Raw genomic sequence first — 142,355 nt, forward strand, 5'->3', positions numbered from 1 at the left:
TTTTTTCTTGTTGTTTTTCTTATTTAACATTAATAACAGACTAGGTTTCAATTCAGTTCTGTCCAGTGTTTGCTTCGACGCGATAAAATAGACAATATGCATATACAAGGTGTACACGAAACTATAACCACCTGTGCAACTGTATAAAAGACTCCGCTACAGCCCTCTTTGTAAAGGTTATAGTGTTGATATTCTGTCTCCATGGAAACTTTTGTTCTTCACTTCTTATGTCGTAAAGCACTGTATCGTATGTGCGCTTTACTCGATCGATACTCTTGCTACAACTTAAGTGCACACAGTTTCCTACACACAAGCGATCTTAAGGATACCCTCACTGAATACCTTTACTCTAATGTAAGGAAAGTGTATTTCAGAAAAACCACACCACATAACCCAACACCACAATGGACTGGCACACATACGCGCTCAACACACACATACAGAGACTTCAAAGGAAACAGAAATTATAGCCTGCATACTAACTGGGGCCTGGCATACTCTCCTTGGCTTTCTCCTTGGCTTTCCTTCATCTGAAATAAATACACCCACAAATATAAAACAGGCAAATACAAAACCAGTGAAACACATGTTTTGTTTTGTTGTTTTTGTTTCTTGCAGCCCAAAGACATTGTTTTTCCTTTCATTTCAAAAGGATATGGACTTTTTTTATTTTATTTTATTTTATTTCAGGTGATTTCTTGATGTGATAGCAGCAAACGTAATCTGTGGCAAAAAACTTTCCAGACATTTCATTGCTATACATTAATGTTTCTCTCGATTAATGCTAGGATACCCACATGTGTTGAGTTATCTTGACACCTTTTTCCCCTTTGCTTTACTGCTTGAGATTAGTGGCATGCACAGTGCCAATCCTGCATGCTGGACACCAGATAACAGCCTGTGAGGGTTCAAAATGTTAACAGCTACACTCTTAGCGTGCTAAAAACCGTTACTATCTCGTTACGGTTCTTCAAATCTGATAGACTGATGGTCTCACTTTGCATCTTCTCAGACAGAAGGCAAATATAGGCATCATATTTCCAGGGATCGTCACAATATATTTCTCCCTGCAGACAAAGTTTAACAAAACCATTCCAGGGATTCCTGGGCTCTGAGTATTATCTGCTGTTTGCAGCAAGAGTGCAAAAAAGGAGGCAACCTTTTAAAGATGAACATCTAAGCATTTGGAGTTGCACAAAATGTTTTTGACGTGTCAAGCGAAAACCTTTAACAACCAGGGGGACTGTATGTTTTTTAGTGCGGTGAGTTTATAAAGTACATCTGCTTTCTTTGTTTGGACGGAAATGTTCTCTCTCATCTCTTTCTTCCGCTATAAATCAGAGACCACAATGTCGCAGTGAATAAAAGTCAGGGACAGCACAGCTCTGTTGTACATCTCACTCGCAAAAGCAAAGTCTGTTTATGCTTTCATACATTTGTTTGCGCTGACTCCTTGTCTGTCTGTCAGCCTCGTCTATCCATCTTTTAAAATATCTTCATTTTAAAAACACTTGGCATGCTTGTTTCAGGAAGTAAACACTGCAGTGGGGTGAAGTGGACTGGCATGCCTTTGTTAGTTTAGATGATTAAATTCATTCTCCTTGTTAACTAAATGTTTTAGGGAAATTGTGGCGGATATCATCAATTTGCCCTCCGTCATTTTTCCTTTCTGACTTTGAACTGTATGCCCGCTGTCTGATTGGCATTAAGCTTGTGGAAAGATCTGGTAAGCCATTGTTTTGGTAGTTATTCTCTTCTTTGTCTCGCTAGCACAAAGCTGTTTTCAGTATAATTTCTCTTACAACTATTTTCAATATCCAAGTCTGTTCCAAACACACACTTATAAAGAGCCAGCTGGATGAGGCCCACTCCACAGTCTGATCTTTTTAGCGGTGCAGTGGAGAGCACAACCACACCACTGAAGAAATAAGAGAAAAGATGGGGCAGAAAGAAAGCAGTGCGGCGGGTTCGAGCCCTTGACGTTCTCACATTATCCCGATGTGTGAACTGAGACTGTGGGTTGTTTCTCAGTTGGATTGTTGTACTCAGAATATCCCCCTGTTATTAGAGTTCTTCACTCTGATATTAGATGGATCTGCTGAGATTTAGGTCAACATTAGATTAATGTGTTCACTAGTCAAAAAGACTGCTAATTTTCTGTATTTCTCGTGAGCCTTTTTACTGAGCAAATGTACACCAATACATGTGGCAGTGATCAAACTGAATGGCTACTGCAACCTAAAATACACAAGTTATCTCAGTAAGTGTAACTTTTGGAAAAAAAAAATGTGAACCAATAATTAAATTTTCAGTTTGACCTCATGGTGACAGTATTGTGTTATTGTTGTTCTCTTTCAAACCTCACTCCGTATCTTATTTTGGGATTCTGATGTGACCAATCACAGAAGCCCAAGATAGACCAGTGAGTTCAAGGACACGGCTTTCCTCGACCCCTTTATTATAATAGCCACTGGCTCGACACGAGATAGTATTGCTTTTTCGTTTTCTACCCTATGAAAGCTCCTCAAGAGGTCTGGAGCACGAGTTTAATTGTTAACAAACACGCAGCTGTTAATGTAGTTTTTTAATGTGGGTTTTACTGGTTTCAGGATTAATTGTTATTACACTGTAATTATAGTTTCATTACAAGAATATATTTTTCTGATAAGTTGTTGTATTATTGGAGAGTTGCATCTTATCAAGCTAGCACATCAACTAAGCTTCTGTTTGTTTAGCTATTTGCTAGCCGTCAAAGCTAATGGCTTCCACCTGTTACTATAACCACATAATCCCAGTTTACCTGGCTGTTTCAAGGCATGGGCCACCTGCTATGATTTGAGAGGAGATATCCATCTTATTCTTTGGTTCTCTAGGGATGCAGTGCATGGCTGTGGCTGTGTCATGGGCCTGGCGATGGCAGGGATTGATTTGGTTCAGTCTCTCCAAATGTCCTGGCCAGGATAATCAGCTATCACGGCCAGGGGGTTGAGTGAGGAGGCTGCAGACTAGTGACCTGAGGAAGACACGATGAGACTTTTCACATCTACCTTCCCTCGCCAAAGGCTCTGGAGCATATATTAAAATTACTTGGAGTTCATGGCAGTGTTTCTGACTTTGAGGCACTTCTTGCTGTGCTGAAAAATCATCAAGAAACAGTACAACAAAAGCATAGGAGGGAGTCTACTTTATGGGACATATTGGAATAGATCTGTTTGCACTGTGCAAAAATGCACGTCTTCTGTTTTATTCGCTAAGAAATAACTTTGGAAATGTGATTTTTTTTTCCCCCAAAACTTTGCCTTCATACCTAAGTTTAGGCAATTGAGCTTTCTCACATGAGATCGTGGGCACACTGCTCAAGAGTTGCCTAGCATATTAGACAAGGCACAACAATTGGTTGCTAGGGAAAAAATGTGTTTTCCACAACTGACCAGCAGATCATGGAGGTTGCTGCTATCAGTGGGTTTAATCAGTTGCAAAGAGGATGGCGCACCAAAAGACTATTGGTGATTGCTTTGGTTGCTAGCAGATAGTGACAGTAGCCTGCAGTTTTTCAGTTTTTCCCATTCTTCTGAAAATATTTGCTAACTACTAACCCAGCAGTAAAACTTCAGAAAGAGCAAATGGAGTTTTGGAGTTTTGCCTTTTAAGCAAAAGTAGCTCAATGATGCAGACAACATTTCAAAAGTTGGAAATTTGACTCTGAAGTTAAACAAGCCTTCTGTTTGTGTCACACTTTTTACACTTTCACTACAGCTTTGAGAAAGTCACTAACACAACCGTTTAGTTTCACCATTACCGGAGACAAGTTCTGAAAGATGACTCATGCATTTTAGATTTAAATAATTGTATTAAACTGCTTGGATGACGTTAGAGGAAGATGGTAATCACAACTAGAAGACACTGTCTTTCACAGTTAATACAAGATGATGCACTCTGCCATTATCACAATTAATACTTTGTGCTCTACATGTTAATACACTGGCTTCATGCTTGTCAAAACACAGCACCTTTTATGCAAGCCTACGCACCAGTCGCATCTTTACAAATCTTTGCAACTCTTTGCAGCTCTTTGCAGTCTTTGCCAACATGTCTAAACATGCTCGTACAGCCCACGTACTGAGTTCTTCTTATCTGTGTGTCACATGCAACGACACTCTTCCAGCATAACACTTGTGTACTTTTGTCTATTGCAGGGGTTTCGTTTTCACAGCTTGGGCCATCAGCCTTATTGGTTATGATGATATTGTAGTCAAAGAAGTAACTGCTGACAGTCCAAATGACACTGCTAAAAATACATTGAATTGAATAAGAAGCACAAGAATATTGTATGGGGAAACAGCTTAAACAGTTTAGCTGTAACTGGATTTTTAAGGTGACCAGTAAATGAAATCTCTCATGATATAATGTATCAATAAGTGCTAAGGGAATCAGCTATGAAAAGAAGCCCAAGTTCTAATAAATCAGATTTTTCTGTTTTTGTAAGGTTTTGTGTTTTTGTAGAAATGTTATAACATTTCTGTCTTTCTTCCATCATTATTTGCCTGACCACAAGAGGACGCGTCACAGTAATACGTAAAACATCTTACTTTAAGTGTTTGAGCAAAACAACTGACGCTTTTGTCTTCAGGAGAGGACAGGCACATGTGTAAGTACAATTTACAGAAATGGGATTTCGATGAGGCTGCACTAATGCATGCAGTTTGCAGCGGAACACAGTGGAGCAACATATTGCCTGGGAGGGGGGTAGAGAGTGATGGAGGTAGAGTGTGTGTGTGTGTGTGTGTGTGTGTGTGTGTGTGTGTGTGTGTGTGTGTGTGTGTGTGTGTAGGGGGGTGGGTTGGGGCTGAGATCACAGCTGGGAGAATGGTGTGCTAACCTTGCCAAAGCCTCAGCACATGACTCCCACCACTTGTCAAAATCACCATGTGTGCAATAATGTGATTACAGTCTGGATACTATTATGATTTAGAACAACAGCTTGTGTGGAATGGAAGAAACGCACTGCCCCATAGTGTGTGTGTGTGTGTGTGTGTGTGTGTGTGTGTGTGTGTGTGTGTAGGTGTGTGTGTGTGAGTTGGCGGTTAAGAGAGGGTCTGCAAGGGGAGAAATATGGGTAACAAGAATAAAGAAGGAATGCATTGGATGTGTGCCTGGACACCCTCCCTTTTTTCTTCCATCTATGCCCTTCAGGGGGACACTGGGTGGGTGTTTCAGGGTGACTGTTTGGGTCTTGTCACAGATTTACAAGTCAGGGGAACGCTTTATGTCATTTTCTCCTTCTCTGTAGCCCCTTGCACCATCCACAGTCCCCCTTCCTTTTATTCCAGGTTACACAATCATTGCACTGCACACAAGGGGTTGTCATCACAGGTGCAGCCGAGATTGGCCAGGATAAAGGAATGTTTCCAGCTCAAGATGTTTTTCCCCCTCTTTTTCTTTTTTCCTCAACCAGCTCCTTCCCTTCCCTTTCTTGTTTTCTCATTTCTGATATCCTGCGGTTTTTTCTATTATTCATGTTTGTTGTGACTTTTCACAAATAAAGGATTGCCCAAACTGGCCCATTGCCTCCTAATACATATCTCTATCTTGTTTTCTTTCCAAGCATAGTGGGGGGGGGGGGGGGGGTTTGCTTATTTTTTTGCCTTTTTGTTTGTTTGTTTTAAACCCTCAATGTTTGCCTTTATTCACCCTGATAAAGACAGGATTCTGTCCCCTCCAACTACCCTGTCCAGTCAGGAATAAACTCCTGCACCAGTCATCAGTGCGTGCCCCTTGGCTAACTCCTCATGAACAGTCAGGCAGCCAACAGAGCAGAGGCGTAATATCACCAATTTGCCAAAATCATGAATATGTGCATGTTTGTAATTATCCACGAAGGTCTTGCAGCTTCTGAGACACTGAGAATAGCGAGCCTCCTTTTTGGTGGTATAGCCTTGGCTACAAGGCCAGATGGAAAAGGGAGGGATGGAGGAAAGGAAGAAGGGAGGGAGTGAGGTAGGGAGGGGTGCAAAATGTAACCAAGCAGCCCAGCATGTAAGAAGCTGGACCTGATCCACACGATGCCAACCGGGCATGAAGGCAGCTCTAACGATTCCCTCCTATGCATCTGGAAGTGGGAGAGAGAGAACGAGTGAGGCCTAGACCCACAATGCCACCCATCTCGGAGCTCAGCAAAGGAAAACAAACGCCAGCGGTCACAGAAAGGGGATTTCCGGTTAGAGTCACCTAATACCTCCCTGGAATTTCAGAGGGTTGGAATCCAGAGTTGTGGAAGAGCCAGGCTGCTGTAAGCCACAAAGCAGCAATATAATTCCACTTTTAAGTTTCTCCTTTCCGCATTAAACTAGGCTTAGCATCAGGCTCAACATCTCCCTGTCTGGCAGCTTAACTCAGATGAAGGAAATAACAGTGGATTTCACTGACAAGAATACAAAGATAAAGTAAATTCTCGAGTTTTATAAAGGAACAAAAGCACAAAGCTTATGACTTCCCAGCTTTTTTTTTTTTTTAAATTTGTGCTTTTCTCAAGGCTGGATTCTTATTTGTAACAAGTTTGGGCATTTTGCTAATAAACTCCATGACAGGCACTTGGCACAATCTCCCTAATTACACTGGTGTGAACGAGGTCAGGTGCACAGTCTCAGCCACAACCCAGGTGACGTGATGTGTTTGATGTGTGTGAGCCCTGAGCTGACCAGGTGGTGTAGTTGCTGCTCATAAGCAGCATTGTTCAGTAACCCTGGTAGCGAGGCCCCTCATCCGGGACCTTGCCTTAATTCTTTCACCAAGTCTGTTTTCACAACAGATGTTGTTACAGAGACAAAACCCAGACTCCTAATAGAAATAGTTTCAAAAACTCCCCGTTGGCTTTTTAGGGAGAGAACCGACTGCGAGGCATGTGTAAGGTCGTGTGTGCTATGGGTTTTGGTCCAATTGGTTTTATGACCTCTTTTGTGTCTTGTGATGAAACATCTGTGCCGATTTGTGGACAGACTACAGCTGAGAGCACCGGGTGTATGCATGTCTCGTGTGTGCTAGGTGTGGCCAAAGCTGTTTACATCTTGGATCTGTGCTGTGTTCTCCCCAGAGTGGTTCATGTACTGTGAGCACTCCAGCGTCTAGTTTCTCTAAGCACTTCAGGCAGGGGTTTGTGCGCTTCAGTGTTCCTGTGATGAGTCAGCTGTGCAATGGAGTGTGCGACATTTATAAAAAATGTGATCGTGTGAGCACGCCGCCCTGGTCCTGCTCATCGTCCATGTGACCCTTTGCTCTGACACAGAATTGCGGTGTGAACGAGCAAGGTCATCGTGCGCTACAGGCTGATGGGAATTGAGGCATCTGTCTGCAGTGATGAATAGCAAGCACCTGCACTACTCACGGAAAGCAGAAAGACTGAGAGCTGGAGATGAAGGGAGGAAAGAAAGTAAATGTTCAGCTCTGAAATTGGCAACAAGAGACCTCACCTGCTATAAGGCATGGAGCAATAAAAAACAGCCTCCCTGCAAACCTCCCCTCCTGCCTCCCTGAGAGCTCGGGTCCACCCTCGCTATCATGCGCACAGATGGACGAAACACACACTCACACACACACACATACACACAGACAAACACACACCAGCTCAACCCGCTTTATTTGAGATGTTTGTCTTGCTAATGTGCAGTACCTCTGGGAGAATCAGAGTTAATGCAAGGAGACCACAAACTCTGCGCTCTGTGGTCTTAATAAAGACTAACCACTCGCCGAGCTTGGCCAGAACTGGAAAGGGAGTCCGAGGGGAGAGAACCAGAGAGAGAGAGGAGAGAGAAAATGAGTGTTGATGAAGCGAGAGAGAGAGTGCAGGAAGGGATAGAATGGGATGGCAAGAGAGAGAGGTCGGGGATTGTTTTACAAACAGAATTCCTTGAATTAATCACCCTGTTTGAACAGCTGGCCTCCTCAAGACAGGTCGTAACGGGATCCCTACATTGAAGTGCGGATTACAGACGCAGATTTGGCAGAAAAATATTAGCTGTCAAATGTTGCAGCCAAGAGGTGCGCGAGAAGGCCCCTGTTTCCTGGTGGTGAGAGAGCCACAGACAAGGGGGGTTGCTTAACATGGCTCCCCGAGGACTGAGGCTACTCGAGGCAATACATGAGCCCGCAGAGGGGTGGGCCGGGGAGCAGCAGTCGAGGCCAGCAATCATCCCCCAGGACTGAGACCAGTGCAGCAGTCTGGAAAGAAGGTTTAGTCTTAGTGTCAGGCTTCGATATGAGACTGTAAAATCAGGAGACCCCCATGTTAGCATTTATGTACAAGCTGCGTATAAACAACTGAGAGATGCTGTCGCGAGAGTGTGCAGTATCCTCGTGGTACGTATTTATTGTCAGTGTCCCTATAGACGGCTTCACATCATGATTAAGAATGCGGCTGTGAAACAGTTGGCTAGTGTTACTTTCTAAATAAATATATTTGTATGTAGGTCAGATTGTAGACAGGTCATTAGAGTTCTAACGGAAGGCTCTGCATTACATATATTCATAAATATTAACCAGTAAGCGCTCTGTATTAGTTCCTGCTCAAGGACATAAATGAATTTGTACAATATCATGTCGTTTAATTAATCATTAGTGACTGTATTCTGTCATGAAGGAAGTGCATTGGCATGACACTTTTGCCTAAAGTTAAGTATTTTGCTAAGCTTAGTGGACTTTTGCAAGCACATTGTTTAGTGAAAAATTTTAAGGGATTAAAGGGACATTGAAAAGTTTATATGTCAATCTATCTCCTTTTTTTAAGCGCTTCAATGCTAGATGAAGCAGTCCCATTAATGCAATCTGATCATGGCATTAGTGATACTGGGCTCAGAAACTGGCATATATCAAACACAAAGTGTTAATGTTGTAAAAATTCCATTTCTACTCAAACACAATATTTTCCTCACCCTAGCGTAGGTAGCTGGATGCAACAAACCTGATGAGTGAATTATAATGAAATTAAACCAAAAAAGGTGGCACAAAACACAAATCCAAATGGGATGCAAACCAAAGTCTTCATAAATTTGCAACTTATGCAACCATCACCCAGCCTCCTAATGCTGATTTTGTAGATCTCTAAAATGATGTCATTATCTTACCTGCATCAGTATTACAACCCACGTCGATGCAGCAGATGCCTCAAAGCACTGGTGACAAAAGATGCCCTGCGAGTAATGTGGGGTACTTTGTACACCACGATAGATGCACTGGGGTTTAGTATCTTTGAAAACAGAAGAGAAGTTTCTTACACATTTTCGCCTACTTCCAAGGCACACAGAGAGGAACAAGGATGTGAAAAAGTCAAAGCTCCAGCAACATTTGTAGTATATAGCAGAGTTATGTTAATTGACCTATGGCTTGTGGTGTAATATCTTTGACATGCAGATAGGAGGAGACAAAGATCGAACCTATGATTGGTACGCCACCCAAACCAAAGGTATGTGATTATGCCCTGGAACAAAAACGACTTCATTAATACACACTACTAGCATGCTGTAAATTGATTTTACGATGTTATTTCCTGGCCTATGGTTTACCAAGTCAAATTTCAAGAGAGTCAAAAATATTTTCACAAATGAACTCCAGACAGTGTTAGAAGAATCAAGCTGAAGCAGTCCAGACTTACATACACAGAACAGCGCGCAGCAGGAGATAGTCTGCTTCAGATACATTTTCAGAATGGGAAATATTGTGTTTTGTGTGGTCAAGATAATTTTAGACTTAAATATAGCAATGGAAACAATATATATGTCTAGCATACAACTAGCTTAAGATTCTCAAATAATGCACCCTTATACATTTTTATCCAAATTTTATCTGTTAAGCCCCAAAATAACCCTACTCGTCTAATTCACTGGGGTGAGAGTATTCTGTGCAGGAGGTAGGACACACAGATCCAGTCAGAGTCACAGGACAGTAAGCCATGCCATAGGCTCAGCTGTACAATACAGAGATAAGTCTGAGCTCAATGGTTTAATCAGCTATGTCAGACATTTGCGTTCTACCACATTTTAAATTGATGCCTGAAGACAAAGTCATGGATTTATGTTCAAAACCAGGGTCTTTTAAAAGTTATGGTGGATGGTATTGATTCTGCTATAACCAGGGGAGGCTAAAAGCTCTTTTCTTGGCAGATTTTTCTTTCACATATGGGACCTTCTGTAAGAAAAAAGAAATTCCCCTACTGCCTCTTCGTCCTCTGTTTCTCTATATCAGTTTTTATGTTCCCTTTTCCATCTTTGCACCCTCCCTCTGTCTTTGCCTGAATATCTCATTCCATCCCGTCGGCGAACGAAGGGAAAAGGGAGTCATGTTAGCTCAGGTGCTTGATTGTCAGAGCTCTCACTTACGCTGTATTTATGTGGAGGGTAAGGTGGAAACAAATGTTCACTGACCACACACGCAGGCACGGCACAGCATACTCACACTTAACCAAGATTTGTCACTGTAATTGTGCATACGGCAATATTATTCTCAGACCTTCCACGCTACCTCCTCTCTGCTTTCTCTCATGACCATGATGTAATTACCAAGGAACTTAATTAGTCATTGAGAGACGTGGAGCAGGCACAGCTTGGAAATGGGATTTACCATTTCATGCGTCTAAATCTGAATCATTTCCTTTGTTATATGATGAATGCCAGTCACAACAACAACAATAATTTGTAGAAGTAAAAGCTGTTTCCTATTTTACTGTGGGGCTGCATATACACTAGAGAAAGTTAAGGCCTGCCTTAAACATCTGTCCAGCTTTCCTTTGAGAGCCCCATAAAATTTCACCACCGAGTGTTATGGTGATTTTTCCGGGTTTTTCTATGTATCCCAATAGGGAGGCGGCAGCTTGCTCAGTGAACTGAGCTCAGTTCAAAGCACAGAGAGGAGCTTGAGGAGTGTAGAGGAAGATGATGTATTGCAAAGTGGACCACCAGGCCTACTGCTTCAGTGTAACCCTTCTGTGCCTGTGAACTTGTGTGTCTACATCTGCAAATACACCTTCTCCCATGACACACACATGCAAACACGCATACAATAATAATTAATACTCTTGCTTAAACATCCTAAACATCCACTATAGAAGATGAATTAGCCTCTATAACAACCTGCTCATTATTGCAGCGGCATTTTTATACTTTAATTGTCGTTCGAGAAATTTTATAATCTGGCGAAGATTAGAGGCAGCTAAACAGAATCCAATTTAGGGCGGAGAGTTACATTATGTTGTTCATATAAACATTAAACATATCCAGGAACCTGTTGCAGAATGTGTTCAACTGTATTGGATCAACATCTGAGACTATCATTAAATGCATTTTTTTTTATATAATTGGGTTGGAGTGGGTGGAAAGATGTATACTAGCGATGTTAGAAGACACTACTTTATAACACATTTATGAACCAAACACACACCAGTACTCCTCTCTTCGTTGTAAAACAGAAATACAGAAAATCATTCATCAGCCATCAGACTTTTTAATTCTCTAAATTAAATGGTTGGATGCTGTCAGACATATAAAAAATAAAGATAATCTCATGTACTGTATAAAATCATTTGAACATCATTATATTTCAGGCTGAGCTGGAACTAGGGGTAATTTTGTTGTTTTCATATGTTACAAACTGAATTTCATGTGTTCTTGTGGTGTTTCCCCACTTAGGAAAATGTAGTTTAATGTGATGTAATACTTTATACTTGTTTTCTTCCTTTACTTGGAATATACACCCATAGGGTTTAAAAGGAAACAGTGATGTACTGGAAAAAATGGAAACTGGAACAAACTGAGAGAAAAACAATGAGATGAGTAACTTGAAGGACAGGGATGCTTTACTATGGAGTAGCAAGCAAGACACAACAAGGGCTTCTCCACCAAGTACAAATTCATGTATCACTTGGGGATCAAATACTTAATTTACTCAATGACAAACTGACTAACATATTAGAAATTGTTCATTTCTTCGTAAGTGAGCAAACCAAACTAATTCTGAAGGTCTTCAAATAATTGTCTCCCCCACTATAGCTTCCATCCATCCATTTTTTTAATTGCTTATCCATTTTAGGGTCATGAGAGTGCTGGAGCCTATCCTAGCTCTCATAGGGTGAATAGAGTACACCCAGGACAGGGTGCCTGTCTATCATAGAGAACCAGACAGTCATTCATGCTTGCACTCACAACTACTGGCAATTTAGAATCCCCAGTTAACCAAATAAGCATGTCTTTGGACTGTGGAGCAAACCCACACAGGCACAGAATATGCAAACTCCACACAGACAGGCCCCAGACTGTTGATGGATATGAAGTCAGGACCTGTTCACTGTGAGGCATCAGTAATAGGCAAACTGTCCCACTGTGCCACCCTCTATTTACATCAATATTGATATTAGTTGTTTTAATCTGTTTATTTTCTTTGACAATGTTACAAAAACTCAGCAGTGAAGTGACCACTCAATGCAACATCACACCCAATTCCCAGGTGCTTTCATGAGACTGTGGTCTCCACCTTCCTGTTTAGAGTCTTGTGTCTGCATGTTCTCATATTCTGTGACCATGCATATTCTTGACCTATTTGCATATTGTTACAGCAGGACCTGTTTTCCCACAAGAGCGAGAGTTCACATCTGTGAGCTCTTGTACGTGCTCGTGTCAGAGGAACGTGTATATTAATGTTTGTTTGTGCATTTGTGTTACGTTAGCTGGATTAGCGCAGCCCATTTGCATCATCGGAGAATGTGCATGTGTTGAATGTCTGTTATCTTCTTTTTTTTTTCTTTTTCCCCTCTAAGCACTTGCTTGTGTGTCTAATCTAAATGGATACAGTCACATAATGAAAGAGTTCTATACGTAAGCAAATACTTTATGTGAAGTATAACACAGATAGCAAGAGGCTGAGGGGGAATATGAGATACAAAAAAGAAATCAAAACAAGACAAAAAGACTAAAAGGTGTGAGAAAATTACTTTGGTGGCGCATCTGGGAGACTTGAGGTGCTCCCACGTCCCTCTGGTCTCTCCCTCGGACGACCCTGCTCACCTCTGTCTGCGCTGAGAGAAAGGAAACGGACGAAGGATTTACTGTTGGGTCCTGACTTGTACACATTCCTGGTGTTGTTTTTCTCCCCTCGGCCCCTCGGCCATACCAAAGGCCTCTAAAACAACAGGCTGTCAGGTTGTGACAGCTGGCTTCAAACAGCTCCTACAGCAGCCCTGCACCCAGGTTCCCAGCCGCATTTGTATCTGTGTGTGTGTGCGGATGGTTATGTGCCTGAGCGTGTGTGCGTTGGTGGTTAAGTGTTTGTTTGGTCTGTACATGTAGATGTATAGCTGCTTGTGTTGGTGGCTGTGTGTATCTACCACTTTGAGATAAGTAGGCCTTCACTCGCTGAGACTTAACATTTAAACCTCTTTGGTGTGGGTGTGTGTCATATCCTCACACACACACACACACGCACACACACACAGCCAGGTGGCAGAGTGGCTTTGAAGCACTATGAGCCTTCTTATGATATTCCTGGCTATCCAGGTGTGTGTGGGCTGGCCCGCCTGTCTCAGTCAGAGAAGGCCCTTTTTGTCTGCGCTTTGTCAAGCAGGAGAGGACCATTGATCCCCATGACCCCCTCCCCTGCAGAGAAGTACCACACCTCACGATACCAAGATGCTCCCATGCAGCCTCAGACGTGGGAGCATGCAAAACCCAAGATTGTCTGGAGGATGGAGGTGTTTTGTATGTGTGTGTGTGCTGGGGAGCAGAGGCTAGTACAGAAGGTGTGGGCAAGGATATGGGCTCCTTTAGGTGAGCAAGAGCAGTTCTTAATACTAATGGATTAATTGTTTGTACTCCACAGATGCTCATGGTCCACACTCAAATGTGGCTTTTCATTAGTAGGGAAGGATTAAAATTTTTGGCTAAAAATTGGCAGGCAGGAGATGTTTTTAGTGGGTTGAGAAGACAGCCTAACAGAGGAAAATGTAACACTGAGTTAACTTATCGTCGATCCATTTACAGTATGTGCTTTAAATAAGTCAGTGATGTGGTGCTTGTCCTACAGGCTAGCGCCTCAAATTTATACCAAAAATCTTAGGATGCCGAGTAAATTGTAAATAAAAACCAAAAGCAATGATTTGCAAATCTCATAAGTACATATTTTATTAACAGTATATCACATGAAACATTGTTTGATTAGAGAAATTGTATAACTTGTGAAAAAATATTAGCTCATTTTGAAGCAACATGTCTGAAAACAGTTTAGTTCTACTTACTTTCCACACGGCTGAAAAAGTAAGTAGTACTAAAAGGAAACACCTGGTGGAACATTTTACAACTAATTAGGTTCATTGCAACAGGTCTGTAACATATTTGGGTACAAAAGAGCATCTTAGACAGTTTCTCAGAAATGAAGATGGGCAGAGGTTCACGGATTAGCAAGACAAATGACTCTAGAAGTTGTGGAACATTTTCAGAATAATGTTCATTAATGTAAAATTAAAAGACTGAATATTTCATCTGCTACAGTACATTCAATCATCAAGAGATTCCTCAAATCTGGAGAGATTTTTTGTGTATAAAAGACAAGCCCGTGATCGTCAGAACTATGCGTGGTGCTGCTTTAAAAACAGGCCTGATTCTGTCATGCAAATCATTGCATGGGTTCAGGAACACTTCCAGTTCTTTGCAGGTTAAAACTATCATGCAAAGACAAAGTCATGAAAAGAATATGGTCCAGAAACACTGCTGTCTTCTCTGGCCTAAGCTCGTTGAAAATGGACTAAGGAAACTCTTCTGTGCTCAGATGAATAGGGATTGAAATTCTTTGGGGTAAACTTGGATGCTGTATCCTCTGAACTAAAGAGCAGATGATCTATCCAACTTGTTATCAGGTTCAGTTCAAAAGCCCGCATCACTGATGGTATAGGGGTCCATCTGTGCCTATGGAATTGGCAACTTTTTTTTTGGAAAGGTACCTTCATTGGTGAAGTCATGGAATGCCCTGCATATTTTAGCAATATATTCTGTACCTTTACTTATATCGGCCGAGAACAGAACAACGTTCCCATTCTTTCAAACCTCCTGCAATTACTTGCCACAGTCTGGGTGAGGCAGACTGTAAGAATGGTAAATGGACTAGTTCTTATATAGCACTTTTCCACTCTTCTGAGCACTCAAAGCGCTTTACACAACTTGTGCATTCACCCATTCGCACAAGCACAACTGACATTCACACTCCGATGAATGCATCGGAGAGCAATTTCGGGTTAGTATCTTGCCCAAGGATATTTGGCATGCAGACTAGGGGAAGCCGGGAATCGAACCACCAACCTTCCGATCAGTAGATGACCTGCTCTACCACCTGAGCTACAGCCACCCATGTACTTGCCACAGTCTGGGTGAGGCAGACTGTAAGAAGTGAAGAAGGTGGACCCAAGTGCAGACACGCAAAATAACAAAACGTAATATTAACTGAAAACAAGCCGTTTATTAGAGGCTGGATTAAGAGATACAAAACAAAGGCAAAGGCAAAACTAAATCATAACCTAAACTGGGTGAACTAAACATAACAGAACCCTGAAACATAGTGATGTGACGTTCTGTATCGAGGCTTCGAAGCGTGTGTCGAGTAATGGAGGGGGCGTTTCCGCGAAGCGCGTATCGAGGCTTGCTTCATTTATGGGAGGAGCTGAAAATGATGACGTCCGAAGCCTCGCTGCCCGGCTGTACCACGTGACTGGTTCAGGAAGCGGTTCGAACTTTGCCGCAAATAATCATTTTCCATACTGCCAGCATAAATATACACAGTATACTGCCATCACTACAATATAGATGTTTTACACACTCCTTTTGTTGTTGACATTTACAGGCTGTGTGCAAAATGCCACACTCTTCAAATTCATGCCAACTAATATTTTTACGTCCAGTAGGTGTCCTGCTAGAGCAAAAGAAGCTTCAAGAAGCTTTGCGTTGGGGTGAACCAATTGGATGAAAAGCTTCAGTGCTTCATGAGGCTTCATCTGCCCATCACTACTGAAACATGGACACCTGGCATAAATTCATAATGATGGAGACAAGATAGCATAACAGACGCGCTGACACGTAATGAATGAACACACACAGACTAAAAGCACACAGCAGGTGATCAGGGGAAGTGGAAACACACGGGGAAACAGCTGACACAAATGAACATAACAATGTCACAGTGGAAGAGTAAAACTAAACACAATGAACACAGGATCACAAGACCTCTTCAAAATAAAACAGGAAACATAATGAGACACAGATATGACAACATGAACTTGACAACACAAGACATGCAGACATGAAACACATGAAGGGCAAGGGAGACTTAACATAGGGGTAGGAAGACACAAGGGGAAGCTAATAACAAAGAGCTATAATGACAACCTAGGCATGATAGAAATAAACTTAGGAAACCTAAAGGACTTAAACATAAACTAAAAGTCAAAACACTGGGGCAAAATGGCCCAGGATCGTGACACTACCCTTCACATTCCCTTCACGTGAGCCTTTCTCAACTTTTTAGAGATGTGTTCCTGCAATCATGTTCTGAGTTTAAACATTTGATGTTTTCTATATTCTTGTCACGGTCCTGGGTCGGTGACCCAGTGTTTTGAGTTGTGCATTCTTATTGAATTTTGATTTTGTATTGATTTAGTATTTATCATTTCTAGTCTTTTGGTTTCAATGTTAGCGTTCTCAGTATTCTGGTTTATGTCTCTGTGTTCCATGGTTGCTCTGTATCCCCTTGTCAAGTCCACGTCTATGTGTTATGTTTCCTGTTTTACTTTGTAAGTCTGTGTTTCATGTCTAGTTTGGCTTCCCCTGTTCGCATTGTGTTTGATTACTCCCAGGTGTGCTCACCTCCTGTGTCCCATTCCCTCGTTATCCCTCCGTGTATTTTAGCCCTGTGTTTCTCTCAGTCAGTGTTGTGTCATCCCCTCTCCATATTGTGTGTGTGTCTCCTTCTGTGCTCCCTGAGAGCGCCATCCCTAGTTTCCAGGTTTCCCAGTGTTTTTGTTATTCGTTCCCAGTTTCTAGTTTTGGTATTGTTTTTGCAAGTTTTTGTTTTGTAAAATATGCTACTGCAATAAAGAAGCCTCTTTAAGTTTATTCCTCTGTTGAGTGTTTTGCGTTTGGGTCCCACATCCTGCCTGCCACACAGCCGTACCTTGACAGATCTCTTGTAAATAAAATATGGGTTTACGAGATTTGTAAAGCATTGCATTGTGTTTTTGTTTGTTCAATGTTATTGTTCAGTACCTTTGATGATCACATGCAGGTATTTTCTTCATGTTTCCTGCACCACTATACTGAGTCTTGAAGAAAAAAAAAACTATCATAGCTCTTTTTAATATTACACCTCCAGTTTAAACCAGTTCAAAAGTCAAGAAAATGTTTTTTCTTAAGAAGCCAAATGGCTTTGGATGTTTCTTAGTGCCAGAAACCAAGCCATTTTAATTTCACTTGGCCTGCTTTTGAAAAAATCTCAAGGATGTGGTAAACACTCAAGATTAGTCATCACAGTGGTGCACCCCATGCCTCAATCCGATGCCCTCTTTTATTTTTTTATATGCTTCTGCTAGAATTTGTCTTTAGAAATCCTGTATCTGTTATAATTTCTAAGACACACTGCTGTACCTCAGTGAGAAGAAGCAAACAGACATTTCCTATATGTAATCATGTACGAGAAGAAGCTTAAAAAACAACTAAGTACATTCCATGATTCAATAGCTTGTAAAACATCCTTTGCCACTGAGAACTTATTTTCTGCATGACTTTATAAGTCATTCACGTGTTTAAAAATGGAGGACTGTCTGTGGTGTGACACCATATGGCCATTGCTAGCGAGCATGACTGCATGCAGTGAAGTGAATGAACATTTTAACCACTCGATTTCTAATTGCATTCAAATACGGGAAGTTTTGGTGGGGAACCCGCTAAGATAGGTAGTCTCCTAAATATAAGCGATTAAAACAGAAGAGCAAGCAAAAGGGAGAAAAGGGAAGTGACTTCGTTTTTGTCTGAAGCTTTCAGCTGCATCACATGGTTTTGATCAGCAGATGAATGTTGCTCAACTGCTTTGGAACTTTCCAGAATGAATTATTGCATTATTAATTGATAAGTCCAAAGCCAAAATGAACTACTCAAGTTCTAAATATGTTCAGAATAACGAGGTAATTCAAACTGCTGACGAAGACCATATGATAAATGGGTCTTAAGGGAAGATTGTTTTGCTGTTGTTTTAATGGTCTGCAATGAACTGGCAATGTCACAGGCAGCATGTTTACTTTGTTAATAGTTTAGTGTTGCACAAAAGTGGCATCTGTGAGAAATGTTTTCAACTTTTCCTGGTTAAACTACTTCACTGCTCCAAAAAGACTGTGTTTTTTTCTCACCATCACACTGTGGCAGCGTATATGCACCTTTGGTGCATTCAGGTTTGTCTCTTACTGGCCATTAAGTTGTGAGTGATTTTATGGCTCTTCTGTAGTTCTCTGTTTTCACAAAGGAAAATCATATATTAACTTGCTCCCTTGTCCGCAGAGGGGTCAAAGTCCCAGATCAGCCACAGATCAGCTTGCCTGGAGCTGAATAGGAGTTTGTGTCTTGCTCATTGACACTTCAGCAGGGCATTTAAAGTTCAGACAAGAAAAAAAAGAGTACTCTTAAGTGTTTTCTGTGGTGATTTTATGTTAAAATGTGTTTAGAGCACCGAAGTGCACTTTGGAAACTATAATGTGGAATTTAAAAACAGTCCTTCAGGCCCGTCTCTCATCTGAACGGTACTTTAGGCTCAATGCCACAGTGCAGAGCGAAGGCACAATGGGAGACATCACAGAGTCACGGCCTGTAAATGTTAGCTTTAGTTTCTTTTACATCAACAATTTACCCATCTCTAATTGGAACATGGCCCACCTTCCTCTTCTTTCTATCTAAACACATAGACATGTACACGAATAAGCACACGTGCATTCACTCATCTAGATATACGCTGCACCATGCGCGCACACACAACCGGTGGAGTTATGGGAACATCTGGAGGAGCTCATCCAATGCACAGACAAACGTTTCCTGGAGAGCACCAAAAGAACCATCAAGGCGTCTTCAAACGGCCCGCCGCTGCTAACACAAACACGCTCACAAAGCTACACACACACACATACACCTCTTGGCTGCCGAGGTAAAGGTCATATCAGATGAACCAAGGGAACAAAAAGCATCTCTTTGCACTGTGTGATATTGCAGCACTTTAGGTTAACTCTCCAAGCACAAGGGCTAGCTTTCTTCTCCACCAGGGTCCCATATACACATCCTCATGCATGCTTCTCTGTCAGGGTCTCAGACCCAATAGGATACAGACCGTGAGGTATGAGGTGCATCTTGTGAAACACTATGAGTATGTCAGGGTCGGTCAGTCTGGCCTCTGACAAGCTCCTATACGACACCTCGTGTGTAGCGGGGAGGGATAACCGTTGTGCTGCATGTGGATCCCTGATAATAGTAGCTGCTTATCACACATCCACATACAGCATGGAGTAGATTACAATATATGTTTACTCTCCGTTTGTTCTGGAAATTTTTCTTCAGTTCGCCAAACACCAAGGATAAAATGTAAAAAACAGACAAGCAATAAGTAAAAAGCAAGCATGTTCAGTGTGACACTAGACATTTAAACAGTTTCTGTAAATGTCTGCGGCTTAAAGTTCTAAAACTCCTCATCAGTTGCCAAAATTTCCCATTGATACAGTAAAACCTGAGCTGCTAGTGAGCTAGTCAAGTGTAGTTATTTTGGTCATTTAAAGTCTGACTTGTCATAGGGATTGAGAACCAGACAAACAGACTTAAGCTTTCACTTTAACCACCACAGCCACATGGTTGCTGGCTGTGCTGTAGAATTGGGCTTTTAAAAGTAATTCAATCAAGTGCTTTCTAAACCTAAACTCACTTTAATCATCTTATTCTCTCGTCCCATTTTTTCCATCTGTCTGTGAGACACGGCAGAGAAGCACAGTTTATCATTATCACCCCCTCTCACCTGAGACCTCACCTCTTGTCTCCCCATTTCGCTCTACTTCCTGACACCCCCCACCACCGTCCACCCCTTTGGGCCCTTTCACCCTTTCTCTCCCCTGCCACTACCCATCTCTTCACACATTCTCTCCTCCCCTCTCTCCCCCTCTTCACCTCGCTACCACCTAGTGAGCACATTTCCTTACTCCCTCCCTGCCAACAAAGGGGAAAAAAAGCTTCTACTCATTAGCGGATGACCCTTGCCCCTAGGCCACATTTTAAGAGGCTCTACTTGACTCCTGACATGGCCGTCAGCAATCAAAACACGCACACATAGACCTGGAAAAACGAGGGGAAAGGCCAGCGTGTATTGATGCTTTCCCTGATGTGTGTGTGACAGCAGTCTGACAGCAGACAGACAGGTTCATGAACTACCGCACAAGCTCTGCGGTGGTTCCCCTGTCCCCAGGCTGGACTGAGGAGAAGGTTACCTACAATGGAGATGGATCACTCCCTCTCTCTTTGCTCCCCGTGTGGCTCGTTTGCAGGAGCCCCATTAGCTTTATCACCGATCTGTGTGTTTACTCATTGGGAAAGGTGAAGGGTTTAAGCCTAGCATGTCAAAGTCGGTGTGTAATGTTGTCGATACTTTTGTAATTGCTCACAGAAGTTGGATGGTGTAAGCTTGTTTAAGATCGGATGTGTTTGTGTTTCTAATTTCACAGACAGGATGCAAACACACACATATGCTGTTAATCGCGCTGTTGTTCTCTCTCCCTTTACCACGCACACACATTCTTCTAGACCTGGAAAAAAGAGTGCGATTTTGAAACCTTCTTTGCATGATTGTGATCACAAAATTTTGCTAAGTAACAGCAAATCAGCAGCAGTGTGCGAGCTAGCCTGAGGATTCTCCTGTGCAGGTCAGTCCTTTAATGACAAAGCTGACAGCATATTCCCAAAGGCTGGGTGCTGCTCCTACAGTAATAGCCCTTCATTGTTGACAGATTCATGTACTCCCCTCGTTTGATGTGGCTCTCTCCTCCTGCTTTAACCTCTGTTTGTCTGCTTTTGGAAGCTTTTTTTTTTTCAAGGAAAACTTGGCTTTTCAAAGGACAGCAACCAAGCAATTAAAGTCTTCTTTTACCGGTTTTACTGTGTGGTAATGAGACGTACCTCTCTGTGTCGCTGACACTAATATAGGCATGTCTGCTCTTAATATGGCAACAGGGCTGGCATTGTACCAGCATATAATTTTTCAGCTATAGTGGAATCAATAACTGTGTTTTGCAGCACTTTAAGAGAGTTTAGATGTTTAGATCTGAAGCAGAATTATGGTCATGTAAATATTTATATCCAAATTCATAAACATCAGGCTGCAACATCACCTAAACTAAGTCATTGGTATTATAGTGAAATCTGGAGATGAATAGAAATATTGAAGCATTTAAGTCATTCAGAGTGTTTTGAGGTGAAACTTTGAAGATCAGGGTTGGTTTTCAGCCCTGAACTGTGAAGAAATCCTAGCTGAGGCCTGTGTACGTCAGTCCACAACTCTAACTCTGTATTTGGTTTATTTTCAGCCTATGTGTCGATGTTTAACACGAAAGACTGCAATATCCAAGCACTGAGCAGCACCAGCGACATGTGGCCACCAGACTCCTTCGCTCTTTCTTTCACTCCTCCCCACCCTGTGCTGCTCCTGCTGTTCCACTGAAAACACTGTGTCCCATGGCATGAGCAAACATGTTTGGCCATCTTTCCTGTGAACCGGGAGAGTGACTCCCCTCTTTGCAAAGCCCAGAAGACATCCTGACCGCCTCTCAGTGTAACTCAGAACTTGTGAGACAACAAACCTTGATGATGGCTTTGGGTGACCTTTTAAAGGTATTTTAACAACCCAATGTACCCACTATTGAAATATTTGGTGGGGTAGGGTAATTTTGCCTGTGTGAAGTGGGGAAAACAGCTAATCCTGTTTGAATAGGCTACCCTAGTGTTTGAAGTCATTATGGCTCGCAACAGGGCAATGAAAGTCACCAACCAGGATCAATCATGTAGTGCCACAAATCAAGAACACACCAAAGCTGAATCACAGATAGGACTGTAACAACGCTATGCTTCTGGATGGTTGTTCTCTCCTGCATAATAAGCATATAACTTTTACAGTTTTAAAATTTAGTTTAGTTTTTTTTTTTGTCTTATTGTCCTACAGATCCAGATGCAGAGAAAGATGATTTGACTTTTACAGCCTTGTTGTTTTTGTTTTTGAGGTCACCGTGCCGGAGCCTTGCCTCACTTTCATCCTACATCTAGATTTAAAAGTGTCCACCAGAAGATTGCTTTGCAAACATGGCTATTTACTCGAAAATCCAAAATAGCCAGGGTACAGACACTGTGAAGTTGTTGTGAAAAGATTTCTTTTTAATTGACAGATTTTTTTTCCTTTCCCCAAATGCAGCAGTTCTTGAACTTTTCCTGGCAAGCTCCACCTCAGAAGCAGGAACAATTTCACGAGCCATACGCCACAATTTTAAAGTTTTTTTTTCTCTTTACATTTATTAGGATTTTTTTTTTAAAGAATCCAGTTGAACTTTTCTGGAGAAAAGGTCTGCATGATCGCATCGGTAAACTTTATTTAATAAAAATCCATTTTTATTTAGCTCCTTAATTTTCCCACTAGTAATCCACCACCTGCAGGGGCACCATATAATGAACCATTGCTAGAGCTGAGCAGATCTATCTAAATATCGATAGCATTGATACTGACGCTGGTATTGGTATCAGACTGATATCAAATTGACCTTAAAAATATATCTTAAAGGACTATTAAAAAATATCAGAACCTTTTTGTTCTTACTGTCGCATGCATTTTTGTGGTCTATAGAAAGAGCCAGGCACATTTACATTTAAGGTCTAAAAATGAAACAATTTCAAAATATATGACAAACTGAAAGGTGTTTCTTCTTTTGTTAACTTCCTTATTATTATAGAAAGTAAAAATCACAGTGATTTAGTGGTTATTGTGTTCAGAATTTGCAAATTGGATTATGATTCATCTCATAAATCATGAGACACTGCTCTGCCCTACAAAAGCTGCATTTAAAGCTTAAAAGTATTGGTATCAATATTGGTATAGTCAATACTGGCCCTGTGTTTACTTAGTATCGCTTAGGACTGGTGTCTGAAATAATATGCGCTCCAGCCCTGCCATGTAAAGATGAAACTGGGTAAAATATATATATATAAATATTTATGTCAGCAATCAATGTGAATTAAAGATCTATTAAAGACCAAATCTCATGGGGGAAAGCCTACATAATCTCTGCTTTGTGTTTGCTTTGGTCGGTCTCCCATGGTTCTCTCTCACGGACGATTGTGTCACACAAACGCGCCACAGCTCTGAGACCAGGTGATGACAGCATTATGGTAGTTAGATCCCTAAAGGGTTATAATAAGTGTGTTAAAACATTATATAGTGCTCGGCGGCTTAAGAAGCGAGCAACAGCTCTTTCACCTGCCCTGCTATCCGCTCTATCTGGAAGCAGCAGACTCCCATGGATGTGTGAGGTCTTCATTTGTCTCCCTAAGCACTGATAGCGGAATACAGTAAACATCTGAGAGAGTTATTGCTGGGATTGGATTAATTACATGCAATCTTGAGTTTCTGCAATGCATCTTTTGTTCCCAGACAAGTCACACAACATTAACAAGCTGTCAAGCTGTGAATTGAAATGGTTTGTCTCAGCGACTTGTTTTGAGCGCCCGTGTGCGTGTGTGTGTGTGTGTGTGTGTGTGTGTGTGTGTGTGTGTGTGTGTGTGTGTGTGTTTCTTTACCTCACCGTTTACCCCACTAAAGAATACACGTCTTAATGGTGTGAGCGACACACATAATCATGTGTTATAATTTTCATATACATCCACCGAGCTCAGTTTGTGAATAAGATGAAAAAGAGAAGTGAGGTGGGATGGGATGGAGGGTGGGGGGGGTAATGGAGCTTGACTAAACCAAGTGCTTGTACATAAATTGACATGTGCAATTAGGGAGATGTACACAGTCCCCCTGGTCTGTTTAAGATCTGGAATAGTTTCCTAACAGTTTCAAGATGCCCTGTTTTGGCTTTGGTTTCAAACCTAAATCGGGTTTGACCTTGCTGAATAATGGTGCCGGTGAAGTTCCTTCTGTTCTCTTTGGCCGAAGTCCAATTCCACTGCGTACATGACGGCAAATACAGAGCAAGGTTTGGCCTCGCTGGAATGTGACAAATGGTGAAAGAAATTCTGACCTGAGCTTGAAATTCCTAACACTGGATTTTGCAAGGTGGTTATAAACACTTTTGGTTTTGGTTTCCTGTTTATATGGTGAATAGAGGTTGGAGGGGGCACTAAAACTGTTGGAGCTGAGGGTTTAGCTTGCATGCTCGCACACTCAGTCTGGAACCTCTCAAAATGAAATGCTTTGGGAAACTCTTGCTGTTTTCTCTTCTCTCTCTCTCTCCTTTTTTTTCTTTGTCTGGCTTTTTCTTGGCTTCTGCTTTTCTTTCTCTGTAAACCAACACACGTTCTGGTAAGTTACCTGACCTTTATCTACATTTCACACAGGATAAAATAGCAGATTGTAATAACAGAGTGGCACATCAAGGGTTAAAGACAGCTGCCAACATCTGTAGCTGTGGCTAGCTTTTAATTGTGAGGCCCAGCAAGTGAGCGAGCAGCATGGTGGAGAGGGGGCCGGCAGGCCGCATATTTCAGTGTTCACAGACCAGCTTTCTTTTTGCAGGACATGTGGACTCAATGACGGCGTCCAGGGGTGTACTCTGCTCCTATGAAATATTAAATGTTCTCGGCCCCTAAGTGCAGACAGACCACCTGCAAGCGGTGTGGCGTGCGGCAAGCCCGGTGATCAGATGTCCCTAAGCAACACACATGCACAAACACACATGAATGAATAAGAAAAAATTACAAGCACTCATATTCCCAAACAGGGTACAACATACAGGAATGCACATGCTTACACTAATGGATGTAAACACATATTTTTTTAAAAAGAAAGGGGATAAAAAGCAATGTGAAAATGGAAACTGTCAGGCTGATGTATGGAGGAGAGATTTATTCTGCAAAAACATGTTTCCTGGCTGTAACACACAGAACTGCTGCGCATTCTTGAGACTGAGAAATATGTCTTTACTGTGCTTCTCCAGTAGGTTTCTGTTCAAAGCTGTGCTCAATGTCAGCAAAGGCAGAGAACCATGATGATGAAAAAGAGAACGAAAATAAATAAAAGAAGACCATGACAGATGCAGCATTACTTGGTATGATCATAGTCCAAGAAGAAACCTAAGCCTACTTTGAAAAGCAGCCAGGAACACAACGGGTGCTTGTTGACTGCCGTCCCCTTCAGGGCCTCGTTCATTTACACATTGTGCAGTTGGTCCTCGGCCTCCCCTCTGCTCCACCGAGACATCCATGCCTGGCCAGATGTACAACTGTTTTTGTGAAGCCATGAAAAAAAAGCAGCTGGTGAGCACATCTGCAAATTGAACAGTGGGGGTCGCCATTCTCTTGATTCTGTGCTTTTTCAGTGAGGGAAAGGATTGCTTTAGACACACTATCCATTCTACTGTGTATTTGGACTGTTCACATTATCAGATTTAACTTTTCATGGTTGTGAGATAAGTTAATGTAATTAATCCTAAAATCATTTACAATTAACTAGTCATCAATTATAATTAACCAGTATCAGGGCTAGGAGAGGCATTGATGCACAAATAGAAGCGGGTCTTTTTGTTTCATGCAGTGTGGTTGCAAAATAAATCATGTATTCAAACACTGTGCTTTATGCTGACAAACAGTGCAAAGCTCACTTCACAGACACATCATTTCTAACCTATTCATTTGCAGCATCGTAAATATTTTCCTTAACCTTTTTTGTCACAGTTACTTTGATAGGTCAGGTTTTTTATTTCTATATTTAGAAATCAATTTTTTTTTTACAGAAAAAAGGCATAAGGGCTGTAATAAAGGGGGGGAAAAGAGGTATTGAGTGCTAAACTTTGAGGACAATTAACATAAATAATATTTTTTATATTTCTATTTTATAAACTCAAATTAAATGTGTTATCCTAAAAAAGTAACTATAAACTGATTATGTTTGTTTTACAGCACAGCATCCAGTTTTACTTGTGAATGCGGTAACATCTTACAGTTATAGTTTCATGCAGTTATTGAGAGGGCTGTAAAACAAATCACTTTAGTTTAAATTAGTTCATGCAATTACTAAATATGAGTTTAACCTGGCTAGCAGCATTTTCCTGTTGGCTGCCACCCATCTTGTTCAGTCCCTTCTCGGAAACTTCTTTGACACTGGTGACATCATGTGGGCATTTGGTGTCAGTGAATCTTAAATCTTGCATATGTTGTTTCTTGATGTCTTGTTAGGGGATGCCAAACTCAGTGCTGCCCATGACATCATGTGACAGTGATGTGATGATGTAACTGGCTGAGTCACTCATACCCAAGGTAGCTGCTAATGGTATATAAATATAAAGGATGGCAAAGAACCAAGTGAAAATACCTGTTTATATTTGTAACAATATGCTGCAATGACATCAGTGGCAAATGCTGCTAACTTTAGCTCCAGCCTATTCAAGGGTGTGAATGTTAAAGTCCTTTACTATGCAGGGGCTTTAAATAAAATATAACTGCGGTGAGATATGCAGCCCTTCCAACACCCACACAGTGCCCACAGTGCAGGGGCTTAAAACTACATGGACACATTGTTGAACAGCTTTGTGCTTGCACCACAGGAGTTCATACCCAGAGGAGCTATATTGTAATGCTCAGCTTTCTATCTGTTGCTGAGGCATTACCTTTTACCTAAGTCTCAAAGAGCTGGCAAGTGCCAAATATAGCATATAGACTTTGCAATCCAAATTCTTTTTTAGTAACTAAGCCATGCCTGTTTGACATGAATTTGCCTGAAACAAGATGTTGTGTCAATGGCATACTGAAGATGTTTTTAAATAGGAGAACCGTATAAGAAATATTGTAGATACTAATTGCTGTATCATAAAGGCGTTTATTTCAAAGTGTTTTGAATGAGTGGGGCAACAAATCAAACTTGTTTTTAGTTGGTCACAAGGGGGCAGTGGAGTCCTACCTGCATTATATCACCAGCCCCTGAAGAGTGCACCTGCTCTTTCTGAAATAAATGTACAGTACATGGCGTGCTCGGAAAACGCAAATAGGCATTCTGTGAGGTATGAAGGTCGACTATGTGATATTGACCAAAAACACAGAATAAGCATGGTGAGGTCATGGAAAACAAAATCCGCTGACAATAATTTGATAATAATCTGTGGTCATCTTGTGCTTGCATTCTATGATATAACACAGTAAAGGCTTGCAAAATAAATAAATAAATACCATCCTGCGTTGTTGCCGAAGTCTACAGACATTGACTTGCCCTTGGAATATATTTATGAATGAGCCTTTCTTTCCTCCTCATTTGGATAAATGTCACGAATAAACTAGCGGGCGAATTGGAGTGCTTTTGTCATTCAAGGGGAGGTAAGGCTGTCATTTAGTTGCCTTAGAGACTGCAAATCATCGCGCAGCATCTCTTCGCCCGTCCCCAATGAGCGGGTTCAGCCGCGTTTGCCGTCATCAGGGCTGGAGGCTGGATGAGCTCCAGTCAGCCTATGCTCTGATTGGCTCTTGTCGTTAATGAGCTGCCATTGAGGATTTTTGGCTCGTGCTGAGGAGAGGTGTGTCTCTGGCTGCTCGAGTACACGCCTCTGGCATAAATGCTCCGCCACAGCTGTGGATCTGATCAGACGCACCAATTTGAAGGGCAGGCTTTCGAGACTTCGCTGAACAGTGACTTTCGCTTTGCGTGAGCATCCCGTTTTGCTTTTGTGGTAGACAAAGAGAAAAATAAATAAATACATACATAAATAAATAAAAGTAAAGAGAAGTAAGCGGCAGCAATTAGATCCCCCAGCAGAAGTGACAGCAGGTGTGAATTCATGTCTGTATTTTCACCGCAGATATACTGGTGAGTACTCTGTTTTCCGTTCGTACCTGTTTATGTGTGTGCTTTTGTTTATGCATTTTAAAAATCGTAACTAATTATATGTCAGGCGCTGGATTTCTCGGCATTGCACCTGACAGACAAGAACAATGAAGGATTTAGTTGTTTCGTTTAGATTGGTGATTTCCCTTAAAATCAGCCACCCTATTTTTGTTGCTACACCCACTCATGTTTCCTTTGAGATTTTCTGTGGGGTGTTGCCCCTGAAATTGGAAATGTCACAGCACTCAGATTGGAAAACGAGAATATTGTAGGTCTCGGTCTTAAAAGAAAAAAATCAAATGGTTACCAGGATATTCGGTAGGTTTAGGTACTGCTCCATGCGCCAGTTTAGAAAGGTGCATTAGTCTCACTGTGCTGTCATCATTTTCAGCTTATTTCAGTCCATTTGACAGTAAATGTAAGTTGATCTCTTCTCACTTTCATGCCATTTTTGGAAGCTCGGAACAAATAGGCTTACTTTGCTGTATGTGAATGTAATAGGACCTTTGCTTTCAGTTTTTGGTCTTAAATACTGAACGTGCAAAAAGAGAAGTGCGCCCTATCTATTACTAATATCTGTTATCAGTGTTACATTTTCCATAGCCGGCAATCAGTATCCTACCATGACTCCATAATTCACTCTTTGATGGAGGAATAAGGAATGTGTCTTTGTTTGTTCGGGCATTTTTAATTCTCTTCTGTCAAATATTTTCCTTTCTTTACAGAGGATATGCAAGCTGCTTTGAAAAAAATGGTTTTGCGAGCACTGTTAAAACCTCAGTAGGCCTCTGTTTGTCTCTACCAGGAAGTTCAAAATCGACCTCTTTGTTTTAACCACACGTTGCTTTCTCGCCTGAGCTTACTTACAGTAGGCTTGCGCTTCTGTCAGAAACCTTCACTTCTTTAGTTTTATCAGAGTGGTGTAACTGTTTCAGAGTGCGAAACAAGATTGTTATGCTGCACTGAAGTCTTTGCCTTTCTCTGTGCCAACAAGAAGACATTTCTCTCCCAAAATGCCATCATCTTGTATAAAATACTACATCACATATAAAGAGAAAAATGTCTTCCATTGGTTGAGTTTCTCAAACTATTCAATATGAGTAAGCACTTGGCAACAGTGTAAAGAGATAATTTTCCACATACATCACAGAGGACACTGATATATGATGTGTTTTCAGTGATGGTCAGCCCACAGGAATCTGGATTCAACTCATTTGTTCCTGCTCACTTCTGAGGGTCCTACTCATTGAGCCCCGCATACCTGCAGAGCTGGGTGACTTGGGTGGTGGAAAGCACAGCACTTGGCACTGAACCTCATCAGCTTTGCTCTGTGTTTGCCACATTGCATTAGATTTATGATCGTCGTAGTAGTAGTAAGGACTAGCAGGGGTGTTCAGAGGGGAAACAATGTTAATAATGCAAGTTGCACATTCCTCTTGTGGCGTGAGATTGTTGCAAAGACCATTTGGGCTCCAGTCAGCGTCACTACAGAGAAGCAAGGAACTAGCATGGAGCTAGCCTCTTTGTAGTTCAGGGACAGGTGAATAAAACAACCGTCACATTTGTTTAACAAGCAGACTCAGTTTTTGTTCACGTTTTGAAAAGGAAGATTTTTGACAGCAGTTGGAAAGGCTTTCCTGTAGAAACCCAAAGAAGTTCATGTCGTTTGTATGTGAAAAGGCTCCAGCGTAAGGTCAGCGTTGTTAGGAATAAGTAGAGCAGATTTGGTACAGCAAGCGCTTTAAAGAGCTATGCTTGAACCCAGCAATCAACTAATTAACTGAATTGCTCTAAACTTTGGACATATGGTCAAGAACATATTGGACCGTAGTGGCCTCGTGATGGTACTGGCTATCTATCTGTGGCCTGGCTCGCTGAGGCATTAGGAAGCTGGCAGGACCAGGTATGCATTAGGCTGACTGGGTCAAGAGGTAAGAGATTAAGTGCCATCTGCACCACCAGCCTCACCGATTAATCATTGAGATCATGTATCTTTAATGTGTTTCTTGCTTACAGAAATAGGCGGTCTGTTCCTTAACTCTGTTAAGGTCACATGTAAGCGTGCGAGTTGCAGTCATGCTGAATGCATCTAATCTATACCACTTGGTTGCTTGGATAACTCCTGCGTCCTCTTTGAGAGGGGCATGTCGTCGATCCCTCCCTGACACCTGAAGCAGTAATTCCAGGACTATTTGTGCATGTTTGTTTCCTCCCAGGTTGACTTGTTACTCGTGCACCCCTACTTCCTCCTCATTGTGCCCCTTTGTGTTTTATTAGGCTGATGTTCTGTTATTCTTAGCTGAGCAGGATGTTTATAGATCCCCGAACAGAAATATGACTGGCAAGTCCTAAGTGTTTATCTTTCTTTTCCTTCTCTCCCTCCCTTTCCCCTCTTCTCCTCCTGCTCAGGTCTTCACTGTCATCCTTCTGTCTCCACCTCTGCTGTTTTTGCATGTCTGCCTCACGCTCCTCTGAACCCCACTCAGCGATGATATTAGTTAAAGAATAACCTGAGCTGACTTTTTTTTTCCCATCCTAAACCTTGCATATCCCTCAAGCCTCCTCGGTTTATTTCTGGATATCCGGCTATTGTTTCTGGCCAGTCGTCTCACTAGCGCAGAAAAGGTTACTTAACAGTGATTCAGACGGAAGCTTTTTAATTTTAACATTTTCAGAGCCATTGTACACCCTGCTATGATGGCAGTCTTTCTTCCTGAAACAACAAGAGGTTGTGTATATTTAGGGATGGAAAAATTGATTATTTCTATGCCCCAGGGGTTAAAGATCTTGGTCTTATATCTCATGATTCAGTCCCCCTTGTTAATAATCCCATCTTAATTTAGGCTACATAGAAACTGCAGTATGTGTATAGGTACATGTGTTACATTCAAAAGTTGACGGTACTGATTAAAGGTTCAGATACACAAAGCGGAGACCTAGAAATCCTGGGTTGTACCAGGGGTCAGTGAATGATCTGAGTGCTGTTCTAGCCTGTGGCTCTCTTAACTTTTTAATGTTAGTTCTTGTGGGTTGGTGTCATCTTGACAATTTCTCAAACAAAAACAAAGGTCAACAATAAAAATCTTCCATTCAAACATCGAGGTTGAAGCAATGCAGAGGGGATTGTCAGGACGCTGTGCTTTGAATGAGTCATGCATGGAGATAATAAGGCAGAACAGTACTTTACGCAGAAATTCCACATAATATATTCCATGTAATGGCAGATGAAGTGAAAGTGAGGGTTTGACAGATTTGTTTGTAGAGAGACTTCAGTTTTTTTCCCCTTATCAATATATATTTATTTCTTTAATAAAATATGTCTCTGTCAGAGAATTCAGCAGATCCTTAAAAAAGAAAAGTTATACCATAATACCATTTTCACCAAAGCCTACCTTTTAAAAAAATATAATTTTCATGCTTCTGATGCATCTAAAAATAAACCCTCCGTCTGAATTTCTGATTTAAAGTAGGTTAAGTGAAGCCCACACATCTTGTCCCAAAAAATAAATAAATAAGCAAGCCCATCAAACTGGATAATGTGAGCATGTGAGTGAGCTTCTTGGCATGCTCTATTTTCTTTGTCCTTTTTAGCCAGTGACCACACAAACCACAAGCCTGTGGCCGCTGACCACTAGGCACCAGGCTTTAAATAGAGAGCGTGAGAAGGCCGCTCAGCATCTTGTCTCAAGACAGCATCTATGCGAGTCTTGGGACCTGCTTTAAGCGTTACTGCGACAATGCTGGATAGTGAATGCACTGAGCTTGGATAAACAACCTCTTGCTACTTTCATCTAAAATGGAAAGTTTGGCCAAGCTTTGATGGAACTGAGTGCATCAAGTTCCTCCCCAGTCAAATACCACAGCACGCCCCCAGCACACTCTCACAATGACTGTTCTCTGGTTGCTAGCGCAAGAGCACCTCACTCTGTATTGAGAAACGGCCACCTTATGCAAGCCGCATCATGAGCTCTGCAGCTTTGCAGTGCATTAGCAAAGCAGACGGACTGGATGCGTGTTGTGTTGTGGTGGAGATGTGCAGAGTATAAACAAAACTGTCAAACATCAGCAGGGAAATAGATCAACCATAACTTTCAGACCTGGGCTGCAAATAGATGGTTTGATAAGTGTTTCTCTCTCTCTCATTGGCATGCTTGTGTTAGTTATTATAGCCTTTGAACTTTTATCCGTTTATCTTCACTGTATACAGTCTGCGCAGTAGTATGCCATACAAAATACACGGGGATTACATTATTATTGATTAGAAACATTTGGATAATTCAACACTATAAATCTTCTTAGTGTTTTTATTTTCTCTGCAGATGCCGGGCAACTGTGCTATGATCGTCACTGTGTCTAATCACATTGCTTGTCTTCTTCTTTCAACCCTACAGCCCAGTGTTTGTGCCCAGCCGAGATATGACTGAGGTGATGATCAACAGCACCCCCATGGAGGACATGAGGCTCAGCCCCAGCAAGGACAGACTCTCCTTCCAGGTAGGACACACGTGCATGCATGACAGATAAACAGCACTTCCTTCCAAATTCCCAGCCTGTGCATTTTTATGCAGCATTGTCATTTCATATCTGCTTTTATCCATTTATTATCTTGAATCTGAGTATCATCTAATGATATAGTGATTATTTTCTTTCTTCCATCATTACGAGCGAAGCAAATATTAGAATTATTACAGATAAAAATCTGTGTTTTAAGATAAAGCAAGAATGCCCACCTAGATACTGAGATTACGATGATAAGAAAGCATTATAGCTAAATTGCACAGCCCTTGTGCTGTTTCTTTCTTTAAAATTCTAATATGTAATGGAAAGGACATTGCAGATTATAGTTGTTACAGCCTAAAAGTCTGTCTATCCGACTGACTTGTCCGAGGTCTGCACATTCAAATTATCCGAGGTCCGTCACAAAAATAAACCCTCAACAGATTAGTGTTTTTAAAAGCGGCTATCAGGTGGTCTTGACAAGTTGTAGCCAAAGGCTTTGTTTTGCTGTCAGCTGAGCAGGGTCATCTTAGAAATGAAATTATTTGAATATGCAGCTGCTTCATTATTTTACTGTCTAAAAATTAAAAGGCTTTCTGTCAATACTCTACGGGAGGGAAATTAACATGAAGATGGAATACTTATCAAAGAGGTCATCTCCTGTTAAGTTCATTTTGATCATTTAAAACTTCATTATAGTGTCAAACTGTGTGTTTGGTGCATTTATAAACCGTATAGAGCTGTGTGTGAAGACTATGACTCAGAGAGGATGTAGACTGACCTAGAGGAAAAGGCCCACTTCCCCTCCACTCAATTCACACCACAGCTGTGAGTCTGTCTGAGAGGGGCCAAGAGAAAAGGAGGGTGCCAGTGTGTCACTCCCTCACTCTTTCTATCCTTATCCTGCCCAATGTCCCAGGATCTCCTTAGAGAAGCCCTGTATGAACTGGTGATGCTCCATCAGTAGCTTCCTCTATTATGAGTTCCTAGGACTTTGACTCTAGTAACCATGGCCATGAAATCCCAGATGCTATTACAAAAGCTACTAAAATAAATATGAGCTATGATACTAGATGGTGAAAACTGAGTAGATGTTGACTTTCTGAATTATCACAAGGCAATGTCATGATTCACAACTAACCACGCTAGAAGAGCTTAAAATAGCCTACATTGTTCCTGGGTGATGTGTCTTCACTTCCTGTCATTGGAAGTGAAAGTGATTACATGTTTTAGCTAGGGGTCCGAAGGCAAGGTCACTCACTGCCCAACTCCCCTTGGTGCTGACGCACAGTGAGGATTAGCGATGCTGGCCAGAAATGCAGATCGACTCAAGCATTACACATAAATACGGATCTGCGTGCACACATAATTACATGGCATTTACTTGGCACAGTTTGTTATGCACCTGGGTTTGAAGAATGTAAAACAAAAATGACTAATGGACACGTACAACCTTTTATAACCTGGGAGATTTTCCTCGTTTGCTTTCTTAGCTCTTTTTCCTCCCTTCTCATCTGTCTCCTATGGAATTCATGGAGACTTGGACACAGCTGGATCTCCTCTATCTCTTGTCTCACTTTCTCTCCTGCCCCATCTAATGCTTTCTTTCCACTCGGCTCTATGCCCAGACAGCGACATCGCCCCCCTTTACCCCACCCCCAAATGTCTAGGAATGAAATATGCAGGTCTAAAAATATTCATCCACTTTATCCAAACAACAGCAAAAAAGAGGGGGGGAAAAAAATGCTGTTCTTGGACCAGGAGTGGCAGGCTTTTTTCCCCTGGGCCATTCCTCCTGTTTCTGAGAACAGAGAAAGTCTGAGGTTGATGTCAAATCTTGCCAGGACAGGGAATGCGTGTAATCTCTGTTGTCAGTCTGTCTCTCATGCCCTTCAGTTCAGATCCAAATATTTTAGTGTGACACTCCACATTTATCAGCATACATGGATTTGCAGATAACGCAACAGATTTCGTGTTCTTTCCGAGGAGATTTTTGACTTTACATCCACAGAAGTGTTCAATATTCAAAAGCTGACTGTTACAGGGATAGGTTTCCTAATTATGCACAAATCATGTCGCAGTGAAATTTTACTTTTTTTAACTCTTGGTTTAAAATGTTATGATTATGCTATTGTATAATCCTCAGAGTTGCGGGTGACGCTCATAAGCGGCTATGAGCTGCTTGGCACAATTCCTTCCAAGACATTGAGATTAAACATGAGGCAGCATTTATCCTAAGTCCTGCTAGAGATGCCTCATTTACCCATACAGACCCTTGTGCAGCATCTATGCAGAAAGCTGGTATAACTGAAGGAATGTGGGTTGGGTAAGCACAGGTATGCCACTGGGATTTTAATCAACCCGTTCCTATCGCAGATGTTTAGTCTTCGCATCACTTCCTCCTTCGTTGCAGCCCTATAGTGGTGCCTGCAACACTTGCACAAGATTCAAGTTAAGTTGTAGGAATCCAAAAGTCTTGCTTACAAATAACTTTTTTGGGGGGGGATAGCTGACGCTCCACTACATTTCAGAGCCCAACTAGTATCCCCGTTCAGCTAATGACAGATGAATAACCATTTGTGTATTTTCTCTACAGATATTCCCAGACCCCTCGGATTTTGACCGTTGCTGTAAGCTCAAAGATCGCCTCCCATCCATTGTGGTTGAGCCGACAGAAGGAGAAGTTGAGAGCGGGGAGCTTCGCTGGCCTCCAGAGGAGTTTTTGGTCAGTGAGGAGGAGGAGGAGGACGAAGAGGAAGAAGAGGAACAGAATAGCAGCATTCAAAATGGACAGCCAGCACAGAACTCGCAGCACTAGAGGCTGTGTTATAGCACCCATACACTCTTTCTTCTTTCTGATGGACTGTCCCGTTTCATACACTGGTTATACTTCACATCAGCACTCCAGTTCACTCAACTGACAGATGCCGTCTCGTTTCCCATGACACCAAAAAAGAAAAACAAATCCCTCCACGCGAGAAGCAATATGCACACATAAACACACTTTTATGACATCGTAACGTATCCTCCTGGACTGCAAATCAATCAAAAACAGACTTGGAAGAGATCAGACAATGCACACCTCTAACCTTCACCTACTTCTTACCACCGTGTGTGTCTCGGCCCAGACCAGATGTCCTGTTGGACAGCGGCAGCTCAGTGCTCCATGGACAGGTCTCGCACTGCAGGATGTTACTACTGCTCTGTACCCAACTTCAAAATGGCTGGCGTCATGACCCCAGAGGCTTCCTACTTGTATGCAGAACTATTGTGGTACCCGTGGGAATTATTGTACAGTACACTGTCAATGTTTGTGTTCAGAATCTGGTTTGCTATGTTATTATTATTATTGTAATTGCCACTGCTGTAGACTTGTCTGTTCTGGAGAAGCTGAAACTTTGTGACTTGTCTGTTGAATGGGTTTTGTGCAAAATGTTGTTGGGAATGTTTTCGTTTTGGGAGGGGTTTTTTTTTTGGGGGGGGGGGGGTGTCCTTCACTGTCAGCCACTCGCATTTAAAGAAATTAAAAAAATAAATTGGGGGGGGGGGGAAGAAGTGTTATGAAAATCAGAGGTGAAAAATGGTATGCATGATAAATATATGTGGGACGTCTTCATTTTCCCCAGTTATGTACCAAAGTCAAGTTATGCTATGATCCCCCTCATGACACTGGCCTCCTGAAAGCCTTATGATGGACAGTATTTTGATGATGCAGCAAAATGATCTGACTGAGAACAAAAAGTGTCACCGACAGGCTGCTGTTCAAAGAGAAAAGCTGAATAAGGATGGGAAATGTTAAATTTTGAAAAGCACTTAATAAAGCAATGCACAGACCCAATGAAGGATATGTAAATACTTGTTCCTAGTGAGCCGACTCCCGAGGCCTTGTAGTGCACTGATTGTCTTTTTTTTTTTTTTTTTTTTTTTTTTCTTGATTTCTTTCTAACTTTTTAGAAAGACAAAGTCTGAGATTCACTCTGAGCTGTACACATTTGATTGTCTTTCCCAGTCTTCCTCTTTTGTTTTTTGTTTTTGTTTTTTGTTTTTTTTAAACAGCCATACTTTTGAAGCAACACCATGAAGTACAGGTTGTAGAGAATTCGCACCGTGGGCCACAGTTTGCAGAAGTAATCTTTGTTCACGTCGCTCTTGGAACTCCTGATGTTTGCCAAACGCTGTTAATATTGTTACTGGTTCTCTGGTAGTAATGTCAGTTTATTTGCCTACAGTGTTTCTGTGTTCTTCTCCACTCAGTCATCATGACTTGGTGTATGTGGGGTCAGTTTCTAACTGTTGTAGAAGCATGTCTGAGATATTGTCTTTGTATTTTCTCATTTTGTGGCATTAGGGCTGTGTACAGAACATCTCTCTCTCCTGTCACCTGCAGGTCCCACATTGTTTTTGTAAAGCTCAGGGAGATAAGCCGCCATCTTTCTCTTGTTTTTTTTTTTTTTTTTTTTTTTTTTTTTGGTTTTTTTTCCCTATTATTTTTGTATTTAGACCACTCTTCTCAGTGACTATTACAAAGGCTGTAAATAAACATTTGAATTTGCTATCCAGCTGTGTGAGTCTGACTTCCATGTTTACAGTACAAGTTAATGGCTGTTTTTAGAGGGGTAGTCCTCCAGCACATTTGAAGTATCTTCCAAGAGACTTTACTTCAGTGTTTACTTACATTCTCTATCTTAACCCCTACCCCCCCCCCCCCCCCCCCCCCCCTCTCTATTCACTTCACCTGCAATGGTTAGAGAAAAGCGGTATTACTTCCTGCTTCGCATCTTTCGCATACAGAATCTCTTTCTCTCTCTCTACGAAAACAGATGCATGTATCAAATATGTGTGTGTATATATAGAAGCGAGAGCAGGCCGCATGTTACTTCCTGTCTACAGCTTGCACACAGTGTTACACCTAGTATAAGCAAAACCTCATTCCTGAACACTGAACCGACTTCATTTTAAGTTCTTTAAAAATGTATTTATTTTTTTAAATGGTACGTTTAAAATAAGGTGGTGCTATCCAGCAGTATAAAGAACGATGGGTTTCCCTGCCAGTTTTTTTTGAAAGACTTCACCATTTTCTGCAAAATTAAGGATAGAACGCTGTCTTACCCCGAGGAAGCAGCTCCTCAAGCACTACTCATAAACACTCTCCAGAATGAAACGAGACTAATAAAATGTGGTTGAGTGGAAAAGCTGTAACCGGGAACTGGGGGGGGGGGGAGTTAAGGGACTAAGCAAAAAGCTTTCTGATCACTGTTACAATGGAAACTTCACAGGTGATTTGCTGCCATGTGCTCTATTTGTGACCCTCGAGGTCAGCTTGGATTGCCTGGTACTGGGAATAGTTCATAAGAGTTGCTGCAGTAGGCCCTTTGGGGGCCAAGGGCCTCATATACTGGCCAAGGTGGTACTCTTGGGGCCTTAGGGTCACTTCCTGGAAATGGAACAATGAAAGGTCATTCTGTCCCGCTTCCTTCTTCCTGGAAAAAAATGGAACATAAAGAGTTATTAATACCCCCCAGCTGATAATGGTGGTCGGCTGCAGAATGTGTGTGTCTGGCCCAGGAAGCCGCCACGTCTGGTTTTGAATAGACTAGAAAATGAATGTCCTTTGTGACATTCTTAATAGCTGTTTCTTGATCTCAGTGGAAAAAGTCATGAGATCATGGAAAGAAGAAATTACAAGAAGTTAGAAAAGGATAACTACAGCCCTTGGGGAAGCTGACTGAACTTGCATCCAGCTACGCAATCATATGACGTCAGCCAGAGACCTCTGAACTCCACGGCGTCCGTCAAATATTGCTGAAGAAAGCAATATACGTCAGGTTTAATAAAGAAAGGTCCTGTGTTTCCGAGGTTAAGGGAGATATGAAAGCGGGCCCTCCAGCATCTTTCCATGGAACTTTGACATTTTAAGCAGTTCTTATTTTCAGCTCTTTTTCGTCAGTCACTTTGGAGCTGATTAACTCAGTAAAGAACCTTTGAAGTTAGACTTTTTGCAACCCTGCAAACTGTATTTGTTTTTCCCCCTTTAAACCTAACTCTGAAAACCAAACTGAGACAAGCAAATGGCAGAACAATAAAGTTATAATACCCTCATCAGGACAAGTTAAGATCTGACTGCAGAAATGTTTATCCGTAACACCCTAAAATGTTCCTTGAAACAAGTTCAAGCTGTTTCCTCATTTGTGTTTTTTTTTTTAATAATGCTGAAAAGTAAGAAAGTGAAAAGACAGGACTTAACACCATTTGCATCAGATTTTTTTGTTGTGTTGCAAAGCCACTGTGAATTAAACCTATCACTAAGGACTTCTACAGCACACCAACATTTTGCTATCTGAAAAAACAGTGAAAACTCAGCTCCAACTTACTCAGTTATGTTGTTTTTAGGTAAATTAAAGTAAATGTTTCCCAAAATGTGCATCATTTCTAAGCATACTTTTCTATTAAATTTAACTGTGGCCTGTATGAATTTAACTAGATTCATCTTATATTCAGTCAAAGTTTCTTCACACTGTAAATCTTTTTTGCTAACTGTAGCGTTTGTGGTCAGAGGTGACAGCATTCATTTTGTAAGATGACTGCTTGGTCAGAGTCACTGAGAACCCTGTGACATGGGGGGGGGGGGGAGTGTGTCTCGCACACCATTGTTGGCATGAGATGCAGTATCTTTAAAAGTGTGTGAGAGCGTGTGCGCCTGGCTGTGTATTAAAACTGCTGTCAGAGTCCTCCGAGTGAAGTCACTGATAGCTCTTCTAGCTCATTCTTGGAATTCTTTCCAATGGAAACAATCCCATCGCTGATCCCGGTGTGTCAGCAGAGTCTGACCTGCCAACCCCTGAATTCGCCTCGACTCCCAGCTATAGTCCACATTAACACTGTTTCACTATCACTCCTCTGCGCATAAACTCACAAGAACCCCTTTTTATTTCCTAAAACATATCATTAAACAAAACGCTTACCCTTGATGCAACTTTAGATTTTTCCCTTTTTGCTCCACTTTGATTGTTTTCTTGTTCTTTCGCTATCCCATACTTTTAATCTATTCTGTTGTTCCAACAACATTCCCATACTTACACAACAGTAGAAATGCTCTCTGCATTCCCACACTTCAGGTTTTGTTTCATTATAAACAGTTCCCTTGCTATTTTAGTGCTACAACCTTACTCTGTAAGCCACTGAGTTTTATTCTTTGTGTTCATGCATAACTGTGCCTCTGTGTTTGTGCGAAGCTTGCAAAGGGGTGCAGGGGCTTGAAGGTTTTATGTACAACTGTGTCTGTTATTATGAGCACCATGTGCGTAAGGGAAAGATTCTTTTCCCATGGTTCCTCAAGTGTGAGAAGAAAGTAGAGCTCTCAGGACATGAAGCAAAAACTCAGATAGTTATTTATAACCTGTCTGGAGTCGACCTACCAAGCGTAGACACATATCTGGCACTGTTTGCGAGGGAAGAGTTAGAATAAGATACATGGAGAGGGATGCAAACAAGAAGGGGGGACTAAAAGATTAAGGAGTCAGGGGGGTAAAATGAAGGATGATGAGGAGGGAGAGCATAATGACACCTGCGCCTTGACATTGCTAAATCATAGGTCAAAGAACTTTCGTCTCTCTTGGTGGCCAATCTAAATAAGGCTCAGTGAGATAAGGTAAAAGGCAACCATAGTAAAAGTGACACCTGTGATTTTGTTCAGCGCCATTATTGCCCAATAAAATGTAACCAATGTACTTTCCAAATTACACTACAGCATTGATACATGTGATAAACCAATCGAGAACAAAACACCACAAATTGCTATTTGAAACAAATCCTGCATCCCTGCAAAGATAACCGGACTCAAACATGCGCAACTCTGCAAATCCGCTCTCTGAAACTCATCAGACAAGACATAATGCAACAGTTGGATGCACAGCTAAAAGCCCAGAGGACTGATGAGTCAGAGCACCCCAGGACTGAGCTCTCTGTTTAACAGTGATGCAAGGTGCATCTCAGTTTAAAGCTTTTAAAGCTTTGATCAATACAAGACCGCTGGCGTCCACTTTGTGTCGGAGTTTTGTGCGTTAATGTGCTAAGCCACAGGCTGCTGCTATTCCGTAGAGATCAGAGTGGAAAAAGTGAGGACAGAGAGACGGGGACATGGAGTTAAACAGACAGAAAATAAAAATGGAGTGACAGCGTTGTGTGTGCCTTGTTACAGATGTAGAGCTGAGACATGTAAGTTTGTAGAGGAAGAGAAGTGAAAGGGAAGAGGATTTAGATCTAACCCTCTTTGAAAAACCAAAAAAGCGCAATAGGTCATCAGAGGCAAGAATGTTATATAAAAAAACAAACCAAATGGGTTTTTTTTTCTTTCCAGTAAAACCTCATTAAAGGGCTATCAATAGATTCTATTCAAAATAAACCAAAACACAGCGTACTATGCCTAAAAAGTCACTCTCTCTCCCACATGGACTTATGTAAGCGGAAAGGCATGTTTAACTTAAATCAGTGTTGTTGCTCATGTCGAGCGCTATCAGTCAGTTTGGTCATAACTTTCGCTGTAAAAAAGAAAACAAAGGTGAATTACACTAACTACACTTACCTCCCAAGTTGTCTTTTTATCAGCAAACAAGTGTTTGTGTTTTAACTTTTCCGTGGATTAAAAATACTTGAGCTCTCAGATAAGGGGAATTCTCTTAGGGAATATGTTTGGGAGAAAATGAGCAAAATTCTTTTGCTAAATTTTCTTAAACAACCGTCATCAATCTTGTGGAGCTGCTGCTTTTTATTCGAAGGTGAGCTGCCACCAGTCTGAAAAAACACAACGTTTTTCCATCGTCCTCTGAAGTGATGGAGCTGACCCTTGAAAAGTTTATACTGATAAAGCCATGCAGTTCAATTAGTCTCTCAGATAGAGTGCATGCCACAGGGAGCAAGTCATGGAAAAGTCTTGAGTTTAACTAGGTGCACTCTCTCTTTTACGCTGTCTGTCAGTCCATCTCCACCTCACTCCCCATGCGTGCACACAGAGTAGGCTGCCGTGTGCATGCTCTGACACACTAAGACGCATCGACCGCTCTGTGCACACACATCCCTCAATGCTGAGGTAATTTGTATTAGTAGAACAGCCCATAACTGTGGGTAAAAGAAACAAATGACATATGCAAAGATTTACACTACTTTAAAAGGCTGCGTTGGAGGACTTGAGATGTATATCATCAGTACCTGAATGACGTCTGATATATGACTAACAAGAATCCTACTGAAGAACAATTTAACATAAGTAAAAAGATTTTAAGCTCTGAAGAGAGAGAGATTTAATGTGCACAAAGGCAGTTATCTATGGAAACATATCTGTTCATATCTGAACATTGTTTGAATTTAAAGAAATTTAGGCCACTGCAAAGGCTGCATATCTTGAAAGAAAGCCTGATCCAGCTTCAACCAAGAGCCTGAAATGATTAAACTTCTGAGTGTACTCTGTACTTTCCCTGTTTAATGCTAACCAGTTTTAATGTTTAAAGGAATTGTGTTTTGATTAGTGAAATCAAAACACAGGTTTTTTTTTTTATGTTTTCCGTTGGTTATTTCTGCATAACTGTTTACTTTTCAAATGATCTGTTCTTACCCTTTGTCGCCTGTGACTGCTGCTTTGTTAATGATGCACTGACCTCTCAATGCGTTATGATGAGGACTTGTACAATAGATAATGAGCAAAATGTTTAAATATGCATTGCATGCTTTTCTATAAAATAGTTGAAGCAGCTCACCCTGGGCAAGCAGCAATAAAAAGCATTTCAGACCTTTTTATTAATTAAACCATAATATTGCTGAAATTATATATGATGAATAAGCGTAAAATGCATAAAACCATACTGTGCACAAAAAGTACTTAAGTACTTCTTTGCTGGATTTTTCTCTATTGTCAACTACTTTCTTTTTGCACAACCTACGACTTCAAAGGTGCAAACTAGTTCGACTGCTGCTAAAAATATAAGAAATGTGTCAGTGAAAGTCACTATCAGCTTGCGAAATCTACGCTGCGTTCTCTATGAGGGCTCTCCTTGGCAAAACCTGCTCCACATGGCACAGGTCTGCGGTTTTGAGACCGTCATTTTCCTTAATGAAGCTATCCTGTGCAAACAGCACCCCCCGTCGACTCCTGTCTGTAAAGACAGGTGAGAGGTAGCAAGTTGAGAGGTCGGCTTCAGCTAGCTAAACGTTATGGCTGATGCTGCAAGTTTCTGTTTTAATAGTAAGTAAATGCTTTCGTATAAAGCGAAGCTGCCTCGGCTCCGTAATTAGAGCAGCAAATACTTCACGAAACAAAGCGGGTGCGAGGCAGTTTCAGCCGGTGTTCTACCGGCGCCAGCTCTCGTGTTCTGGCGGAGCTCCTCTTGCTAATGTTTGCTAGTTAGCTAGCTGCTAGTATGTCGCAACCCAGCGTTTGGACTTACCGGAGCTAACGTGACTAGCACACCCGCACCGATCGTTGATTGTGAAGGATAAGCACGAAAGGTGGGTATGTTTAAATTGTATGTGTTTCACAAAACTCGATGCATTAGCCATCACCATTGAAAGTCTAGTAGTTTACCTTAAGGTAGCTTCTCGTTTAATAAATGTAGCAGTTAGCGTGTACGTTGGGAGATGAGCTGTTCTGTAGCCAAGTGATTTTAAAGGCAGTTTGTGGAAAGGCAAAGTGGTGCTTGTATGGTTACCCCTTCCTCATAATGTGTTCACCGTAATAGAGCACACACTGTCAGAATGTAAACATTAGCGTCTCCATTAGCCAATCCATTTGACTGCAGTATCTCCTCGTGGTTTATTGCATTAAAGGCTGCTGCTAGGTCAATATTTACGTAGCAACATTATTATTTACAGATAAAATATGGCACAATTCTTAGCTTAAACTTAAATCTAGGCTAATCGAGGCTTTCTTTCTGGCTAAAGTCCTCCTTCCTTACTCGCCCCACCCTGGTATAGTGGAAAAAGTATGGTACGATCGATGGTCCATTAGCTACTTTTATTGTTGCTTTAAAGGTGGCGTAAGTTGCTGTCAGTTGCCCTTGTATGATATTAGTTAAAAGATATCGTAGTTTGGAAACACAGGTACCCAAAGTAACTGCATATCAGTTTCCTTTTCAGGCAGCCTTAGGGGTTAATAAATTTCTATAATTTCAAAACAAACCAGCATATAGATTTTATCTGAGGCGATTGAGCTTTCCCCTTATCTAAAATAAAGACTTGCTTAACATGAGATTGTTATAGTTATTGATAACACTGCTCTACAAAAAACTCTTTTTTGTTTGCTATTGGGCACCTCACACCTGCTTTTTATCTGTTTTTTTTGTTCTTGTTTTTTACACTGATTTCAGAAGTACAACCAACTTGCGTCAGGTTTTTGAGATACACATCACTTTTGAATATCAATATAGCAACACAATATCTGGAATTTCAAGCATTTCCCCTACAAAATAGTTTTAATGTGTGTATTCTGATAATAAACCAAAACACAACACCAGACAAAGACGCTAAAGCAAATTCCTGTCAATTTAGCTCAAAATTAAACATGTTAAACAATGTTTAATACATTTGCTTTTGCGCTTGACTTAGCAAGAACCAACAGTAGTCACCCATTATGCTAGGATTGAATTTTCCCTGATATCATTTTATTCTTGATGAAGACTTTCTTCCATGCTCATCGCTGATTTGGTGGGGGGAAAAGTCGAGATGAGAACGTAAGAAGTGCATCTAAAGTGAAGTTCTGCAGTCATTAGCTGAAATGCCTTTAGCATGTTATCCATAAGCTGAGCACAATTCTGTGATTTCCAAGAAAATTCTGGACAACCTGCACGAAGGCTTCCCATGCCGCTGATCCATTTGGCTTCTGAACTCATTGTCAAGCATCATTTCACCGATTTCAGGACCAACACAAACACCTTCCTTAATTTTGGCTACATTTTTCTTGGGACCAGACTTAGGCAGCTCCTTATTCAAAGTCCTTTGTCCAATATATCCACTATCCATTCTCTGCACAAGCCCAAACCATCTCAGCCTCGCCTTTCTAACTTTCTCTCAAATCCGCTCGACCAGAGTTGTGATTAAACAGATTTATACTTCAGCCTGAATAGTTTAGTTTGTGTGGAAGCAACTCTGTTTTCTTTGATTACCTGTTTGGAAAGCGCTTTTGTAGCCTTGCATTTTTAATTTATTTTCAGTTGTTGTTTTGGGGTTTTTTTGCATGTACAAAATAGTGCAATTAATTAATTAATTTACAATGTGGCATAATGTTGCAAGCTGCTTGCCACACCTCTTAAATGTGGTGCCAAAGAAAGATGGGAAGGACAGGAGCCAAGTGGGCACAAAATAAGAGAAACGAGCAGGACTACTTAATATGTCTTCCTCACCTGCGTGCAGGAAGTATGCTTGCAAAGAATGTGGAAGTTGATTGACAAAAAATGGTTTTGTCACTAAAGTTTAGACCAGATTTTCCATCACATCCTCTTTGACAACAGCCACCAGCTTCCTCTATTAAGCCTTCTATAGTCAATTGTGTTTTTCCAGGAGCTTTTGTCACATTTCTGATACAACAAATGTATCCTGTGTATTGATTTTATGTTTATTATCTTCCCTCGCTGCTTTCTTTTTCTGCCCTTAGAATGAATATTACTATGGTGATTAAATAAATGTTAAACCAACCAAGTAGACGGGAATAAATCAAACTCACAAGCAATGCTGGCCCTGGAGTATGAAAACAAGTTTCCCTGGATGTCTTGCACAAATAGTGTTACCAGGCCTCATGTGTATATGCCAAGCAGGAAAAAAACATGTTTATATAACAATTTAATTTTCATAATTCCACTCAGTTCTCACATCACTGGCTCCAGGTGTGTCAGGCCTTTTTACTGCATGTATGAATAGCCTTGTCTAGTTGTTTCAGCAGCCACCCAAGGGTGTGTGTTTTATTTGTGTGTGTGTGTGTGTGAGTGGAAAGGGACGTAGCCTAATTGTGGCAATTGTGCTGAGCAAGCTTGTTGTCCTCAGCCCTCTCATGCTTCACATTTTCCGTTGTTAAAACCAGCAACCCTTAAACCCTAAATGCCAACATAATCATGCACAAACACTCTTGGATTGCTTAAATGCAACTTCTGCCACTTTGATTGGTGCCATGAGACCTGCTGTGTCATGATGCCGCAGAAGGTGTCAACAAGGGCAGGATGATGAAAGTGTTGGGGAAGGTAGTCTGAACCAGAAGCCTGTACAGTCATAACAGTAATTGAGGTGTAAGGTGAGAGCTGAAGTTCACGTAAGAGAGGAAAACACCTGCAGGAGAAAATTGCTCCCAGTAGCACGAGCTCGGAGATGCCAGTGTCAGCAAGGGACTTGCTGTGCCTCTCCGTTTAAACCTTTCATCTTCTTAATAGTAATTGACCAGCTTTAGGGCTTAACTGTAAAACTAGTAAGTCTTACAGATTATAAGGGTTTCCACGCCCTTCTCTGTAATGTACACAAATCATTTGGCATGGCTTTTTCTCATCGAGCATCAAATCAGGTTTGCCAAGCATGCAAAGGTGCATTACATCAAAATATTTGACACTTAGGTTACTTGCTTACGTGCAGTTTTAGTAGGTTAAAAACTACTAATACAGGAAGGTGTGTAATGTCTCAACTTGCCCAACTTCAATAGGCTTGTTTGAGATGAGCAAGGCTTGCGTGGAGATGATCACAAGCGATCCCTTGGAATGTTTTCTGGTTAGATTTCTGTCTAGTGACTCAGTCTGAAATCATGCAGATATCAGTAAAGATAACCTCACAGTATCTAGGTGACTGTACCCTGTATTGCTTTCCACCAAAACCTCGGGGTGTGGTGGAAAATGACAGGCTCCGTCTGATCAGCAATACAAAAACATTTCTAACTCCTTTCGTTAAATTAGTCAGACTTGTTTATGTTATCTTCTTTGCAGTCTGATAGTTTTCGTCTACAGAATAAATATTATAAATGTAATTATTTTTTTATTTATTGGCACAAAAGCTTTTGTTCAGTAAAGTAAAATAGCTTTTCCTTATATACCCAAATTCAGCACGTGTTAGAAGAAAAAATGTATCTTTTTAAAAATTGCACCAAGTGAAGTGCATAAAATAGTCTTTCCCTTCATTCATTGTACCTGATCTGAATAAAACTAATAGCAAAGTGCTTGACAGCTGTGAGATCCCTCTGTATTTCCCCAGTAGTGTTTTACATACGGCACTGGTATTTCCACTTTAGAAAAATAATTGTGTGCACCCTGCCATGGAGTGTATATGGTCTTCCCACAGCTACACAAGACACTTTCAATCAAAAGATGGCCAGCATCTTTTGACCAGTATGTTAAACCTTTCCCTGAAGCCATCGTTATGCTCCGTGTTTGGTTGACCCTTGCATCTTTGCCCAAATGCGACTGCGTTGGTGATTTCACTGCATCATTGCTCACTTTTATGGAAGTCCGAGCTGAACAGTGATTTTCTTGACCTGCCTGCAGTTTGTGCTTTGTTTTCAGGTGGCTGAATAAGTTACCTGTGTGGTTTTGCGGTGCAGACACAACTCTACAGCACTCTTTGCATATAATTTGTTCCTGGTTAACATCACTTGACCTAAATTTGCAATATTTCCGAACAGCAAATGACGATTCAATTCAAGGGAAAAGCTCTTTACCTCCTGCCGTGCCACACATTTGAATTTGGTTATGTATCTCTCTTTTAACGCACTTTTACTAAGCCCGTCTAGTCCAGGAAACCTGAAGCTGCACAGTGCAGGGAACAGCTGTGATTGGCTCATGGAGGCATGTTAATCTAGCGACCACTTGATTTGCTTTTACTTTCTATTGGCAGAGCATACATTTTCAGTGGCACTCAATCATGTTCCTTTAATTGTGAGAAGCCAGCATCATGATTGAGATTAACATTTTATTAATTGCACAGCCCTACTGTTAAGATACGCATGGACTGTGTTAGGGCTGTTCGATATAACGATATATATATCGGATGACGATATAAAAACGTCTATCATTTCATTTTACGCTATCGTTTGTTTCGTGGTGTCGCAAAATAAACTGTTTACGGCAATATTTTTTCATCGTTTTGATGGTCACTGTAGTGGCTATATTAATTTCTTAAAGTTCTCTCTTTCTCTTATATTTAATATAACCACACTATGGACGGATAAGCGCCTGTTTTTATGCGTTGTGGTTAGCAACAACGACGGTAACAGCATCCCGTGTCCGCTTGTATATGTTCCACATAAACCTTTCACAATAAAGCTCAAGATCCTGTTGAGACTTTTCAAAATAAACGGAATAACGTGAAAGAGCAGATTATTTACAGATGAGAATTAAAAAAGAGCCGCCAGGTGCTAAAAAATAAACCTTAGACTCAAACGTTAGAACGGGCTTTTCCCCGCAGCACGCTGTGTAATAAATACAAAGAAAACGGCGGCCGTTACAACTTATGTCTAAAAATGTATCGTTTCATGCATCGGTTAAAACACTCGACTCCAGCCACATGACGCGCAGCTGGAAACACTTCCCGCAAGACGAGCTGCCCGAGATTCACAGAATTTACAGAAAATGTTACATTTTTGTGATTTATATCGTTATCAGGACGATAGAATTTCTTATATTGGGATATGAGATTTTGGTCATATCGCACAGCCCTAGACTGTACAAGATTGTATCGCTTCTACTTTGCTGGTGTTTTGTTTTGTGTTTTGTGTTTTTTTTTTTTTTTTTTTTTGTTGTTTTTTTTTACATTTTTTGATGCATTTACAACAAAACAATAGGCAGACAGCTAGTGCCAGCTACTCTGAAAAAATAGAAAGCACACTGTTTTGAGGCTTGATATCTTGTTGTTTATCTCCTGAAAAAAAAAAATGCAGAGACCTTAGATCACTGTGTAGAATTTCTTTTCAGCCCAGCTGTTTTGTAAATGTAATCTCTGCATCTCTGTCTGCAAGATAAGGAGAATGAGCCTCACAAGTCACAACAATATGTAAACTATATACTTAAGGAATGGCATGACACAGTGTTGCTCCTCCACTATGACTGCCTGACAGATCAATAATGAACTCTTGTTTTGTGTTTAGTATCAGAAGGGATAGTACCAGCTTGGCCATGACATTTATTTTTAGCAGCAAACTGGTATAATGCTTGCTTTCATCGTGATCACACTGGCTGTGTGACTAGATCACCCTAGAAACTTTTGTAAGACAGGTTTAGTTCATCTTAAATTAACCAACTATTTTGTATTTGATTGATCAAAAGACATTGGTCTACACTTTGTCGTTTTTTTGGAAAGGTGATTTTTTTTTCATAAATATTGAATTTTTATGTCAATGCCTTGTGCAATAACAGGTGTTTAACATTTTTCAGGCTAATTCAGCCTTTTCCCAGGCTTTGGTGGAACCATACTAAGAAATACATGGAGGTCTCCAGTCTTGGTACTAATGCTGCATTCAGTGGACACGGGGAATCCACTCTTATCTCTCCCCAGGGAAAAAAATCAAACAAACAAGCCTTATTAGCTCATCTGTTTCTTCAGTTAAGTGATGGGGGTTGTTATTCATAAAATGGCTAAAAAGCAAACCAGGAGGCAGCCAAGAAATTACATAAATCAGTTAAATCCAATGAGATTCCTGATTAGATTTTCCAACCTTCCACTTCTGATGTGCCATTAATGCAGCATAAGAAGGGGTGTAATCAGGAAAACTAAGTGAAAACACCTGTGTGAAAGTTTGCGAAGCACAAATTAACATTCAACTTTCAATTACCATTGGAAGTTGAAATGTTTACCTCTCATATCTCTGAAAAGACAAGGGCTGAATTAAGTCCCTTTTACCTTGTGTTAGAGTGATGCGATTGTTCTTGAGCGTTTTGTTGTGATTTGACACCATTACAAAGTACATACAGCATCAGGTTTCAGTTTTGTTTGCAACCATGTCAATGACAGTTTGTACGTGGGCTTATAATGACTTCAAAGGATAATTTTCCTAACACAATAAAATGTAAGTGTGGTTTATCAAATTTTCCATTGGTTCATTATCATGTAATGTTTTAATGCTTCTTGGTAGCAGGGTTAGTGGGTCAAAGGTTCATTAGTGGCCTACAAATGTTCTCCTCGTGCCTGCATGGGCTCTCACCGGGTACTCCAACTTCCCCTGACAATCCAAAGACAATGGTGAATGATTGTGTGTCTTTCTTTGGAAGCCATGCAGCAGACTGGAGAGCTATCTATGGTGTACCCCACCTCTTGTCTTATGGTAACTAGGATAGGTTCTACCCACACTCCTGACCCCACCTACACCTGAGACCCTGAATCTGATAAGCAGAGGAAAAACTTTACAATACAATAAAGTTTAAGTGTGGTTCAACCAATTTTTCCACGAGTTTATCACCTTGTGATGTTTTTAGTGCAGTCAGTGGCTCAAAGGTTCAATAACAGCCGAAGTTTATGGTGTAGTTGTTTTTGTCATTTCCATTGTGAAGTTTTTAGTCTTGCTTTTTTTAACTACCGCTTCATAAAAGCACATTTTAAAAAATGTGTATATCTCATGAATAATAACCACTACCTGGAAATTACACAAATGAGTAAGTCTCTGTGTCCCAGTCTTTCACCATACTGAATCCATTCTTCCAGTTTGGAAGTACATGTACAGTATTGTGGAAAATTTGCAGCCACTTGTCATTTCTTGATAGTTTGTTTCCAAGTAACCAGTCCTCCTTGTAATTTCTAAAGTAGTCAGATGTGGCAAAAGTACAGACATTCTGTACTTATGTGGAAATACAGATATTAGTATTAAAATATACTCTAGTAAAAGCTGAAGTACTTATTCAACGAGTGAAAAGGTATAAGTTCTGAAATGTACTCAAAGCAAGAAAGTAAAAAGTAGCTCTCTGGGAGGATATTCTACCATCTATCTTTGTGCAAAGTTAACTGAACCTTGTGCTATATTAATACAATAATAAAATAATATTGGTAGATGAAACTTTATTTCAGTCTAAATTTTAATTCTACTGAATGCACTCAGTTTGAATCAGTTATGTAGAATATGAACAAACAATTGGAGAAAATAAAGAAATTCCTCTGTTTTCTGTTGCTTACAGAACAGAGGATGACTTTACCTTTAAACTGAAAAATGAGTACAGTTGGGGGTTAAAGTGGGATTCAACGCGTGGGGTTGTAGTGGCTCAATGTGGGGAAATGAGTAATAATTCTTAATGGTACAGGCTGTGATTAGGTGATCTGGGCCACTGCAGCTCTGAGGTTTACTCGTCTTTGTGGATTTGCACAACTGAATTCAACAAGATATAAGCACATGTCTCATGAGTTGTCTTGGCATCCTCTGTGATGACAGTATATTGTGCATGTTATTTTTATACTAGGCTGTATAAGGTTGGTATGAAGGTGGAATTGAGTGAATGAATCTAAGATTCATCAGCTTAACTTCAAATTCAACTGTGCTACACTTGATGTAACCGAATTCTCACCTTGAGCACCACAGCCACTGTGCACTAGTCACACACAGTTCTTTTTCTAACTTCGCTCGGTGTTTCACTATGGGAATCGCCTCGGCGTGACCAACTACGGAAGCTCCAATGACACCACGTCTGTCTATGACAGACCTGTCGAGCCGTGCTCAGGGCTCCGCCCCCTCGTACTAACACGGCCGACCAGCTCCTCCTAACTCATTCTCGCTTTCTTCCCGTGAGAAACTACTTTGAGCTCCCTCAGCGCATCCAGGCTAACTTGATTAGCTGCTTAACAGTTCTCAGGCGTCCCGTGTAGGAGTACGTCGCCGAACGCAGTTTTTCCGGTTCCAGTTTGGATCGTGCTGAGTAAGTCCTTCGAAAGAAGTGTACTTAGAGTTGCACTGTGGAACAGCAACCGCGTCAGGCGAGCTGTCCCAGCGGTTCCTGGTTTTAGTTAGCGAGGTAGCTGACGTTGTGTGACTCGGGCTAACGCGTTACGGCGAGCTGTTCGTTCAGTGTCCGGCTAGCATTAACTTGTTAGCAGGCCACGAACCACATTAGCGTCTCACTAGCATTAGCTTGTTGGTCGACGTAGGGTTCGGTTAGCATTAAGTTGCTAACGATATTGGCTAGCGGAGTGCAGCCAACGTGTCACGACGAGCTGACTCCCGCCGCGACTAGATCGGATTTAACACCCGCTGCTAGTCCTAGCTACTTACGGGCTAACGTGTCGAGACGAGCCTGGTGTAGCCTAGTCTCACCCCTTTCCGCTAACCATGTCTACGGCTCCTACTCCCGCCAAAAGGTCGGAGCCGAAGGCTAAAGAGGCTGCATCCCGCCCGTGCCCCGCATCATGCGGTGCCACCATCTCGGGCAGGGACCCTCATCCAATGTGCATCTTCTGTATGGGTGCCAAGCATGCTCAGGCTTCACTGGCGGACCCTCAGGGATGCCCACACTGTGCTTTGATGCCAGAGAAAGTCCTGGAAAGGAGGCTGAGAGTAGCAGTAACGAACAGTCAGGACCCCTGCCTGTCGGCTGCTACTGCTACGAGCGATATCTGTCATCCGCGAGCCTCCACAAGCTGGGCGGACATGATGGAAGAAGAGTCCCCGCTCATGCCCCCATCGTTCGAGGACCTCCTCGATCAAAACGTGGGCGAGCCGGGTGGCGAGGACGCGGAGGGCGATGCCGACTCCGACCTCCTCGACCTGGAGGACATGGATGAGGAACAGGAGGATGACTCTACCTTTCCTCCCCAGTAGTCCAGGCCACCGAGTGGGGCTGAAGTTGCACCCCTGGTGGACAGCAATTTGTACGAGGTCTGTAAACGGGCTGCTGCCAAGCTAGGCATCCCATGGCCAGCCGCCCAGGATGCCGAAGGGGCAGAACGTGACTTGTATGACGGCAAGAGGCTCCCACCAGCCTTGCCGCCATCAAAGCAGCTTCTGCCAGCAGTCCCAGCCTGCATGAAAGAAATGAGTCGCTATTGGTCAAGCCCTTTTAAAAGCAAGCTTCCGACCAAGGGCTGCTCTAAGCTTGAGATCCAGGGGATGGGTGAACTGGGGCTGACTGAACCCCCAGCAGTGGAGCCTTCAGTGGCGTATCACCTTCACCCTAACCGCAGGGCAATCTCAGCTTCTTCTAGCATTTCTTTGCCCAACAAGATAGATCGCCTCATGGCATCTATTTATCAAAGGACATACAAATATGCTGCACAGTCAGTGTGCTCGCTTAATGCAGTCACACTGCTATCAGCATATCAGGCAGAAATTCTGGAAGACATGGGCCGTCAGCTTGACTCGGGTTGCCCGAACCCAGCCCTCTGGGATGAAATCTGCGTGGTTAATGATCTCATTCTTCGCTCCTCCAGGGGAGCAGTCCAAGGGTGTGGTCGCGTTATGGGCCTTGCAGTCTCGGGTGAGAGAGCCTTGTGGCTAAACCTGTCAGGCCTGGGTGATGCTCAGAAGGCTGAGGTCATGGATGCAGCCTATGACCCAACCAAGGGTCTCTTTGGCCCAGCCCTGGAGAGAATGAGAGAAACAAGCACCCGCAGAAAGCAGGAGGGTGAAGCATTCAATCTCTGCTTACCCAGAAAACCTAACTCTCAGCCCCAGCAGGTGCCAAGAGCTGGCTTTGCAGCAACAGCAGCAGCTGCGAGAGGGAGACAGAGTGGGGTCAGAATGCAGAGAGGAGCAGGAGGCCAGCAGGGTGCCCACCAGGCCAAGGTAGAGAACCGAAGACCTTGGGGCAAGCATTCCTTTGCAGCAGTTGCTGCAAAGAACAAGCCGTCACACCCCGGAGAGGGGAAAAAGAAGCGGTCAGCCTAGCACACCTGCAGCATTCTGTGTCACCCCTCTTTTCTTCCCCAAAGAGAAGGAAGGTGTTAGAAGGGGTAACCAAATCACTCCAAAGTTCAGGGTCTCCGGAAGTTTCCAGTTCACCAGGAGCACCCTCTCAGTCTCCTCCTCCAGTTCAGGGAGGACAGACTTGTGGACAAATGGCGCAGTGTCACCAAACACTTCTAAACACTCTGTCTGTGTCACCAAGCACTGCCCAGAGTCACCAGACACTTCACTGTGGTTTGGGGGTAACAAAAGAAATAAAACGTGCATTTCTGCAGCCAGGCAGTTTGCCAAGGGCAGAATGTCCCCCCAGTTTCAAAATAAAAACAAAAGAAAATCACTGCAATTTGTCTTTGTTCCCAGCGGGGGGAGCTCACGCTCTTCCCGAGGGGGAGAGCCCCAACTCCTTCCGGGAGACAGGGGTGACGTCACGCTACCGCTTCTTCAGAGGCCCGCTCGCAGAGCGGCTGGAGCGGTGGCGCGCATGCGCAGTTCATCCCTGGGTCTTGTCAACCATTTCCCATGGTTACAGACTACAGTTTGCGGCAAAACCACCGAGATTCGGCGGAGTGTTAGCTTCTGTGGCCAGTCGCGATTCAGCGAATGTGCTGGAGGAGGAAATATCCTCCCTGTTACACAAACAGGCGATCGGAGCGGTTCCGAGCAAAGAAGCTCAGCAGGGCTTTTACTCCCGCTATTTCCTCATCCCGAAAAAGGACGGAACGTCGCTCCGTCCTATTCTGGATCTGCGTGTGTTAAACAAGCATTTTAGAAAGTACACGTTCAGAATGCTCACACACAAGATGCTTTGTCGCTCAATTCACACAGGCGATTGGTTTGTTACAATCGACCTATCAGACGCATATTTTTACATCGCCATTTATCCTCCACACAGGAAATATCTCAGGTTCGCTTATCAGAGCGTAGCGTACGAGTTTCAAACTATCCCATTCGGGCTATCCTTAGCTCCGAGGGTGTTCAGCAAATGTGTGGAGGCAGCGCTGTCTCCGTTAAGGAACAGCGGCATCAGAATATTTTCTTACATAGACGATTATCTAATATGCTCACGATCGCGCGAGCAGGCGATCAAAGACTCCGAGGTGGTGGTGAATCACCTCACGGAGCTTGGGTTCACTATCAACCTGGAAAAGAGCCACTTGGAACCCGCACAGTTTACAGAGTATCTGGGGCTCAGAATAGACTCCATCTCTTATCGTATCGCACTTTCAGAGCGGAGGATCGCATCCTTCACTCACTGTCTTTCCCGTTTTCAGCTGGGGAAAGTCGTGCGGTTCCGACTCTGTCTCCGCCTCCTCGGCCTCATGGCCTCGGTGATATCGGTGGTACACTTGGGGCTGCTTATGATGAGAGATTTTCAGCGGTGGGTCGCTTCTCTGCAGCTGTGCCCTCGCCGACATCTCAGTCGTGGTGTAAAAATAACGCAGCCGTGTATTGCGGCTCTCCGGCCCTGGAGGAGCCCGACAGCTCTCGCGGCGGGGGTACCGCTCGGGGCAGTATCATCCAGGGTGACGCTGACCACAGATGCATCCCTGTCAGGTTGGGGTGCAACTATGATGGGCAGAGCAGTGAATGGCGTTTGGTCACAGAGACTCACTCTGAATCACATAAATGTGCTGGAGCTCCGCGCGGTGCTCCTAGCCTTACGGCATTTTCTGCCGTATCTCCGGGGTCAACATGTTTTAGTGAAAACAGACAACTCCACTGTAGTTGCTTATATCAACCGCCAGGGCGGCACCCGTTCCCGGCAGCTACACAGGTTAGCCAGGGAAATAATTATGTGGAGCAGCACTCGGCTCCTCTCCCTTCGGGCAACTCACGTGCCAGGAATTCTGAACAGGGGGGCGGGCCTCCTGTCCAGAGGAAATCCACTGTTCGGAGAATGGAGGCTTCACCCACAGGTGGTGGAGCAGATTTGGCAGAGATACGGCCGGGCTGCCGTAGATCTCTTCGCCTCGCGAGAAAACACACAGTGCCCCCTGTTTTTCTCCCTGTCAGACGCACACGCGCCACTGGGCGTGGATGCGCTGGCCCATCCTTGGCCAAAAACTCTGCTGTATGCTTTCCCTCCCCTCAGCCTGATCTCCCCAACACTGATCAGAGTGAGGGATCAGGGGCTGTCTCTGATTTTAATAGCTCCACGGTGGCCATCCAAACACTGGATAGCAGAAATCATCCAGCTTCTGGTGGACGAGCCATGGCCACTCCCCATCCGCAGGGACCTTCTGTCTCAGGCGCGTGGGGAGATATACCATCCCCATCCAGACCAGGTTGCTCTCTGGGCCTGGCCCGTGAAAGGTGGAATTTGAAGGCAGCAGGCATGCCTCCGAAGGTTATTGAAACCATTCAGAATGCCAGAGCCTCCTCCACCCGTTCCATTTACAGCAGTAAATGGCGTGTTTTTGAAGAGTGGTGCCATGAAAAGCAGATTATCCCTTTTCAGTGTTCAGTGGTGGAGCTGTTGTGTTTTCTTCAAGACTTGCTGGACAAAAGGAAAGCTTTTTCCACTATAAAGGTCTATTTAGCAGCTATTTCAGCCTGCCACGTGGGGTTTGGTGATAAACCTGCTGGGCAGCACCCCCTTGTAGGTCACTTCATGAGAGGAGCGCGTCGAACGCTCCCAGTTTCTAGACCACTGGTCCCTTTATGGGATCTGTCAGTCGTTTTAGACGCCCTCTCCCACCACCCCTTTGAGCCTATTGGGGCAGTGGGGTTGAAGTTTCTCTCTCTTAAAACCACTCTGCTGTTGGCTCTAACCACAGCCAAGCGAGTTAGTGAATTACAGGCTCTGTCTATTCACCCCTCTTGTCTACAGTTTGCCCCGGGACTCACTAAAGCACTCCTGAGGCCTAACCCAGCCTTTGTCCCTAAAGTGTTGGAAACATCATACAGGTGCCCTACAGTATAGCTCCTAGCTTTTCACCCCCCTCCATTCTCTTCCGAGAGGGAGCAGAGGCTGAACACTTTGTGCCCTGTCCGGGCCTTGGGGACTTATGTTGACAGAACAGCTGGATTCAGGAAGTCGGATCAGCTGTTTGTTTCCTGGGCCTCCCCTCACAAGGGCAGGCCCGTATCACGCCAGAGACTAGCTCATTGGATTGTAGAGGCCTTAGCTCTGGCTTATAGCTGTAAGGGCTTGCAGGCCCCCCCGGGACTCCGAGCACACTCCACTAGGGGTGTGGCCACATCCTGGGCGTTGTTCAGAGGTGTATCAGTCCAGGATATTTGTGCGGCAGCAAGCTGGGCTACGCCGCACACGTTTGTCCGGTTTTATCGGCTGGATGTTGCACAGTCATCCCTGGCTCAGACGGTGCTGGATTCTGGTGCCTCAGGTTCGACCTGAGATCCTGGAGTAGCACTGGAGAGTAGCTTCGGGAGCTGGCGCAATCCGGGAGTGGGCCATATCTCCCATAGTGATACACCGAGCGAAGTTAGAAAAAGAACGTTGGGTTACTTAACGTAATCCCTGGTTCTTTGATAACAGAGTGAGGTGTTTCACCAACACTTCCCTCCTTGCTTAGGCACGGAAAGAAATCTGCTTGGAATGAGTTAGGAGGAGCTGGTCGGCTGTGTTAGTACGAGGGGGCGGAGCCCTGAGCACGGCTCGACAGGTCTGTCATAGACAGACGTGGTGTCATTGGAGCTTCCGTAGTTGGTCACGCCGAGGCGATTCCCATAGTGAAACACCTCACTCTGTTATCAAAGAACCAGGGATTACGTTAAGTAACCCAACGTTCTTTGCTTTAAATCCATCACAGTACGGCAAATCTAAATTGTTTATGCTGCACTAAGCTGCAGAGTATTTTCATGCCGCTTTTGAATAACACAAACTTGGCATACCTCAGTTTGTTTTGCAGAACGCTTCACAATATGAAAAGTCATTGCTTCACATATACAGATAACATCTGACATAAAAAAATCAGGACTTGCATGTAAGCTTTCAAGTTCCAGTTGATCAACTATCATGAGCAGTTATTACCTTTAAATAGAATTCTCTCTTCTTCCTCTCCGGTCCCGTCTTTCTCTATCTTGAGTGGTTTTAGTTCTCATTCTCTCCCCTGTGAAATATAGCAGCTGTAGCTTTTAAGGTAGAAGGCATATTGTGACAAACTGCACAGAAACAATTTGTGGGTTTGCTGATGTTTGTTGAGGTGATAGAAATTTTGCATTTTTTTACCTGCCACGTAAAAAAAGGTATTCCCTTTATACTCACTCCTCTTTCTTAGAGCTAGCTAAATACTGAAGTACCACAACTGCAAATTATGGACATCTGCACTTGTTCCAGGCCCACTTTAACCCCTAACTATGGCACACCGTTTTGCCTCTTTGATCCCTTTTTATGCAATGTCGCCTGGTGATTAATATACAAATAGGACTGGCTTTCATGTGTTGTTTAGGCTCAAATCAGTTTGCTGTTTGAAGACCTGCAGTGACGTGAAATAATAACTCCCCTTAAATGTTAAACCAAAAACCAGGAGCCTGTTTTGAAAATGTAAGGAGTAGAAAGTAAAGATATTTGTTTAAAAATGTAGGGAGTAAAAGTAAAAAGTTGTCAGAAAAATAACTACTCAATTACAGAAAATTCTAAGTAAGTAAGTATTTGTACTCATTACTTCTAACCTTTAAAAGTAGTCTTTAGGTTCTTTACTTTATACACTGGCTACTTTTTCACTCATTTCATTCCATTCTATTCCTTGGTAGACCAGTTAACACTAACTTATAAAATAATTCAAGCATAAAAAAGGTCCCTAATGCAAGGGATGAAGAAACAAGTAAAAGTGGAGTGTAACACAATTTTTGGGCCATTTTCTCCAGCTAGCGGTCAGCGCAGCACATGTTGCTTTCTATGTGAAAGGGGCTTAAGTACGCTTGGGCAAGATGCGGAACCCTAAATTGCCCCATCGGAGTAGGAATGTTAGATAGAAAGGCACATAGCTGTAGAAAAAAAGTGCTTGTGTGAATTGAATAAGGCATGTTGTATAAAGCGTTTTGAATGCTAGAGTAGAAAAGAGCAGAAAAGTACAATATATGAACCAGTCCATCCACTGTTTGCCCCATCAGAAATGGTCTCAGTGGATTGAACCAAAGATCACTAGCAATCACTGGAAAAATCGGTGGCAATCAATCTTATAGCACCTTCGTTCAAATAGTCATCAGTTTGGAGGTTAAGGAGAGAGGTACAACAGCAAGCAGCTACAGCAATCTGTTAAACATGGTGGAGGCTTTGTCATGATTTGGGTATGTTGACAAAACTGATGGGATTATGAACACTGAAAAGGACTGTCAGGTTTTCCATCCATCATACAGTACCATCTGGAAAGCATCTGACTAGCAATAGCTTCATTATTAAGCATGACAGTGATCCTAAGCACACACCCAATGCAGTAAAAACATACCTAGCATTCCTAATCAGTTGAGACTTTCAATGTAAGAGTATCATTTTCCAGGCTTTTTTGCTTTCAGTGTCTTAACACTCCATATATTGCCATATTGATTGCATCCAAGTTCCTGTTACAATATTTTAATTCTTCTGTTCTGTTCCTGATTATACTTGAGTGATAGTTTAAGATCTTCATTCAACAAAGCCATTTTATTAAGAATAACAGAAAGTTTCTCCAGCAGTACATTCAGTGAATAATTCCAAAACCACAACAAAACATGATTTAGTGACTGTGCACCCACAATCTGTCACCCACAGACCAAAAGGTTCCCCCATTTACATTCCACCCTAGGAATGTCTGCCCTGGATTTTCCACTGTTTGTGGGTAAATATATTAAAAGAGCAACAGAACTGCAATCTTTGCTTTTGGCGAGACCGCTAAAAACCACATTTGTTTCATATTATCAATGTTCTTCTTCTTAGCTTCTTTCCATAGCAGAGATCCAAGTCTGGAATACAGTGACTGTCATCATCCACCCACTTAATAAAACAGTGTTTCTTTAAAACTGTTATGTTTATTCTGTATGGACTTGTACTCAGCTAATCTTGTCTTGTTCATCTCTTGCAGATGGCTGTGTCAGTGCGGGGCCTGTACTTTGTGGTGACCCTGTTTTTGGGTAGTTTCTTCGGGAGCGTCTTCATGCTGGGGCCAGTTTTACCCCTCATGTTGTTGTCTCCTGCTTGGTACCGCTGGCTCAGTGATCGAATTGTGGCTACCTGGCTCACCCTACCTGTGGTGCGTACACCAGCTTACCCTTTTCTTAACCTACTTGTGTGCGACAGATGGTCTTAAGTTACCTGTGCATAGGCTGATGAAAATATGCCTTTTCTCTTAATTTGTCAAAACTATACTTCATTTATTCCAATTATGCCTGAGAACAAGGCAAAGGTCTTGTGTATCATGACTGCAACAATTGATGATCGTATACCTGCTCGTTATCAGATGAAACACAAGGTGGTGCCATGTAAAATCACCTGTGATTGGTTATATGACCATGAACAATGGCAATAATATCCAACCAGTACCAGTATCTTATTATCTTCTCATTCTTTTGGCTCTTTTACCTCTTCCTAGTTCCGCCTCCTCCCTTTCTATGATTTTCCTGTCATCATCCTTGACCACCTTCCTATCTGTCACCCTCGCTTCCCTTTCGGTTCTTTTATGCTCCCTCCATCCTTGTCTCTCTTTTCTAGTCCTTGCTGGAGCTAGTATTTGGAGTGAAGGTGGTAATAACAGGTGATGGTTTCATTCCCGGAGAGCGGAGCGTGATCATCATGAACCACCGTACCCGCCTGGACTGGATGTTCCTTTGGTGTTGTCTGCTCAGGTACAGCTACCTTCGTCTGGAAAAGATCTGCCTCAAGGCTGCGCTTAAGGCTGTTCCTGGCTTTGGTGGGTATACAGTGGGTGCCTTGCCCTTTCCTACACACAAAGACACTCGTGTACACTTACACAAACTATAATGTAATATATGCTGAAAGAGGAGATAAAACCATTAAGACTGACTTGGCTGAATGTAAATATAAAAGAGGAACATTATGATGTAAAGTTAGAGCACTAATGTGTTATACAAGTTCAGCTCCTACTTTAAGATGTTAGCCAGTTTACCTTGATAAGCAGACATGTGACAACTTAATATTTGCTTTGCAGGTTGGGCAATGCAGGTTGCCTGCTTTGTCTTCATTCAGCGTCGTTGGGAGGAGGACAAGAAGCATTTGGAGAACATGCTGGACTACTTTTGTGACATCAGAGAGCCCTTACAGTTGCTGCTCTTCCCAGAAGGCACCGACCTTACCGGTGAAGTGTAAACCTTGCAGTGTTTAATTCATTCATGGGGCAGTCTGTCCATATTTCAGTTATTACTCTGAAAATGTGTTACCCACCAGTCGGCTTCCAGAGCTCAGCGTAGCGCTCCACCTGTTGCATGCCTTTGCGCTCGACACTGTTATGCAAACACAATTTCAGAGTGATAAGACATATCTAAATCTCTTGTCACTGCCATTTCTGCAAGAATGCTCTGATCTCTCGGTCTAAGCAAGAGTGACACTTGTGCCTAAAGGCCCTTCAGATCCCATTTGAGCCAGTCAAAGTCCTGAGTAGCATTACTGGGAGAAGCTTAACTCCCATTTACATATCATGATGTCATGTTGAGCTGAATGTAGTTACATCATAATTAGCCAGTAGGGTCTAAGTATTACTTTACAGTTGGTGTTATGTTTGCACCCTTGCGAGTGTGTTTGCAAGTAAGCCTCTTAGACTTCAAGGCTTGATTTGACGCAAGAAACAAGGGGATATATACACGGTATGTTGACTTCTTACGTGGAAGTTCATTAGTCCCACACTGCTTATCCTAGAGGCATACAGACTAAAGGATCAAGGTCAGAGCAAACTTTTTAATAAAGCTTTTAAAACTGAATTGAATAAGAGACTGTGTAGGAATGACAAACAGCTTTGTTTAAGAGAACAGGTGTGATCAACAGAGCTGTCTGTTGTCTGAGTACTCTGTCTGAATTTGCTTCTTGTTGCATAATATAACTTATGAGTCATGATATAGTTTACATGTTCCAGCAACAAGTTCCCGAGGAATGTTTGGCTAATAAATAGTCACCTTTCCTGTGTTTATGCCCCCCATGGATTTTTATAAATGGATAAATGTTTATCTTTAGTGGGTGTATTAATGAATCTAATCATATCCCGTAACCCATGTTGTTATTGTTACTTCTATTTTTATAATAGTACACTGGAATTTTTTGATTATGTATCCCCATGAGTTCGGCTGTTGTTATTATTAAGGCTATCTAATATGCAACAGTTAATCTTGTCCATGGTATTTTGGTTTGACAGTATAAATTTCATCGTAAAGGTACTCTAAGTTTAATAGTTTTAAAGTACAAAGTCAAAATGAATACAGACAGCTAATACTCCTAGCATCTTAAAACAATTCTTGGTTTATTTACCTTATTTTTTGTGCCTACATAAAGGTTTATGCACTCTTCTTAAAGCAGTCATATGATACAAACTTAGAGTCTTGATTGCATCCCAGTAAAAACATTTATCCTGGAGAGAATGAGTAACATGATATGTTTTTACAGAGTTTTTACTCAAGTTTTATGGTGTGTGTCTTCTGCAGAAAATACAAGGGCAAAGAGCGACGCGTTTGCTGCACAGAACAGCCTGCCGAAGTTTGAGTATGTTCTTCATCCCCGCACCACAGGATTCACCTTCATTGTGGACAGACTACGAAAAGGTCAGCTTTGAAGGACATTAACAGCTTCTGAAATCATCTACATTAAACACGTGACCGATTTACTTGTAATAGACACGTTAAGGATAGTTGGCAGCCAGACAGTGTAATGCGTTCACATGAAAATAACCAGGACACAAAGCCTGTCATGAGGACGGAAATATTTTATCTCTAAAACCAACTGAAAATGACACGCTGCTGCGATGACTGTACTTATTCCACTGACGCTGTTCATACAAGGAGGGATTATACCTGTTATTCTTCAGAGTCTCAGACATATGCTTCATCCCAATGCCAGTCATTACAGCTACCCGATATTATCATATTTCTGTGTGAGCTCAACCTGGCAGTCTTCCAAAGGTCTTAAATAAATACCATCTCTGGTCCTGCTGTCTCACCCCCCCCACCAACCCTGCATGCTCAGCAGTGACACAGACTCTCCAAGCAGGTGTTGTGAAACACTGTGATATCGTCAGACTAAGCCAATTTTCATCTCCCTTTCTTTATGCCACTGACTGACATACTCATGCTGATCATGTTCTCCCTGTCCATATCCACTGTGCCCCTCTAAGCTCTATTTTTACTGTGAGAGCAGGCGCTTGCGGGTGTCATCCTGTGCTTTTGGTAATCTATTTTGTTCCCCCTGTGTATACAAGGGCACTGTAGATCAGTGATGACGGTAGTTTTAAAACGGCGAGTTACTGGATAATTGGAGGTGTCTGAGTAACGGGGCCAGTGAACTAGTGTGGTTTTGTAAGAGAGATAATAATTCTCCCTGCAGTGGCTTGTCTTCATGTCTAAAAGATTTACTGTTTGTGGTTCTGGATCGGAAGTAGAGTTTTTCACACTTCTAAATGAATTTGCTTTCATCTTTTTAAAATAGTAAGTCGTGTTATTCTCCCATTCATCATTTTAAATTGTACTTGTTTTTTACTTTTTTCCTAGGTGATAATTTGGATGCCGTCCATGACATTACAGTCGCCTACCCTAAGAACATCCCACAGACAGAACGCCACCTCATATCCGGCCATTTCCCACGTGAGATCCATTTCCATGTCCGGCGCTATCCAGTGTCTGCACTTCCCACCTCTTCCTCGGACTTAGAATCTTGGTGTCGGGAGCGCTGGGCTGAAAAGGAGGTCCGGTTACGGGACTTTTACTCAGGGCAGCCCCGCGCCTTTGACAGGGATGGCATTGCACGAGTACCACCCTGTAAGTCAGAGCTGCGAGTTACTCTGATCAAAGCGGCCTCGCTGCTGTATTGGAGCAGCTTCATTGCTCTGTGTTTCACTGGCCTGTGGCTCTGGGCTCCTTTCAGGCTTTACTTCCTGATCATGGTTGGAGTGTACATAGCTCAGCACAAGCGCTTTGGAGGGCTTGAGATGCTGGAGATGGCCTGCCATCGATACTGGAAGTCGATGTCTGCTGACGTCAGTGAGAACAATAAATTGCTAGATGGAAAAATGAAGTGAGGAAATACAGTTGCGAATGAACAATGACGTGTTACCACCTGTACTCAGCAAAGACTGAGGACTCATTTGTCTACACTTGTTCAGTCCAGTGAGCTAAAGGATCCCATGGTGGGACCTAGTGCTCCATGCCTTAGAAAGACAAAAATAAGTGCACCCACGATGGTATGCATGGCTTCAGTGGAAAGAGCTTTCTGGGGGGGGGGGGAAGGAATGTTAACCATATTAAACTGTGTTGGGTTTAGGGAATTCATCGTAAATGATGTATCACTTGCCCTTTCTGTGACTTTTCTTGTGTAATCACTGTTATTTAGCTTGCCGTCTGTCCATTTTTATCCGTTTCATGTAGTAGGTGTTTATCATGGTTTGTTGTTTGGGACCTCGGTATGGACCTGTGTCAGAAAATACTGCTGTTGGTATTTGTCATACTTGTTAGATATTCATATTTTTGAAATGTATTTTATTGTATGCTGTAATAATTTTTTTAAATCATGAATGGAGCAGAGCCATAGTACAGAACGTGTATGTATGATGATTTGACTTCTGCTAATATTCACATTAGCAGTATAAGCTGGATTGTTTAAATCAATCAGCTTCTGTTAGAAGTGTTCAGCAAGGGGAAAAAAAGGACAGATGTAATTCCCAGAGAGTTATTAAGGCACATATGAGTAAAACTGTTTACGTTTAGTGGGTATAATTACCCTTTTAGCCTATATGGTGGTTTCACTGTATATGTCTCAATTGCTCAAGTCAATATGACAATGCAGCTTTTCCATGTAAACCCAGCAGTGAGAAAAGCAAATGTCAACTTTAAAAACAAAAAGCAATCAAAAGCAAGTAGTCTGTCATGTGAGGAAGCGGTAGATCTACATGTCAGTGGCAGGGTTGCCTGTAGCTATATTGAGGCAGCACTTGTATTATTATCAAAATTAAAGATCTGACTGATAAGTCTGGCTTACTGTAGAAGCAGATGGGCTTTGTGCCCTTTCTGGGGATGAAGAGACACCTTGTAGAGACGGGATGTGTGTGGTGCTGGGGTGGAAGAATGTCCTGTTGGGACAACGTTACCCCTCAATGTGCAGGGTGGCACAGAGAACCAGACTTGGAGTGGAAAACTGGCCCTGAACTCAACCTAATCCAAAAAAGCCCTGTAATGCCCACCACTGCTGGTATCCCTCTCCAGAGGACTGGCATTGATGCGCCGGCTAAACTCAATTAGCAAATGACAGCTGAGAAAGCGACTCCAGTTGTGCCAAAAAAGGAGTGAAATTGAAAGAAGATTGAAGCAGTTCTTCAGCTGCATGTTTCACCTCTTGTTCTCTTTGCCTTTGCTCTCTGTTCAAACTCAATTACATTTTTACTTGAGTGAGTAAAGAAGCTTTTTGTGTTTGGAGGTCTACAGCAGTTTCTGTAACACTGTGAAATGTGTGATCTAGCTGACGACTTCAATCCACTTTTGAAGTACTAATTGTCTGGCACACAACAGAGTCGACAATGGGGTCTTTTTTTGTTTTGTTTGGTTTATGCAAATCCGAAGCTCCTCGAGTTTATGTCAAAAGGGGCTGTTTCTAGTCACTGTGATATAGTTTTGTTAACAACTCGATCATCAGCATGTTTGTTTACCAAATATGGTACTATATAAATGTTTTGTTTTTTCAAACCACTTAAAACTCCCAAACCAGCGCCGTTTTGTGTTGCTCATTTTTACATTTACTTGTCGATGCTGGACCTCTTTAAAAATCACTGTCCTCAGGTAAACGCAGTGGACACTGTTATGAGTCAGTCTTTTAAATGAAGAGATATATATCTAAATAAATATGCTGTATCGACTCACTGATGTCTCCCGTCATCTTTTGTTTTTTTAAGTTTAGGAAATGTTGACTCCCAACTTAAGTAGTAACGGCGCTTTTGGTGCCCCAGTGTCATGTGATCGGCAGTTTCATTCATTGCATTTTTTTTCCACTGCAGTCCTTTAATCTTGCATGTCCTGTAACAACTACTGTATTGCAGTGGATGACTCAACAAGACCTTGAATGCTCATGTTGCACAACACTAAGGATGGAAGACCGTCCTGCCTTGTGTGTTTTGTGCGCATACACAAACACTCATATACATGTCACAAATATACATGTCACACACATTCTAGTCTACCATAGACAACCAAAAAGGTCAGGAGCTTTGAAGGTGAAGTGCAGTCGCCATAGTAACTAATGTTGACTCCCTTGTCTCCTGGCAACAGTATGTGGAGTGATGTCAGTGGAAAGCATGCCATTTTCTCCCAGTGACAGAATGATGTCACTCCTTTTGTGTGTGTGAAGAGAGAGCTGGAAAGAAAAGTTTATTTCTATATTATACATATCTGCTCTCCTGTGGGCACGGGAGAGCGGGCAGACACATCCAGTCGAATTAAAGACAAAAAGTGAGGACATACTAAATTAGCTGTCCGCAGATGATGAATCATTGGACAATTACAGATGCATTTATCCACCCACTTTTTCTCTTGCCCCACCCCCTCACCCCTCGCTTTTCCACCTCTTCATCTGAATGTATCTTCGTCTGTATCTGAATATAACTTCAAAATTGCCCTGATGGGTTTGACAGTGGGTGGAAGGAAGATGGATGATTCGCATAGGCTATCATCTACCTTTTTTCTCTCAATTAGATTAGCTTCCAAAAGTCGGACTCTTTTATTAGAACAGTACTTTGATGGATATGTAGGAGGCATCTGGGGTCAAAGTTTTCAGGAAACTCAGTATCCCAAATTTCTCCCCTAGAGCACTTGTACAAATAGAAATACAGCCATCTTACATAAAGATTGTCACATCTAGACTATCTAGTTGCATGCAGGCTAATAGGATCAAGACAGTGTAATTATCCTTATCTAGCCGGATAGCTTTTTCAATAATGACTGCAGCAGACAATCCAGAGGTTAGGCACAGCCGAAGTCACTGAATTATAAAGTAGCACTGTGACTTCTCTGGAGCTAGGAGTCTCACTTTTGCCTCTGGTTCTATCCAGCTTTTAAATGGGTGTAAATAGCTGTGGAAACCATAAAGCCTCGCACATCCATCAAAAAATGGAGAACAAGCAACTACGATGGGTACGAAAATAGCCGTGATCAGAAAAGTATATTGTGTTCAGCTAACTTAATATTTGTTTGAGCTGGGTTTAGTGCATTGTGCCTGCAGGAGTGACTGCAGAAAAGCAGACCTGTTGTTGATTCCACCACAGTGACACAGACCATTACAGACACACCAACAAAGAAGCCCTCCTACAGGAGCTGAGCTATAAATAACTCTACAGCGGAGATGCAATATTAGTGGGTGGATCAGAAGTTAGTCGTCACTTCCTATTTATAAAGCAAATGCAGTCAAATTTTACATCGTGGGTGATTCATACTGAGTGGTGAATAGCTGGGATTAAAATGGGACTTGTTTCGATGTGGTCCATTCTTGATTTCCTTTTTAAATGACATTTTCTCTAACGGTTAAGTAAATATTTTCAAGTGTCAGACATCTAATCAAATATATCATTTTTGAGTTCTCTTATTTGTTTTTATCTGCTTCAGGGAATAACATCTCTAATATGTCTTGCCAGACTGCAGTGACGCTCTACAGATCTTGCCAAGCAGGTTTACGTCAGAGGCAGGCAAGGGATTCAGCATCACCCTACCAAGGAAAACATCTTTAACCTGGTTCTCTGTATTCTGCTGCCACCTAGCGGAGAAATGCTTAGGTTTTGATCATGATGGCACCTACCAAATCCTGGTATTTTCATGTCCCAATGTGTCTTTCATTTTCAGAAATGTTAACGTAAGAAGGTTTTGCCAATTGATAGCAACTACAACCACACCTGCCTTCTATTAAGAGCATTAATACATTAAAATATTCAGTGAATACTGTCATAAGGTTTAAACCCAGGTACTACATCTTTATTTAGAAATCACATCAGAGAAAATCTAGCCATAGCCATAGAGGAAAACAAGTATCATATTAATCCCCCAAACAAGAAAATATGTCATAACATAAACATAATCGATCAATAAAACAATAATCAGATAATATAAAGTAAAAACAATTGCTATCAATAAAATGCTAAACGTGAACAACAAAATGATGATATTCAATTGTGGCCACTAGCTGTACACTGCACTGACTTTGGAACATGAGTGGTTTCAGTGTCCTGGATATTTTTTTTTGTCTTCTGGAAATTAAAACTTGCACCGTCAAGCATGACCTTGCAAAAAACAAGCAAAACATTAAGTGTCATTAGTGAAGGCTGGACCATTCTGGTAACGCCCAAAGCATAAACAAGGTAACATCAGGGCTGGGTGGCTGTGCTCCAACCCAGTCCCAAATTAACCTCAAATGTCAAGTAAATTATTTTATTTTACAGTTTGACAATATAAAATGCAGGCTCTGGCCTACTCCAACAGCAAGGGCTTGACTTTGAAGATAAATACTCAAAGCTTGCCTGGCTTTGTGTTCTAAGAAGCGATTCATCTTATGACCAAACATGCCCCAAGCCTAGGATTATAAAGAGGATGTGTCACAAACCTGAAAGTAGCTCAGCAGCATTTGCATTGATATGTTTAACGGTTTAAATACATGTACGATGGTCAAATACAGTACTGAACATATTTTTAGATTCAAGAAAATGCTGTTTGATGAATGCCCACTGCATTGTGTTTTTAGTTATTCCTTCAAAACCTGTACACTTGTCCCACACAATCACTGAGCGACTTTCAAATTTGACCTATTCTCTAAAAATCCTTTCCTTTAAGCTGCCACGCAGTCAGAGAATGTCTCCATCATTTTTCAGACGCACTGTGTCACACTGAAGGCGAACGGCTGAAAGGAACATGCTCCTGACAAGTCACTAAAGTGGCATGCTGCTCTTCACACGCAGAGGCACAGAATCCATGGTAAGCTAAACACAGGTGGAACTGAAGTAAACAGGTTGTCTACTCTGTTCATTTGAAATACGTCATGTGTTTAAAATAATGAGCCTAATCTAAAGAAAACTACTGTTCAGGCACAACAATGAATACTTAAATATGACATCAATCTGTGCAGTCCTCACTGTATCAGTGGGATGAGAACACAATTACATCCACTACACTGCAAGCGAAGAAAAGGTAACTGACACATAATCAACTATCATGATATTGAATGCATTCAGTGCAACCAGTAACAGATACATTGGGTCAACATTCACAATACGGAAACACAAATACCACTAAACCAGTATGTTCGGCTCATTTAACAGCGGTATGGAGCACTGGCTGGTCGCTTTGCCCATGCCTGGATAATGATCATACTAAGCTCCACTAGCTCCTGTTACACAAACAAATAAAACAGCTAGCAAATATTCTTTAAAATGTGACTGATCTGCGTATTATCATGAATGTATTTTAATTACCATGAAAGTGTGGCACATGCCTTGTGGATCAGTGATGACAACTGTGTGTGAGACAGTGCTTAAATGCTTTAGCGAACTCTCTAAGAGCATTTCCAGCTGTTTCAATTGACTGCCCTGTGATACATCAATCAAAAGGTATTTTGGGGAAGTCTATTCAGCAAGAATAGATCAAGCACACCAATCTTTTAGTCAGCAAAGATCTAAGATCATTGGCCAGAGAGAGAAGGGGAGTGGGAGGGTGAAGCCAGAACTTCACTGACCACTAAGTCTGCAGGTGGTGGTGTGCAGCACAGAGGCAAAGGGGGCAAAGGAGAAGGAAAGGAGGGCACAGGACTGAGCCTTCCCACTCAACCTAATACCACTTCAAGGACTCAGGAGTTATCTGAGGGGACATGCTCTTCAAAGCCCTCACTCTCCCTAACCAATGCCCTCTCCAGGATGACCCGGCCCTCCTTGTACCGCTGACTGTCCTCAGTAGCAAACTCATAGATCCAACCCAGCTTGCTGTTGCAATTCTTGCAGCTGACGTCCCTCACCATGTGTCTGCCGGTGAGCATCACTCTGTCCTGCACCTCACTGTACTGGAGGTTCACCACCTATAGGGAGGAGTTTAAGTTAAAGTATAACTAATGAATGCCTGTATTTCATTTGGTTTAGAGAAACATGTCACAGATGGTGTGTTCATGGCTAATTTCACTGTACCTTATTGAAGAGGAAAGCTCTGCCTGTGGCTCCTGTGAATCGTGTGGAGATTAGCTCAGACCTATTAGTCAGGATTGTGTCACAGTTGGCACAAGAGAAGAGACGTGTTCCGCCGATGTGGTCCAAGAAGATGCGCCCCATTGTCTGTTTACCGGGATTGACTAAATTAAGGCTAAAACATGAGAAAATTAAATAGTACGCTATGTATTCTAAGACTGTATTCTGGACTGATTGTAAACAGTATGAAGAAAGTGACCCCTTATAAAATAATACCCTTTAGCTGGCCAAAGTAATAATGCATATCAGTCTCTAACTTTTTTCTGGCATGTTCCACAACACAGAATTGTTTTTTAATCAATCATTAACAATACAAGTTGAATACACATATATAAAGGAGTCATTCAATCTCTGTTCATCAAATAAAAATAAATACATTAAAACTTGGGTTTTTTAAAGATTTGTTTGTTTAGGAATATGTGGAAAACTATCTGAGCTCAGTCACTCACTTATCATAGCTGTTTTACAAGTTAAGAAAGAAAGAAACTTGAAATATCCAAAATAATTGTACCAAATAAAAAAGGGTTGTTCTCAGAGATATTAAGGCATAAGCATAATTTAAGCATGATTATGGAAAAACAAACAAACAAACAAAAAAACAGTTTCTGTTATTATCACAAAAATCTATTATGCGTTCTCTCTATATGGACTGGGGAAGATGAATGCACTAGCTTACGATTCTTAACTATGTTTTGAATTGTACACATAATACAATACTTTGGTAAAATTGATAGCACAGCCACTGAAAGAGTATCAGTAAAAACATGAATGTTTCTACTGATACTGAGAAAAAGTACTGTTTTCTCAGTTCCCTTAAAACACAAATATAATCCTTAATAATAATAATAATCGAGATAAACAAAAAGAAGGAGCAAAGAGACAAAAAGCCACAAAAAATAGAATCAAATGGCTTTTTCAACTTGCTTATTGTTACTTTGATTACAAACAGCTGCCTTTGCCCATTTGTCTAATTTATTATCAAAAATACTGTCCTTTATATAACTGCTTACAGAAGCTTAATACATCCGTCTATGTTTTAAAAAATTCCTATAAATAGGATAAAAACATTTTCATTTCATTAATTTTTCATTCGTCTTTTCTATTCTCATCTCAGGTCAGGCTTTGTAAGAACCGGGATCAGTGGCACATCATCCCAGCCCTCTGAAAAATGCTCATCAATTCCCATTATTTTGTATAAAATTTGGTTTCTTTTGTTTGTTTGTCAGTGGAACATGTGGAAACTAAGGTGTAAATAATCTTAACAAAGAGCACTCCAGTCGCCTTGGCACAGTTTCTCCCTGTTTCAAAACTTTAGTCGTTACAACCACAGAAGTACTTCTTGTTCCTGGATGCCTTGTTATGAGTAATACTGGCTGTAGATGGCAGCTGGGCTTTGCATGGTGTCGATGCAATTATGAATAATGGAAAACAAACGAAGCAGAGATTTTCCCAGCTACCTAAAGAGAATACTTCAGAGGATTTTCATTGGGATTTTAGATAACCTAACCGACTGGTTTCGTAAAAATGCACCGAGCCAGCGTGTGAATGGAAGCTAACGCCAGGTTAGCCATTCAGCTAACAGAGTCAACAAGCGACCACAAAACAGATAATTCTACTAAACTCCAAATGACGGCTGCCTACCTTTTCAAATTCGGTCTGGTGACACAAAATGTCGTGCCCAGCGATGGTGTCACCGACTTTTTAAAGTAAATTTCAGTCGCACATCTGCTGTTTATACCGTTGTCGTCGTCGTGGCTTTGTTTTTCTTTTTCAGCTGTTCCTGTCCTCTGAGCTGAGCTCCAAACTAGTATCAACATCCGGTTTGTGACGTAGCTCCCTCTGCAGCAGCGACATACGGGTTTTCCGCCAGGTGTCAGCATATAACATCTATTCTCAACTTCTGAAAAATATGCTCCGTTCTCATTAAAATCGTTAAAAAATAATACTGAAGCTTATTTTTTTTTAAAAAACAAACATAATATCTGGATATAACAAAAATTTTAATATACCAAATAAATAAAGAAAAGCTAAACTACAGTAACTCTGATCTGCGGGCAGTAATAATATAATAATAATGGATTGGATTTATATAGTGCTTTTCAAGGCACCCAAAGCGCTTTACAATGCCACTATTCATTCACTCTCACATTCACACACTGGTGGAGGCAAGCTACGGTTGTAGCCACAGCTGCCCTGGGGCAGACTGACAGAAGCGAGGCTGCCATATCGCGCCATCGGCCCCTCTGGCCACCACCAGTAGGCGGTAGGTGAAGTGTCTTGCCCAAGGACACAACGACCAGGACAGAGAGCCCAGGGATCGAACCGGCGACCTTCCGGTTACAGATACGCTTCCCAACCCCCTGAGCCACGGTCGCCCCAGCCCCCCAGCAGTCTATCCTTCAAGCTCGGTTCCTCTACCAGAGGCCTGGAAGGTTGAGGGTCATGCACTGTATCTTAGCTGTACCTAGGACTGCGCTCGCCTAGCTTGGGAGTCGCCGCACCTAGTGCTCCTATTACCATGGGGACCACTGTTACCTTCACCCTCCACATCTTCTTGAGCTCTTCTCTGAGCACTTGGTACTTCTCAGGCTTCTTGTGCTCCTTCTTCCTGATGTCTCTATCACTCAGAATCGCTACATCTATCAATATGGCTGTCTTCTTCTATTTGTCTACCACCACTATGTCACGGTGAGTGGGATGAGCCATGTGGAGGAAATGAAGGAGGATCCAAACGCAGGCAGTAGTGGAGAAGTGAGGGTGGTTTATTGAGCACAAAATAAGGACAAACAGCAAATGGAGCTCGAACTAAACTATACTGGGAAACAACTAAACTATAGCGCAGAAACCAGAACATGAACATGAAGCAGGGCGAGCAGAGGCAGACGATGGTAGACAGCAGGGTGAACACACGAGTGAGACACGGTGGTTACACAGACGGACCAGCAACTACAATGACGGAGGACACGACTTAAATACACACAGAGAAACACGGGAATTACACACAGGTGGTGGACACAGCTGGGAACAATCAGTAAGATGAGACAGAGGTAAAACTGAACACACTCACATGAGACGCAGACCTTCACAATAAAACATCACACGCAGGCTCGACATCGAGAGACAGACAGGAAATGACATATGAAACTAAACCCACATCTTAAACCCAGATAAACAGAAACATGGAACTCTAATAATAGACATCATAATCATCACCATAACACGACAAGAGAACAAGAACACAATCCCTGATGCAAACTTAAATCAAAACACAATAAACTCAAAATACTGGGTCCAACGGACCCAGAACCGTGACACACTATGTCCGGTTGGTTAGCCACCACCATTTTGTCCGTCTGTATCTGGAAGTCCCACAGGATCTTAGCTCGGCCATTCTCCACCACCCTTGGGGGCGTCTCCCATTTTGACCTCGGGACTTCCAAGCTATATTCGGCACAGATGTTTCTGTACACTATGCCGGCCACTTGGTAATGGCGTTCAATGTATGCCCTGCCTGCTTGCATCTTGCACCCTGCTGTTATGTGCTGGATTGTGCATCAGTTCCTGATGAAGCCTCTTAGGGTCCTGTTGATCTTGTATAGGTGTAGGCATTCCAGGATCCAGGTGTGGGGCATTGAGTCATAGGCCTTCTTGTAATCAATCCAGGCAGTGCACAGGTTGGTCAGCCTAGTCTTGCAGTCTTGGCTGACTGCTAGGTTTCGCGCCTCTGGTTTTCTTGACAATTCCTTTCTGTGCCCCGCTTACGTATTGACCCATGTGCCTGTTCATTTTAGCCAACAGGAGCTTCCATGTAGTACTGAGGCAGGTTATTGGCCGGTATTTGGATGGGACCGGACCGTACTGGGGGTCCTTGAGCATCAGGACTGTCCCGCCTTCAGTTAGCCATTCCGGGGGTCCATCCATCCATCCATTCGCTTCCGCTTATCCTTTTCAGGGTCATGGGGGGCGCTGGAGCCTATCCCAGCTGTCATAGGGCGAGAGGCAGGGTACACCCTGGACAGGTCGCCAGTCTGTCGCAGGGCTAACACATAGGGACAGACAACCATTCGCACTCACATTCACTCGCACATTCACACCTAGTGGCAATTTGGATTATCCAATTAACCTATCCCCACAAGTTGCATGTCTTTGGACGGTGGGAGGAAGCCGGAGTACCCGGAGAGAACCCACGCAAACACGGGGAGAACATGCAAACTCCACACAGAAAGACCCCAGCCTGATGGTGGAATTGAACTCAGGACCTTCTTGCTGTGCGGCAACAGTGCTAACCACCGTGCCACCGTGCTGCCCATTCCGGGGGTCTCTCGTCAATTAGCAGCTGGTTCATTTGTGCTCCCATACGCTCATGGAGTGCAGTCAGCTTCTTCAGCCAGTAGGCGTGAACCACGTCGGCGCCTGGTGCTGTCCAACTCTTCATACTGGAGACCCTTTCTTGGATGTCTGCCACTGTGATGGCTACTGGACCCTGTTCAGGGTGGTTGCTGTGGTCTGCTCTCAGATCCACCATCCACTGAGTATTGGGTTGTGTCCTTCTCCCATATGCTCTTTTAGTATTCTGTGGAGAACAGCTGGTTTATTCTCATGCCTTTGTTACGTAAGGCCCAAAATGGCCTCCGTACAAGAAAGTAGTAGCTCTAATATTGACCAGTAACGAACCACCACACGCACACTGTAATGGGTTACACAAGATTTATTTGTTCTTTCTCCGGGTAAAACTACTGGCTGAAGACACAACTCTGGCCAGGAATCCAAGGCCCAAAGCCACCACGGTCAGGGTTGTTAGCCTTTTCAGGCCTGACTTCGTTCGAGGCTGGGTCTCCACATCACATCCTGGGAGCTGGAACTTCCCCAAAACTGGTCCAGTTTCCTTGTCAGGGGCACAGAGAGTCTCCAGTCCAGTGTTTGTTTTCCTGCCTTCCAGCACATCCACTCACATCCCAATAAGAATGAGTCCTCCCTCCAACATCCTCAGTTTATTTTAAAAGCAAAACCAGGCCAGGTTAAAAATCTTTTCCATTAAAATGTGCACACTTCATCCTGGATCTTCGAGGCTTCCCTGCTACACTAATGTCCTACTAAAAAAAACAACGACAACCCCTACTTCCTGTTTCCTCTCCCCTTTATAGAGAAGGGCTCCAATCCTCCCCAATCAGCTGCTCCCTGTATTCAACTCCAAATAGCTGGCAGCTGGACTAGAGTAGAATCTCCACTCCCACATGGGTGTGGCCCACACCTCACATCAAACACAAACAAACACCAAAGCATGCAATTAATACAAAACAAAATCTAAAGAAATGCCAACCCAAAAGCTTAGTGGGGGATTCTCTCCATCCTTTTCCACCATGCTATACTCTGTAACACCTTCAATCTCTCTGGTGTATCTCTTCAAGCGGCTGGCCAAAGCTGTGAGTCTTTCCAAGGCTGTACTTCTTAAGCACCTTCTTTGTCACACTTTTCTGCAGATCCAATAGCTACCATATTCCACTGATATGGAATATGAGAAGCTGCAGCAGCGAGAGAACTGGGTGAACATGAAAAAAGAAGGCAGTTGTGTTGAAGTTGTAGACCTTAGCTCTTTCAGCTCCTTCCCAATACACCTTCAGGCTCTCCAAAATGCAACATCCTTAAATCAGCAGTTGTAACACATATGTAGTGTGTGTAAGTAAGATATCAGTCAACTGGACTAGCTCCATTTTTCATAGATCAAAAAAGTCCCGATCTCTAGTGAAGCTGTTTCTTATCTTTTTCTGCTTAGTTATTCAGTTTGTCCTTATTTATAACCTGGCTGTTTATGCCTGTTTTGATACAACATGTCATAACATTATAAACCTAAAATGTTTTGCTTGATGGAAAACTCCTGACAACTCGAAAACATCAAGATATCTTGATTGATTATCCTGCACTGATTCCAAGGGTCGGGTCTATCTGCACAGCCATCTCAAAGGACACAACTCATAAAGTATTTAGCAATCTAATCATATCTCAAAACATCTCCAAAAGCGAACTTGCTGGTTGTCAGCATAAAATTATATAACCTGGGTGAAACACATACAACACCAGGAACTCCCATTCATCATTATTGGTTAAGAACCGTCTTCCGACAAAGTGAAGCATTAGTCCAACTATAAATTGTGGGGCAGCATATTTAAAATACACAGAAATCATCCCTGAAAGCTAGAAAACTATAAACCTGCAAATAATTTTCTTAGTTGTGTCTTTACACCCACGTGAGTTTTACTGTGAATCATTAATGTGATCCTCACGATGTGTCATTGTGTCCACAAACCCCTTCCATGACATAATGGAACAGAAACTGGTAAAATTTTAACTTCAGAATAGTTATTTGGTTTAAAATAAGCAAATTACACACAAAAAATTACCTAAAATCACGACATATGGATTTTATTCATTCAGTTGATTCACTAATATGCCAGTCATTGTTATATAAAGGTATTTAATCTCTGACTTAGAAGTCCAAAAACTGATACTCATATCATGGTCCTTTGATTTATGTGTCCCAATAGGTGACACAGCACAATTATAGCTGTAGAGATAGAGAAAGGGATGTGATCGATTGTCATTTGGATAAACTGATAAGAAGGGGTTATAAAAGAGAATAAGAGCAGATGTGTAAAGGACAAACATAGCAGGGAGGACTCTTTTCTTTTCTGTTTGACAGGGTTTCCTCTCTGGCTCCCTTCTTTGCCTTTTAAAACTTTGCTCTCTCTGGAATCCCGGTCTTTTCCACACTCTTTATTGATATGCTGCACTTTTACAGCGAGTGAGAGTTTCGTTCTCTGAGTCTCAAAGGTAAATAAGGAAGAACTGCACAAATTCCCCAGCGTGGAAAACACTCTGACCACATCATGGCTCGAGCTGCGCTCCTGATTGTGGCTATCCTTGTTGGATTATGCATGACATATTCAGGTAAGTACTGAACAGGTTGGACTACTTTAATGTGCTCACTTATGTAGCGAATTTTAAGGGCAAGAAGGCACAGCATGAGCTGAAATCAGAATGATCTTTTGACTGAGCGGTCACTGCTGGCTCATGCATGATTTACCTAATTTGACCAGTTTGACAGCATTGTTTCCTTTACAGAGTGCCTTGTGTTTAAGCTGTGTTTTATACTAGAATTATCTCGTGTTTGCTGATGTACACTTTATACACTGAGTATAAAATGTTTGGGTTGAAAATGCAAATGTAGTAAATTACACAGAAGTCTTGTTAAGTTGCAATTTTAAAATCTGAGAAGCATCTATGAGGGCACTCAGAGAGAGTGTATTAGCTATCCCAGCAAAGCTAATACTTTATCTTTCTGTTTTAAATAAAGTAGAACTCAAATAAATATGAGTTTTTTTGCCAATCAGTCATCTCTCCACCTGGCTTAGATTTGGAGTGCGCAAACATTAATTTAGTTGATTATTCACTAAAAATCTCAAAGAGTTTTACAAAATTAAAATAAGAAAAATGCAACTTTTTTATTGTTACCTGCTAATATTTTTTAACCTAATTAACTCTTTTTAATTTAAGATTTTCAACTTTTATAAACCGCCTAACTTCTACTGATTAATTTCATGGGTTTGGTTTCATTTCAGTATTTTAGAAATTTAAACGTGTTAATTTTGACTTACGACCCATCTAGATGGTGTTGAAGGTGGCGACCAGATAAAAGTAAAAACAGAAGAGGTACTTTTTTCCAGTTATCACACCTTTTTGTCTGCACATTCATATTTTATACTATCATCTGTATATTGCTCTTGTAATGTACTAATGTACAGACTTTTTTATGTGATTCAGACGGAAATGTACATGTCCATACTTTGCTCACCATTACCACCGCACTTGTCTCCATCTTCTTCAGGTAATGCTCCCTGCAGACATAATCAGTGACGGCACTGAGTTAAAATTCAATTTTATTTCTATAGCATCAAATCACAACAACAGTTGCCTGAAGGCGCTTAGTCACTACTTTCATCCTTCTATAATAGGTCTGCTTTTAAATATATTTTCTAGTGTTGCATTATGAGATTGCTGACATTTCATTTCCTTGCTTTTCCAACACCAGTTCATGCTCTGACACCTACTGATATCACCACTGTTTATACCTTGGGAATACCAGATTCAAACAGGTATATTGCAAAACAAAAAAAGCACAAATCTATGTAAGTAATACTGAAGAATGAACACTGAATGGGTCAGCACGTACTGTGGCTTTAAAAGTAAACCTAACTGAACACAACCACCGTCTTATACAATGTGTATGTCTTCATTTTTAGGGATGAAGCCTCCAGAATTATCAGTAGACTAGCTGGTAAGTCTCATTTACAGCCAGTTGTACTATTTTCAAATATCAAGAGATGAATGTATAAAATGAAAAATGTACAATGCAATCTAATATAAATAATCACATTGGTTATCAACTGTTAACCTTTGAAATTACTTTTACATGTAGTATTTGTAATCACAAAACTGTTTTCCCAAAATACTTTGTTACTTTATGACTGAACTTCGGTTTCATGGTTTCAAAGTTAATAATTTCCCAACTAATTATTATTATATCATTTAAATCTCCTATTATGTTATCAGGCCTAGAACTTGACCATTAATCTTGTTCTACCAACTGTTCCACCGATGCTATCCCCTCTCGGCTTCTGAAGCAGGTTCTGGACTCAGTCGGACCTTTCCTTCTGGTCCTGATCAATGCCTGCCTCAGTTCTGGTTGTTTTCCAACACCCTTCAAGCACGCTGTTGTTCAACCTCTCCTTAAAAAGCCTAATCTAGATCCATCCCTACTCTCTAACTATAGGCCCATTTCCAACCTCCCTTTTCTGTCTAAAGTACTGGAACGAGCCGCCCTCACGCAGCTCCAGCTATTTCTTGACAATAACAATCTCTATGAGAAGTTCCAGTCTGGTTTTAGAGCTCGGCATAGCACAGAAACCGCCCTTCTGAGAGTTTTTAATGATTTGCTTTTAACTGTTGACTCTGGTTGTGCTGCTGTCTTAGTAACCCTGGACCTGACAGCAGCCTTCGACACTGTTGATCACAACATACTGCTATCCCGCCTTCAACATTGTGTCGGTTTAAAGGGCACTGTCTTAAAGTTTTTCCAGTCCTATTTGAATAATAGGAGTTTTTCTGTTCACCTTGGTGAACTGTCATCTCCCAGAGCTCCTTTAACCTGTGGCGTACCTCAGGGGTCCATACTAGGCCCCCTGTTGTTTATTCTGTACTTGCTCCCTCTGGGCGATGTGCTCCGTAAACATAATGTGTCCTTCCACATCTTTGCCGATGATATTCAGATCTACCTCCCTCTGAGGTTGAACTGCAATGTTTCTTTGCAGCCGCTACTCTCCTGCTTGTCTGACATTAAGACTTGGATGACTCTTAACTTCTTACACCTTAATGAAAGCAAAACTGAAGTCATTGTGTTTGGGCTTCCTAAAGATCCCAACTTCTCTCTTGACTTTTTGGGACCCCTAACCTCCGATTGCACTTCTTCCATTAAGAGTCTTGGTGTTATTTTTGACAATGCTTTTAAACTTGATAAACAAATTAGCTCTGTAGTTAAGGGATCTTTTTATCATTTGCGGATTTTAGCCAAAGTCAAGTCTTACCTTTGCAGGAACGATCTAGAAAGAGTGGTCCATGCTTTTATTACTTCACGGCTAGACTACTGCAATTCCCTCTATGCTGGCCTAGATCGTTCCTGTCTACATTGCCTTCAACTGGTGCAGAACGCTGCCGCTCGCCTGTTGACCGGTTCAAAAAAAAGAGACCACATCACTCCGGTTCTCTGCTCTCTCCACTGGCTCCCAGTTGCCTTTAGGATTGATTTTAAAATCTTATTGCTGGCTTTTAAGGTTTTAAATGGCACTGCACCTTCTTACCTGTCAGAACTCCTTAGTACTTATCGCCCCAGGAGATCTTTGAGGTCAGCCGACCTGATGCTTTTAGATGTTCCCAGGTATAAATTAAAGACAAAGGGAGAGAGGGCGTTTGCTGTGGCTGCACCCAGACTGTGGAACAGTTTACCTCCTCACGTCAGACTCTCCAAAAGCCTAGAAACTTTTAAAACCGCTCTTAAAACTCACCTCTTTTCATTGGCTTTTAGAAAGGTTTAATTTATTTGTTTTATATATTTTTATTTTATTTTTATCAGCGAGGTGTTATTACGAAATTGTGTTCTATTGTATTTTTATCTGTATTTACTGTACAGCACTTTGGTCAGCCTTGGTTGTTTTTAAATGTGCTCTATAAATAAACTTGACTTGACTTGACTTGACTTGTTTTAGTTAACCACTATAAACCTGCTTTATCATTTCACCTTTCACTGCCAACTTCAAGTGGATTAAAGCTTTTTTTAAAAATGCTTATCAAATCATTAAGGCCTTTGTGATTATGTTTTATGTACTTTTACAGTTAATAGTTCAGTTCAAGGTCATGGTTAATAAACATATAGTTTCCTTTATCTGTAAGGATAAGATAGGGGCCATAAACATTGGTTAGTGACCCTGAGTTCACATGAACATAAAAGAAAGCAAGCTTTCTTTTTATCGTCAGTTATCATCTATGTCATAATGTACATTGTCTGTACATTATTATTGTGTGTTAACGCCTACCACAGTCTTCACTGTAATGTCTTTGTGGTTTGAATAGAGTTGCTGTCCATGTTTAACCCCACGGTGATTGCTCAACAATCAGCTCAGAGCTCATCACAGTCCAGGTAAAACACATTATGCCCATTTTACAGATAAATACTGTTTAAGAAGACAGATGCAGGGTTCTTTACATGAGAGTTTCTGTGTTTGCAGGAGTTTACTGGAAGAAGCCGAGGATCTTTCACTCTCCCTTTCACATCAGGTAGAATTAACCCCTGTCATATTAATTTATGCATTTTAAACATCTGAATGTTTCTGTGACCTTTACAGTGAATGAGCTTATCCACTATTAAAACAATGGCATATACATAAATACAAATGAAACAGATGACAGGATACTTTCACTAAAACATCAATCTCAGCTTGATATCTCAACAAGGAGACATGGTGTGCTTGGGTACTCCCATAATCACTAACTAATTTAAATCCCCCAGTCATGGTTATTCAGGAATGTCTCTGGTGGTGAAATGTCACAGTTATTAATTAATTTTAAGTTTCATTTTTATAACCAATATCACATACAGAGGTTCAAAGAGCTTCACAGGCATAAAAACGTATTGATAAATGAGGCCACTTTAATTTAAGACATTTTAACGCATGAGTGAAAATCAGTCATATATAAAATCCTATGAAGCACAACGAGAGGAATGAACAAAAGCATCAAACAGAAACAGAAAGTCAATGTGAGATTGATGGAAACTGTTACGTTTTCTCTGAGTAGATGTGAACAATGACAGGTTAAGTTCATAAACTGCAAGCATTCGCCCAACTGAGACGCACTGTGTTATCCAAGAAAATCAAATCTAACAAAGTGTGCATGAAAAAGAAATAACTTAGACACTCATACATTATACTGCATGTCCTTTCAGGTGGAAGACTGGAAGCTTGTGCTGCTGTTTGTGCCCGCAGATTTCATATGTGCCTGTTCGTCACATGTAAGATCTCTTGTTTAATTTCTGCTGAGGCTCTATTTTTGGTGCCGCATGTGACGAAAAGGAAAAAATACAAAATGTTGCCATTTCTTTGTTCTTCAGGTTGAAGAAGATATTGAGGCTGCAGTGCAAGAAGTGGAAGCAGCTCTGCAGATACTGCAGAAACGGGTATGGTCCTTTTTTTGGATTCAGTTTTTCCATGAACATATGGATTGGCAATCAAAAATAACACTCTGGGTGTATGCTTACAGCTGCATCGTACTTTAGTTCATGTGGTCACCTGGAGTGGATATCATCAGCAAGATAAGTGAGTGTTTCCCATAAAAATCTACCAAAAGCAACGTGTTAAAAACTCATGTAAAACATGTTTCAAGTCTGTTCTGTGTTATGCATGTACAGTTATAGGATTGTTTTTAATTTTGTAGCACGTGTGAGTGTAATGCCAAACGCCTATATAAAGCAACTCTCCTGAAAGCACTGCAGGTAAACTACTTGTAAATAAATGCATTTTCTGTGCATCCTTTTTTTTTTCTCTCTGACATATTTTCCTGCCTAACTGACTATTTTATTTGGGATTTGTTTTCAGGATACTCTGAGCCATGTCTTCAAAAATCCAAAGTGGAATAACAACGGTGCAGACTTCACTGTTATGTTGCATTCAGCCCCCACTATCCTTGAGCCCCAATCAGACTCTGTAAGTAACATTGTTCCTATCAGCTACGTTGCATAATCTTTCCTTTATTAACAACTCATCAAATATTGCTGACTAATGTGTACCTTGCATATGTAATGTGCTTCCACACAGTCTAGCCTTGACCAGTTGACTATTCAACTCTGGACAAACCTGGTAAGTTCTTAAACCACACTTAGATGCAAAAAGGAAAATGTATAAAATGAAAATAGGCAGTGTGAAAGAGCAGCAGACTTCTAGAAATTCATTTTATTCTGACATTAAAACCATCCCTTCAATTTAAAGGCCAGAAATAACAAGTGTCAGATTAAACACAGATTAAAGTGTTAATATGCCTGACAAAAGATTTAATGATTTACTTCACGGGATTATCTACACGATGATTCCTCTCAATGTTGTTCACTCTGAATGCACAGATGAGTGGATTGTACTTTGTAGGCTGCTGGATGCAAAATAGCTGCACATATAACCCCAAATCTTAACCACTCATTGACCTTTTCTTCTCCAGCTTCAGCCACTGACAAGTGAGCCCAAGGTTACAGACAGAAATGCCATAACTTTTCCTTGCCCTAACCAGGTGAGTCACTGCAGTCTATTGAAAAATGCCTTTGAAGTGTTAATGTGTTATGCTTTCATCTCATAGAGTAGACTTTTTAAGTTATAAAATTCAATGTTAAACTGTTAAAACTGTGAATTTTCTGTTCTCATCCCAGGAGCGTCCTTTCCTGCGTACACAGATTAATTCCCCTCCTGAAACAGTGGGGGAATTTTACAACAAAGCAGCAGTTCAAGTAAGAGTCAGATATGTAAAAAAAAAAAAGAAGAAGAAGAAAGAAAAGAAAGAAAGAAATAAAGTAAAGAAGATAATTTAAATCTGTAGATAAACTGACCTGAGTATATTTTTTTAGGAGATGGGTACCGAGATACCTTGCACAGACCGTAACCAGTCTAACACCGTACCCACATCGGGTGAGAAATGATTTTTAAATTCCACTACTACACTGAGGGATATGTTTCTCAGTCCAGTCATGCTCAGTCACATTGTTCTTTCCACTGTACAGTTAATGAGCTCAAACCTGGAGACATCAAGGTGGTGGCAGCGCTTGGTGACTCTCTAACAGTGAGTGTTTCCCTTCTCCTACAGCCCAATTTCATCTAATGGGAGTCCAAACAGTAAAATCAATAATACTACTGCTACTACTACTGGTAATGATAATAATGATAATACTAATAATTTTCAAAAACATTAAAATTTAATAAACAAATAATTTCAAAGGTAGGAAAGGGTGAGCAGTCTGATTCTTAAGAAAAATAATTAACTCTATCTCTCATTTGCACTTAATTTACAGACCCACTAGATCTAAAAAGGCATAAAACCTTCATTAAAAAATATTTTAGAAGTAAACAATCATAAAAGTATTTTATGATTTTATGTTTTTAACTTTTTTACTGTCATACTTTTACAATTTTTTGTAATCACGTTGGATTTTCTTGAAAAATTGCAGTTATTAATGACTTCTCTGCAATCTTTATACATTTGGGGTAGAATAGGATGCAAGGCAGGCTAGTTGTGGCCCAGGAGCCATATGTTTAACACCTATGGTATAGTACCTTGCAGGACCAACCAATTCATTCCTTTGGGTTTTATTAGCCCGGCTTTTTATTGTCTTGCATCTGATGTTTCCTGCAGGCGGCCAATGGCGTAGGTGCAAAATCAGATAACTTGTTGTTACTGCTTAATCAGTACAGAGGATTGTCATGGAGGTAAGACAAGTTAAAATACAAATTTGTTTACATTTTGGAAGAGTTACTTTATAAAACTAACTAAATTTCTGCAACTTTCAGCGTTGGTGGTGACCAAAACATAGCCACTGTGACAACTCTGGCCAGTATGTCTCTATTTTGCACTCATGTTTTTGAAGTTGAAAAAATGGTAGTTGTATTTCACTTATTAAACTAAATTGTGGTTCTCATCACCATCACTAAAGGATATAGGCTTGAACAGGCCTATCTTTTATGCAATCTAATGACCTGAATCAACAAAATGAGTTTGGTTGCTAAAATGAAAGGGCACTTTTGTATACTTAAGAAATCTAAATGCTGTCACAATGACTAAATTACAATATAAGAGTATAACAATTAAATCATTATTTGAGGGTTGTTTTTTTTTAACTTCTAATCATTTTTTCAGACATCCTGAGGGAGTTTTCCCCCTCCGTGACTGGATTCTCTACAGGAATCAGTGGACAGAACGATGCTAAAGCCTTTCTCAATCAGGCTGTTCCAGGAGCAAAGAGCGAGTAAGTCACATTTGTACTTACTTTCAACCTTAGCAGGATTTGCAGCATGCTATACGAAAAAAACATAATCAGCAAGTTTTAAAGATAACATTTGTTGCTATTTCTAGTGACATGGCAGGACAGGCGCGCATCCTAGTGGACAAAATGAAAAGCGATTCGGTAAGTCAGCAATAACTGCAGGAGAAATATGCATACTGGGGACTTTATTAGGTACACCTTCCTAGTACAGGTTGGACCTCTTTTTCCCAACAGAGCTGCCTTATTTCTGTGTGGCATGAATTCAACAAGATGCTGGAAACACTCCTCAGAGATTTTGCTCCATATTGACAGCATCATGAGTTGTCTGGTTTACATCCATGATCCATGATCTCTTGCTCGACCACATCACAAAGATGGTTTATTGGATTGGAGCACAAGCCGACCCAAGAAAATGCCAAGACTGTCGATACCAGGCAGAATGGATCCATGTTTTCATAAAGCATTAGCATTCGTTTCCTGTTCTTAGCTGACAAGAGTGGCACTTTGTGAGATCTTTTGATGCTGCTGTAGCCCTTTTTGCTTCATGGTTTGATTTGTTGTATATTCAGAGATGCTCTTCTGCAGACCTTGGTTGTAACAAGTGGCTATAGTTCCTTTTTCTATCATCTCAAAGCAGTCCGGCCATTATCCTCTGATCTCTGGCATCAACATGGCATATTTTCTCTTCATTGGACCATTCTCTGTTAACACTAGTAGTGGATGTGTGTAAAAATCTCTGTAGATCAGCAGCTTCTGAAATACTCATACCAGCCCAACTGGCACCAACAACTATACCACATTCAAAGCCACTTAAATCACCTTTCTTTCTCATTCTGACACTCAGTTAGATCACCTTGGCCACATGTTGATTTGTTGCCATGTGATTGGCAGATTACATATTTGTCTTAACAAGCAGTTGAACAGGTGTACCTAATAGAGTGGCCAGTGGGTGTACATTCAGACACAGTGTCATGTGTATTTTGTCACAGCTTTAAGTTAATAATGAACAAATTAAACACAGAACTTTACCTCTTATGTCCTCCAGCGTATCGATTTCAACAATGACTGGAAAGTTATCACCATGTTCATTGGTGGAAATGACATATGCGACTACTGCAAGGACACTGTAAGCGCTCCACATGTTGTCTTTGTTGTTTTATATATTGTACTTACTTACTTTGCCATCATAATCAGGCGGTTTCATACCATTGAACTGCCATAAACTGCTGAATTAGAAGAAAAAAAGCTGTTAGAAATATAGTTTAAATTTCAAATGTCAATTTTTGGTCGAAATCAAATTTAGAGATATTTTTCATGTTGTTCATCCAAAATATTTTATTATTTTAATGACAACTTAAAATTATCCTCATTATCATAACAATCTTTCAGAGACAAAAGGCTCAAAAGTTGCTTGCTTTACTTGATTAACAGTCCAAAATAATCATTAAAGACAAGTAATCATAGCCAACTCCTGCATTAGTGAAGCTAGAAGAAATTATTCGGCATTCAAATTATAATCAAAATAGTTTAATTGTACGTTTCAGTGGAATAACTAATTCAATAATTTACCAGATATTTGTTTTTCACATTTATGCTTGGGATCTTTTGTAATAGAGATTTTGTTTCCCCCCTACAGATCTATTACTCACCCAGGAACGTGGTCCGTCGGATCAGTGAAGGTCTAGACATACTCCACCGTGAAGTATGTTCTCATCTTCTTGCACCTTGCTGCCACAGCCATTCAGTATCCCTGAATGTTTTCAATGTCGAAATCTTTCCAGGTGCCTCGTGCCGTTGTTAATCTGGTAGAGCTGTTTAGCGTCAAACAGCTACGTGATCTGCACAGTGATTCGACTTTGGGGTGTCCAACTTGGCTTGCAAAGTAAGCAATATTTTCTTGTGTTGGACAAACAGTTTGACCAAAAATCGTAAAGCACTAATTGACACTCTGTGCATTTATGTTCCAGTATGTTTTGCTCCTGTGCCCTGAGTCCTAAAGACGGATCAGCTGAACTCGAGATGCTTGAGACCTACAACACAGGCTACCAGGTGTGAAAGAGAAAGAAGTTAAAAAGAAGGATTTTCCATAATTTCCACATGTCAAGGTTCAGGGTTCCTTTATTTGTCATTGTACAATTTTAAAAAATTGAAGAAAAAAAACAAAATTTACTCCTCCACTGCTTACAATAATGGCTCTGGAGTAAAGTGATAAAATAAGAGATGAATACAGAAAGAAAATAAATAAACTAAATAATTACAATTCTCTGTGCTTTCTTATGTGCATTACACATTTCTCAAGCTTACTAAACCTGACAGCAGCATTTTCAAAGGCATAAATAGACTGACTCTACAGTCAGTCTATTAAGGAATGAAAGTAGATTTCAATTATAATAACAGATTCTTTGTTTCTTTGGTTTAATAGCTGCATTGTATAGTAACTGAATAATTATGACTAAAAATTAAAGACACCTCTGTATTTTAAACAATTTCATGAGGTCATAATGAATTTATCTTGAGGTTTAAAAGCTTGCTACAACAAATAAGTGGACTTTTTAAAGGCTAAAGAGGGCGATATTATGATGTCATTGTCCACTGAATATAACTGTCACTGCAAAGTCAAAAACTTTATTTGCTTTTTATTCTTGTGAGGTCATCTTATGACTGTCTGTCCTCTCAGGTTGGCATGCAACAGCTCGTTGACTCTGGGCGGTATGACACGCATAGTAACTTCACTGTGATACTGCAGCCCTTCCTTAGAGGGCTTTCTCTTCCCAAGTTACAGGTAATGTCTTACAAATGTGAAACACCACACTTTTACAATATTTTTGTTTTCATTTAGGAATTTGTTTAACTTGAAAAAAAAAAGTCTTCCTTTCTTTGGCTTCTTTATAAAAGGACGGCCGGCCCGATCGCTCTTACTTTGCCCCTGACTGTTTTCATCTCAGCCAGAAAGCTCACACACTCATGGCCCGTGGTCTGTGGAACAATATGGTAGGAGTTTCTACGGCCATTATGACATCAAAATTTTCTCCATGCGGGTTTTTTTGTTTTGTTTTGTTATTTAACTTCTCTGATACTAAGTAACTGACTTTCATGCTCTTTTAGCTTGAGCCACTGGGCAGCAAGACTTCTACACAAAACTTCACAGCTGGTGTTGATTTGATTTGTCCCTCTGAGGTAAAAATGAATCTAAATCTCAACATTCTGCATTATTATGTTATTACTTTTATGCTTTCATTAGCTTTTTTTTTTTTTTAATTTCCATTTTTCTTTCCAAATACAGACAGTCCCATTCATTAGGACGGCTGTTAATAGCGGCTACACCTTTCCAGGCCCACCACCCACTCCTGCTCCAGTCCAGGTAGGTTATAATTTAGGTGTTTCATACCCCCCAAACACTTGTGGCAAACATTTATTATTTACATTATGCACAATGGAAAATGATTGAGTCTTAATTATGAAATATATCTTTATCATATTACAGAACTGGGGGAGTGACTTCTCCTGTTCAAACACGGCACCGTCCAACTCTGTGCCCACTTCAGGTGCTCATCCTGTGTTATAATTCAGTTCTGAAATACAGTGATTACATGTCAAATATACTCATGTTGACTTTTTTAATAGCTCACAAGGTGCGACCAGCAGACATCAAGGTAGTGGCTGCTCTGGGAGACTCTTTAACGGTAAGCTCAAGAGCGTGACTGAAATTTTGTCATAACTGAATAAATCCTCTAAATAACTCCCAAAATTTTCCGCTCACTGTTTTTCATCCAAATCCTTCATTTGCCTCTCACAGCCATAGTCAACTATTTGGCAGCTATGCAGTTATCTGCCTGTGGTTTATGCGTCTTGTTTTTTCTTCTCTGTTTGTTCTCAGTTCTTGCAAATCTAATTTATTTCAAAGTTTCTAAATAAATCAAACGTACTTGCTTCTACAATAAAAACTGAATGCCAGAAAAACCCATTAATACTGTAATATTTCATAAATCACGTCACTAATAGACAAAGTAACAGAGTTACTGTCTAAAGGACGGATTTTCTTTGTTTTCAAGTACTTAAGAGCTGAAAAATACTCACTGGCACATTTTTTGGTCTCTGGGACCAATAGCGAGTAGATTAATCTGTAATAATTTATAATGGTAATAACAGTGTTACACATCACACCTTTTCTAGGTACCTATAAATCAGTTAATGTATAAACAGATAGAGTAATATCAACTTAATGAGAGAGTGGTTGAAACGGGGGAATTCTGTTAATGATTCAGCTGTAAAATCACCTTTTCCCAAATGTAGGCCGCCTTTGGTGCTAAATCACAAAGTCTGGTGGAGCTAAGTACTGAGTACAGAGGAGTGTCGTGGAGGTGAGAGACCAAAACAATACTTTGCACATTATAAAGTATAAACGTTGCATTCTAAACACACATTCTTTGTTTGCCTATTTTTTTTATTAGCATTGGAGGTGATGATACTCTTGAGACTGTCACAACATTACCCAGTAAGTCAGAAACCTCCTGTGTTGAACTGTAGTGCACATAAGCACCACTAGATGGCAGAAATAATCTGACAAAAAATTGTATTTTGTCTTTAACTGAGTAAACTCTGTACCCTAACTTTTTTATAATACATACTTTAGATATCCTTAAGAAGTTTAATCCTGATGTCCAAGGAATGTCAAAGGGGACAGGAAAAAAGGAGGCTGGTTTCAATGTGGCCGTATCGGGCGCTAAAATATCGTGAGTTCTGACGTTGACGTGTTATCAGATATATAAACGGCTTTATTACTATGCTATCTTGGAAGCATTGCATGGGCTAATTATGTGCAATTCCATGCAGACAAATCCCTGCACAGGTCAGAAGCCTTATTGATGCCATGAAAGAGGACCCAGTGAGTTTAACATGCATTACCAAGTGATTTTTAATGTAGCCTTGTCTCAAGCCTTGCCACGTTTTCTGCGGGAAAACACATGTAATTAAACCTGTCTCTCTGAATCTGTCACCACCAATCAAACTAGGCCGTGGATTTTGAGAACGACTGGAAGCTTGTGACCCTCTTCATCGGAGGGAATGACCTGTGTCAATACTGCAACGATCGGGTGAGTTGCTTTAAGTCGTCACAGGAAATGTGGTTTGAAGGGCATTTCTAAGGGAAAAAATTATTTCCCTCTGCAAGTGTAGTGCTTAAACATCCAGTGGTGTTAAACGCCCTCTCGAGATATCATCACTCCCCAAATGGAACTAAGCACTGGAGCAGAATAATTAAGCCTTGTGAGCACCCCCCCCCCGTTTATTGTTTTATTGTGTCAGACAGGGATGAGAGCAGACATGGTTTGTTTTCAATAAGCACATTCTGTCGCTTTAGCCCTGCAACACAGATCACCCCCTCCCTCCTCTACCCCGGCCTATGTCTGCGTTGAACAAGCACACAGAACACAGTGACAGGCCTTGTTCTCTAAGAGGCATAAACAACACAGAAGTCAACCGAGACTCTCTTCTTCCTGTCTCTGTCTTGCTCGCTCCCGCTTTTTCCTTTCTCATTTTAAACCCACCCCACACCCCCTCTCCCATTACACCCCTCAAGCTCCACTGTCAGGGTAGTCTCTCTTTTAATGTTTGTGCTTTGAAGCAGAATATCAAAGTGCAGCATCAATTTAAGATGAGCTCTGAGACTGTAGTGACAGCTTAGGGTTAGTTGTTGCTAGTGCGCTCTTACATGTTGCATGGCTCTCTCTTGGTGGATTCAAACTTGGCCACATTCCCCTCATATCTGCCTTAATTATGCTGCTGGCTACAACAAAAAGAAAAGAAAACACTAATGGGGTGTGGTGGGTGGGGCAAAAAGTCGTGGCTGAACTGAACTAAGTTCATGTGTTAATAAATAGCCTTATTGATTGCATCTCTCCAAACTACAGGCCATGCACTCACCTAAGAACTACAGCTATCATATGATGACAAGCTTGGACATGCTGTACAATGAGGTGAGACTATTTTTATTGACGTAAAAAGAATAATATTATATAGTAAGCTCATAAGTGAAGATACCTTTAAGAGATTCTGAACCAAAAAAATATTTGGGTTCATCCAGTTTTTTAGCTCCACTCTTCTATGATTTTTTTTTTAATTGTAGGTTCCCAGGACGATTGTGAACGTGCTGGGGATCCTGGAAATTGAAGGTCTTCGCAAGATCAATAAGGACACCCTAGGGTGCAGTGTGGTGCAACAGTATGTTCATCAATCTAAGCAACTTTTCATGAATAAGACCATTGATTACAAGGCAGTCTAAATCACTTCTCGTCTATATCTAGGGAATCTGTCATAAGACATCAGGTCTAGGTGATAGATTGAGCAAGCGACTATATGCTGTAAGGCTAAATACAACAGCCGAGGTTCTCCGACCTGAGGCCCTTTCCTGTAGATCCCCTCCTCTTCATTGCACTGTCTATTGAGAAAAACTAGAATATCAGATATAATTTTTATTGTATGACACAACTGCCTCATACCAGAATGAATAACAAATCAGTGATTTTTCCCTGTGTATCCCCAGGTTTGTCTGCCGATGCTTCTTGGACCCGGGAGAGAATTCACCAGAGCTGGCAGAAGCAAAACGAATCAATCGGGAATACCAGGTTAGCAGGCTGGAGCCTTGATAGTAAAATGTTTGATTCTGAACAAGTGTTGATGAATCAGGATTGTTACATTACCTTAATAACATCAGCCATCTGTTACTCCCAGACTGAAACCGAAAAATTGTTGGATGGAGGTCGCTATGACGACAAAGAGGATTTTGCTGTGGTTCTCCAGCCTTTTTTTAAAAGCACCATCTTACCTTTCAATGCTGTAAGTCTTCCGTGTGCGCATCACCCTCCACTACGCTCTACATGTATTTATATGTAAACATTTAGTTTGCGGACAGTAACACGTCTGTCAGTGCTCAGGATGCATTTTACCCACAAACAGGGATGATTGTGTGTTTTCCCTCGTGCAGGAAGGCCAACCTGATGTCACATACTTCTCCCAGGACTGTTTCCACTTCAGTGAACGGGGACATGCTGACATGGCTGTAGCTGTGTGGAATAACATGGTGAGTCTTTTAATGTGGGTAGTAAAGGGATAACTGTTTGCCTTTATAATTACAACATCTCCCTGCAATTTATGCTGAACAGACATGCATTTGTGGTTTTGTCTCTAGATGGAACCAGTTGGGGAAAAACAGACGTATAACGCCTTTTCAAATGGCAGAGACAGAATCAAGTGTCCCACTGAGGTAAGGAATCAGCTGCAGAAGCACTTCTTATTGCAGCTTTCTTACAGGTTTATGGAATTGAACTTTGACATCCTATTTATATGTTCCAGGAACATCCTTACATCTTCACAAAGATAAACAGTGTGGCTCCTGCAGTCACAGCCACACCACCCATAACTGACATCACACCACAAGCCTCGGGCAATCCAAAGTGTCCTAACACTGTGCAAGCATGGCTCGCTGCTGTGCTGGCGGTTGTTGGCCTTCTGATTGGTTCAGCTGTCACCTGGCTCCTCTTCTCCTACAAAGCCAGGAAGAACAAGAAGAAGATGATGACTTCGGGGCAGATGAAGGGCACAGAATTTTAACTTTGTTATGTTTTTTCATGGGACTAACTAGGGGGGGAGGGGGGGGGGATAAAGAGCTACTCAAACATTGACAATGAGGCTGTTTTTCAAAACTGTACAATGTTATATATGATCCTGTTTGCTTTGATAAATTAATGTTGTAACTTAAATACATATGTCTATGTATATATAAATATATGCAGTAAAATAAACACTGAATTAAGTTTCTGTGGTAATTTTGTGTATACTTGTAATGTGTTTTCATTTTGAGACAAATACTAGTGGGACTGTATGGTGTGGGTGGTGGGAAATGGAGGGTTAATTGGCAATAATTCATGAAACAGTGTACTGTAGTGTGACTGCTCAATCCTGACCCAGCTTAATACACTTGTTTGTGCAGAAAAAGCACTGCAAAACAGAAACTACTAATGCTCCAGCTGGTTAGGTTGATTATTACCTCCAAAGGCCGAGCCTGCTGATAAAATATACACAGGAATGGTTTATGATCCCTTTAGAGTGATGAAATATGCCGACAGCTTCTGTTGATTATGTCACAAACTTGTGACAGGGTGAAAAGTACATTTACTCAAGCATTGAGAAACATTTTCTGCGGTTTCCCCCTTCATTCAGCACAAGCTGAAATACTATTCCCCTGAAATACGATTCCCCTGAACAGCTACCCTGAGGTACCCCTGAGCAAGGTACCGTCCCTACACACTGCTCCCCGGGCGCCCAGTGGCTGCCCACTGCTTCACTGAGTGAATGGGTTAAATGCAGAGAGGGATTTTCCCCACGGGGACCAATAAAGTACACTTTCTTCTTCTTCTTCTTCTATACTTTACGCCACTTACATACGTATTTATTTTGACACATTGCAGACATAATTACAAACCAGATCAGTTTACTATGTGTAACCTGATGTAACCTTTACTTTGTTTGTTTTTTGAATCAGTAATAATGTAGCAAGTCTATACAGGGGTGGCTGCTTACACATCTACATTGGGTGGATGCGTCTCTAACAGCATCACCATCAACACAGGAGCACCTCAGGGATGTGTCCTCTCGCCACTGCTCTACTCCCTCTACACTTCAGACTGTGTGGCCACCCATGGCTCCAACACCATTGTGAAGTTTGCTGACGACACAGTGGTGTTGGGTGCCATCTCCAACAACGATGAGGCGGCCTACATGGATGAAGTGAAGAATCTGGCATCATAGTGCCAGGACAACCACCTCCAGCTGAACGTCGGCAAGACCAAAGAGCTGGTGGTGGACTTCAGAAGGGGTCAGCACAGAGACTACAAGCCCATTATCATCATCAAGTGGAGAGGGTGCAGTCCTTCAAGTATCTTAAAGGACTGCACATCTCCTCAGACTTGACATGGGCTGCCCACATTCAGGTCCAGACCAAAAAGGCTAGGCAGCGCCTGTATCACCTACGACAACTGAGGAAGTTCAGGGTCTCTCCAAAGATCCTCAGGATTTTCTATACAGGCGCTGTGGAGAGCATCCTCACACAGAACATGACATCGTGGTTTGGGAACAGCTGTGTGAAGGACCAAAAAGCTCTCCAGAGAGTGATCCGTAAAGCAGAACGCTGCTGCAGGATTGCTCTCCCCCCGCTCCAGGACACCTACACCAGGAGATGCCGGACTAGAGCAGCGCAGATACTGAAGGACCCGTCCCATCCTGGCAACAAACTTCTGCAATCTGGTAGAAGTTTCCGCATCATCCAGGCAAGGACAGAGAGACTCAAGAGGAGCTTCTATCCCCAAGCCATCCGGGCCCTAAACACACACACCCGCCCTCTCACATCATCTATAATTGACTGAGACAAGATTCTCTTCCAGACACTCTAAACCAAGGAACAATGTACATTCCAAATTCCTTTAATTTTAAATATGTTTATATTGTCTATCCTGTAAAATAGTCAGATGTCTATTCATATTAATGTACAAAATTCGCCTGCTTGCTGCTACTACTGCACATTCACCCAATGTATATACTATATATATATATATATATATATATATATATATATAGATATATATATATATATATAATGTTCTTCCTCTACCCCCCCCCCCCCCATTTTTGCACATGTCGAGGAGCGTGTCAGGCTACATTTCACTGTGTGTTATACTTGTATAACTATGCATGTGACAAATAAAGAACCTTGAACCTTGAACATGCTACTGTACCTTTCATACTTTTCGTACGTTTTTAGATTTCATCCCAATTCCTATTTAAACAATTGTAATTTTATTAATATTTTTGTATAGTTATAGTAGATGGTGGGTGTATATAAAGGAGGTAAAAAATAAAAAATAAAGTGGATTATTCACTAATCTGCTCCCTGGTCAAGGTCTTTGGCAACCGGTTTGTGAGCAACAACCCCCCCTGGTGTCGGCTGGGGGAACTGAAGCGGCCAACACTGTACGTACAACAGCAGTGTGAAGATGGCGGAGGGTGAATTGAACGTGGATAGCCTCATCTCTCGGCTGTTGGAAGGTGAACAATTTGAGTTATATTTACTGTGTGTTTTGTGGGGAACAGGTGAAGGGTTCGGTGTTCAAAAAATGGGGTTTAAATAATATCCGGTAACTGTCGCGGTTGCCTCGCAAAATGCAGGAAAGTGTTAGCTGGTAGGGCTAACGTCAGTCCATTTTAACGCTATGCCCGGCTAGCTTCGGCCAACGTTACCGTTAGCTGGTCGTGTTTATAAACACTGCAAGCGCTGAAAGCCTAGCGTGTGTTTGCGCAGCAATAATCTGCGGTTACGTTTGGCAGATAACGTATCGTGTCGTGGCCTTTACTTTAGTGTGTAATTAAACTTTCGGTCTGCTGTGTTTGCGGCATTTTTCGTTTTACCCCATTTGCCAAATTATGTGGGGCTGATGTCAAGAAGGAGGGGCGGGGACGTTTTCTTTCCTCCTCGTCCTGCGTGCATAGTATAAAGTCATTGTTACTGTTGTAGGTTGAATCGTTGTACTGTTACGCAGTAGTATTGCACATCCCTTTGGTTTAAACGCGTTTGCCCCACATCCGCGGTGCTGACGGTTGTCATTATTTTATTTGCTGCCCCCACAAATTTTTGTGTATTAGTGACCTGGTTATTAGGTGTGCTCTATAAATAAGTGGAAAAGAATAATAATAATAAAACACAAATAGCTTTAATGGGTGTCGTTTATCACTAGATCCTGAATGAATCATAGCTGGTTAACTATTGGGTTGTTTTTTTAAATAAAGTTACCTTTTTTGGAGTGACTTGGTTTGGAGGTGTCTTTTTTAGTGGGTAGGTTGGTGTGATTCAGGACACTCATGCTCACATATTACCTTTATATATCTTTGTTCGCACTAAAGGTACATCAGAATTAAGAAACACACATGTGATAAAAGAATATTAGTGAAATATGTGTTTCTTTGGCTCATCTACAGGGATGTTTAAGTCATACTGTGTTCACAATGACGTTGTTTGCTTTTATACTTTGGGGAATTTTGGTGATGTCTAAGAATGAGGATATTTGGGCCAAGCAGAAAGAAGGATGATGGCTGACCAGCTGCTTCATAGAAGACCGTGAGTTTTCTGTTCCCCTGAGATATCCTTTGAGTCATAGCAGACCACTACAGCGAATTCAGCTGTCCTTGGCATACTTTCCACTGCTGTCTTTGACTCTGGTGGAGGATGCTAGGATAATTCTTGGTGGTAACTGCATCTCCCTGGGTTTCTTACCATTTCAGATTTAAAGAGTTGTTTTGAATACAGAAAGGTGACTTTGAGACAGCTGTGTGTGTGACTTTTGGCCAACCATTTATCTCTGCTCAAAAGTCCTCCGCTGACGCACTTTTCCTTGGCACTCAGCTCCAACTGTGACTTGTTGATTACATTGCTCATATTTGTAATGCCAGTTGAACTTGGCATTTGACGTCTTTCGTAAGTGATTAGTTTGGTAATAATCTTTGCGGTCTACAAAAGTTTTTTATTTTATTATTATGTTATTGTCTCATAGATAAGTATTTGGTTACCCTTTCAGTTACTGATGTGAGCATCATAAATAGTTATAACTGAGTATTAATTAAGCAATAAATACATGACACATCTTCTTTAATCAAAGGTTTTGCCTCAGAGCTGATTAGAATACTAAAGTAATACAAAACACAAACTCTGTTTTCCCAGTGTTTACCACAGATTCCCAGTTATATATCAAGAGACTCATAATGGTCTTGTGTCAAGTTTCTGAAGAAAGCCCTTTGAAATGCCTTTATTCTGCATTCCAGCATAACAAAGTAGCTTACTGTTTGTTTTTCTGTGTGAGAAAAAGTGTCATTGAGACTGCTTATTCATTCTTATAAAACATGTGAACGCTCGCACAGTTTAGCAAGACAAACAAACAATGATTCTGATTCTGATTGTTGCAAAATCCTTGTCATTGCTTCAGTTTGGCCTTTGCCCCCTCAGTAGTATTAAGTACATAATCTCTTTTAAAAGTGCCAGCCTGCAGAGTGCAAGTGCGAACAGTAAAAGGTTCACTGTTAAAGCTGAGCAGGCTAAACATCCAAGCTTAACTTGCTCTGCTCTGATGAGGCTGGGCTGTTGAGGAAAGAGCCTTACTTCTGCGATTTCATGCTCCGCACTCTGAGAAGCAGATGGGAAATGTAGCAGTGCTGATTCAGTAGATGGAGAATAAGAAATATTAACGGAGGAGCCGTTGAACAGTTTTTGACACTGTGGATTTGGTTTATATTCCTGTGATTTACTCGCTTAAACTCAGATTTGGTTGGATTTCTTAGCTAATGAAACACTGAGAGTCAGGGAGTTTCACTCTCAGTGTAAACAGAATGCATATAAATGTTTATATATGTACAGAAACATCAGGCACTAAGCTTTAGGAATTCCACACAAACACATCAATTTGAACTGCTCCCTTGTGGGGTCATTCTGTGGTCATTCTGTAATGGTATCCATTAAATACAACAGAAAAAGCTACATTGAAAAAGGGTATAGAAACTCATTCTCTGACTAACATGCATTCGCTTCACTAGGCTCAGCTACCCTTTATTGGGCTCTTTTGTGGGCGTCTAGCTTAAAGGCAATAACAAAATGGTTAGTTATTGCATAATTCCTCTGTTGTGGATTTGTTCATCACTTTTGTTTCCATGCAGAGAATATTTTCATGCCTTGCTTTGATTTGCTTTTTGTAATGTCAACCTAGGAGTTAAAAGAGAGTATTATGAGATCATTATTGAGTCTGTTATCCATTTATATTCATTTCAGCTTTTGTTCACAGTTACTACCATAACAAGTGGTTTTTCCTGCGTAAAGAAATGTTTGCCTCGCCTACAGGGTTTTTAGCCAATGCCAAAGGAACATGACTAGCGCCAGAATGATAAGAACTGAGAATAAAAATAGCAGTTCAAACCCTCTTTGCATGAGCTGTATAGCAGTTCAGCAAATTACCATTTAACAAGCAGAACGTACACTTAAATACTTTGTATCTTGACTTTCATCAACTCTCATTTAACCATAGCTGCCTCCCTCAAACGCATTCTTATGCTCTCTTCCACTGTTGCAATTAAATAATTTTAACTACTTTTGTTAAATTAAGTTTCATTTTTATCAGATTGTCAGTAATAATAAGAAAATGCATAGATTTCTGTCAAATAGGACATTACAGTCCAATTGCCTTTACTTTACATAGACTAGTCACGCTTACTGTCGTGCGTAGTCATCTCCCAAAGGCTGATTCTAAGCCAGGGATGACTCTGATTACTGGTATGATTTTGCATAGCTATAATGCTGTGTGACTGATAATGTGCTCTTTATAGACCATCTTTAAGAAATATTCAGAAATATTACATTTTTTTTCAGACCTGAAATTGAAAATGTCAAATATATCAGGCACAGACTATTTCAAACAATATAAAACTTAACTTTTGTCTATTCCAGCCTCCAGATAAGATGGCAAGCAAGTAGTTCTTAAGTTATAATCTCACTTTTCATATCTTTGTCTGTTTCAGCTGCTGACTATAACCAGCATTTGCATTTCTCACTCCCCTTTTTTATCGTTATAAGATAAATCTTCACCCAGAGCTGTGGCGGAACGCCAGAAAGTAGGCTTAAGCTACTGCAGCTACACAGCCAATAAACCCACACCAGTGCTCAGATGCAAGCTGCTCTCACAGAATAAGCAGCGTGTTTCTAAAGTATGGCTGAGAATAAGCAGCTATAGGCTACAGAATCATTACGCCCTCAGTTTATTGGCTTTTGTGATACTGCCACAAGTATTTTTCCCTTAGGTGAAGCATTATTCTGTCATGGCCTAATTTTGATGAAGTTTGTGTTGCTGGTGTTGTTTTGTTTTTTGGGAGTTTTTTTACACACTGATTGTTGATAACTCACTCACTTGACAATAGCACTGACTGTGTAGTTTGTCTCCTCCTTAGTGCGGGGATGTCGCCCGGGGAAGATAGTCCAGATGACAGAGGCGGAGGTGCGGGGTCTTTGCATCAAATCCAGGGAGATCTTCCTCAGCCAACCCATCCTGCTGGAGCTGGAAGCGCCCCTGAAGATCTGTGGTCAGTGTTTTCTGCCCTGACCTAACTCTCAATTAAATTGTTTACGAACACAGAAAATTAAAGGAACCTAAAAACATGGGCACCATTGATATTTTCTCTGTTTGTTTCCCCTTTGGTCCATTAATTGGTTTAACACGTACTCTATAGGTTTTGATTATTTTTCTGCGGCCTTTTGAAATGTCAAACAACAACATAATCTGAATTTTTAATGCTATAGTCTGGCTGCAAAGGGTTGGGTGCACTGATGGCAAACCCCCACTCTGCAAAGCACAAACCACAAACTTTGCATAGCCCACAGCAGCAATCTATTTCTTTGATGCAGCTCAGACTTATGTAACCAGACCGGGTAACACTGTCTTATCCTGGGTCATATAGTAAGTCACTGTTACTCTCTTGACTCAGCTGCTCCATGTATGTAACAGAGAATACATTCACACATATGCACAGATTACACACATACTATAGATAAATGAAAAACAAGCAGAGAAATACACTTTTACAAGTGAGCTTCTTCTTTCTGCGTTTGAAATAGCCATCACTGTTGCTGTGCCTAACTGGCTCCTGCATATCTCTGCACACTCCCACATGCTTTATCTCATTCCTCCAGTGTATTGCAGCAACTTCAAACAACTCTGAACTGTCTATTACATGTGTCTGCCCTTGAAAGTAATACTGTATACCACCTAAACACTCAGCCTCAGATAGCGCTATTTATATTGTAAGTGAAGCAGTAAGGAATTTTAATTGAATGCTGACATTGGTGGTGTCTATATGTCTAACATCTCAGTGATCAGTACAGCTAGCTTTACAAAGGCCATGTCTGCCTTTCTCCATACAGGTCTAACTTTGATGAGTTCTAGATGGTGCTGTTTGTAATTGTAACTTTATATGTTTAGTTCTTGAACCTATAACCTCAGGCTAATTAGCTGCCTTTAACCCACAGCTGTGATGGCAGGCAAGCACTGACTATAAAGACCAAACAGTGAATGTCTTCAATTATTTACTTAGGTCACATGGATCAGGTTCTGAACTTACTTGCACACGATCTCATCTGCTAATCGTAATTCTACTAGTGAATGTTTCCCAAGCTTGCAGCTTTGCCACTGTGTAAACTTAAACACAGACTTCTAATAACCATCATTATGAGGGTGAGGATTTTTATTTATTTTTTGCTACAAAAAAATAATCTATGATTTAAAAAAAACAAAAAAAAAAAACCCCACCATCTTGTAATTAGAGTTGTCTGCAAAATAACCAAAGGGTTAGATTTGTTAATCAGTTGAATTAGTTGAAGAAAGACCACAAACATCAATGCTGTGTGCTCTGTGTATGAGCAGGCCTGAGGTAAATCGTAAATGTGAAACAATTCTCCAAATCCTTGGTTTATATTATAAGCCTCAGTTTCAGAATTATTATACCCCTAGCAAATAAGATACCTTTTATTACTTCTTGACTACAAGGAGTGATTGAGAAGCAGCACAAACAGTTCACAAATTGAAGAGAATAATATGAAAGTATTATGATATGAACTATGAAACAGAAATTGCTTACGATAATTATCTCTCTTTTCCATACTTGCCCAAAGACATGCTATCCTTGTGTGTTTTTAATGAGAGTGATAGAGGATACTTGAGCCTCTGTTTAGTTTAGTTATAGAGTAAGTTTATTATCCTTTTGCTGCAGCTAGAATAAACTCTCACACTATCCATGGAAACATAAAGAGGACCTAAAGCTATTGGAACTGCAAAACATCACTAAGATTTTACAAATTCTGCCAAGGTGCAATATAAACTTCACTTTAATTTGGTGCAATTTTGCTCTTAACGAGACTGTGGTGTTTGTCCCAAGTAGGGAGCACATTAGGCGGGTGTGTGTTGATAGTTAGTTAGAACAGAACACAAGATTGCACCACAAATCAGTTTCAATTGTAGACTTTTTCCTTTAATTAAGACGTCTCTAGTTTTCTTGATTAAAGACCCTGGATTAAGTTGATTGCAAGTCTGTCTGCGATGCTAAAATAGATTCTTTTCTTGCATTTACCATCATTATCGTTAAATCACAGAATTCGGCAAGGTCAGTCTTTAACCAGACAGCTGTTTATTTTGTTTTTGTTGAAGGAAAGTGGTAAAGGACAAACTTAAGGAAGAAGGGAAAAAAACATGTGACAGGGTTTGGCCTCAGCCAGTGGAGCAAGAGTGTTTCTAGAAGCAGGAGGAAACATTGCTGTATTAGGCTACTGTAATATTTTAAAGATCACGAAAACTTGATCTGTGTACTGTACCTGTTTTATTTACATTTGTTGTTTTTCTTTAAATTTGACGTGTGCGTCATGATCCCCAAGGTGATATTCTTACCTGAACACACTATACTATCGTTCGAGACAATAACCCTGTTAGCTTAGTGTTTACAAATATACTCTGAGCGGTATTATTCAGTATTCCTAAAACACCTGTACTCTAATGCTTGTACCACAAATGGACAACATAGCCCATGCTGTTGTGCACTGTTGTTTTTCTAAAAATGTTTTATGAACTTTTATATTGCGTCCTCTTGGAAGATAAAACCTGCTAATTTGTGGTTCTGCATTGTGTTTTGTTTTGTTTTTAGCTTTCCTTTTTCTGCACTGGTTTTGAACCCATAATCTCTGTGCTTCTACTGTCTGTTTGTTTTGACGGAACAGAAACAGGCCAAGTAAATAATTCACTCACTGACATCCTACAGTTTCTTGTAAGAGTGCAGGCAGAGGCTGCCCTTTTTTAAAAAAAAAACAAACAAACCAAAAAAAATCCTGCAAATTCACATTCATATCAGTATGTTTCATTTCATTTTTTTTTCTTTTTTTTCATGTTAGTCATACAGTAGCTCTTAGTGTGGAATTGATCATACCGAGTGTAAAATGAACCTGGCAGACCTTTGTGAGCAAAACAAATACTGTCTGTGACTTGTACTAATAGTAATTTAAAATATATTAAACTTGTACAGGTAAAATCTGGATATTCAGCATCATCAGTGGAGAAGGGAGAAATAAAAAGTTGCCATAGTATCACACCTCAGCTAAAGTTAACATAATAGTAAGCTATAGTTGACCTCCATCAGACATCCATCCATTTTTCTTCTTCTTATCCAGTCCAAGGTCATGAGCCTATCCCTGTCATAGGGCAAGAAAGAGGTAACACCCTAAACAGACACAACAGAGACAAACAGCCGTTCATGCCTATGGCCAATTTAGAATCAGCAGTTAACCTAGGATGCATGTGTTTGGGAACTTCAGAAAACTCAGTTATAAACCATCCAGGCACAGGGAGAACATGCAATTTCCATCCAGAAAGGCAGTGCTAACCACCATGTCACTATGCCACCCTCCACAACTCAAAATGGGAAAATAACAAACAAAAAAAATGCTGATCCCTCTCTTACACCCCAGCCCACCCACCAACTCCTCATGTCTCTCTGATGAGCAGGTTAAACTCCAGATATCACTTTAAAAACAGCAATTAAAGTGGTAGTTTGGACTTTTAAGAAGCTTTGCTGATTTCATACTGACAGCTTGTGACCTGGATTTTGTGCATTAATGTCTGCATTAATATGTAATTCGCTCACGTTTCAATATTGTAATATTAATGTGAAGGATTATGAAGTTGTTACTACAGTGTAAATGCCTTAGATCTTGACCAGTGGGCTGCATGTCTGGAGCAAAACTTTAAATAAATAGATAAAGTAGGAGGCTGTGAAACACAAGCCAGCCAGCTAAGAACACCAAAAACAGAAAATAACATACTGCCAGACTTAAAGCTATTCCATAAATTATTTATTTGCATGGAAGAATGTGCCTTTGCATGCTGTCCTAAGTGTAGGCCTGTAGCCATATACGATTTGGTGCCAGCCTTGGTTTGGGTTTTGGTGCATGGATGCCTGATGGGCACCGTGAAATAGGGGAAAAAATCATGCCAGCCAACCTCAATATGACTTCAATATAAAATTTACTTTTTCATTGGTCATTTTATTTTAAGGCCAGACAGCTGGACTGCTTAACAAGGGCTGTCATTTCATTGTAATTTGTGCCATGTTGTAATGAGTGTGGTGCATGAATTGGCTTTCCGTTTTGGTCATAATAAAGCCTGTTATTATTGCAACGCTTTTCTGGTAGGCCTCTCTGTAGTCATCTGTGTCTGGAGCACTTAGCCCAAATTAGAGCATCTCTTTAGCTGGTGCAAGAGGATATAAAAGGAAGCAGGTCTTGGCTAGGTGATGAAGTGAGTCTCCTCTGCAGAGACCCTATGCTCTGGTGAGAGCGACTACCGCTCATCACTGCCTGTCTAAATGTCAAAGAGGAAGGAGATTGAGCGTTAATCCTCAGAGAGTGGTTAAAATTAAAGCAAGTTTGTGTAGATATGTGTGTGTGTGTGGATTTTTGGATGGATGTCCTTTTGTAATTAATGTGGATTGCGAGCGTTCTTTGCCTCAGTAGCTTACTTTGCGTGCTCTGGTGACAGTTTTAATGGTTTTTGTGTGTGTGTGTGTGTGTGTGTTGTTTGGCTTGCTCACGCAGTCCTAATATAGGCTCAGTCTTATGTCCCAACCAAACTACATGTCTTACAGATCTTATTTTAAAATCCAAACAACTTCAGTGAGTTGTGCATGTAGGAGCCAGGAGGTAGAAAAACACAGCATTAAAAATATTTCTACACTTTTTTTTCCCTCTAGGCAGAATTCTCCTCCTGCCTGTCTCTGTTTAACTACAACATCCTGCCTTTAAACTGTCAAATTAACACCCTTACTTGCCTGTCCCCTCATCCCTTTTACCTCTGTTTCAGGTGATATTCATGGGCAGTACACAGACCTATTGAGGCTGTTTGAATATGGTGGCTTCCCTCCAGAGGCAAATTACCTTTTCCTGGGTGATTATGTAGACAGAGGGAAACAATCCCTGGAAACCATTTGCCTTCTGCTTGCCTACAAGATCAAATACCCAGAGAACTTTTTCCTGCTCAGGGGCAACCATGAGTGTGCTTCCATCAACCGCATCTATGGGTTCTACGACGAGTGTAAGTACTAATAAACTGAGGCTTTACACAGGTGCAGTTCAGTTCTGAGAATATCTTTTGATTTCTTTCACCAGGCAAGCGCAGGTTCAACATCAAGTTGTGGAAGACTTTCACTGACTGCTTTAACTGCCTCCCCATTGCTGCTATTATTGATGAGAAAATCTTCTGCTGCCATGGAGGTGAGGGAGCTACCGTCGACACTCGCTGCCCTGAATCTGAACTGCAGCTTTTTATTAACCTGTGTTTGAAATAGCTCTATAGTTTCTTTAATCAAAAGCAATCTTTTTGCCTTTTTGTTCCAGGGCTGTCACCGGACTTGCAGTCGATGGAGCAAATCCGCAGGATCATGAGGCCCACAGACGTGCCCGACACAGGTACTGTGTGTACCTGCATGTTCTTAGATGTATGCTCGTACTTGACACTGAACATGTTCACTTCCTCTGGATTCCTCCCAGGAATTTAAGTTTATTTTTAAATAGAAAAAACAGCCTCGCTCTTCCTGAGTGTATGACTGTTTCATCAGTAGATCATCTTTGTTACATCAGCCAAGGTTTTAGCAGATTTTTCCATTTGTCTGTTTATTCTCTCCTTTCCACTTTTTTCCCCGCTTTGTGTTCCTCGGGTCCATCTATCTTCTACCTGTGTGTATCCCAGGTCTGCTGTGTGACCTGTTGTGGTCAGATCCAGACAAGGATGTACAAGGCTGGGGAGAGAACGACCGCGGGGTCTCCTTCACCTTCGGAGCAGATGTGGTCAGTAAGTTCCTAAACCGGCATGACCTGGACCTCATCTGCAGAGCCCACCAGGTAATTGGGAGTGGAATTGGGTACGAGTCTGATTGTGAAGTGAAAGTTCCTGTAGGCACAAAGCTAGGATATTGATTAGCCTTTTTCTTTCTTTTTTTCTGTGATTTAAAATTGTTTATCCATTTGCTTCAGTTATGTCCATCCTCAATTTTAATTAATGTTGTTGATGAGAGGACACAGAAAACAGAGCAGAAAACATCTATTAATAGAAGCTTTCTAATTTCCTGCTCCCATTCGTTCTCTGTATTCCTCCCATGTATTGTACATACAGGCACTCAGTTTATAATATTTTTTCTTGTTTAAAATATTATTATGCAAACTATGACGAGGCACTTTATTCATTTACGGCCTGGAGATAGAATAGATGTCTCTTGCTTAACTTGATCTCCTACCAGTGGAGTGGAGTGCATGGAGAAAGGTAAACAGGAGCAACACTTGTAGTATAAAGAGTCATCCACTTATGACACTGTTGCCTGTTGATTGTCACAAATAAGACTTTCTCAAAGTACTGATCATACAACTGAACAATCAGGAGACTGGTTCCTAAGTTACCCACGGTTATTTCAGCTCTGCATTTGGTTTTTCTTATTGATTTCAGATGTAGGTGGTTACGTACACTCAACCTTGATAGCAAACTTGGATTGTGAAACTAGCTGAAGGCCTGTTTCTTGGTATTGATTTTTTTGTAGGCGCTGGAATAATGTCATCTTTCTTTTAACAGGTTGTGGAGGATGGATACGAGTTCTTTGCCAAACGCCAACTGGTCACACTTTTCTCTGCTCCAAACTACTGCGGGGAGTTTGATAATGCAGGCGGTATGATGAGTGTTGATGAATCCCTCATGTGCTCCTTCCAGGTAGTGTGAAAACCATTTGCCTTTTTCGGGTGTTTGTGTGTGTGTGTGTGTGAACTGACAGTGACACATTTCTCTGTGTTTGTGTTTTAAAGATCCTAAAGCCCTCAGAGAAGAAAGCCAAGTATCAGTACGGTGGTGTAAATTCTGGCCGGCCCGTCACCCCACCCCGCACCACCCAAGCCCCCAAGAAGAGGTGAACATACAACCGTGGCTCTCCCTCCTCCTCCTCACCTCATACAACCCCCGTCTGCCGTCATGGCACCCCTCTGTAACTCCCCTGTATAGTGAAGATACAGGGCTTATCTAATTGCCCGAATCTTTTTTTCTCCTCCTTCCCCACTCAACCAACCCCCCGTCAACTCCACTGACAGCTCTTTTCTTAATGTGTACGTGTACATAAATTTGCTGTGACCAATCTTTTTCTCTTTTTTTGCCTGTTTGTTGGTATTTTTGATATTATTAACAAATAATCTTTTTTGGTGGTTTTATTTCTAATGCTTTGTTTTCTTTCTTCTCTGGTTTTCTGGGCTTCTGTGTTGTGTAAAGGAATGGCTACTCTGTTTAGAGCGGCAACATGACCAAGTCACCATAAATCTTTTTCAAAACAAAATGAAGGTTCAACGTTATTTTGCCTTGACCTCTGAAAAAGCCGAGAGAATCTTTTCCGTGTGTTTCAGTTCAGACTGCGGTTTCTGTGCAATGATAGTTCCCTAGACACAAATAACATTTCTTTTAATCCAGTTTAACATCTTAAACTCGTTACAGCATGTGCAGTGCACTTTGTGGTTGTTGTGCACAAGCCCATTTTATATATTTAACCAATGAGAAAGCGCAACTCCCAATGAGTAGCAGAGAATGTGAACAGACCGACTTGAATGAAATATAGAGGCTAAATCAGATGCTGCTGGCAGTGACACGCTCTACCCGAAAACAACGCCCTCTGGGTATCGATTTCTCCACTCTGTTAATGCCTCCCTGCGCCACAGCTCCACTCCCACACAAAAACATGCCGCTCTCCACAGAAAGCTGGCATTAACCTTTTCTTTGGTGTATTTAATATTTGTTCTGATTAGGATAATTTGCCTTCATTAAAAAAAAAAAAAGATCTTGATTTATAGTGAAAGGTGAGCGAGAGAGACTTCTTGAATGTTTGAATGTCTGTGGTGGGTTAAGTTCTTGCAGAAGCATTTATGACAGTGGTGGGTTTTAAATGGGAGCAGCTAATATAAGGAGATTGTGCTCTGCAAAGCTGGATCTTTGTATGGAGAGAATAAAGATAAGAAATGTTAAACCACTGGCTGCAATTTCACAGGATTCTAAATAAGCTCTTACATTGTTTAAAAAAAAAAAAAGCTTGACAAAATGCCCCACAATATTACAAGTGTTTAGTTCAACGTGCATGTAGCACAGTGAAAACAAACACAAAGCTTTTTAGAAGCTTTGTGGGAAAATGCCAGCCGTCCAGGATAAACTGATCGAGTTGGGAGTGGGTGGCGGCGCAGGCAGTTTTAGCATCACTGTACGATTGTGTTGCCACCTGGTGTGTAAATACAGTACTACAGTTAAAAAAATGATAAGATTTCAAATTAGACACTTCAGGATGGAGCTTCATCATATTAGCAGTCCACACATGGGGTGTCCTTTGCTACAAGAAGGTACTTAGACACTGGCCAGCAATAAGCTTGGTTGGTGAGTCAGCTTTAGTGTGCTGCACATGAGGTGCAGTTGAAATTTTGTGAAAAACAGTTGCCTCTTTTCTTTCATTCTTTCTACTTTGTTTTGCTCTTTGTTGTATTTTTATGTTGTCTGTTCACATTGTTTACTTTCATTTCACTTAATTTATTTCCTAATAATGATAATAAGAATAAAATGAGGTGTTACCAAAATCTGTTTTGCAATTTGTACAAGTTTGTTTGAAAGTCTTTAAATTCAATAAAATGGATGGAACCTAAACGCTGTTTTTAAATTATTGACTGTAATGTGTGGGCAGCTTTTACACACTGTACACTTATTTGTCACAATATATAGTTAAAGTTTTATATTCTCCTGGCTTAAATAAGAGAGGGTCCACATTTGCGTGGTCATTTTGTCTCCTCCTCCATCACCCTATATCTAATATCCTCTGTCACACCAACCCTCTCATGCCCTCCTTCACTACATCCATGAATCTTGTCTGTGCCCTTCCTCTTTTACTCCTCCTGCCTGGCAGGTCAATATTCAACATCCTTTGTGCAGTATATCTTTTTTTTTTTTTTTGTCAAGGGCACTGTTTCCAAACCATGCATCATAGCAGGCCTCACTACCCTCTTGTAAACCTTTCCTCTTACTCCTGCTGCTATCCTTCTGTCACCAATCACCCCTGGCACTCATCTTTACCCACTCCACCTTAGCTGCACTGTATTTCACTTCTCTGGTCTAATATCTATTGCTTTGGACATTTGACCCCCAAGTATTTAAACTCGTCCACCTTCACTACCTCTGCTCTTTGTATCTATATTGTTACACCTGCCTCCTTGTCATTCACACACATAATCTGTTTTGCATCTACTGACTTTCCTTTCTCTTCTCCAGAGCATACCTTCACCTCTCTAGTCTCTCTTAGACCTACTCTCTCCTCTCACTGCAGATCACAATGTTGTCTGCAAACATTAATATTTGTCCACTCTTGCCTGACCTCATCTTTCAGCCTATCCATCACTGCTGCAAACCAGAAAACCTCCAGAGCCAATCCCAGATGTCATCCCAACCCTACTTTGAACTCAAAGGTCACGCCTTCCACATACCTCACCCCTGTCTCACTGTACTCCACCACCCTCAGATACTTCACTGCCACTCCCGAATTCCTATTGGCACCCTATCAAATGCTTTCTCTAGATCTACAAAAATACACAGTGCAACTCCTTCTGAGCTTCTCTGTAATTCTCCATCAGCACTGTCATAGTAAACATCACATCTGTGGTGCTCTTTCTCAGCATGAGGCCATGCTACTGCTCATTGATCACCACCTCTGCTTAACAAAGTTTCATCAACTCTTTCCCATGGCTTCATGATATAGCTTATCATCCCTCTGTAGTTACTACAGGTCTGAACATTGTGCTTCTTCTTGAAAGTCAGTGCTAACACACTTCTCCATCCCAAACAAAAAACAATCTGGAAAAAAAGTCCACGGCTCTCTCTCCAAGTCTCTCCAAGACATCTTCATACCTCCACAAGTATGTCACCACTGTTTCAAATGAGGTTTGTTGGTTTGAATAGTGATGTTGCATTCACAGAAATGCTTTGATTTACACAACATTACAATATGATATATAATTAACAATGAATATGCAAGGAGTGGAGTCAGTGAAGGTAAATGAGTTTAAACCTGTCAACCATCTAAAGCAATGGACAGTACACATGAGGACTAAGGGAGTGCAGGCAGCGCGGTGTGGATGAAGACAAGACGATAGACCTGCTGTGATGTTTGGTTTGTAGACAGCAGCCATCATGGGGTGTATCTGGGATGATCAGGAAGAGGAGTACAGAAGTCTGGTGAGGAACTTTGTCGCATGGAGTCACACAAACCACCTGCAACTCAACACCTCAAAGACTAAGGAACTGGTTGTGGACTTCGGGAGGTCCAGAGAAGGTCCACTGCCGGTTCAGATAGAGGGGGAGGAGGTGGAGGTGGTCAACAAGTACAAGTACCTCGGGCTGTGGGTGGACAATAAACTGGACTGGTCATGCAACACAGAGCACCTGTATAAAAAAGCCCAAAGCCGACTGTACTTCCTCAGGAGGCTGAGGTCTTTTAACATCTGCAGGAAGCTCCTGAGGATGTTTTACCAGTCAGTGGTTGCTGGAGTACTTTTCTATGCTGTGGTGTGCTGGGGGAGCAGCACAGCAAAGAGGGACTCATCCAGGCTAGAGAAACTGATCAGGAAGGCTAGCTCTGTGGTCGGCATGAAGCTGGACACTCTGGTGACAGTGGCAGAGAAAAGGACACTAAAAAAGCTGCTGGACATTATGAACAATGCTGGGCATCCTCTGCACACGGCCATAAACAACCAGAAGAGTCTGTTCAGTGACAGGTTGCTTCTCCCCAAGACAAGAACTAACAGACTTAAAAACTCCTTTGTCCCACACGCCATCAAACTGTTTAACTCCTCTCTGGAGGGGAGAGGGAGGGGAAACAGGAGGACAAAGGAGGGGGGAACAACTAAGCTGTAGTGCCTCTTCACCTCACTGTACAATACCTTGTGCAATACTTTTTGTAAATAGTCAATGGTGCAAATAGACCTCAATACTTGAAATGTGCAATTCACTTGTATTTTTATTTTTATTCCTATTTATTCTATTTATCCCCTTCGTATATTTTATTTATATTTGTCTCTGTATTTATATATGTGTGTGTATGTGTGTGTGTGTATATATATATATATATATATATATATATATATATATATATATATATATATATATATAATATTCTGTAACTGTAACTTCTGTCGGTGCTGTGCTTTTTGGAAATCGAATTTCCCAGAGGAACCCACCCGAGGGATTAATAAAGTTCTATCTTATCTTATCTTATCATTCATTCCTGTGGTATTAATTTTATTATTTTCTGTAATGAACCCTCCACGGCGATGGGGGCGCTGTCACTCATTGTCATTCAGTTAAACCGCCTCTATGACTGTTGTTAGCTAAAGAGGAGGCAGCTTCCTATACCGCATGGATGGGTAACAGTGCAGTAGCAGTCTCAGGTCAGTGTGTTTGTAGATCTGTGACGTTTTCCAGGACAGGCAATAAACCAGAAGTGCAGGTTGTGTCTCGTCCTCTGCATCCCAGCAGCGAAAATAATTTATGAGGACTGGGTCGAGCCATTGGACTGGGTGTGTTTCATGTGAGATATGAAAATGTTATAGTTTTAGTGCAAGAAGAAGCTAACTGTTAGGCTGTAGACGAATAAAACGGATGTCGTGTCAGCCCTGTGGTGCCTGTGTGGTGTTGACAAGTCTGAAGTTCAGTGCAGGTAGAGTTCATGTGGCTAATGCTGCTAGCTTTTTAACTGTGTGGTGCTAAGCTGCAGTAATGGACGTACTGTAACCAGCTATTGTATTTATAGTGTAAATAAAACTTGGTATTTCCACTTTTTTATTTGCTTTATTAATTAATAGATGGGAAATTACTTAGCTTTACATTATTGCAAAAATAACTAAAGCTGCAATTTTGTCTATTATTTAATGACTGGGCACTTCTGGGAAGATCAACAGACGTACTCACATCTCTTATATCATTCAATTTCTAGGCTGGGTAAACACTCTCCGGCTGAGCTTTACTGGCTCCCCATCCAACCACAGTCACTCACTGGTGTCTCAACAATGAACTATGGAAAGCCTCAAGCACTAACTGAAGAATGGCAAGATTTAAGCGCAAGCCTTGCATCACATTAATTGCTCTGGTGTTGCTTATACTCGCCATAACTGTGTTCTTAAGTGAGCTAATATCACGGGACTCTCCATTCAGCAGCCCAGCCGATATAAAGGGGTTTCCCAAACCAGAGAGCCAGGAAAACCGCAACAAAAAACCAGAGGAGATCAAAATGAGCAGCGCAGCTCAGTCAGACAAGGATGCAGAACTGGAAGCGACACTGAGGAAGTTCCCTCCTCCAAATTACTACCTCCATGCCTTCTACTACACGTGGTATGGAAACCCAAAGATTGATGGAAAATACATACACTGGGACCATCCACAGCTGCCACACTGGGACGTTAAGGTAGCTCAGGGATATCCACAAGGGAGACACAGCCCACCTGATGACATTGGAGCCAACTTTTACCCTGCTTTAGGGGTTTACAGTTCTAGAGACCCCTCTGTTATAGAGGCTCATATGCAGCAGCTACGTACAGCAGCCATCGGTAAGACATCAAGTCACTTTTAATTATATACCACATTTAAAACAACAGGAGCTGAGCCAGAGTGCTTTCCAGGCAGGCAATGCAATGATGGCAAAATATGAATAAAAAGAAGTCATAAATAAAGTATAACAATAGAAATAACACTAGAAATAAAAGACCAGTAAGAAAAATTTAAACGCATACTTGACTAAAAGCTAGTGAAAATATATACAGTGCTGTATAAAAAATATTGCTCCCTTCCTGATGTCTTAATTTTTTTCACACTGTACACATTTCTTAGAAAACATCTTGATCCCCAAAACCTTCAGGAAAATATTTTTGGAAGGTTTGAGTCCAGTTACATCTGGCATGAAACTAACACATTATTTTATTTTAAAAAAATCATGCCAACAGTCAAACACGGCGGTGGTAGTGTGGTGGTCTCGGGCGGCTGGATGACTTGCTGTAATTGTCGAAACCATGAACTCTGCTCTCTACTAGAAAATCCTAAAGCAAAATGCCCGGCCATCCTTTTTTTCCCTGAGGCTCAAAGAACCTTGGGTTTTGCAGCTGGAAAATAATCTTAAACACATCAGCAAGTCCACCTCTGAATGAAACAAAAACAAAATGAAGGTTTTGAAGTGGTCTAGTCAAATCCTTAAACAGGCCGTCCATGTGGGAAAACCCTCTAATGTGTCTGAATTTTTTTTTAAAAATGCAAAGAAGAGTGGGCCAAATTCCTCCACAGGGATGTGAAAGACTCATTCCTAGTTATTGCAAAAGCTTGATTGCAGTTATTGCTGCCAAGGTTGGCACAACCAGTTATTAGAATTAGGAGATAATAACATTTTTCACACAGGGCCAGTTAGGTTTGGATAGCTTTTTTTTATTATTATTTCACCCTTTTAATAAATGAAATCATTTTTTAAAAAACTGATTTTTGCATTTATCCTGGTGTGGAAATGTATTTGAAGTCTGAAGCATATAAGGGAGCCAATACTTTTTCACCACACTGTATGTCTTTAGAAGTGGTTTATTGTCAGTTAGACATGTGCTTATGTGGGTTCACGGAAAATTCCAGCTGTTGTTGCCCTGGTGGCAGTAACAGCTGGAAAAGCCTGTTCGCCTTTGGCTTTTAGGCGAAAAGGTGGCGCTGAGATAAGCTGATGGAGGATGACCTCAGAGACCAGGAGGCCAAATAAATCAATGCAGTTAAGCTCAAACAGGAATGACATGTTGCCTATTCTTTGGATCATTCTGAATCTATGTAGTGAGCTGCAGACATTTATAGGTTAGTGTTTAGTTTTTCACACAAAATAAACATATTGTTCCCAACTATCAAACAAAAACTCTTCTAATTGAATTGTGTCGGCAGCTATGATAATAGTGACACACTGATACAAGGAAAGCCTAATAATATTGCTCCAGGCACACATTTAATACAGATTTATTACACATTTACATTAAATGAATCCAGTTATCTTTATGAATGTCCATCTGGGTGTTTTTCTTTTAGATTTCATATTGATACTGTAACTGTTTATTTTAAGGTGTCATTGCTGTTTCCTGGTATCCTCCCAATATGAAGGATGACAACGGGGACTCAACAGACGACATTGTGCCTTTGCTGTTTGAGGTGGCTCATAAATACCACATTAAGGTGTGTGTGTAGAGATTGCAGCAGTTGCTTGAATGAAACGTCATTATATTCCTAATGAAAGGATTTGTGATTGTGATCCCCGGTGTGTGTGTGTGTGTGTGTGTGTGTGTGTGTGTGTGTGTGTGTGTGTGTGTGTGTGTGTGTGTGTGTGTGTGTGTGTGTGTGTTTTATAGGTAGCTTTTCACATTGAGCCATACAAAGGAAGGGATGAAGTCAACATGTTTACTAATGTTAAATACATCATTGAGAAGTGAGTAGTGATTTCGTCCACAGAGTCATTCAGATGTCATCATTAATGTTATCTGCATATTTAGATTCATCTTTCTATTCCTTTGACATCTGGTTGTTTTTCCCATCCCATCCTCCACAGATACGGAGAGCACCCGGCTTTTTTCAAGTACTTGACAAACACTGGCAAACTTCTTCCGCTCTTCTATGTGTATGACTCATATCTGTTGAACTCGGAGCAGTGGGCCAAGCTGCTAAAGCACACGGAGACCAACAGCATCAGGGATACCCCGTATGACGCCATCTTCATCGCGCTGCTGGTGGAGGAGAAAGACAAGAGAGATATCCTGACAGCAGGGTTCGACGGCGTTTACACCTACTTTGCCACTAATGGTTTTTCCTACGGTTCCACGCAGCGTAACTGGGCCTCTATAAAAGCTTTCTGTGAAGATAACAACCTGATGTTCATTCCAAGTGTAGGCCCGGGATATATCGACACGAGCATTCGACCCTGGAATTTCCAAAACACTCGAAACCGCATCAATGGCAAATACTACGAAACCTCGCTGAGTGCAGCACTGGAAGCCAGGCCTGATTTTATCTCTATCACATCCTTTAACGAGTGGCACGAGGGGACTCAGATTGAAATGGCAATTCCAAAAACAAGCCAGACGGTGTATCTGGACTATCTGCCCAACAAACCATCAATCTACCTGGAAATAACTCGCAAATGGGCGGCGATATTTGGTGGTGAGAGACGAAAGTGGCAGGAATGAAAATGACTAAAAGCCATAGCAGATGTTTATTCATGGGGGTATAAACAAAATGAAAGCTAAATGGAGTTCTGCTTGCTGAACGCAGAGCAAAATGCAAATGAAGACCAACTTTATGAGAAAAGCCAAATGATTTGCAAAGCCGTAGGCAAGTGAACCACTTAATTATCCTAATTTTGGCTGCGCTGATGTATGTCGTTTTGTTGCACTTGAACGAATTATTGTGAATTTAACTGATGTCTTATTAACGCTTGTTTGCACACCCTTGTGCATTTTTGCTATTCCTGGATTTTCACCAGCCGAAACAGCATAGGCATGTTTTGCAGTTCTGTGATCTGTGACTATATTAGACCCGAATAGAAATAAAGTGCACTCTGGAACGAGGCAGAGACACGAGTAAACAAAGCAGTCTGGTGGAATAAAGCTGTTGCCTCATTCTGCTTTCAACTCGGCTTCAGCCCAAAATACAGTACAAGAAAATAAAAAAACCCTGCAACATAGATTTTGACATTTCAAAGACATGTCAGTTTAAAATCTGAGATGAGTCATAATGATGCAAACAGCGGCGGGATGGAAGGATAGCAGTTCAGTTGTTGAAACAGATTTGTAGCTGAGGGAATGGAGGGCAAAAACAAAATTGGTTTTTATCTGTGCAGTAGATTGCCTTCTTATTTATGAGCTGTTGCCATGGTACAGTACAAGTCTAACAGATACTTCTCTTACTAGACGTGCTATCAGTGCATACAGCTGCGTGGCCACAGCTGTTTGGCTGCATCTGCACAAATCACGCATTATGTTAAAACTGCCCCCGCAGCAAAGCCATCTCTCCACTGAAAACATACAGTGGTCTTTTTATTCTTGCCTCTTAATTTTCAGCCCAGTCCTTCTTCCAGATCACTTGAACTTGTGAGAATTTTTGTTGGTGGTGTTTCGGCTTCCGCAGCCATGCAGCATGTTTACCCACAGGTTTATAAGCAAGCATGGCTGTGAAAGCCATTCAGCTTCAGCTTGGATTCCTGGAGCAGTTCACAGCAAGTTTTAAGGACTGCTATAGATCACTGTCTAATTGTACAACCCAGCATCTTCTCAGTTGTACGTCCTTGGCTGGCTGCGGAACATTTGCATCCAGAATTTGCTGACTTTTATTGGAATTTATTTTTGCCTCGATCCAGGCAATTTTCCCGACGCTCCCAAATCAGAATATTACTGCAACAGCTTTCATGCTTAAAAGTTGGCAAGTTATGTGTGTGTGTGTGTTTGCTTTATTTTTCAATTAAATGCTTTTTACTAGTTTTTCTTAAACGGTACCTTTGGTGATTGTGGCCAAAAAAGCCAAATGAGCTTCACCTGCACACAGCACTTGTTTTCCAATTGGCTCTGGCTCATCCAGGTGTTGCTTTGCCTACTGAAGTCAAACTCAAAGATCTCGTCTTCATGTCCTCTTGCCTTGCTGTTGTGCAAGGCTGCCTTTAATCCGACGCTGTGTAAGAAAAGTTTTTTGGAGTTTGACCCATGCAAAATCGTGTTGATGCACTTCTGAAATTTAGTCGTTAATTTTGAAATGAACCCTGTGATGATGACTCCAACTGTTTTGAATTACAACATTAAACCACTAGAGCAACCCCGTAAATGATTAATTGACTGGCTAAAAGAAATCACAAGGTTTAATGGGGCAAACTGCATCTGTGAGCCTCTGTATAGATAATTGAACCTACTTTTTTTGTAAGTTGTTTTTGCATGTGATTTAAGAATGCGAAAAATATTAAATAAACTCGCTGAAAATTAACAGAATTGTGTTTTTGGGCCTCTGAAGGTGGCTGTGGTGCATTATCCTCGCTAACTGGCAATCAGACTTCAGCTTTTACATCACTGAAAGATTAATTTGTACAGACCAATTGAGGTGAATCCTTCAGAGATGACTGACCTGTTTATTCAAATGAGAACCTTAAACAAACGATTAAAGTGTAATATGGTACTAAAGCGGAATCGCAGCATCCCACTCAAACTAGCGCTCCGCCACAGCCTGCAGCTGCATCCACGGTAAACAGAGCAAGGTAGCGCATGGGCAGCCAGCAGGGAATTATTCCACATCGCATCACATCCCTGAGCATACATGGCGCCCTCGCACACCGAGATATGAATTTAGTGTGCAAGCGAACGAGGTAGTCGCGATTTCCCCCTCTTTCTTTCTTTCTTTCTTTCTTTCTTTCCCCCTTTTTTTCACTTGCAGCCATCATTCTCTGCGTCGGTGTGCAGTAGCGGAGAAGATTCAGCGCACATTACTACAGTAGGTATCATCATTTTTTCGGGATCAAGACGATGGATGCGGGCTCTATTGCTGCAAACACGGCGTGCGGGCTCGATTTTTTATTCCAAACGCATCCACATCTTCCGTATGTTCCTATGTGTCTTTGAAAGTGAGGAGGAGGAAATGAGAAGAAAGCTTTATTTTGACTCACGCCTGTCGCGATGGTGAGTAAAATGCTTGGCTGAGTCTTTCTCCCCCCATTCTTGCATCCTATGTCTGATCTTCTACCTGATTTTAAAGGCAAATCATCTGTAGCTAATTGCAAACGCCAAAAAGAAAATGCGCAAAACAAATGTGACAAATATAGACCGCTTCTCGTTTTCCCCGGGGTGTTTGATTGTACACTGCATTTTTAAATGTTTAATGCACTAGACAGTTCACACACTGCAGGGGACATGGATGTTTTTCTCCCGTGAATGTGACTTGTATTTCAAACCTTGCCCTCATAGCTGCAAATATTATGCCCACGGCGCGCTATTATCTAGGTTCTGTTAGTCAGCACTGGAAAATATTCCAGTGTATCTTTATTATTCCCATCAACTTCAATGCAGTGTCACGCCAAAAGACAACCATTTTAAAGAGTGGCTCCACTACAGCGTCACGTTTTGAAATGACCTTCAGTGCTCGGTGGCTGGAAATTAATTCTCACCTGAGATGGAGTGTCCGTTTTCAGCCAGTGCGGAGCTCCTTCCAGAAATTATGAGTTGCAATCTAAAGACAACAATTTTGGTGTACATGTGCAGCTTTAGCCTTTGCATACCCGTTACAAAACGCTGTTTGGGATTTGAGATTTCTGTGACTGATATTGCCACAGAAAATGTGTGACTGCGTTTTTTTCCTCCCCTTACTGCTCTCCAGCCACTTCAAACGTGGCCTCGCTGCAGACTACTCACCCATGCGGTGCTCTTTCTGTGTCCCAAATACATCACAATGCATTTAACAAAATCACAGCTATGCTTTTTTTAAAATGTGAATGAGCTGCAGGAGTCTCCCCTTAGTCTCATTTTGGTGGTTTAGAGATAGAAAGACATATCTAAATAAATAAATAAAACATTGTGCACCTTCTTTAAATAATCACATTGGAGACACTGGAACTTCAAAGGCCTGACCTGATCACTGCAATACAGGTCAACCTCCATCCTATGGGGTGTTTTATATAATTGACACCAGCACATCATGGCATGCATGGGATGCATCCTGTTAACCACAGAGCTTATCACTGCAGCTCACAGGAGGCATGGTTGAGTGCTGTAAGAGGATTGTCCCTACATGAAAATGTATTGATACCATAAGCCTTTAAAACGAGTGGCACTCATTTGGCTCTTATCTCAATCCATCTCTGACTTGTGTGTCCGCTTGGTGCATATCTGTGTAACAAAGTCAAAGATTTGGATGAAGCATGGATGCATGTTACCCTTTCCTTTGATTTTACTGATTCAGATATGCTTCAGGGATGCATGGAAGAAAAATCGTCTCTCAAGCTTTGATTCTGCACTTGGCATGTCAGGCTTGTGTGGCCTCTGTGCCAAATGCAGGTGTGCTGAGCCCCAGAGAGCTCTTCTATTCTTCTCAGCCTTAAGATGGCAGCATTCTCTTACAACACACAGTGGATACCCAAAATAACAACCTACATCCATGCCTAACTGGAAACTTTTAAAAGATATCTAGGACTATCTAGGACTACCTGACTATTTGTGTGAGAAGTTTTGTTTTGCCTTATACACTTGTTTGTAGAGATTAAGCTCATCTCTGCATGCATGCTGGAAATACAAGCTTTCTCTGTGGCGCTATGAAGTAGCTCAGTGGGCACAGAACATAGGGAAACCCACAAAGTAATGGAGTTTGAAAGAACCACAATTGAATTAAGAACTGTACAATGCCTAGCTCAGTCATGGTGAGTGTGTGGATGCAGGTATTTGACAGTTAGCCAAGCGATGACAGATATGCTTCTTTTTTACAAAAAGCCATTTCTCTGGCACTTGTCATGTTAAAGATTATAGACTGACAAATACTATAGGCCTATTAAAAAGTTTTATATCAACTCTGCTAGTACTGTCAGCTACTCTTTCTACAGTCTTGATACTTCTAGGAGCATTTTTAAGAGAACAGAACAGACCAAGACAGAGGAGGAATAACTAGAAAGCAAACAGTGACATGCTAGGTAGCTTAACTGGACAGTCATATCCCAAACCTCCATATGGTTCCACATGTGAAAAAAGCTATTTTCAAACCGGAAGTGCAACATGGCGAAAAGTCAAGGACATTCAGTGACTATGGGTGAAATTATCACTGCATGAAGTTAGTGGAGCCTGGAGTAAACATTTTTCAAATCCCAGGCAACTGACTGAAGTGACTACTAATGAGAATGCAGGATATCACTAATTAACATATGATCTGGTGGTAAATATGGCAACCAGAATTTGAAACATCCGCAAGCCACCAGCTGCCAGCTTTAAAGCGACACGCAACAGGAGAATCAGTTCCAGTGTGTACACAGCTTAAGGATGACAAAGTTTCTATACTGGACACAGACAATAGTAAGATATCCAGAACAAAAGAGCATAACAGCCAAAACCCAAGTTACAACCAAAAGCAGCAACAAATAATCCTAAACAAATGCGATATGTTGTCGCAATATTAAGGTCCTGCACCACAACAAGTTACTAACAAAGTGTTCTACAGTTTATAAGACAAAAGCCTTTGGGCACTGATTCAGTGACTCTAATGAAGGAGCCGATTACAAGTCAGGGACAAGCCAAGGAAGCTGGAGAACAGTCCTCCTACTCTCGCAACCAAAACCATCTAACTTAACCCTAGCCTTTAGGCAGTTAAAAGTAGGGGTTAAGTGAGTGGCAACTGGTTAAACCAGTGATCCCATCAAAACCACTGAGGTGTTCCCAAGCATATATCTCTACCCACATTAATGTAACAGGTGACTCAGTGGATTCTGTTAGGTATTTTAGTACCATGGTAGCATTTACTGGATATTGTTTTATAGTGACATTATACAGGAAAACTCTGTCATTCAATAAGGCCCCTTTGTTTTAGTTATTTTTCTCTTTGACCCAAGAATTGATGTGTGAGAATCACAGGCTGGTACAAGGTTGAAATACCACAGAGATCACTCCCTCAGCTACATTAGTTTCTTAATCTTTTAGACGCCTGTTGAAGGCCAAATGGTTTGTTTCAGATTTCACTAATGAAAGAACTCTTCGTTTTGTGCCTTGAAAATATGTCGCTGAGATAATCACAATTGTATCTGAACTAATAAACTACACAAAGGATGCTTCTTCACCCATGGGCAGGAAGACGCTCCCTTATCTTGGTCTGTACTGGTTTAAACTGATAATCTGCTGTCTCATGAATTTTACCCTCTATATAAACTGTTGTACTTGTGAATAAAGTTGAGTCAATTTGGGAAGACAACCTGAAGCAGTCTCTGTTTTCTTGTTCTCCCAAGCTGCTCCCGAGCTCGTACTAACACGCTGAATGGCATGCTTGAATATTACTTGAGAATATATTTGACTGTGTTAAGGGACATTCTCTGCTGATAGGTGAAGGTACATTCTCTGCTGATAGACGTCCACGCCTCGGAGAAAGCCGATCCACGGAGTAGGCCCTGGAAACCGTTTCCTTCAGATTCCCTACACATAACCTAGTGTCTTAAACCTAGTAAGTGAGTTCAAGAACCACCACTGCACTAATGAACTCAAAGTTCATGAGCTAACAAGAATTGGCTAACGAAGCTCTCTCTGTCCAAGCTTAAAACCTGTTTGTATCCCCGAGAAAGATTTTTTTACACTACTGATAAAAAATAAACTTTCATAGGAGCCAACTAACAGGAAAGTCCAAAATAAATTCATATCACTACTAACTAGGAAAAAAGCCACTAAACTAATTTGTTATGCCAAGACTGATTATAGCATACCTGTGGTCAAGTATGGAGAGAGTAGGCAAAATGGGAGGGGTCATCAAAGTGCTTGCTTTTTGTCTCTTTTTCTGGCTTAATAGATTCTCTCTCATTTTCTCTTTTTGCTTGTATAAAGGAGGCATCATTAAGAAGACCAGTAAATTCAAGATCAAACACACTTCATTCAGTCATTAAGGATCGTTATTATTCAGCCTAAGAGCAAAGAAGCATCTTCTAGCTCCATCCTGCAATTTGTTTTCCTTTGAGCACCGAATCACAGAGGAGGTTAACCCAAGCTTCGATCCGATGTAGGAGCTGTTCCCTCAAATTCCCACAACCTCTACTCTTGCTTGGATTTCAGCATTCAGTAAAATCCGCCAGGTTTGTATTGCAATATGTTGTAGGAGGCATCACAGTTTTATTTAGCAGTTTTATTTGAGCACCGATGCAAACTATTGCCTTACACACCACACAGTATATATTCATACCACTAAGTATTTAAAGGCACAGATTCTGTTCAGAGTCAATGATCCAGTAGACATTATTACATGTTGGTAGTATGTAAAGCCCGATAAGATGATCAGTCCTGATGTTGTGTCCTGCTGACTGTGTGGTATTTTTCTCTTTGGTTTGCCCTTTTTAGGACAGAGTATGCCATCTGCACCTTTTCACAGAATTCTGCGACCCCTTCTGCTTGGTACTTTTATACTGGGATGCTTTGTGACTCTGTTTTTGATGTATTTTAAACCATCTACAAGCTGGTTATCAGGTCCTGTAGAGTCAACAGTATCCACAGACCGGGTCAAGAACCTCTTCTCCACCAAGAGCGATAAAAACGTGACCACTCTGCTGATCTGGCTCTGGCCCTTCGGACAAACGTACGACCTGAGCGTCTGCAGCTCTCTCTTTAACATTGATGGCTGCTTCATCACAGCAGACAGGAACTTCTACAATAAGTCTGATGGAGTCGTCATCCATCACCGGGACATCAGCACTGACCTGTCCAATCTGCCGCCGCTGCAGCGACCGTCGTTCCAGAAGTGGATATGGATGAACTTTGAGTCGCCATCCCATTCGTCCCAGCTGCCTGGGATAGAGAACCTGTTTAATCTGACTCTCAATTACCGTCAGGATGCTGACATTGAAGTGCCTTATGGGTCCATCGTAGCAGCAGAAGGGGAAGAGGATTTTGTACCACCCAGCAAAAACAAGCTGATTTGCTGGATTGTAAGCAACTGGAACCAGGATCACGTGCGGGTGAAATATTATAATGAACTCTACAAACACATTGAGGTTCATGCATATGGACAGGCCTTTGGGGAGTACATCTCTGACCAAGACTACTTCCCCACCATCGCCAGCTGCAAGTTCTATCTGGCGTTTGAGAACTCCATCCACAAAGATTACATTACTGAGAAACTGTACAACCCACTCTCAGTGGGGACAGTGCCAGTGGTTCTCGGCCCACCCAGGCAGAATTACGAGAACTTTATCCAGGGAGACTCCTTCATTCATGTTGACGACTTCAGCTCGCCCAAGGAATTGGCTGATTACCTGCTGCTCCTGGACAAAAATGAGGAAATGTACCTCAGGTACTTTGAGTGGCGGCGACACTTTAAAGTAAAGAAGGCCTATTTTTGGGCAGAGCACACATGCCTGGCTTGTGATTACTTGCGAAGGCACAAGGAATACAAGGCATTCAATAGCCTTGATAAGTGGTACTGGGGCGGTTAGAGATTTGAAGGGCTGTGTGTGAGGGGCTAAGCAGCCAAGAACACAGGTAAAAAAATTTCTTCAAAAAGGGTTTTCTTTATTTTAACCCTCAAAAAGTTCAAAAAAGACTAAATTCAAAAACATAAGTAGCAAGCCCATAAAAGAGGTCAACTAAATGTAACTCTACAAAAAGTAATTTTCAGAAGCTTAAACAAACAAAGTGGACATAACTTAACTCACAAACCACCCTAATTACAAAGACACAAGAGAGTAGCTTTTATAGTGGTTTGGCCGTTTACACACAATAGGGGGAAAACAAAAACACACTCTAATATTAACTAAGCACAGAATAACCTAAGTAAACCTAAAACATCCCTGTTCCTGATGAGCACATGGTTGGTCCTTCTGAGCAGGCCTATTGTTCTCAGAGTCCTCAGCCATGCCTTTTGCCCCCACAACCAGTTGGCAAACAACCTTTCAGTTGTTTGCCAACCAACAATAAAAATTTAGAAGAAGAAGGTCCCTTTTTCCCAGACAGGAAACAGCCACCGCCCAAACCCAGGTAACTCAAAAAAAAAAAAAAAAACATAATTAATATAACAGAAAACATTTTTAGAAAAACCACACAACGCTATTATGTGCGCGCCTCATAATATCAGTGTTAGGTTTAACCAAATGATTAATGAATTATATTAATGAAGAAAACTGCAAAACAAACTAATAAAGTGAACAAATGGACTGATTTACCCATGTGTGGCTGATGCCATCACACTGTGTGATTTTTGTTATGTTGTTGAAGGCAGTACTGTAAAATTTTTGTCCTTCAGTTAACACAAAGGTTCGTTGCTGTTCTGTCGTGAGCAGCTGAATGGTGTCTTTCTATTGGTTCAGAGGCCCAGTGACACATCTAGCTTGTTCTTTTTTTGTCCTTTGAATTTTAGTTAAGCCTTACTTTGCCTTTTGAGTTTTTAATTTATAATTTTTAATTTATTTTTTATGATTTACAAGTGCACAGTTTTTTTTTAAATTATTTCTGACCATGTTTTACTTAACATAACCTCATCTGCTGCTATTTTTTTAAATGATTTTGTCCTATTTTTTAGTGTGATTGCATGATTGTATAAATGTTCTGATAACATTCATGATGCAAGTTTTTGTTTTTTATTATCCCCTGCTTATGAAGTGGCACAAGCTGAAATTGGGGAAAGTGTTAGCTGGAGAAGAGGGGCTGACATAAAAGTGAAAATATTTATGTAATATTTATTCAAATGAGGCATTATATGATAAAAAACAATCTCATCTGTGCTAGTGATGAATTCACCTATGCATTGTTTACTAAACTCCAATGTGAATATGGTTCAATAGGGTCATGTACATATTGTGTATTTTTGGAATTATGTAGCTGTAATTTTTTTCCCATATTTTTATAAGTTTGCATTTGCACTGCTAATCAAACTGTTATTTTCACATACTTACACTAAGGCAGATGGTCAATGTATTTGTAGATTGGATTTGGCGATCTTTACCTTGGTATCCGACAGAAGATGTCACTGTTATGTGAGAGGGAGGTTGCTAATTAATATTGCTGTGAATTGTTCATTGTCTTTTGTAATTTTGTCACGGTGTTTTGGATTCCATGTGGATGATGATGATAGAACAGCACAGAGCCATTGTACTGCAATATGAAACTCCCACACACACCTCCTCACATTGCATCTTAATTTGGAAAGTCTGTCATTTTTGACTGACTGCATTAAGCAGAAAGAGCACAAAATGAGCACGTAGTACAAGCATTTGCTTAAGCTCTTCACTTAGGTGCTGTACTCTCATCACACATTATAACTTAAGATGTGAAAGATGTGATCTTTATGGCTGCTGCAAGGTTACCCGTATTTTTGTATGAATCATCATACCTCAGTGTTGTCTGGGAGCGAGTGTTTCCATGTGATTCTGATTGTTTTAGCACTGCACCACACCCTTGAGACCACACTACAAAAAGACAGCTCGGTATCTGCATATATCGCAGATATTGCATCACATTCAGATGTTGTTGGAACGGCTAATTCATTGAACAATGCATTGCAACAGCACTCAGCAGCTATTAACAGAGATTTATGTTTTTTACAGAAAGTACTGTACAAATTCTTGTCAACATTTTATGCAAGATGAGCTTCTGTGTCAAAGTATAAAAACAGTGAGGTTAACATTTCTTCAATTTCAAAGGGACCATTGATGTAAAATAGGATGAAACCAATTATTTTTCTTATGGAGTACGGTTCCAAATGCCATAGTGGACTCTGTACATAAACACTGTAGTGAACTGAAGCAGGAATTGGATCAAACCAGCCCAAAACACAGATCATTCCTTTATGTCTAGCAGACAGTGGGAACTCCAGCAGCATTGTATATATTTTTCATGGTAAATCTCTTTATATCATGCAGTTGTTGTCTGGAAGTGACTGTGACTGCGCTGTACATTTGTAAGTAATGCCCGGTGCTTTGAGTGGCTGTGAATTAAGTTAAAGGGAGAGACACTTGAAAAAGAATTAAGAGCATCTGAAATGATGCTTTTAACGGTTTTGAGGTGGACATTTTCATCAAGGCAGGCACTTTTACATTTGAGGAGTGATTTTTTTTTCTTCTTTGTTTATATTTGGTGGCAATCCTGTTGGCATGACCTAATTGAAAAAGTTGTGCCAAAATGCAGCAGAAATACAGCACTTTTATTCATTTCGAGTAGTGTGACTCACTGTGCCAGTTGTCGTCTTAGATGAAGCTATTGTGAGTTTATAAACTGTCCTCCAAGACCTTGGCACGTCCCACAGGATAACTATGAAGCTGCCAGTCATGGTTTCATATTGTACAGTCCAATCTCATGTATGAAAACAAAGCTTTCTTGTCCAATGTGGTTGGTGACTTTAAGAAAAAAAGTTTTTTTCATTTTATCTTTTTGGGCCGCATAAGTCTTCTTTATCTTCTCTCTCTTTTTTTTGCACAAAAACAAAGAAAAGGAGCTGCGGCTTCTCTGTTGTCCAGTTTGAATCTGTGAGAGGTTCACTGATGCACCCAGAAGTGATTCTCTGGATGCTATATGACTGGGTATCCCAAAAAAATTTGATTTTAATGCCAGTTCACTGAAATAATCTGTTAGTCAATCAATACTTTTTTTTTGCCAAATCATTGTATTTTGCCAAATGTTGTGTTTTACTGTATATGTCTGATAGTGTCAAAATGAAAATAAAGATATGGACAAATGAGCAAACATTTGTAAAGTGTACTGTAGTATTTCTTTATTTTTGTTTTTTAAAGAGATGCCTGATGTGTATTACATGACATAGGCTGGATTATGCTGAAACTGTCTGGAAAAAACATGTATGATGCTTGCTTTTAAACATTTTAAACAAGTTTATATATAAGTGGATAAACTTGGCTAGCCAACATAGCTTAGCATAATGGCTGAAAACAGGACAACTCTGAGCTGAGCTGTACAAAAAGCAGAACAGCCATTTTAAAATGGCTGTTTAATAACCATACATTGGTTTCCCCTGTAACTATGCTATGCTATGCTAAGCTGAGCTAAGCTTAGCTAAGCTAAACTAAACTAAGCCAAGCTAATGTAAGCTAAACAGCTGCTGACTGTAGGTTCATTTTTTTGGACAGAAATCACATTGGTATCAGTTGCATAATTCTTTAATTGCAGGATAGCAAAAAAAAATATTTCCTATTACAGTAAAGGGGCAATAAAGGGGTTCCTTTAGATCAACTTCAATGCAGTGTCAAAGGCAACCATTTTAATGAGTGGCTCTACTATAGCATCACATTTTGAAATGACCTTCAGTAGCTGGAAAGTAATTCTTACCAGAGATGGAGTGAAATGGAAGACTATTCATGCATCGCTCTTTCTGTGTCCAAAATACATCACAATGCATTCAATATTTTAATTCTAAAATGTTAATGAGCTACATGTAGTCACAGTTTGGTGGTTTAGAGATAAAAAGGCAGATCAAAATAAAATGCAAAAAAAGTGCTCCCTCTTATGATAATCACAGTGGAGCCACACATTATAACTTAACAGGCTTGATCTGATCACTGCAGCTAAACCTCCCACATATACATATATTATTTTGTAATCTACTAAAAGTTCCAGTTTTAGCCAAATAATGAAACAGCCAAAATATCAAAAAGGGTCACATTAAACCTTGTAGATTGAAAGACACAGTAGACTTATTAAAAAGTTTTTATCTTACCTCTACTAGTACTGTCCGTTATCCTTTCTGCACACTTGATATTTCTAGGAGCGTATGTCCACACTGGAAGCAATTTACTGCAATGTGGCAACCAGAACCCACAGAAAGCCAAGGATATTCAGTGACTATGAGTGAAATGATCACTGTGTGGGATCCGAGATAAAATTTTTTGACTACCAGTGAGAACACAGGATATCTCTGATTGACATACAAATACAGTTACTTAAAATGGTGAGCTGATCTTGACAACACCATGGTGGATCCTTGGCGGATCCTCGGCTGGTTCTTGACCAATGAGATCCCCTGCCTGTGATATGTATAAAGCCACCACAAGTGTTAATGCCCCTAAACAGCACTGAGGAAAACCAGTGCTAATATCTTATGTATACACCAGTAGAGGTAGTGACAATGGAAGCTCATTCATTTACATCTTTCTACACTGCTTATTAATCCATTCTATGTTAAAGGGTTCTATAATTCAAAACACTGATATAGGCTAATTGGCAGCATACAATTTAGAGGTTGTACACACTGAACAAGCGACATACAGCAGAAGACAAAAAGTGATGTCTAACGAGTTTTTGGAAAGAAAAGCATCTGGACTTCTTTAAGTTGCTTGAAGATGTTTCACCTCTCATCCAAACAGCTTCTTCAGTTCTAAGGTCAAATGGTGGACAGTCCCAGATGTAAGTCCTAGGGGAGTGTCCCCCAAGTCAGTCAAGAACCCCCTGTTGATCCTCTACGTTAATCAGACGAGCCCAGGTGTGAAAACAGGTGTAGGCCACAATCAGCCTATGGCTGTATCCCAATTCAGGGTCTGCAGCCTTAAAGTACTCATTTCAAGGCCGATTATGTCACAGCGGCGCGCCGAAGGCTGTCCCAATTCAAAGCCTGCTCGAAATGCGGCCCTGAAATGTGTCCTACATTTCCCTGAATTTTAAGGCTGTGGCAGTGTAGACTTCGTGGCCCAACATATCCCAGAATGCATAGCGCGGCGGTGGGTGTGGATAATTTTGCTGAAAAAAAACGGCGGATGAGGGGCGGCCGAAGAGTAAACTTTAAGTAAGTACTGAATATTATGTCACTTATTTATGTGCAAATGTTTAATAACGAAGAACATTAAACATTACTGTTGGCCACATGTCGGCAAAGTTATGTGACATTAGTGACGTTTGTACTAACTTGATTTTAAATCCTTTACTTTAAAATATACGCCGTTCAATAGCTGAGCTTAATCTTACAGAGAATGATCAAAGCTCATGTAGAAACAAACAAACAAATGAACCAAAGATTTTCTCCTTCATTTCTGTCAAACAAAGCTGTATGACACGTTATCAGCTGTTAGTATCATGGTTGCTAGGCAACCTGGGCAGCGCAACGGAGGCTAGACCGTCCCATTTCACAAGCCTCGCATTTCCGGCCTTAGCGGTCTTTGAGTACGCAGCCCTTGAGGATCGTTGAGGCTGCGTACTTTAAGGCTGCAGACCCTGAATTGGGATACAGCCAAGGTTTCGGGTGAACCCGCAGTGAAACCTAGCCCCACCCTATCATGTGATTTCCTGAGGTCAAATGGCCCAGGATGTGAGTGGGCGTTAAGGGGCCTGGGAAAGGATCTCAAAACTGGCCTTAATGCCCACTATTTAACTTCACTGTCACATGTTTCTATACAAAAAGTGTAGTCAAAATTTAAACTTGAATTGTCAGTGACAGGTGTATTTTAGATGTGACGCAAGGGCAAGTGAGAAAAAGAGCACTCAAACTGCGCACCAATAATGTATGTGTTTGTATTCTGTTCTAAATAAATATAAAAGAAATATGTGGGGGGTCTGTTCTAAAATTTTAATAAGATTTCAGTTCATACAGCGTCAAAACACAACCCCAAGGTGCCTCAAGGGGCTTTTTATTGTGACGTAAAATATTACAGAGAAAACAAATAAACCGTTCCTCTGAAAATGATCAGTTAGCTGTTTAATAACTATTCTTTCAGGAATGTTAGAGAAAAGGGAAGTTTAAAGAGCAGTCCATGCAGGTGGGTTGTGATGGCTTTTTAAGTAATGGTTTAATTACTGGCACCTTAATGGATGTAGCCTATTATTAGAGATAGGTGACATTTGGGATTAAAGCATTTGTAGTTATTGAAGTTAACTCAGAAGAATTAATCAGAGTGCAAGAGTCCAAAAAATATTAATAGTGTTTAAAGCAGCTGTACGTAATGATGAGTCTGTGAGATGGTTACTAGTAATTTTTCTCTAATGGTTGAATTTTTATTTGTGAATAAATTCATAGAGCTCTGAATTTTTGTCAGTGCTGAAAAGAGAACTAGAGGGGTTTTTTTTCCTTTTTAAAAAAAAAAGGGGCAAAAAGCTCTTTTCCAGGTCTTCTAAACTACTGACATGCCAATTTGACTCCAGCTTATCTACTTTAAGGTGAACCTTTGAGAGTTAAACCAGGGAGTACAGTGACTTTCGAGAGTTTAGGTAGCTGCTCTGCACTGTGTTGGCACATGGCATTGAAGAAGATAAAAGTGGAGGAATTATATCCTTCAACTTAGTCACAGCACTTTCAGAATGACATCTACTAATGAAATTTATTTCTCACCTTAGGGAAATCTATTATTGTAAAATTTAGATGTTAATAAAAATGATCAGATAAAGAGAAGCCAATTCATCTAATAACAGATTAAATGCAGAGTTGAGGCTGTCATTTTCAGCATCTAAATGGATATTAAAATCACACACTATAATTATTTTATCAGAACTAAGCACTAAATCAAATAAAACCTCTAAAGTCTAAAAATAAATCTGGGGTGAGGTGAGGCATTATAGTAGAGAGAACCAGAGCTTTGCACTTGCAACTAAAGGCAATCCTCTCATGTATGGAATCAGAACGATTAAAAGTCCTAGGAGCATCAGTCACAGTCAACATGCTTGCTTTAGAGATTCGATGCAGTTGTCTGCCACTAATATTAGTGTATCACCTCAGTGTGATACATTTTAATACTTATATGCTTTAAAAGGTATACTCCAAACACAACAACATATATTTGCTGCACAAAAAGTGCCCAATCTTTCAGTCACTAAATTAATACCGCAGTAGTTATGGATATATAAATGTGTCTATATATGTATGTACTGTATGTATTATATAAATATCTTTATAAGTGCAAAAACAGCACATTCTGACAGTTTAGACAGTTAACACATTGCATTTTAAAATGCAACAACTGGCTGAGGCCCTTCCCTGCTTTCCTAAGATTGACGATAAATAAATTAATAAATAAACACATTACTCATACAATTCATAAAAAGTATCACAAACAGTAGTTGTCTTGACACTAATTCTGACAGTTCAGAAATCATAAAAAGATCAGAAAAATCATGTATAATTAATCCAGTGGGGAAAAGTTAAAGTGTGATTGCAATTATTTTGAGTTTGAATCAACCATCAGCTATATTATTGAGGAATTATCTGCAGACACTATGCACTAAAGCACATTGTTTCCACATTTCTCTTATTTCATAAACAAAGTCTTGTTTAGCATTAACACATGAAATGAATGAATGAAAAGTAGTGATGTGCGATACCACTGATTTCCTTTCCGATTCGATACCAAATAAAATTCAGGGTGGTATCGACGATACTGATCCGATACCGATACTCTGTACAAAAACTTTTATTTATGGTATCTCAAATTATAGCATCATAATGATTACAGGACATCAGATTACTTGTTCTTATCACTTAATAATGCAGAGTTCATCATGTAGAAATAAAAAACCTGAAGTTGTGCTATTTGAACTGCTTGCCTGCTTGCAGCACTAAAGGACTCCGTGAGAGACGTCTGTCTCGCCCTAGCAGCACCTGTCCCTCTCCTCCTCTTCAGTTCGCCTCAACATACGCTCGTCATATTCTGTGATATGATTTACTCTGAAGTGTTTGACAAGGTCAGTGGTGTTGCGGCAACACCTCACTTTTTTGCCACATGTATCGCAAACCACGTCTCAGCTGTTTGTGGAGGTAAAATACGTCTGCACATGACTCCAATTATGCTCAGCCATTGTTATGAGTGCGCACGCCAAGGGCTGCCACACATTTATACAGCCGTATTTCGCACATGACTATGAAAGGCGGAAGAAGAAGTAGTTCCTTCGAATGTAGACAATCCGAATGTTATAGTTCCTTTCCACTGTGTTCCTGTTAATGATAAACTACAGATTTACCCTAAATTACTAAAATATCGATATTTTAATGTGAGAATCGATTCTAGAACATAAATGACTGGTATTGGAGGAATCGATATTTCAGGATCGATCCACACATCACTAATGAAAAGAATGGGCTAGTTTTGGATTTGCAGTGAAAACAGGGTGGAAGGTCACTACATAAGTCATAAGTCAGGTCAATTATATTTCTACTATTGACAATATTTCACCATAAAATGCTATCAAAACTTTTGGAAGCTAGAGAAATCAAACCTTGTGTGAAGAAAGTGCGCTCACTTAGAGGCACTCTACAACTAAGTGAAACGGGCGTGTTTATTGTGGAAAGTAGATACATCCCAAGAGAAAAAAAGGAGGAATCCAAGAAACTGGGAAACCAGTTCGATAGCGTATCTGTCAAACAGGGTTGATAGCATACCTGTAGCCAAATAAGGTGAGATTACGCAGTGTGGGAAGAGTCATCAAAGTGCTTTGTGTCCACCAGGTTTGTATTGTGATAGTGCGTAAAAGGCTTCACATTTTTATTTATGATATTCATACCACTAAGTGTTTAAAGCCATCGATTCTGTTCAGAGTCAGAGGTCCAGCAGACATTATTACATGTTGGTAATATGTAATAATGTCTCAAGATCACATATCGGGATCGCGTTACCAATGAAGAAGTATATTGCCGTGCGGGAGTAGAGCCGCTCCATGTCCAAGTCACCAAGCGTCGGTTCAGATTTGCTGGTCACATCCTTCGGCTACCGGACCCGAGACCTGCCCGTGTTGCAGTTCTGTGGAACCCGAAGAATGGAAAGAGACGGCGAGGAAGACCTAAAATAACACAGAGGAGGATTTTCCTTGAAGATTTACGTTCAGTCGAACTGTCATGGGATGAAGCAACAACTGCCGCGATAGACCGAGTTCAATGGCGTTCTCTTGTCGCCCGATGGGAGGATCTAAGTCTAAGTCTAAGTAAGGTAATATGTAAAACCTTAATATGATATGATGGTTAATCTTGATGTTGTGTCCTGCTGTCCATGAGATCATGTTCTTTCTCTTTGGTTTTCTCTTTTTAGGACATAATATGGCATCTACAACTTTTTACAGAATCCTGCAATTCCTTCTGCTTGGTACTTTTATACTGGGATGCTTTGTGACTCTGTTTTTTTGGATGTATGGTAAACCCTCTACAAGCTGGTTATCAGGTCCTGTAGAGTCAACAGTATCCACAGACTGGGTCAAGAACTTCTTCTCCACCAAGAGCAATAAAAACGTGACCACTGTGCTGATCTGGCTCTGGCCCTTCGGACAAACGTACGACCCATGCCTCGGCAGCTCTCTCTTTAACATTGATGGCTTCTTCATCACAGCAGACAGGAAGCACTACATAAAGTCTGATGGGGTCGTCATCCATCACTGTGACATTAGCCCTGACCTGTCCAATCTGCCACCGTTCAAGCGACCGTCGTTCCAGAAGTGGATATGGATGAACTTTGAGTCACCGACACATTCGTCCCAGCTGCCTGGGATAGAGAACCTGTTTAATCTGACTCTCAATCGAGATGCTGACATTGAAGTGCCATGGGTCCATCGTAGCAGCAGAAGGGGAAGAGGATTTTGTACCACCCAGCAAAAACAAGCTGATTTGCTGGATTGTAAACAACTGGAACCAGCAACACATACGGGTGAAATATTATAATGAACTGCACAAACACATTGAGGTTCATGCATATGGACAGGCCTTCGGGAAATACATCTCTGACCAAGACTACTTCCCCACCATCACCAGTTGCAAATTCTATCTGGCGTTTGAGAACTCCATCCACAAAGATTATATTACAGAGAAACTTTACAACCCACTCAATGTGGGGACAGTGCCAGTGGTGTTTGGCCCACCCAGGAAGAACTATGAGAACTATGAGAACCACGAGACTCCTTCATTCATGTTGACGACTTCAGCTCACCCAAGGAATTGGCTGATTACCTGCTGCTCCTGGACAAAAATGAGGAAATGTACCTCAGGTACTTTGAGTGGCGGCAACACTTTAAAGTAAAGAAGGCCTATTTTTGGGCAGAGCACACATGCCTGGCTTGTGATTACTTGCAAAGGCACAAAGAATACAAGGCATTCAATAGCCTTGATAAGTGGTACTGGGTTAACCAGAGATTTGAAGGTCTACGTGGACCTTGTTATATTGTTGAAGGCAGAGCTAGTGTGTACTAATGATGAATTCACCTATGCATTGTTTACAAAAGTCCAATCTGAAAGGGGTTTAACAGGGTCATGTACTTACTGAGTCTTTTTGAAAATATGTAGTTTTCATTTGCAATGCTAATCAAACTGTTATTTATCTTTACATACTTACACTAATGCGAAATCAGGAGTGACTTCACTCCCAAGTTAGTGTGTACGAAAAACAGCATTTGTTTTTGTCCATAGCAAGGTAGAGTCATTCAGGTATCACAGGCAATATAACATAATAATTGCTTTTTGTGCTTAAAAAAGACATTCATGGCTTATTTAGTAAGTCGCAAATATACAATAGTGGCAGTACAGATTAAAAGTTTAAAATTTTACTACTGTGTACATTTAATGCAGCCATCATGGACCCTTAGTTTCGGTCTACACGGGCTGCTCCAACTATCTGAGAGGGAAATTCCACTTGAGGAGGTGTTCCAGATTCAAATTCCGACTGGGAACTCTAAAATTCGGATTTCCAACCTCTCCAGGCACGCACCATCAGACAGATGGTCATTATGCATTTGTAGATTTGAATTGGAGATCTTTACCCTGGTGGTATCTGACAGAAGGTGTCACTGTTATGTGAGAGGGAGGTTGCTAATTAATATTGCTGTGAATTGTTTATTGTCTCTTGTATTTTTGTCACAGTGTTTTGGATACCATGTGGATGATGATGATAGCACAGCACAGAGCCATTGTACTGCAATATGAAACTCCCACACAAATTTGTCATTTCTGACTGACTGCATTAAGCAGAAAGAGCATTTAATGAGCACATAGTATATCGACTTGATTAGGCTATTTATTTGAGTGATGCACTCTCATCCCACTTTATGACTTCAGATATATAGACTGATATTGTTTCATGGTTTCGGGCAGACTTTGACATATGGGTAAAGTAAGTATTAACTAAGATCTAATGAAATTGGCTCCCATGTGAAGAAAACAGTGAAAGATGTGATCTGTTTTCATGCTTGCTGCAAGGTTATCTATGTTGTTGTATAATCATCATACCACAGTGTTGTTTGGGAGTAAGTGTCTGCATATGGAAAATGTGATTCTCGATTATTTTATTTATTTATTTATTTAAAATATAGCGTTACACCTCATCCTTGATGTGTCCACTGATGCAAAATAGAATAAAAACAGTTGTTTTCTTATGGAGTATGGTTCCAAATGTCATAGTGGACCCTGCATTCAAACAATGTAGTGAACTGAAACAGGAATTGGTTTTTTATCTGTTTTTTGGGTGTCTTCTGTCTCCTTCATGTTCTCTCTCTTTGCTTTTTTTTTTTTTGCACAAAAACAAAGAAAAGGAGCTTTAGCTTGTCTATCCTCCTGTTTAAATTTGTTCGTGGATCGCTGCTGCACCGGAGAGTAATTCTCTAGATGATATATGACCTGGTTTCCCTAAAAAAAAAACGCTGTAGTTTTAGGGGTTAGGTGGGATGTTGTTTCTCCAGAAGGTACCATTTGAGGCCAGTTCACTGAAATAATCCATTAGAAGTCAGTTAATTTTTTTTCGCCATCGTTGTATCTTGCCAGCTGCTGTGTTTTACTGTATATGTCTGATAGTGTCAAAAAGAAAATAAAGATTTGGACAAACTAATGATTTTTTCTTCTTTTTTCCAATGATGCTCGTTCATAATGTATTACATGACAAAGGATGGCTGGATTATGCTAAAACTATCTGGAAAAAAACATAATGCTTGCTTTTACACATTTGGAAATCCACTTCTATATGAGCAAGGTACCTACACACTGCTCCCTGGGCGCTGGATTGGTGGCTGCCCACTGCTTCACTGAGTGAATGGGTTAAATGCAGAGGAATAATTTCCCTAAGGGATTAATAAAGTATACATTATTATTATTATTATTATTGTTATAAACCCAGCTAGCCAGCATAACTTAGCATAAAAATTGAAAACAAACAAACTCTTGTAGTGAAGCTGAGCTCTATAAAAGCAGCACAACCATTTTAAATGGGGTTAAACAAATACCTGTTTAATCCCCATACAGCTGTTTCCCCTGTAACTATGCTAAGCTAAGCTAAGCTAGGCTAAACAGCTGCTGCCGTAGTGTCATAGCGTTTACACAGACATGACATTTGTATCAGTTGCATCTTGGCAGGAAAGCAAATAAGCTTATTTCCTAACTATTCCTTTAAATTTGTCTTATAAATATTATGTCAACATTCTCATTTTTCAAGTTAAAAATGAGAATTGGCTTGAAATATTTTGCAGGATGCTGCCTAATGTGCATTCTTGCATCTATATCAAATGTCATTTCCACACTCAATGCCCACACTGTTCTACATTGCCATGTAATGCAGGCAGCGGTATAAATAGCCATCCAAAAGCCTTGATAACTGATTGATGAGAGGGACGAGAGAGTGTTGTGGTGGTTACAAATCAATCTTCCGGCTGTTGTTAGTTACCCCATATCCTCACTGGTACTTTGGTATTTCCAGTCATCCAATACACCACGCAGAGATGACACAGTTTTGTCAAGTACCTCCACTCAACGCCACAGGTCAACATGGGTGTTGCTGAGATCAGTGGCAGAAATAATCCATCCATGTCAATTGGGGATTAATGTGAAAGTTCAGACGGTGGTGGGGAGATTGTCCGTGCCACAGACAAGGGTCACTGTCCCTAACTGTAGATTTCACATTTGCTCTGTTGCACACAATACAGAACATTTCACAATGGTCATATCAGAGATGACTTGTACCGATGAACCTGGAGGTAATTATCACTCACTTTGCACTTTGCATTTCCTTTCATCTTCCTTCTAGCCTCTATCCTAGTTTTTTTTTTTTTTAACAACCCCATTTCCAAAAAAGGAAGCTGCCTAAACTGTAAATAAAAACAGAATATAGTGATTAGGAAATCTCACAAATCCACATTTTTCACTGTATAAAACACAGAAAACTGAAAATGTTTAATCTGAGAATTTCTCCATAAGATTCTCCCAGAATATTTTGATGATATTATGCAGTCTAGACGATAACTGTTATGTTAGATGTAGTTTTTTGTAGACTGGTGAACCTCTGCCCACTTTTGAAAAACTATGCCTCTCTAAGATACCCAATACCAACACCCAAAACCAACACTGATGTGTTGCCAATTAACCAAATTAGTTCCAAAATTTCCCACCAGCTATTTTTTTAAACATTTAAATTCCTACCACACTAATGAGTGTGTGGGGTTTTTTTTTTTATAATTGTCTAAGAATCTGAAGCATGTTTACATTACACTTGTTTATTTATGCTTCACTGCTTGTCTTTCAGTAAGCATGAAGCTACCATTACAGGACGGTGTTGCCGAACACAGAAGAAAGAAGAGAAGCTTTCTAGAAGGCATGTTAGAATTTAAATACTTCCAAATGCCTACAAAAATTCTAACATTCAGCACTACACTGTCATTCGAAGTGAAACGCTAACTTTACCTACAGCTGATCCAAATACCACAAAATAAGGCAAGTCACCAGAGAACATTTCAGTGGGTTGTATCAAAGTCCTTCTTCTACAAAGTCTCCGGCTCTACATGCCTAAGAGGTGACAATTCTGTCTCCTCTTTAGTAATGCAATCAGATTTCTGGCTCTGTAGCACATCTTGTCACTTGCTCATACCATGACTCACTTTGGTGAGAACTAGAGTGTGGATTGAGGAGCAGAGTTGGTGAAGGCATTACCCCGGCATTCACGGGGCCTCCCTGAAGGGGTGTAATGTTTTGTGAGATTGTAGACTTAGTAGATTGTATCTTCCTCCCCCCAGCGACCCCCCAGTGTGGCTATCCTGTTCAGTTAGAAATATTGTGTTGAAAGCAGACTCTCCACATGGCAGAAAAGCACAGAGGCCTGCTCAAAGGGCAGCTTTCTGTGAGTCCACTTATTAACTACTGGGGCAGCTCCTCATCTCAATCTAATGGATCCCACTTATGCTGTCATCACCATGCCAACCAGCTGTCAGCTTTGGTGCAGTGAGGCTTTTGTGCTTCAGAGAGATGCAACTGTGTCGTGTTGATCTGTCTCAGTCTACAACAAGTCACCACCTCAAAGGAGCCACCAAAGTAAATGCTTCTCTTCTTCTCTGCGATCATTTGATTATTGTAAAGCCTGAATACATTAAGATAAGAGGACACCTGAGTCCAGGTCAAATAAAGGCCTATTTATTGGGGCTTGACAGGCCACATAAGAAATCTGTTGGCAGTTGCCCACTTGCTGACTTCAGAGGATTATGCGGGCAAAAAGGAATATGCAAGATCAGCAAGCTCTTTGCTTGGCAGAGTTGGCGCTGTCTGCTCTAGAAGTTAATAATCCAAGAGACAACAACCAGCACCTGCTTCCCATCAGATACAAATCAAAGCCACGATAATAAAATCACAACCATGCCTGCACAGATTATCAGATAGAGCTGCAATAAACAATAATCTCCGCTTTAATATCCAATGAATAACACTGGCGGTTGACATGCAATTTATTTCTCATGGTTTTCGTATTATGGCAACACACTCAGGGAGAGGAGTAAGAGTTTTTGTTTGGTGGAGAATATAGGTCACCTCCTCCCTGCCTGCGTGTCACATGACGACAGACATACAGAGAAGCAATGCAACAAAGATTAGAAGCTTTCGCAAGGCAGTGGCCGCACTGGTCCTACAGTTGGGTTGCTTGGTTTGTTTACATTTTGTGTGGCTTTTTGATTTGCAGCCACTGGTACTGTATGAAGAGCAGCGGGAGACAAGGATTCAATACAGTGATAACTTAATCCAGAGCACCAGACAATTTGGTGTAATCCAGTGGATCTGCTTAGAATTAAGAAGAACCTGAAGGATGCTATGACTTGAAATCAGAAATATATATACAGTGGGGCAAAAAAGTATTTAGTCAGCCACCGATTGTGCAAGTTCCCCCACCTAAAATGATGACAGAGGTCAGTAATTTGCACCAGAGGTACACTTCAACTGTGAGAGACAGAATGTGAAAAAAAAAATCCATGAATCCACATGGTAGGATTTGTAAAGAATTTATTCGTAAATCAGGGTGGAAAATTAGTATTTGGTCACCTCAAACAAGGAAAATCTCTGGCTCTCACAGACCTGTAACGTCTTCTGTAAGAAGCTTTTCTGTCCCCCACTCGTTACCTGTATGAATGGCACCTGTTTGAACTCATCATCTGTATAAAAGACACCTGTCCACAGCCTCAAACAGTCAGACTCCAAACTCCGCCATGGCCAAGACCAAAGAGCTTTCGAAGGACACCAGGAAAAGTATTGTAGACCTGCACCAGACTGGGAAGAGTGAATCTACAATAGGCAAGCAGCTTGGTGTGAAAAAATCAACTGTGGGAGCAATCATCAGAAAATGGAAGACATACAAGACCACTGATAATCTCCCTCGATCTGGGGCTCCACGCAAGATCTCATCCCGTGGGGTCAAAATGATCATGAGAACGGTGAGCAAAGATCCCAGAACCACACGGGGGGACCTGGTGAATGACCTGCAGAGAGCTGGGACCAAAGTAACAAAGGTCACCATCAGTAACACACTACAACGGCAGGGAATCAAATCCCGCAGTGCCAGACGTGTTCCGCTGCTGAAGCCAGTGCATGTCCAGGCCCGTCTGAAGTTTGCCAGAGAGCACATGGATGATACAGCAGAGGATTGGGAGAATGTCATGTGGTCAGATGAAACCAAAGTAGAACTTTTTGGTATAAACTCAACTCGTCGTGTTTGGAGGAAGGAGAATACTGAGTTGCATCCCAAGAACACCATACCTACTGTGAAGCATGGGGGTGGAAACATCATGCTATGGGGCTGTTTTCCTGCCAAGGGGACAGGACGACTGATCCGTGTTAAGGACAGAATGAATGGGGCCATGTATCGTGAGATTTTGAGCCAAAACCTCCTTCCATCAGTGAGAACTTTGAAGATGAAACGAGGCTGGGTCTTCCAACATGACAATGATCCAAAACACACCGCCCGGGCAACAAAGGAGTGGCTCCGTAAGAAGCATTTGAAAGTCCTGGAGTGGCCTAGCCAGTCTCCAGACCTCAACCCCATAGAAAATCTGTGGCGGGAGTTGAAAGTCCGTGTTGCTCAGCGACAGCCCCAAAACATCACTGCTCTCGAGAAGATCTGCATGGAGGAATGGGCCAAAATACCAGCTACTGTGTGTGCAAACCTGGTAAAGACCTATAGTAAACGTTATTGCCAACAAAGGTTATGTTACAAAGTATTGGGTTGTATTTTTGTTATTGACCAAATACTTATTTTCCACCCTGATTTACGAATAAATTCTTTACAAATCCTACCATGTGGATTCATGGATTTTATTTTCACATTCTGTCTCTCACAGTTGAAGTGTACCTCTGGTGCAAATTACTGACCTCTGTCATCATTTTAGGTGGGGGAACTTGCACAATCGGTGGCTGACTAAATACTTTTTTGCCCCACTGTACATATTTAAATGTATTACAAAAAACCTGCCCGAATTACTGACATGAAATTGTTATTTTGTGCTTAAAGCCTAACATAACACATATAGCGTAGGTAAAAAAAAATAGCATGGTGTTACATTATCCCTCAGAGGTTTGTAGATACCGCCTACATACACTGCAAAACCATGTACCAGCATCATCTGCTGATCCCAAAATGGATTTAGTACCAGAGTGTAATTCTAGATGAATTTCTTCACAAGGAGTGCTACTGGAGTTAATGTAGGGAGAAGACAAAGGGGAATAGAGTTCATCTACACAAAACTGCATTCCTGTCAGCCTCATCACTGTCACTGACCTTCCTGTGTGTGTGTGTGTGTGTGTGTGTGTGTGTGTGTGTGTGTGTGAGGGATTAAACCAGTGGGTCGGGCTGGTGGTCTTCCCAGGCTATTTTTATGAAGATGTCTGCTCCCCTGATCCTTTGGAAAACTGATCGGAGCATATGTTCCATGATTCAAATACAATTAGTCAACCGTCAATCAAAGACGTAGGTGAATTTAAATGTTTAAACGGGTAGGAAAGAACGAGAGGAGTAACAAGAGTATCGCTATTAGCAGGATGGTCACCATTTAAACTGTCATTACTGCTCCTCCTCTCTTATTTTGCTGGGGATGGATTGAAGGCCCACAAGCACGCAGCTTCACCCTTCTGAAGTGCTGCCAAGGTGCTCTCAATAGCCACTGAGAGGTCCTGGCAATATAGTTCAGTACCTGGCAGTCACAAAGCTGCTGGCACCTACTTCTCATAAGCCATCTGCAACTGCTTGTGTGTGTAGGAGGCACTGACAAAGGCCACAAGTGTGTCCAGACATGTTACAGCATCCAAATGACTAACTATCTCTGCTGTGGTACCACTGTCCAAGCTGATAATAGTGTGTAGAAAAGATTTAACATTTTCAAGCTCAAATCTTCTCTTTTAATGTACTGTCTGTATACATGTGAAACTGATTTGGAAGCCTTACATTATTTATATGGTGGTCAGTCATGTTTCCCAACAGTAATCTTCTTGTGCTAAAGTTGCAAATCTCTGCTTTTTTGCATTCGGGGGATGAGACAACAAAGAATAAATCAGTCCAAAGGCTTAGAGATCAGCACACCATCAACTCCCTTAAAAGGTGCAGAACGATGCAGTGAAGTATGCCCATTCTCCCCGGAGATCACTGCTAATAAGAGGGCCTGTATTTATAGAAGAGCCCCCCTAGTGGATACCCCATAATCCTGCCTGACCCCTTTTCATCCCTGCCCCATCCCTGTGCCTCTGCAGTCTCTGGCTTCAGTCTCATCCTCACCCTGAATCAACTGAGGTAGAGAACTCTTTAATACAACACTGTTGTTTTTTTCCCCTTTAAATTATTTTTGAAAGAAGGGGAAATTGCTTGTCCTCTTTACTTGCTTGATGAGAAAGAGGATAAATTGCCTGGACTATTATTACTTTTCCCTATCTCTCCTGTTCTTCCTTATTGTTCATTTTTTTATCCTTCTGCTCTCTTTGACCTGCAGCTAAGAAAAGCAAATAAGATGCCCACCAGCGAGCGTTTAGACTGCCATTACTGCAAAGACTCCCTGCTGGGGAAGAAGTACATAATGAAAGATGACACGCAGTACTGCACTAAGTGCTACGAGAACTTGTTCGCTAACAACTGCGAGGCATGCTCCTTACCAATCGGCTGTAACTGCAAGGTAAGGAAGCAACAGTGTAGACAGTGAGAATAGTGTAGTGCGAGATGAGAATGTGAGGTTAGTGGTTTGAGTCTGTAGATGAGAAATGTGGAAGGATTTCAGTTTTAGAGCTGTTAAATGAACCATTAGCCTTACAGAACATCAATAATAATCACATGCAAAATATTTGCAGGATCTCTCCTATAAGGATCGTCACTGGCACGAGCAGTGCTTCAAGTGTGGCAAGTGCAGCCGCTCTCTAGTGGAAAAGGCCTTTGCCGCCAAGGATGATTTGTTGCTCTGCACTGAGTGCCATGCACAGGATTACTCCTCCAAGTGTACCACCTGCAAGAAAACCATCATGCCAGGTACATGCAGTGATGATGGTACTGGATAATGTCACCTGAAAGCTAGATCATAATATAGTGTTAAATATATATTCAGAGGTTATGGCTAAAATTTAAGGATAAGGCAGCAATGAATTGGTGAAACCTCTTAAAGTATCGACTTTGAAGCTACAATGAACAAAAAGATATGCCTGGGAAAATCTAAATTCAACAAGTTTTTATTACACACATTTATTACACACATTTATTTCTTATTGGGGAAAAAAAAGAGTTCAAAAGACTAGAATTTCTTCCTTTGCCTAAAATTCTTTCCAAGATTATTTCAGTTGCATCATCCCCTCCCTGCAGACAAAGCAGGCCAGCTTTGGGCCGCGGTGTGTTTCTGTCATAGAGGGACCATATGCTGACTAAGCTGCTCTCGTCCCGTGTGCCAGGTTCCCGCAAAATGGAATACAAGGGGAACAGCTGGCATGAGACCTGCTTCCTGTGTCACCGCTGCCAGCAGCCAATAGGAACCAAGTCCTTCATCCCTAAAGACACCGGTTACTTCTGTGTGGCCTGCTTCGAGAAGCAGTTTGCATACCAGTGCTCCGCTTGTAAGAAGGTAGGGTTACAGCTGAGTGGATTACGTGTATTGAGTGCTACAGTAAATCCCCCTGACTCTGGCATTTTTGTGTTAGTCACACTGCAGGGAGGAGAATAAAGAGAAGAAATGGGAATAGCACTGTATGTCTCTTTTTGCTAAGCGCTCTATTTCTCTTGCTTGTGCTTCTTCTAGGCCATCACAACAGGTGGGGTGACCTACCAAGAGAAGCCCTGGCACCGCGAGTGTTTTCTGTGCATTGGATGCAGAAAGCAGCTGTCAGGCCAGCGCTTCACCACCAGAGAAAATTACCCCTACTGCCTGGAGTGCTTCAGCAACCTATACGCAAAGAAGTGTGTGGGCTGCACCAAGCCCATTACTAGTGAGTTTTCATTCTACTCACATTTAAGCTTTTAAGTTTGTGTTGTCGAGGGAGTGTTAGCAACACAAGGTGATGATTTTACATTGACATAAATGCATGGCTCTCTGATGCATGCAGGTCTGGCAGGAGCCAAGTACATCTCCTTTGAGGAACGCCAGTGGCACAGTGAGTGTTTCACCTGCATGCAGTGCTCTGTGTCACTGGTGGGGCGTGGCTTCCTCACCCAGCGTGACAACATTTTGTGCACTGACTGCGGGAGGGACAAATGACCTTTACATGCCAGGATCACAGCTCTACCCAAATGACAACAACGCCTGCTGTCTGATAGAAATACTGTGGATCTACGAAAGTCTCGCACAAGAATGCCTTGCACATAAAAAGCCTTCAAGTGTCATTATTTTAGTGTGTTTGTTTTTTCTTAAAAAAGAAGACATTATCTCTTGTATGTCACT

At 41.2% G+C, this 142,355-nt stretch overlaps 8 protein-coding genes and 1 pseudogene across 14 annotated transcripts in view; 8 read left to right on the plus strand and 1 right to left on the minus strand.

Moving 5' to 3' along the window:
• The first annotated feature begins 27,838 nt into the window (after positions 1–27,838).
• Positions 27,839–37,163, plus strand: lbh (LBH regulator of WNT signaling pathway). Its single transcript, XM_082516581.1, has 3 exons — positions 27,839–28,089; positions 32,499–32,601; positions 35,201–37,163. Exons 1-3 carry the CDS (start codon positions 28,061–28,063, stop codon positions 35,420–35,422), a joined length of 354 nt encoding a protein of 117 aa, XP_082372707.1. The 5' UTR covers positions 27,839–28,060; the 3' UTR covers positions 35,423–37,163.
• Positions 37,164–42,667: 5,504 nt separating this feature from the next.
• Positions 42,668–65,278, plus strand: lclat1 (lysocardiolipin acyltransferase 1). The gene is made up of 6 exons (XM_082516582.1): positions 42,668–43,101; positions 59,455–59,622; positions 60,081–60,279; positions 60,538–60,684; positions 62,018–62,134; positions 63,077–65,278. The coding sequence occupies exons 2-6, from the start codon at positions 59,455–59,457 to the stop codon at positions 63,601–63,603; spliced, it is 1,158 nt and encodes a 385-aa protein (XP_082372708.1). The 5' UTR covers positions 42,668–43,101; the 3' UTR covers positions 63,604–65,278.
• A 2,226-nt stretch (positions 65,279–67,504) lies between these two features.
• Positions 67,505–71,599, minus strand: LOC309695925 (protein yippee-like 5). 2 transcript variants are annotated; one of them, XM_082516941.1, is made up of 3 exons: positions 71,422–71,599; positions 69,724–69,895; positions 67,505–69,617 (listed from the first exon to the last, which is right to left on the minus strand). In XM_082516941.1, the coding sequence occupies exons 1-3, from the start codon at positions 71,595–71,597 to the stop codon at positions 69,393–69,395; spliced, it is 573 nt and encodes a 190-aa protein (XP_082373067.1). In that variant the 5' UTR covers positions 71,598–71,599; the 3' UTR covers positions 67,505–69,392. The 2 variants fall into 2 exon arrangements, with proteins under 2 accessions (XP_082373067.1, XP_082373068.1); XM_082516942.1 differs by having other exon boundaries at positions 69,724–69,867; positions 71,422–71,553.
• A 5,065-nt stretch (positions 71,600–76,664) lies between these two features.
• Positions 76,665–92,027, plus strand: LOC309696246 (phospholipase B1, membrane-associated-like; the record flags this gene model as incomplete). Its single annotated transcript, XM_082517397.1, has 43 exons — positions 76,665–76,725; positions 77,444–77,487; positions 77,599–77,662; positions 77,867–77,930; positions 78,078–78,112; positions 80,461–80,527; positions 80,616–80,664; positions 81,332–81,397; positions 81,497–81,562; positions 81,646–81,701; positions 81,820–81,877; positions 81,981–82,088; positions 82,200–82,241; positions 82,594–82,662; positions 82,799–82,876; positions 82,994–83,054; positions 83,147–83,205; positions 83,776–83,849; positions 83,931–83,974; positions 84,277–84,385; positions 84,493–84,544; positions 85,449–85,529; positions 86,040–86,105; positions 86,185–86,285; positions 86,371–86,452; positions 87,081–87,185; positions 87,299–87,394; positions 87,509–87,580; positions 87,687–87,764; positions 87,888–87,948; positions 88,028–88,086; positions 88,697–88,764; positions 88,855–88,898; positions 89,037–89,136; positions 89,237–89,288; positions 89,416–89,496; positions 90,313–90,378; positions 90,528–90,622; positions 90,945–91,026; positions 91,133–91,237; positions 91,386–91,481; positions 91,590–91,664; positions 91,754–92,027. The coding sequence occupies 43 exons, from the start codon at positions 76,665–76,667 to the stop codon at positions 92,009–92,011; spliced, it is 3,249 nt and encodes a 1,082-aa protein (XP_082373523.1). The 3' UTR covers positions 92,012–92,027.
• Positions 92,028–94,389: 2,362 nt separating this feature from the next.
• On the plus strand, positions 94,390–107,226 carry LOC309695537 (serine/threonine-protein phosphatase PP1-beta catalytic subunit-like). The gene is made up of 8 exons (XM_082516250.1): positions 94,390–94,501; positions 98,435–98,566; positions 103,381–103,611; positions 103,686–103,790; positions 103,914–103,985; positions 104,266–104,417; positions 105,139–105,273; positions 105,366–107,226. Exons 1-8 carry the CDS (start codon positions 94,450–94,452, stop codon positions 105,468–105,470), a joined length of 984 nt encoding a protein of 327 aa, XP_082372376.1. The 5' UTR covers positions 94,390–94,449; the 3' UTR covers positions 105,471–107,226.
• Positions 107,227–109,933: 2,707 nt separating this feature from the next.
• manea (mannosidase, endo-alpha) lies at positions 109,934–113,832 on the plus strand. Of its 4 annotated transcripts, none has more exons than XM_082516685.1 (5): positions 109,934–110,015; positions 110,561–111,170; positions 112,700–112,809; positions 112,983–113,059; positions 113,180–113,832. In XM_082516685.1, the coding sequence occupies exons 2-5, from the start codon at positions 110,669–110,671 to the stop codon at positions 113,811–113,813; spliced, it is 1,323 nt and encodes a 440-aa protein (XP_082372811.1). In that variant the 5' UTR covers positions 109,934–110,015; positions 110,561–110,668; the 3' UTR covers positions 113,814–113,832. The 4 variants fall into 4 exon arrangements, with proteins under 4 accessions (XP_082372811.1, XP_082372810.1, XP_082372809.1 ...); XM_082516684.1 differs by lacking the exon at positions 109,934–110,015 and adding an exon at positions 110,025–110,155; XM_082516683.1 differs by lacking the exon at positions 109,934–110,015 and adding an exon at positions 110,025–110,144.
• Positions 113,833–115,876: 2,044 nt separating this feature from the next.
• fut9a (fucosyltransferase 9a) lies at positions 115,877–122,202 on the plus strand. Of its 2 annotated transcripts, XM_082516877.1 has the most exons (4): positions 115,877–116,282; positions 119,679–119,790; positions 120,165–120,409; positions 120,672–122,202. In XM_082516877.1, exon 4 carries the CDS (start codon positions 120,680–120,682, stop codon positions 121,760–121,762), a length of 1,083 nt encoding a protein of 360 aa, XP_082373003.1. In that variant the 5' UTR covers positions 115,877–116,282; positions 119,679–119,790; positions 120,165–120,409; positions 120,672–120,679; the 3' UTR covers positions 121,763–122,202. The 2 variants fall into 2 exon arrangements, with proteins under 2 accessions (XP_082373003.1, XP_082373002.1); XM_082516876.1 differs by lacking the exon at positions 119,679–119,790.
• Positions 122,203–130,143: 7,941 nt separating this feature from the next.
• Positions 130,144–133,252, plus strand: LOC309696173 (4-galactosyl-N-acetylglucosaminide 3-alpha-L-fucosyltransferase 9-like; annotated as a pseudogene). The gene has a single exon. The product of its transcript is annotated as a 4-galactosyl-N-acetylglucosaminide 3-alpha-L-fucosyltransferase 9-like (transcript).
• A 6,872-nt stretch (positions 133,253–140,124) lies between these two features.
• The window catches only part of fhl5 (four and a half LIM domains 5), a 2,391-nt gene continuing 160 nt past the window's right edge, over positions 140,125–142,355 (plus strand). The window contains exons 1-6 of the mRNA XM_082517278.1: positions 140,125–140,236; positions 140,433–140,612; positions 140,785–140,959; positions 141,373–141,542; positions 141,717–141,903; positions 142,021–142,355. The exon at positions 142,021–142,355 is cut by the window's right edge and continues 160 nt beyond it. Coding sequence (XP_082373404.1) covers positions 140,451–140,612; positions 140,785–140,959; positions 141,373–141,542; positions 141,717–141,903; positions 142,021–142,172 — 846 coding nt within the window. The 5' untranslated portion in view covers positions 140,125–140,236; positions 140,433–140,450 and the 3' untranslated portion in view covers positions 142,173–142,355. The remainder of the gene's footprint in view (positions 140,237–140,432; positions 140,613–140,784; positions 140,960–141,372; positions 141,543–141,716; positions 141,904–142,020) is intronic.

This window comes from Aulonocara stuartgranti, assembly GCF_965226115.1.
Source record: "Aulonocara stuartgranti genome assembly, chromosome: 19".
Lineage (NCBI taxonomy): Eukaryota > Metazoa > Chordata > Actinopteri > Cichliformes > Cichlidae > Aulonocara > Aulonocara stuartgranti.

What these genes read in the sequence shown, in the direction of transcription:
- lbh (XM_082516581.1), top strand. Translation starts at nt 28,061, where the DNA reads ATGTCTGTATTTTCACCGCAGATATACTG. An exon ending in TTTTCACCGCAGATATACTG is followed by an intron (nt 28,090 to 32,498) that starts GTGAGTACTCTG and finishes TCAACCCTACAG; the next exon opens with CCCAGTGTTTGTGCCCAGCC. An exon ending in AGGACAGACTCTCCTTCCAG is followed by an intron (nt 32,602 to 35,200) that starts GTAGGACACACG and finishes TTTTCTCTACAG; the next exon opens with ATATTCCCAGACCCCTCGGA.
- LOC309695537 (XM_082516250.1), top strand. Translation starts at nt 94,450, where the DNA reads ATGGCGGAGGGTGAATTGAACGTGGATAGCCTCATCTCTCGGCTGTTG. An exon ending in CATCTCTCGGCTGTTGGAAG is followed by an intron (nt 94,502 to 98,434) that starts GTGAACAATTTG and finishes TCTCCTCCTTAG; the next exon opens with TGCGGGGATGTCGCCCGGGG. An exon ending in TCATCTGCAGAGCCCACCAG is followed by an intron (nt 104,418 to 105,138) that starts GTAATTGGGAGT and finishes TTCTTTTAACAG; the next exon opens with GTTGTGGAGGATGGATACGA.
- manea (XM_082516685.1), top strand. Translation starts at nt 110,669, where the DNA reads ATGGCAAGATTTAAGCGCAAGCCTTGCATCACATTAATTGCTCTGGTG. An exon ending in GCTACGTACAGCAGCCATCG is followed by an intron (nt 111,171 to 112,699) that starts GTAAGACATCAA and finishes GTTTATTTTAAG; the next exon opens with GTGTCATTGCTGTTTCCTGG. An exon ending in GTTAAATACATCATTGAGAA is followed by an intron (nt 113,060 to 113,179) that starts GTGAGTAGTGAT and finishes CATCCTCCACAG; the next exon opens with ATACGGAGAGCACCCGGCTT.
- LOC309695925 (XM_082516941.1), bottom strand. Translation starts at nt 71,597, where the DNA reads ATGTTGATACTAGTTTGGAGCTCAGCTCAGAGGACAGGAACAGCTGAA. An exon ending in ACCAGACCGAATTTGAAAAG is followed by an intron (nt 69,896 to 71,421) that starts GTAGGCAGCCGT and finishes CTCATGTTTTAG; the next exon opens with CCTTAATTTAGTCAATCCCG. An exon ending in GAGCTTTCCTCTTCAATAAG is followed by an intron (nt 69,618 to 69,723) that starts GTACAGTGAAAT and finishes TCCTCCCTATAG; the next exon opens with GTGGTGAACCTCCAGTACAG.
- lclat1 (XM_082516582.1), top strand. Translation starts at nt 59,455, where the DNA reads ATGGCTGTGTCAGTGCGGGGCCTGTACTTTGTGGTGACCCTGTTTTTG. An exon ending in CCTGGCTCACCCTACCTGTG is followed by an intron (nt 59,623 to 60,080) that starts GTGCGTACACCA and finishes TCTCTTTTCTAG; the next exon opens with TCCTTGCTGGAGCTAGTATT. An exon ending in AGAAGGCACCGACCTTACCG is followed by an intron (nt 60,685 to 62,017) that starts GTGAAGTGTAAA and finishes TGTCTTCTGCAG; the next exon opens with AAAATACAAGGGCAAAGAGC.
- fut9a (XM_082516877.1), top strand. Translation starts at nt 120,680, where the DNA reads ATGCCATCTGCACCTTTTCACAGAATTCTGCGACCCCTTCTGCTTGGT.